Source organism: Euprymna scolopes, chromosome 4 (genome assembly GCF_053919585.1).
Source record: "Euprymna scolopes isolate OS-2025 chromosome 4, ASM5391958v1, whole genome shotgun sequence".
Lineage (NCBI taxonomy): Eukaryota > Metazoa > Mollusca > Cephalopoda > Sepiida > Sepiolidae > Euprymna > Euprymna scolopes.
This window is the reverse complement of record NC_136485.1, coordinates 34,085,497-34,225,904: the sequence shown is the minus strand read 5'-3', so window position 1 is coordinate 34,225,904 and position 140,408 is coordinate 34,085,497. Positions and strand designations below refer to the sequence as shown.

The 140,408-nt window shown below is 33.8% G+C and overlaps 2 protein-coding genes across 2 annotated transcripts; both read right to left on the bottom strand.

Annotated features, from left to right (window-relative positions):
* Positions 1-28,447: 28,447 nt before the first annotated feature.
* On the bottom strand, positions 28,448-44,682 carry LOC145272881 (peroxidase-like protein 3). The gene is made up of 4 exons (XM_080127051.1): positions 44,205-44,682; positions 38,069-38,229; positions 34,252-34,354; positions 28,448-28,758 (listed from the first exon to the last, which is right to left on the bottom strand). Exons 1-4 carry the CDS (start codon positions 44,624-44,626, stop codon positions 28,707-28,709), a joined length of 738 nt encoding a protein of 245 aa, XP_079983177.1. The 5' UTR covers positions 44,627-44,682; the 3' UTR covers positions 28,448-28,706.
* Positions 44,683-50,821: 6,139 nt separating this feature from the next.
* On the bottom strand, positions 50,822-108,635 carry LOC145270605 (chorion peroxidase-like). Its single transcript, XM_080126236.1, has 9 exons — positions 108,622-108,635; positions 107,242-107,357; positions 93,502-93,663; positions 77,940-77,973; positions 73,598-73,710; positions 70,577-70,678; positions 69,035-69,127; positions 53,179-53,424; positions 50,822-50,856 (listed from the first exon to the last, which is right to left on the bottom strand). Exons 1-9 carry the CDS (start codon positions 108,633-108,635, stop codon positions 50,822-50,824), a joined length of 915 nt encoding a protein of 304 aa, XP_079982362.1.
* Positions 108,636-140,408: the final 31,773 nt, after the last annotated feature.

Here is a 140,408-nt window from a genome sequence, read left to right as displayed (position 1 = left end):
TATTATAGAAATTAGAAATAACGATGTGTTGCTTTTTTATATTATAGAAATTAGAAATAACGATGTGTTGCTTTTTTTATATTATAGAAATTAGAAAGAACGATGTGTTGCTTTTTTATATTATAGAAATTAGAAATAACGATGTGTTGCTTTGTTATATTATAGAAATTAGTAATAACGATGTGTTGCTTTTTTATATTATAGAACTTAGAAATAACGATGTGTTGGTGTTTTTTATATTATAGAAATTAGAAATAACGATGTTTTGGTGTTTTTTTTATATTATAGAAATTAGAAATAACGATGTGTTGGTGTTTTTTATATTATAGAAATTAGAAATAACGATGTGTTTCTTTTTTTATATTATAGAAATTAGAAATAACGATGTGTTGGTGTTTTTATATTATAGAAATTAGAAATAACGATGTGTTGCTTTTTTATATTATAGAAATTAGAAATAACGATGTGTTGGTGTTTTTTTATATTATAGAAATTAGAAATAACGATGTGTTGGTGTTTTTTTATATTATAGAAATTAGAAATAACGATGTGTTGGTGTTTTTTTTATATTATAGAAATTAGAAATAACGATGTGTTGGTGTTTTTTTATATTATAGAAATTAGAAATAACGATGTGTTGGTGTTTTTTTTATATTATAGAAATTAGAAATAACGATGTGTTTGTGTTTTTCTCAAAAATATAAAAAAGCTTTCGACTTATAAAAAAAGTCTTCATATGGTTTGTCGTTTGTTTTTTTTTTAGTTGATCATCTTTCCCGTTGGCGATATACAATCTCTCGTTGAGATGTTAGTCACGGTGGGTTTAAATGTTTCTTGTGCAACACGTGGCTGCGTGTTACGGCTTAATAAGAAAAGTATTCGCACTTGGAAGACATCGTTTTCGCCTTTGAATTATATTATAGAAATTAGAAATAACGATGTGTTGCTTTTTTTATATTATAGAAATTAGAAATAACGATGTGTTGGTGTTTTTTTATATTATAGAAATTAGAAATAACGATGTGTTGCTTTGAATTATATTATAGAAATTAGAAATAACGATGTGTTGCTTTTTTATATTATAGAAATTAGAAATAACGATGTGTTGCTTTTTTATATTATAGAAATTAGAAATAACGATGTGTTGCTTTTTTATATTATAGAAATTAGAAATAACGATGTGTTGCTTTTTTATATTATAGAAATTAGAAATAACGATGTGTTGCTTTTTTTATATTATAGAAATTAGCAATAACGATGTGTTGCTTTTTTTATATTATAGAAATTAGAAATAACGATGTGTTGGTGTTTTTTTATATTATAGAAATTAGAACTAACGATGTGTTGCTTTTTTTATATTATAGAAATTAGAAATAACGATGTGTTGCCTTTTTATATTATAGAAATTAGTAATAACGATGTGTTGCTTTTTTTATATTATAGAAATTAGAAATAACGATGTGTTGCTTTTTTATATTATAGAAATTAGAAATAACGCTTTGTTGCTTTTTTTATATTATAGAACTTAGAAATAACGATGTGTTGCTTTTTTATATTATAGAAATTAGAAATAACGATGTGTTGCTTTTTTATATTATAGAAATTAGAAATAACGATGTGTTGGTGTTTTTTTAATATTATAGAAATTAGAAATAACGATGTTTTGGTGTTTTTTTTATATTATAGAAATTAGAAATAACGATGTGTTGCTTTTTTTATATTATAGAAATTAGAAATAACGATGTGTTGGTGTTTTCTTATATTATAGAAATTAGAAATAACGATGTGTTGCTTTTATATATTATAGAAATTAGAAATAACGATGTGTTGCTTTTTTTATATTATAGAAATTAGAAATAACGATATGTTGCTTTTTTTATATTATAGAAATTAGAAATAACGATGTGTTGCTTTTTTATATTATAGAAATTAGTAATAACGATGTGTTGCTTTTTTATATTATAGAAATTAGAAATAACGATGTGTTGGTGTTTTTTTAATATTAAAGAAATTAGAAATAACGATGTGTTGCTTTTTTTCTATTATAGAAATTAGAAATAACGATGTGTTGCTTTTTTATATTATAGAAATTAGAAAGAACGATTTGTTGCTTTTTTATATTATACAAATTAGTAATAACGATGTGTTGCTTTTTTTATATTATAGAACTTAGAAATAACGATGTGTTGGTGTTTTTTTATATTATAGAAATTAGAAATAACGATGTTTTGGTGTTTTTTTTATATTATAGAAATTAGAAATAACGATGTGTTGGTGTTTTTTATATTATAGAAATTAGAAATAACGATGTGTTTCTTTTTTTATATTATAGAAATTAGAAATAACGATGTGTTGGTGTTTTTATATTATAGAAATTAGAAATAACGATGTGTTGCTTTTTTATATTATAGAAATTAGAAATAACGATGTGTTGGCGTTTTTTTATATTATAGAAATTAGAAATAACGATGTGTTGGTGTTTTTTTATATTATAGAAATTAGAAATAACGATGTGTAGGTGTTTTTTTATATTATAGAAATTAGAAATAAAGATGTGTTGGTGTTTTTTTTATATTATAGAAATAGAAATAACGATGTGTTGGTGTTTTTTTATATTATAGAAATTAGAAATAACGATGTGTTGGTGTTTTTTTATATTATAGAAATTAGAAATAACGATGTGTTGGTGTTTTTTTTATATTATAGAAATTAGAAATAACGATGTGTTGGTGTTTTTTTATATTATAGAAATTAGAAATAACGATGTGTTGGTGTTTTTTTTATATTATAGAAATTAGAAATAACGATGTGTTGGTGTTTTTCTCAAAAATATAAAAAAGCTTTCGACTTATAAAAAAAGTCTTCATATGGTTTGTCGTTTGTTTTTTTTTTTGTTGATCGTCTTTCCCGTTGGCGATATACAATCTCTCGTTGAGATGTTAGTCACGGTGGGTTTAAATGTTTCTTGTGCAACACGTGGCTGCGTGTTACGGCTTAATAAGAAAAGTATTCGCACTTGGAAGACATCGTTTTCGCCTTTGAATTATATTATAGAAATTAGAAATAACGATGTGTTGCTTTTTTTATATTATAGAAATTAGAAATAACGATGTGTTGCTTTGAATTATATTATAGAAATTAGAAATAACGATGTGTTGGTGTTTATTTAATATTATAGAAATTAGAAATAACGATGTGTTGCTTTTTTTATATTATAGAAATTAGAAATAACGATGTGTTGCTTTTTTATATTATAGAAATTAGAAATAACGATGTGTTGCTTTTTTATATTATAGAAATTAGAAATAACGATGTGTTGCTTTTTTTATATTATAGAAATTAGAAATAACGATGTGTTGCTTTTTTTATATTATAGAAATTAGAAATAACGATGTGTTGGTGTTTTTTTATATTATAGAAATTAGAACTAACGATGTGTTGCTTTTTTTATATTATAGAAATTAGAAATAACGATGTGTTGCCTTTTTATATTATAGAAATTAGTAATAACGATGTGTTGCTTTTTTTATATTATAGAAATTAGAAATAACGATTTGTTGCTTTTTTATATTATAGAAATTAGAAATAACGCTTTGTTGCTTTTTTATATTATAGAACTTAGAAATAACGATGTGTTGCTTTTTTATATTATAGAAATTTGAAATAACGGTTTGTTGCTTTTTTATATTATAGAAATTAGAAATAACGATGTGTTGCTTTTTTATATTATAGAAATTAGAAATAACGATGTGTTGCTTTTTTTATATTATAGAAATTAGAAATAACGATGTGTTGGTGTTTTTTTATATTATAGAAATTAGAAATAACGATGTGTTGCTTTTTTATATTATAGAAATCAGTAATACCGATGTGTTGCTTTTTTATATTATAGAAATTTGAAATAACGATGTGTTGCTTTTTTATATTATAGAAATTAGTAATAACGATGTGTTGCTTTTTTATATTATAGAACTTAGAAATAACGATGTGTTGCTTTTTTTATATTATAGAAATTAGAAATAACAATGTGTTGCTTTTTTTATATTATAGAAATTAGAAATAACGATGTGTTGCTTTTTTATATTATAGAATTTAGAAATAACGATGTGTTGGTGTTTTTTTATATTATAGAAATTAGAACTAACGATGTGTTGCTTTTTTTATATTATAGAAATTAGAAATAACGATGTGTTGCCTTTTTATATTATAGAAATTAGTAATAACGATGTGTTGCTTTTTTTATATTATAGAAATTAGAAATAACGATGTGTTGCTTTTTTATATTATAGAAATTAGAAATAACGCTTTGTTGCTTTTTTTATATTATAGAACTTAGAAATAAAGATGTGTTGCTTTTTTATATTATAGAAATTAGAAATAACGATGTGTTGCTCTTTTTATATTATAGAAATTAGAAATAACGATGTGTTGGTGTTTTTTTAATATTATAGAAATTAGAAATAACGATGTTTTGGTGTTTTTTTATATTATAGAAATTAGAAATAACGATGTGTTGCTTTTTTTATATTATAGAAATTAGAAATAACGATGTGCTGGTGTTTTCTTATATTATAGAAATTAGAAATAACGATGTGTTGCTTTTATATATTATAGAAATTAGAAATAACGATGTGTTGCTTTTTTTATATTATAGAAATTAGAAATAACGATATGTTGCTTTTTTTATATTATAGAAATTAGAAATAACGATGTGTTGCTTTTTTATATTATAGAAATTAATAATAACGATGTGTTGCTTTTTTATATTATAGAAATTAGAAATAACGATGTCTTGCTTTTTATATTATAGAAATTAGAAATAACGATGTGTTGGTGTTTTTTTAATATTATAGACATTAGAAATAACGATGTGTTGCTTTTTTTATATTATAGACATTAGAAATAACGATGTGTTGGTGTTTTTTTATATTATAGAAATTAGAAATAACGATGTGTTGCTTTTTTATATTATAGAAATTAGAAATAACGATGTGTTGCTTGTTTTATATTATAGAAATTAGAAATAACGATGTGTTGCTTTTTTATATTATAGAAATTGGAAATAACGATGTGTTGCTTTTTTATATTATAGAATTTAGAAATAACGATGTGTTGCTTTTTTATATTATAGAAATTAGAAATAACGATGTGTTGGTGTTTTTTTTTATTATTGAAATTAAAAATAACGATGTGTTGCTTTTTTTATATTATAGAAATTAGAAATAACGATGTGTTGCTTTTTTTATATTATAGAAATTTGAAATAACGATGTGTTGCTTTTTTATATTATAGAAATTAGTAATAACGATGTGTTGCTTTTTTATATTATAGAACTTAGAAATAACGATGTGTTGCTCTTTTTATATTATAGAAATTAGAAATAACGATGTGTTGCTTTTTTATATTATAGAAATTAGAAATAACGATTTGTTGCTTTTTTATATTATAGAATTTAGAAATAACGATGTGTTGCTTTTTTATATTATAAAAATTAGAAATAACAATGTGTTGGTGTTTTTATATTAAAGAAATTAGAAATAACGATGTGTTGCTTTTTTTTTATATTATAGAAATTAAAAATAACGATGTCTTGCTTTTTATATTATAGAAATTAGAAATAACGATGTGTTGGTGTTTTTTTAATATTATAGAAATTAGAAATAACGATGTGTTGCTTTTTTATATTATAGAAATTAGAAATAACGATGTGTTGCTTTTTTTATATTATAGAAATTAGAAATAACGATGTGTTGCTTTGAATTATATTATAGAAATTAGAAATAACGATGTGTTGGTGTTTATTTAATATTATAGAAATTAGAAATAACGATGTGTTGCTTTTTTTATATTATAGAAATTAGAAATAACGATGTGTTGCTTTTTTATATTATAGAAATTAGAAATAACGATGTGTTGCTTTTTTATATTATAGAAATTAGAAATAACGATGTGTTGCTTTTTTTATATTATAGAAATTAGAAATAACGATGTGTTGCTTTTTTTATATTATAGAAATTAGAAATAACGATGTGTTGGTGTTTTTTTATATTATAGAAATTAGAAATAACGATGTGTTGCTTTTTTATATTATAGAAATCAGTAATACCGATGTGTTGCTTTTTTATATTATAGAATGTTGAAATAACGATGTGTTGCTTTTTTATATTATAGAAATTAGTAATAACGATGTGTTGCTTTTTTATATTATAGAACTTAGAAATAACGATGTGTTGCTTTTTTATATTATAGAAATTAGAAATAACAATGTGTTGCTTTTTTTATATTATAGAAATTAGAAATAACGATGTGTTGCTTTTTTATATTATAGAATTTAGAAATAACGATGTGTTTGTGTTTTTTTATATTATAGAAATTAGAACTAACGATGTGTTGCTTTTTTTATATTATAGAAATTAGAAATAACGATGTGTTGCCTTTTTATATTATAGAAATTAGTAATAACGATGTGTTGCTTTTTTTATATTATAGAAATTAGAAATAACGATGTGTTGCTTTTTTATATTATAGAAATAAGAAATAACGCTTTGTTGCTTTTTTTATATTATAGAACTTAGAAATAACGATGTGTTGCTTTTTTATATTATAGAAATTAGAAATAACGATGTGTTGCTCTTTTTATATTATAGAAATTAGAAATAACGATGTGTTGGTGTTTTTTTAATATTATAGAAATTAGAAATAACGATGTTTTGGTGTTTTTTTATATTATAGAAATTAGAAATAACGATGTGTTGCTTTTTTTATATTATAGAAATTAGAAATAACGATGTGCTGGTGTTTTCTTATATTATAGAAATTAGAAATAACGATGTGTTGCTTTTATATATTATAGAAATTAGAAATAACGATGTGTTGCTTTTTTTATATTATAGAAATTAGAAATAACGATATGTTGCTTTTTTATATTATAGAAATTAGAAATAACGATGTGTTGCTTTTTTATATTATAGAAATTAGTAATAACGATGTGTTGCTTTTTTATATTATAGAAATTAGAAATAACGATGTCTTGCTTTTTATATTATAGAAATTAGAAATAACGATGTGTTGGTGTTTTTTTAATATTATAGACATTAGAAATAACGATGTGTTGCTTTTTTTATATTATAGAAATTAGAAATAACGATGTGTTGGTGTTTTTTATATTATAGAAATTAGAAATAACGATGTGTTGCTTTTTTATATTATAGAAATTAGAAATAACGATGTGTTGCTTGTTTTATATTATAGAAATTAGAAATAACGATGTGTTGCTTTTTTATATTATAGAAATTGGAAATAACGATGTGTTGCTTTTTTATATTATAGAATTTAGAAATAACGATGTGTTGCTTTTTTATATTATAGAAATTAGAAATAACGATGTGTTGGTGTTTTTTTTTATTATTGAAATTAGAAATAACGATGTGTTGCTTTTTTATATTATAGAAATTAGAAATAACGATGTGTTGCTTTTTTTATATTATAGAAATTTGAAATAACGATGTGTTGCTTTTTTATATTATAGAAATTAGTAATAACGATGTGTTGCTTTTTTATATTATAGAACTTAGAAATAACGATGTGTTGCTCTTTTTATATTATAGAAATTAGAAATAACGATGTGTTGCTTTTTTTATATTATAGAAATTAGAAATAACGATTTGTTGCTTTTTTATATTATAGAATTTAGAAATAACGATGTGTTGCTTTTTTTATATTATAGAAATTAGAAATAACAATGTGTTGGTGTTTTTATATTAAAGAAATTAGAAATAACGATGTGTTGCTTTTTTTTATATTATAGAAATTAAAAATAACGATGTCTTGCTTTTTATATTATAGAAATTAGAAATAACGATGTGTTGGTGTTTTTTTAATATTATAGAAATTAGAAATAACGATGTGTTGCTTTTTTATATTATAGAAATTAGAAATAACGATGTGTTGCTTTTTTTATATTATAGAAATTAGAAAGAACGATGTGTTGCTTTTTTATATTATAGAAATTAGAAATAACGATGTGTTGCTTTTTTATATTATAGAAATTAGTAATAACGATGTGTTGCTTTTTTATATTATAGAACTTAGAAATAACGATGTGTTGGTGTTTTTTTATATTATAGAAATTAGAAATAACGATGTGTTGGTGTTTTTTTTTTATTATAGAAATTAGAAATAACGATGTGTTGGTGTTTTTTTATATTATAGAAATTAGAAATAACGATGTGTTGGTGTTTTTTTTATATTATAGAAATTAGAAATAACGATGTGTTGGTGTTTTTCTCAAAAATATAAAAAAGCTTTCGACTTATAAAAAAAGTCTTCATATGGTTTGTCGTTTGTTTTTTTTTTGTTGATCATCTTTCCCGTTGGCGATATACAATCTCTCGTTGAGATGTTAGTCACGGTGGGTTTAAATGTTTCTTGTGCAACACGTGGCTGCGTGTTACGGCTTAATAAGAAAAGTATTCGCACTTGGAAGACATCGTTTTCGCCTTTGAATTATATTATAGAAATTAGAAATAACGATGTGTTGCTTTTTTTATATTATAGAAATTAGAAATAACGATGTGTTGCTTTGAATTATATTATAGAAATTAGAAATAACGATGTGTTGGTGTTTATTTAATATTATAGAAATTAGAAATAACGATGTGTTGCTTTTTTTATATTATAGAAATTAGAAATAACGATGTGTTGCTTTTTTATATTATAGAAATTAGAAATAACGATGTGTTGCTTTTTTATATTATAGAAATTAGAAATAACGATGTGTTGCTTTTTTTATATTATAGAAATTAGAAATAACGATGTGTTGCTTTTTTTATATTATAGAAATTAGAAATAACGATGTGTTGGTGTTTTTTTATATTATAGAAATTAGAACTAACGATGTGTTGCTTTTTTTATATTATAGAAATTAGAAATAACGATGTGTTGCCTTTTTATATTATAGAAATTAGTAATAACGATGTGTTGCTTTTTTTATATTATAGAAATTAGAAATAACGATTTGTTGCTTTTTTATATTATAGAAATTAGAAATAACGCTTTGTTGCTTCTTTATATTATAGAACTTAGAAATAACGATGTGTTGCTTTTTTATATTATAGAAATTTGAAATAACGGTTTGTTGCTTTTTTATATTATAGAAATTAGAAATAACGATGTGTTGGTGTTTTTTTAATATTATAGAAATTAGAAATAACGATGTTTTGGTGTTTTTTTTATATTATAGAAATTAGAAATAACGATGTGTTGCTTTTTTTATATTATAGAAATTAGAAATAACGATGTGTTGGTGTTTTCTTATATTATAGAAATTAGAAATAACGATGTGTTGCTTTTATATATTATAGAAATTAGAAATAACGATGTGTTGCTTTTTTTATATTATAGAAATTAGAAATAACGATATGTTGCTTTTTTTATATTATAGAAATTAGAAATAACGATGTGTTGCTTTTTTATATTATAGAAATTTATAATAACGATGTGTTGCTTTTTTATATTATAGAAATTAGAAATAACGATGTCTTGCTTTTTATATTATAGAAATTAGAAATAACGATGTGTTGGTGTTTTTTTAATATTATAGAAATTAGAAATAACGATGTGTTGCTTTTTTTGTATTGTAGAAATTAGAAATAACGATGTGTTGCTTTTTTTATATTATAGAAATTAGAAATCACGATGTGTTGCTTTTTTATATTATAGAAATTAGAAATAACGATGTGTTGCTTTTTTATATTATAGAAATTAGTAATAACGATCTGTTGCTTTTTTTATATTATAGAACTTAGAAATAACGAAGTGTTGGTGTTTTTTTATATTATAGAAATTAGAAAGAACGATGTTTTGGTGTTTTTTTTATATTATAGAAATTAGAAATAACGATGTGTTGGTGTTTTTTATATTATAGAAATTAGAAATAACGATGTGTTTCTTTTTTTATATTATAGAAATTAGAAATAACGATGTGTTGGTGTTTTTATATTATAGAAATTAGAAATAACGATGTGTTGCTTTTTTATATTATAGAAATTAGAAATAACGATGTGTTGGTGTTTTTTTATATTATAGAAATTAGAAATAACGATGTGTTGGTGTTTTTTTATATTATAGAAATTAGAAATAACGATGTGTAGGTGTTTTTTTATATTATAGAAATTAGAAATAAAGATGTGTTGGTGTTTTTTTTATATTATAGAAATTAGAAATAACGATGTGTTGGTGTTTTTTTATATTATAGAAATTAGAAATAACGATGTGTTGGTGTTTTTTTATATTATAGAAATTAGAAATAACGATGTGTTGGTGTTTTTTTATATTATAGAAATTAGAAATAACGATGTGTTGGTGTTTTTTTATATTATAGAAATTAGAAATAACGATGTGTTGGTGTTTTTCTCAAAAATATAAACAAGCTTTCGACTTATAAAAAAAGTCTTCATATGGTTTGTCGTTTGTTTTTTTTTTGTTGATCATCTTTCCCGTTGGCGATATACAATCTCTCGTTGAGATGTTAGTCACGGTGGGTTTAAATGTTTCTTGTGCAACACGTGGCTGCGTGTTACGGCTTAATAAGAAAAGTATTCGCACTTGGAATACATCGTTTTCGCCTTTGAATTATATTATAGAAATTAGAAATAACGATGTGTTTCTTTTTTTATATTATAGAAATAAGAAATAACGATGTGTTGGTGTTTTTATATTATAGAAATTAGAAATAACGATGTGTTGCTTTTTTATATTATAGAAATTAGAAATAACGATGTGTTGGTGCTGTTTTATATTATAGAAATTAGAAATAACGATGTGTTGGTGTTTTTTTATATTATAGAAATTAGAAATAAAGATGTGTTGGTCTTTTTTTTAAATTATAGAAATTAGAAATAACGATGTGTTGGTGTTTTTTTATATTATAGAAATTAGAAATAACGATGTGTTGGTGTTTTTTTTATATTATAGAAATTAGAAATAACGATGTGTTGCTTTTTTATATTATAGAAATTAGAAATTACGATGTGTTGCTTGTTTTATATTATAGAAATTAGAAATAACGATGTGTTGCTTTTTTATATTATAGAAATTGGAAATAACGATGTGTTGCTTTTTTATATTATAGAAATTAGTAATAACGATGTGTTGCTTTTTTATAATATAGAAATTAGAAATAACGATGTGTTGCTTTTTTTGTATTATAGAATTTAGAAATAACGATGTGTTGCTTTTTTATATTATAGAAATTAGAAATAACGATGTGTTGGTGTTTTTTTTATATTATTGAAATTAGAAATAACGATGTGTTGCTTTTTTATAGTATAGAAATTAGAAATAACGATGTGTTGCTTTTTTTATATTATAGAAATTTGAAATAACGATGTGTTGCTTTTTTATATTATAGAAATTAGTAATAACGATGTGTTGCTTTTTTATATTATAGAACTTAGAAATAACGATGTGTTGCTTTTTTTATATTATAGAAATTAGAAATAACAATGTGTTGCTTTTTTTATATTATAGAAATTAGAAATAACGATGTGTTGCTTTTTTATATTATAGAATTTAGAAATAACGATGTGTTGGTGTTTTTTTATATTATAGAAATTAGAATTAACGATGTGTTGCTTTTTTTATATTATAGAAATTAGAAATAACGATGTGTTGCCTTTTTATATTATAGAAATTAGTAATAACGATGTGTTGCTTTTTTTATATTATAGAAATTAGAAATAACGATGTGTTGCTTTTTTATATTATAGAAATTAGAAATAACGCTTTGTTGCTTTTTTTATATTATAGAAATTAGAAATAACGATGTGTTGCTTTTTTATATTATAGAAATTAGAAATAACGATGTGTTGCTTTTTTATATTATAGAAATTAGAAATAACGATGTGTTGGTGTTTTTTTAATATTATAGAAATTAGAAATAACGATGTTTTGGTGTTTTTTTTATATTATAGAAATTAGAAATAACGATGTGTTGCTTTTTTATATTATAGAAATTAGAAATAACGATGTGCTGGTGTTTTCTTATATTATAGAAATTAGAAATAACGATGTGTTGCTTTTATATATTATAGAAATTAGAAATAACGATATGTTGCTTTTTTTATATTATAGAAATTAGAAATAACGATGTGTTGCTTTTTTATATTATAGAAATTAGTAATAACGATGTGTTGCTTTTTTATATTATAGAAATTAGAAATAACGATGTCTTGCTTTTTATATTATAGAAATTAGAAATAACGATGTGTTGGTGTTTTTTTAATATTATAGACATTAGAAATAACGATGTGTTGCTTTTTTTATATTATAGAAATTAGAAATAACGATGTGTTGGTGTTTTTTTTATATTATAGAAATTAGAAATAACGATGTGTTGCTTTTTTATATTATAGAAATTAGAAATAACGATGTGTTGCTTGTTTTATATTATAGAAATTAGAAATAACGATGTGTTGCTTTTTTATATTATAGAAATTGGAAATAACGATGTGTTGCTTTTTTATATTATAGAAATTAGTAATAACGATGTGTTGCTTTTTTATATTATAGAAATTAGAAATAACGATGTGTTGCTTTTTTTATATTAAAGAATTTAGAAATAACGATGTGTTGCTTTTTTTATATTATAGAAATTAGAAATAACGATGTGTTGGTGTTTTTTTTTATTATTGAAATTAGAAATAACGATGTGTTGCTTTTTTATATTATAGAAATTAGAAATAACGATGTGTTGCTTTTTTTATATTATAGAAATTTGAAATAACGATGTGTTGCTTTTTTATATTATAGAAATTAGTAATAACGATGTGTTGCTTTTTTATATTATAGAACTTAGAAATAACGATGTGTTGCTCTTTTTATATTATAGAAATTAGAAATAACGATGTGTTGCTTTTTTTATATTATAGAAATTAGAAATAACGATTTGTTGCTTTTTTATATTATAGAATTTAGAAATAACGATGTGTTGCTTTTTTTATATTATAGAAATTAGAAATAACAATGTGTTGGTGTTTTTATATTAAAGAAATTAGAAATAACGATGTGTTGCTTTTTTTTATATTATAGAAATTAAAAATAACGATGTCTTGCTTTTTATATTATAGAAATTAGAAATAACGATGTGTTGGTTTTTTTTAATATTATAGAAATTAGAAATAACGATGTGTTGCTTTTTTATATTATAGAAATTAGAAATAACGATGTGTTGCTTTTTTTATATTATAGAAATTAGAAAGAACGATGTGTTGCTTTTTTATATTATAGAAATTAGAAATAACGATGTGTTGCTTTTTTATATTATAGAAATTAGTAATAACGATGTGTTGCTTTTTTATATTATAGAACTTAGAAATAACAGTGTGTTGGTGTTTTTTTATATTGTAGAAATTAGAAATAACGATGTTTTGGTGTTTTTTTTTATTATAGAAATTAGAAATAACGATGTGTTGGTGTTTTTTATATTATAGAAATTAGAAATAACGATGTGTTTCTTTTTTTATATTATAAAAATTAGAAATAACGATGTGTTGGTGTTTTTATATTATAGAAATTAGAAATAACGATGTGTTGCTTTTTTATATTATAGAAATTAGAAATAACGATGTGTTGGTGCTTTTTTATATTATAGAAATTAGAAATAACGATGTGTTGGTGTTTTTTTATATTATAGAAATTAGAAATAACGATGTGTTGGTGTTTTTTTTATATTATAGAAATTAGAAATAACGATGTGTTGGTGTTTTTTTATATTATAGAAATTAGAAATAACGATGTGTTGCTTTTTTTATATTATAGAAATTAGAAATAACGATGTGTTGCTTTTTTTATATTATAGAAATTAGAAATAACGATGTGTTGCTTTTTTATATTATAGAAATTAGAAATAACGATGTGTTGCTTTTTTATATTATAGAAATTAGTAATAACGATGTGTTGCTTTTTTATATTATAGAAATTAGTAATAACGATGTGTTGCTTTTTTTATATTATAGAATTTAGAAATAACGATGTGTTGCTTTTTTATATTATAGAAATTAGAAATAACGATGTGTTGGTGTTTTTTTATATTATAGAAATTAGAAATAACGATGTGTTGCTTTTTTATATTATAGAAATTAGGAATAACGATGTGTTGCTTTTTTATATTATAGAAATTAGAAATAACGATGTGTTGCTTTTTTATATTATAGAAATTAGAAATAACGATGTGTTTGTGCTTTTTTATATTGTAGAAATTAGAAATAACGATGTGTTGGTGTTTTTTTATATTATAGAAATTAGAAATAAAGATGTGTTGGTGTTTTTTTTATATTATAGAAATTAGAAATAACGATGTGTTGGTGTTTTTTTTATATTATAGAACTTAGAAATAACGATGTGTTGGTGTTTTTTTATATTATAGAAATTAGAAATAACGATGTTTTGGTGTTTTTTTTATATTATAGAAATTAGAAATAACGATGTGTTGGTGTTTTTTTATATTATAGAAATTAGAAATAACGATGTGTTGGTGTTTTTTTTTATATTATAGAAATTAGAAATAACGATGTGTTGGTGTTTTTCTCAAAAATATAAAAAGGCTTTCGACTTATAAAAAAAGTCTTCATATGGTTTGTCGTTTTTTTTTTTTTTGTTGATCATCTTTCCCGTTGGCGATATACAATCTCTCGTTGAGATGTTAGTCACGGTGGGTTTAAATGTTTCTTGTGCAACACGTGGCTGCGTGTTACGGCTTAATAAGAAAAGTATTCGCACTTGGAAGACATCGTTTTCGCCTTTGAATTATATTATAGAAATTAGAAAAACCAAATAACGATGTGTGTTTTTGTTTTTCTCAAAATTAAATTATGTTTCATTTGCTCTTTGCTTTCGTTCACACCAACGCATACTGCCATTGAAGCATCATGATATTGTCTCTTACAAAAATAAAAACTGTAATTTACTGCTTTACTTATATTTTTATTAATTATTATATCTGATATTTTTTTTTAAATTTGATATTGATATAAGGTTAAGGGTTCATGCAGACGCTTTCCAAGTGACGACGATGATGATCATTAAAAAAAAACAAACAAACAAAAAAATATTCTTTCATGTGGTAAATTTTTAGTTGGTTTCCTCTTTAACATTTCTCTTTTAAAATAATGGGCTCTGAAGGTTTTTCGGGTATGCTGAAAACGACTACCACATTTAAATCTGCAAATAAGCAAGGTAATCCTTATGTTTAACGTGGTGGGCATCGATGTACTCGCGCATATTTTTGCCATAATTAATATACCCACTATTCCATAGCTAGCATTAACCTATACTAACCTAACGGAGCACGGGTAGTCTAGTATTACTGTAAAGTCATAGAATTATGTGAGTAATTGAATTTTTCATATATAAATTACTATCTTTTGATCTATGGTGTTCTGATAACCTGAAGAAACAATGGTGCTTTTATATTGTTGAACACAAGTGAGAATCGCATTCCAAATAAAAAACTTCAGAACCATTCAAAAGTGGCTATCCTCATCAAAAGTTAAGAAAAATTATATAATATTCCCTGCAACCTCTTTCCTACAAAATAGACGCTGCGAGCCTGTCTCTGCTCTATCATTATTTTCATAGCAAGTGCTCGACTGAACTCCAATCTATGGTTCTCCAAATTGCCAAATTTTCACAAAAACAGGCGACTACCCGCCTTTGGAACGCTTTCATGATAGTCTGCTTCCCGGTTGGATACAACATGCTAGCTTTCGAATATAAAGTAAAGAACTTGTTGAGAATCCGCTCCTATAAATAATCAAATTGCAAACTATTAACGATTACTACACTACCACCTTACATTCATTAACCCTCATCCTCTAGCGCCCTTTGGGATTTGATAAGTGGTTATTCCAAAGCAAAAAAAAAACACACACAACGAATAAGTTATTTTATATGTCAAATACGTATGAAGTTTCCCTTTTAATATTGTATAACCGATTTCTAATATCAGAACTTTTGCTTTTAACAATATTGACGGTAAACTACTGTCCCCACGGAACCCCTTTTGGTCAATAGAGTGGGTCGACACTTTTGTTAGGTAAACGCCGGCAACGCCGGGTAGAAAGCATTATTCAGTTATCGGTTTATCTATCTATCTATTTATCTATCTGTCTATCTAATTGTCTACCTGTCTAGCACAGTAAACAACAGAGATTGAATCGTGGGAAAAGAGTAGGTGAGCGAGCATGCAAGTTGAAACCCAATTATAGGAGACGAAACCGGACATATTCTTCCTAAGCGAAACTGACATTGGACAGACTATTCCCTGAGGTGAGTTCATAATTAAAGGATACACTAACTTAACATCTAAATCTGACCCCCAAGATCGCCATGGGCATGGAATATGTGCCTACATTAAAGATGGCTTTCCGTGTGGTAGGGATATCTCCAGAGAAGACCTTAATTTACCTTATATGTGCTTTCGGATGCACTTGCTTACATCACCGCATTTATATTTGCCCTCTATCGCCCCCACAACAGCGGAGTTACTATCTTTAAGAGTATATCTGACAGAATTGACCACATCATTCTTCGGCTAACATTCACATTTGTGGTGACTTCAATGTCCACAATGTGGAATAACTGACCCACTCGAACAAGACAGATGATGAGGGGAGGTTCTGTCATGATTTCGCCATTGCTTATGACCTCACCCAGATTGTTCACGAATCCACCGGTGTGCCCGATACTACCGGTCAGTATGCAAGCCTTCTAGACCTTTTTCTCGCAACTTCCCCTGAACAATGTTCATGTTCCGTTCTATCTCCTCTGAGATCTTCCGACCACTCGGTTGTATCAGTTAAGATAAAAATGAAATGTAATAAGTCTTCAGACGTACCTCTCCACCATACTGTATATCGATACTCTATGGCTGACTGGGATAGCTTTCGTACATTTATATCTGATCTACCTCTGCATTCCATGTTTAAAAAGGATGTGTAGTATCAGACCTGACCAAATGGTAAATTGTAGGCATAGACCGATTCATACTACCCAAAAAGTTCCAACAAAAACCTAACAGCCAGCCATGGTTCTCCCTAGAATGTGCTGCTGCCATCGCGCACATGAATCACTTTTTCCATAACTACCAACGTAATAGATGTACTGAAACTAAATCTGCTTTCAGGACTGCCAGCAACCACAGTAAAAGAGTAATAAAAAATGCAAGAGAGCTTTATGATCAGTCCATTAAATCCAAAGTAGCTGAGCAGCGGCTTGGTTCCCATCAGTTTTAGCAAACAGGATTCTATCACAACCATCATCAGTGGGCCTGAGATCATCTCGTCAACAACAGATAAGATCAAACTATTTGCCAAGAACTTTGCAGCTAATTCTACCCTATGCGATGTACGCCATCAACTCCCCGTATTTCCTCCTATAACAAACAACACGCTATGCAACATACAAATATCTGTGCATGATGTTGCCAAGCTAATCAAGAACATTGATTCCAGTAAAGCAACTGGCCCTGACGGCATTCCAATTATAGTATTGAAAAAGCTTCAACCAGAACTTGCTCTCGTACTTACAAAACTGTTTAAGCGTTGCCTTAAGAAGAAGTGCTTCCCAACACCCTACAAAACCTCATCAGTATGCCCTGTATTTAAGAATTCAGGTGATAAGTCATCTCCCTCTCAGTACAGACCAATAAGTCTCCTGCGTGTCATGAGTAAGTTGCTGGAATCCATATTAAATAAAGAAGTAGTCAACCATCTCAGCAGAAATAACCTTCTTAGTGACATGCAATATGGTTTCCGTTCTGCCAGATTTACAGCAGATGTTCTAACGGTTATATCTCATAGGATTAGTGAATCTCTTGACAAAGGCTTCATTTCTAGGGCAATTGCTCTTGACATATCAAAGGCCTTTGATAAGGTATGGCATAAAGGCCTACTTCTCAAGATTTCCAGCTACGGTATAACTGGAAATTTTTTCTCAATTATTAAATAACTTTTCTTTGATAGGCTCGTTAGAGTAGTGGTTGATGGGCAGAAATCAGAAGCCCACAGTATTAATGCTGGAGTCCCTCAGGGGTCCATCCTGGGCCCAACTCTCTTCCTGATCTACATCAATGATCTTCCAAAACACATACTTAAATCATTCGTTGACATCTATGCTGATGACACGACCATCTATGGCAACACATCAAAGGCCGTAAATGACAAAGTTCTCCCTGATTCTCTCTCTTCTGATATTGAGCGTATTGTACAGTGGGGGAAGAGGTGGCTGGTTACTTTTAATGCATCTAAAACCAAGCCCCTATCTTTACATCATCAAGGCTCTGATCCTCATCTAGCATCAATAGAAATGGATGACTCTCGTCTAGTTGAGGCTCCATGTTTTGATAAGCTTTTGGGATTGAGCTTTACTCCTGACCTTAAATGGAACACGTACATCAAGTCTGTTGCCAAGGTCACTGGAAAAATGGTAGGATCTTTCTACTGCTCCAGTAGATATCTCACTGCTGATGCAATTCTCTATTTATATATAAAAGCCTAGTACGTCCAAGGGTGGAGTACTGCTACCACATCTGAGTAGGAGCTGCTAAAAACAGCCTATCCTGCTTTGACAGAGTACAAAATCAACTTCGTGGCTTAGTGAGGGATGCTCTTTTTTCTTCCCTGCAACCTCTCTCTCACAGAAGGGACATTGCAAGCTTGTCTTTGTTTTATCGTTATTTCCATGGCAAGTGCTCGTCTGAGCTCTAATCTATTAGTCCCCCTGCCAATCTTTCATGAAAAGCTCCCATCTAGCTGAAACTACTGTCAATAATTTTCCCCATTCTTTATCCAAAGATTCCATGAACAAAGCTTTTTTCTTAGAAGTGCACGACTGTGGAACTCTCTTCCGTTTGCCTGTTTCCCACCTGACTACAACTTGGATGTCTTCAAGTCCAACATAAACAAATTCCAGATTAACCGCCCCCTTAAGTAAGACACTTTATCAAATCTCCATTACTATAGGTTACTACGATACTATCCCATTGATTACTGTACACGCCATAACTCTTATCCCCAAGTGGCTTCTGGTCCTTGATAAGTAGTGACTACCATGTAAAAAAAACAAACATGCAGAAATGGTCAGACTGTCATGTTGTGACATGTATCAAACTCTGTGACTGGTCAGTTTTGCACCGGAAGTATGCGAATGGGGACTAGATATGACATGTCAGGTGTTCCTGTTTGAATAAGCTGAGGTAAGTTTAGTGACATCAAACAAGCAAGATGCGTTAAGAGGATCTCCCCATGAGGGAGGTGAATAGAGAAAGAACAAGCCAAAATTCACTCCGGTTCTGCTCTGACGAGATGCCTTAGTAGTGAATAAAATATATATAAAAGCACTCATTCGTCTTGGGTCCTTGTCTTGAAGTGTTATTGTTACAACAGGTCCGGCTCCACCCAAGATGATTGACAAATCCCCAGAAGCGACCGGTGGAAGACAGGTATGTCATCATGTTATGTATGTGCAGTCAAATGGGCTGGTATTTTGGGGAGGAAAAAGTTCACAGATAGAATTTGTCACTGTATTTCCTCCTCCTGACAATTTTCTCTCTCACCTTCCAGCATGTGTCTGTCTCCCCTCGCCTCTGCCAACAGGCTTTTTATAAAAAAAAAAAACTGACTGCATTTCATTTGCATATGTGTGCGATGGGCGATGTGATCTTGTGCAATTCCATGAGACCACACCTTATAAAACCACGGCCGCCATCTTTAATGTCTTTCTCTCTCTCTCAGATCTCATCTGAAGGTTAGTCGTACAGCCACATAAAACACACAAATGTGGGCGCTTGATTCTTTGACTATTATATTCAACTCCACAGTATGTTATAAATGTACTGTGAATTACATGTAATACACACAGCACCTACAAACACTAGACGAGTCACGGGCTTTTAAATTAGACATTAAGGGATCTGAGGACAATAGTCCATTAAATAAGCAGTTTTCCACATGTCTGAATACCTTATATACCAAATGTCAAAACTGTGGATCAAAAATCCGTTGCACACATTTTATAACCCTTTTTTGCTTAGACGACCCTGCAATTAAAAAACAAACTTGTCCATCCTTTGTACATGTTACCTGATATTTTATAATTTCTAGAAATACATTGGGTACTTATGAGAATGACTATGTGAAAGTTGCTAACGTTCCTAAGTGAAAGTGTTTCCCTGTTAAACGAACTGATTTTGACCTTGGCACACCCAAGTTGTGTTGATAACGACTTAACTACAATCACCTCCCGGCAACCATGGTGAATTTCAATAATGTCCACCATGTGACATGCTGAAACGATGAAATTTATTGTTCATAGGTATCTTTCCATTTTTTAGCCGATTATAACGTCCAGTCTTCTTACCTAGATTTTTTTGTAAGTTTCTATTTCTATGTGCAGTGGAATTACTGGCACTACCACTTAGAGAGGGGGCACACTATGAGTTGTATGGCATTTTCGGTTCCTTTGTATTTGTATATTATTCTTTTGAAATCATTTGTTTTGTTCTACAGGGTGACCTCCCCCCCCCAAAAAAAAACCCAGAAGGCATTCAATTGTTTTTCTTAGCATTTTACAGTTTTACAGTCAACAGAGAAAGAAAAGGCCAAAAACCCTAGTGTTTTGATGTGATGTTTTGAATATAATAAACTAGTTATGACCAAAGCTTCATTTCATTCGGACAAAACACTAAGAAACGGGGGCCTAATTAGAGTTGGGACCCGTTTTTTTTGGGTCACCCTGTATTTAGACTTATTTGTAATTGGTCAGCATTACTTGTTTATAATGGATCGTTTACGCATTTTAGAATTTTTTTCAATGTTTTTATTGTTTTATCAACACCATGTATTCTATGGGGATAATCCTTAATTTATTGATTAATTTAACTGAATTGGAGTGTAACTTGGTGCACTTAACTCCTGTATTGTTTCTTAATTGAACGATGCACTTAAGCCCCTGAATTAGAGTGTAACTAGCTGCACATAAGCTCCTGAATTCGAGAGTAACTTGGTGCACTTAATCCCCTCAATTTGAGTGTAACTTGGCGCACTTAAGCTCCTGAATTCGATGGTAACTTGATGCACTTAAGCTCTTGTATTGAAGGGTAACTTGGTGTATTTGTGCTCCTGAATTGTAGTGTAAATTGATGCACTTAAGCTCTTTAATTTGAGTGAAAATGACAATTAAGCTCCTGAATTGGAGGGTAATTTTGTGCAAATGTTCCTTAATTTAAGTGTAACGATGCACTTAAACCGCTGAATTGTACTGTAACTTGGTGCTCATGACTTGAAGAGTAACTTGGTGACCTAAAGCTCATGAATTGGAGTGCAACTTGGTTCACTTGAGCTCCTGAATTGAAGGGTAACTTGGATCGACACCGGTATATCGTAAACAGAAGTTTGTTAATATTTACGTGATTATTGAAAATATAATCCTGTGATTAAAGTTTAATTAAAATTAACCACGTTGTTTAACAAATAAAAAAAGGGAAATAATGCAAAATGAAGCTTTAAAATTATTAAATGTGTTTTATTTTATAACTAGCGGGGGTACCCGGCGTTGCCCGGGTGTTTGGAGGTATGTGTGAGTAGGGGTGGGCGTAAAGTAAAAAATAAGCGAAGTAATAACTCTGTTTAAATATTTAATTTATTTAAAAATTGGAAAAATTACCCCCCCCAAAAAAAACAGCGAACAAACGTAAAACCTCTTTAAAAAAGAAATCGGAGAAACAAAATGCAAAAATAAGGCAAAAAAAATGATGAACGTAAAAACGAAAACCAAAAACACAGCGAAAAGTGAAAAAGAAAAAATGGCATAAATAACCCTTCGATTCGGTTAAGTCCATGGTTCATTTCACCCAGTAAAAAGCATAGAACGAAAAGGAACGTTAAAATTCCATTCCAGTTTTTTTAAGCAACTACAAAACGAAATAAAACGGAAATGATGTTTTATATGTTTATTTTATATAAAAAAAATGGAAAGAATAATTTTTTTTAGTGTAAAAATGTTGGGGAAGAATAGTGATCGAGCAACGTAAAAGTAAGCGTGTGATAAGAATTAATGTTTATGGGAATGTCGCTATCGGTTAATTCCGTGGTGCGTTTCACCCAATAGGAAGCATAGAACGGGAAGGCACGGTAAAATTCCATTCCAGGTTTTTTAAGCAACTACGAAGTACAGAAAACCGAAACTGGTGTTCCTTCATAACTGTCCCTTGTGACGATCCCGCAACGGTGTAAGTGGTGGCGAGAGAAGGAGGAAACAATTAGAGAGAAAAGATTTTACTACTTCCATTGATTTTAACCGATTTTGGCAGTTAACTCTCAGCAGAAAAAATATAGGAATCTACGATTATCGAGGAAGTGGATGCAGTTTGTGCATATTACATTTGCATGAAATGTCTTGATTTTTAATCCTATTAAGGTCAAAATCATAGGGGAAAAATGAGTTCATTTTATATATATATATAGGGATTTAAAAATAAAAACATTGAACGATATAGATAAAATGTTGGTTTTGTTCTTGAAAAGAAATAATGAAAGATGAAATTAAATATTGAATTTTTGTGAAGATGCATCATCATATGCATCCGAGTACAATATAAAATGTAAAATCAAACCAAAATCTTATTTGTATTGTTCAATGTTTAAAATTTAAAATTATAAAATAAAAATTCCAAATTATAAAATAAAACACATGTAATCATTTTAGAACTTCATTTTTCATTTCTTTTTTATTTGTTAAACAACGTATTATTTGTATTGTTTAATGTTTTAAATGTTTAACTATACAATAAAAATTTAACTATACAATAAAAATTTTAAATTATAAAATAAAATATATGCAGTAAAAAAAAATAATAATAAAATGAAATATTTTACTTTCTCCGATAGAAACTAAAGGTTCAAAAACTAGTTCACTTAATATATTTTGTTAATTAAAATTATCCCAATATGCAATTATAATAATTATTATCCAAATGGAGAATTGTTCTTTCTCTTTAGAACATACATGGACAATCGCTAACACATATTGGTAGCCATGGACAATCGGTAGCCATATTTTTTTATGCCTGTTAGCGTGATCACGTGGTTGAGTACCGGAAACGGTCTATACCTACGAGTTAATCAGGAAATGACGTTACACTGTCATGTGCATCAGCCTTCTTTACTCTCGGTAGCCACGGTTTAACCATAGTAACCTGTAAAGTAAGCACCACAATACCCCTTCTAAACCTTAGTCCCACAGAAGTTTCAGCATCATTTTCTTTCAGATTCAGAATAAGGTCCAATGCTCTGGTACATTTTAGACCAATATACATAGTCACACATTAAACTTTTCATCCTATTTGTCTCTGGATGGCCAACATAACCATTCAGGATTTTCATCCGTATTTTTTTTTTAAGGAATTACGACTTTTTCGCTGTACAAGAGTATTTCGTCACATAGAGAAAAATTGTCTGAAATGTGTTGGTCTTTCTCTGTAATTTTCGTTTTTGATAAGCTAACCAGTGAGGGCTTCATGCTTCATTTCATGTAAAGTTACGGGGGTATTCTCTTACGTGTCTTGCACACAATCATTTTTATTTCTCCATCAGTTTGTAGAGAAGCAATCCAGGGATCTTATAATGACGCTTTATATTTCGAAACCAGTCTTGATAATCCACCAGCGTGACAGATATTCCAAATCTTAAAATTGTAGTGCAGTACAGTAGAATAGTTTTTCCATCTCTGTAGTCCTTATTTACAATGCCTCCCCACAGGACAGAGGTAGACACCAGAGTAGTTTTTTAATGTGGAGAAAAGGAACAAAAAGAAAAATTGTCTCAGTCGTGAAGGATTTCTCCCCCACTGACAGAGAACAAGAAATTGAAGCACAGCATCTGAAGAACAGACACTACACTTTGAGGTATTTATTTTCTCCCCCACTGAGCAAATTAAGCACAAGGCCGATTTTTAAAGTGAGGAGTGAAGGGGAAATGGGGTCAACTCCCCGGGGAGTAGGAGAGCTGGATAGTGACAATTGGTATGAAGGGTTGCCCCTACATTGACCAAGGTCTGATATGTGGGGGTAACCCCACATATCAGACCCTGCTTGCAGTATCTGCCGGAACAGATACTACACTTTGAGATATTAAATCCTTTATTCATGTTAAAAATACATTGAAAATCAACAATGAACAAAAAACTTAGGCACATGGCCAACTAGTACACTTTGATCTTGTCCCGAAGGCCAAGTCTGTTCGCTGTGTAAATGGGCAGACTTTTATTTGGAACCGAAAATGGTACGTAACTGTTTGTGGTCTGTTTATAAATCTCCCATGTATAAAACGGTTGAATTTTGTGACTGCGAAGATAATTTCTAATGCTTTCTTTATTTCAATTCAAGAGCAATGTTTTCCAACTGGAAATAATGTCCCTGATGCATAAACAATGTACTTGTGAGTTCTGTCTGGCATTTTATGAAGATGCATGCTTCTATTCCGTACGAGCTTGTGTAGTTAGCAACTACGATTTCGAGGTTCAGATTATAGTGTGTAAGGAATATGTTCGGCGTAAGAACTTTGATAGTTTTATTGAAGATCTCTTGGCATTCAGATGTCCTTTCCTAAACTTTGTATTTTCTTTGCAGTTTGTTCAGCGGATCACGGAGGTTATGCATGTTTGGAATAAATGTTTGGTTTGTAGAGATGTGACGTTTTCATGCGCCGGCAAGCCCGTAATTGCAATGACTCGTTCAGACCTAGTCCCCTGTCGACTTTACCTATGATATGACCCAGATATTTGATTTCCTTCAAGAAAAAAGTCACATTTTCTTTTTTTCATTTTGAAATCATAGTCCTGCATTTGTGAAAACACTTTGTTGCCATGTTCCCAGTGTTGTTCAATGCTTTTACTTTTTATTAAGATGCAGTCTAGGTAAGCAATCTTAAATCAAGTTCGGCCAACATAGTGTTCATAGTGGCGCGACTTTGATACAAAAGGCAAGCCTTTCCAACTTGCATAATCCACGATGCGAAAATTTAGATCATTCTTCTTCAGCAGGAGAGTTTATATCCTTTTAATTTTGTAAAAACCTCTGGATTTTGAAGTGGATAAGTGTTAAGTTGAAGTCGATAAGTGTTAAGTGTCGCATTTCCTCCGGTGGAAAAATCGGCACAAATGCGAATTTCTTTAAATTTCTATTTTTACATAGACAGTAGATGCTGCCCATTAGCTATACTCCACTTTAGATAAAACCTGGTCCTTAATAATCTGTTTAATTCCTCCTTCATTTTATTCTAATAAAGTGAGTAGCGCATTCCTTTTTTTCTTAAATAATGATTGAATGTTCTCTTTCACTTAAAATTTTGTAAATATCTTTTTGCACCGACGAAGGCCGGCCGAAAAAATATTGTGAAAGGTTTCTTTCAATCCTTTTTTATTTTTCTGACTCGATAGTCAGACTTTCTATTTTCAGACAAAAGGTTTTAACTTGGAGATATAAAACTTAAAACACTGTTCGGTCGATGAAGACTACGAACATCACTGATGATGCTGTCACTTGTGCGTTAATTTTTTTTTTTTTTGCAATAGTTGCGCAATCTCTAACCACACTTCTCCTGAGTCAGTACTGCTTTATTCCAGTGGCAAGTAGAAATTCAAGACGACTGAAAACAATGCTGAGATAAGCGGAGAGCACATGCCGTTCTACTATTTTCAAATGGTCACCCACCTGGTACTGGCCAGACTCATCATTCTTTGCTTTGGTGATCTGAGGAGAACCGATGTGTCAACGCGATTATGCCGTATATAAGAGATATAGCAAATATGACAATGACGCAGCAGTTCAGAGTGAAATTGGACAAATGCTTGACTACCTATTGTATCCTATTTGGTGTGAATTTCTCCCCCCCCCCTTCGCTACATGACAACAAAATAATACTTATTTTTTGTCCAATTTATTGAAATAAATATGCATATGTTAACAATTAAATTGGAAGAGCACATTTAGTCGAAAGCTCGGAGGATGAATAATAAAAGAGGAAAATAAAAGAAATTCAAGACTTTTGCCTTTTTATTTATTTTTACTTACCTTATAGTGTGACGTCCATAATTTAGAATTGGTTTTAGAAAAAATGAAGAACATATCCGATGGAAACATAATATGTATCTTAAACAATGGTAAACACCCAAAAAGAATGTTGTCTAATTAAATAATATCAAAGCAGCAATAAATTAAAATAAATTTTCATACAATCAAATTTTATTATTATTATTATTATTATTATTATTATTATTATTATTATTATTATTATTATTATTATTATTATTATTAATTTTCTGTTTGTTTATTAATAAAACATTACATGTTTCCATAATGAAAAATAACGATCGTATATTTATTGTCGAAGAAATTCATTAACTAAGACATATAAGAACATTAATATTCATTTGTTATATAAAGTAAAGTCGATTTGAGCGCGGATTTGTAGATCAACGATGTGCGAAAAAAGACAAAAGAAAAAACAATTAAACACAGGAATAAAACATCAAAAACGTGTTTAATTTGTTTTTCCTTTTGTCTTTTTTCACGCATCCTGTCTCTATCACATTTTATTTTATGAGATATCGTGTGTCCTTAGATTTGCTATGGACACGCTTATCGCGACACAATTCAAATATTAAGATTCGCTTTACGGTCGAGATTTCTCAATGTATTTTGAATACATATCATAGCAAAAATATTCAATCAAGCTCTTTCTTCGATTACCGTCATTTTTTTTTTCTGAAATCAGATATTGGCACATATAGCCAGAGACAAATAATCAAGACATCAACACAAAATCTCCTTTTATTGCTGCTCTATCTATATGACTTCTTTATATGACTTTTTTATATGACTTCTTTATATAACTTCTTTATATAACTTCTTTATATGACTTCTTTATATGACTTTTTTATATGACTTCTTTATATGACTTTTTTTATATGACTTCTTTATATGACTTCTTTATATGACTTCTTTATATGACTTTTTTATATAACTTCTTTATATGACTTCTTTATATAACTTCTTTATATGACTTCTTTATATGACTTCTTTATATGACTTTTTATATGACTTTTTTATATGACTTCTTTATATGACTTCTTTATATGACTTCTTTATATAACTTCTTTATATGACTTCTTTATATGACTTTTTTATATGACTTCTTTATATGACTTCTTTATATGACTTCTTTATATGACTTCTTTATATAACTTCTTTATATGACTTTTTATATGACTTTTTTATATGACTTCTTTATATGACTTCTTTATATGACTTCTTTATATGACTTCTTTATATGACTTCTTTATATGACTTTTTATATGACTTTTTTATATGACTTCTTTATATGACTTCTTTATATGACTTTTTATATGACTTTTTTATATGACTTCTTTATATGACTTCTTTATATGACTTCTTTATATGACTTTTTTATATGACTTTTTTATATGACTTCTTTATATGACTTCTTTATATGACTTTTTTATATGACTTCTTTATATGACTTCTTTATATGACTTCTTTATATGACTTTTTTATATGACTTTTTTATATGACTTTTTTATATGACTTCTTTATATGACTTCTTTATATGACTTCTTTATATGACTTCTTTATATGACTTTTTTATATGACTTCTTTATATGACTTCTTTATATGACTTTTTTATATGACTTTTTTATATGACTTCTTTATATGACTTTTTTATATGACTTCTTTATATGACTTTTTTATATGACTTCTTTATATGACTTTTTTATATGACTTTTTTATATGACTTCTACTATTAATAAAAACTTTACAAAATTGTATTATGTAAATGTATTTTTCCCTTGCATAATTGTTTCACCATTTACTTACAAAAACAAGCAAAATATGTTCAGTGATTTCTATTTTCCTCATTTATTTCAAATATTGTCTCATTTTTTGTTTATGATGATTTGTTTCCGATATATATATATATATATATATATATATATATATATATATATATATATATATATATATATACATGCAACCATTTATTGAAAATCAAAGAATATGTATTTTTATTATTCAAATTTTAACATAAGAAATATTCTTGTGTTTTTTTTTTTAAATTTGTTCACTTGTACAAATGAAATCCCACAACCATTTTTATTAATTGGCTAATGATAATTTAAAAGATTCAGTATTAATATTTTTAGCTAATTTTTCGATATGTGTCGTCTGAATGGTGGAGTTTCAAAACGATACCGATCTCCTTAAAATCGTTCGCCTCTGTCGAAAGTTTTTGGCATACATACATACATACATACATACATACATACATACATACATTTAAACAGACAAGTGAGATTTATATAATAGATGATCCGTTTCTGATATATAAGAAACCATTTATTGAAAATCAAAGAATATATATTTTATTATTCAAATGTGCACATAAGAAATGTTCTTGTATTAGCTGACTAATAATAATTCAAAAGATTCAGTACACAATTTATTGTGGAATATTATATTTCACACAAAATACATAATTTTATCATTGTTTACTAATTATTATATTGGAAAAGATATCAAGAATTTTATTTGAAGAATTTCGGTCGTTAGAATTTAAAATCGGTCATGTCATGATTCATCGCCAGGCTTGGAAATTAAAATCTGCGTCATCGCTCTGATAAGTCGTACTAAAATGAAAAATAGAAAAACTTGAATGAGAGTCTTTAAAAAATGCAGCGACAGCAGCAGCAGCAACAACAGCAACAACAACACAATAATAATCTATGTATTAATATGATAGAGTGTGTGTTATTTGGTGTGTCTCGCTCACATCTTTTTTCTTCCAAGTGACTGTCGTTTAATTGTTATGACTTTCCATTTCCTGTAATAAATAATTTTACCAATGATTCTTCATAAGTTTTGGTTTCGGTTTCGATTATAGCTGATAGCACTCAAGTCATCTATTTTTTATAAATTATTTTACCAAGAAATCTTCACAAGTTTTGTTTTCAGTTTCGGTTTCGATTATAGCTAAAGGAACTCAAATTATATATATACACATCCATACATACATATATATATATATATATATATATATATATATATACATATATATATATATATAACTTCAGTTCGTTCAGCAATAATCGAAACCGAAACCGAATATATATATATATATATATATATATATATATATATATATATAATTTTCTTCATAAGTTTCGATTCAAGCTGATGCACCCAAACCTTTCAGAGATTGAAAACCAATTACACGAGACTAAACCAGACCTATTATTCCTAAGCGAAACTGGCATTGGACCGACTATTTTCCTAGATGAGTTTGTAATTAAAGGATACTCTAACGTAACATTCAAATCTGACCCCAAGATGGACATGGGCATGGAATATGTGCCTATATTAAAGATGGCTTTTCATGTGGTAGAGACATCCCCAGAGAAGACCCTAAATTACCCCAGTATGTGCTTACGTGGTGTACTTGCTCACACTACTGCATTTATATTTGCCCTCTATCGCCCTCATAACAGTAGAGTTACTATCTTTAAGAGCATATCTGAGAAAATTGACCATATCCTGTCTGCTCATCCTTCAGCTAACATTCACGTCTATGGAGACTTTAATGTTCACAATGTGGAATGGTTTACCCACTCAAACAAGACAGATAATGAGGGGAGGTTTTGTCACGATTTCTCTATTGCTCATGGCCTCACTCAGATTATTCGTGAACCCACTGTATCTGTCACTGACGGCCAGTATGCAAGTCTCCTAGAAGTTTTCCTCACAACTTGCCCTGAGGTATGTTCATCTTCTGTTCTGTCCCCATTGGGATCTTCCCACCACTCTGTTAATCAGCTAAGATAAAAACGAAATGTAATAAGTCCTCAGACGTACCTCTCCATCATGCAGTTTATCGGTACTCTATTGCTGACTGGGATAGCTTCCATACATTTATATCAGATCTATCGCTGTGTTCCATGTTTAAAAAGGATGTATCCTCTATAGTATCAAACCTGACCGAATGGTTAAAAATACCCTTTACATTCTAAATAAATTCCAGCAAAAACCTAACAGTAAGACGTGGTTCTCTCCGGAATGTGCTGCTGCCATTGCGCACAGAAATCACTTTTTCCATTTCTTGCAACGTAATAGATGTACTGAGACTAAAGCCGCTGTCAGAAGAGTAATAAAGAATGTAAGAGAGCTGTATAATCAGTCTGTCAAGTTCCAAGTGCCACCAGTTTTGGCAAATAGCAGACAGGATCCTGAACAGAAGCGTGTGCTCTATCCCAACTATCAGCAATGGACCTGAGGTAACCTCATCAGCATCAGACAAAGCCAAACTCTTTGCCAAAAACTTTGCAAGTAATTCTACCCCATGCGAATAAGGCCACCAACTCAAACAAGACAGATGATGAGGGGTGGTTCTGTCACGATTTCCTCCAGTAAAGCAACTGGCCCTGACAACATTCCAATTATTGTGCTGAAAAAGCTTCAACCAGAACTAGCTCCCATACTTACAAAGCTGTTTCAGCATTATCTGAAGGAGAATTGCTTCATCAGTATGCCCCATATTTAAGAATTCAGGTGATCGGCTATCTTCCTCTCAGTACAGACCAATACATCTCCTGTGCATCATGAATAAGTTGCTGCAATCTATGTTAACTACAGAAGTAGTCAACCACCTCAGCAAAACTAACCTTCTTAGTGACATGCAATATAGTTTTCATTCTGCTAGACCTACAGCAGGTGTGCTTACGGTTATATCTCATAGGATTAGTGAATCACTGGACAAAGCGGGGGAGGGCAGAGCGGTAGCTCTAGATATACCTAAGGCTTTTGACAGTATGGCATGAGGGTCTCCTCAGGAAAATTAAATCATACGGTATCACTGGTAGAATACTTAACATAATTAAATCCTTCTTAGATAAGAGAAAAATCCAGGTTGTCCTCGACGGTCGTACATCTAAACGGTGTGATATAAATGCGGGAGTGCCCCAGGGGTCTATCCTTGAGCCTCTATTGTTCCTAATATTTATTAATGACCTCCCAGACAAAACTGCCTCTGAGATGAGTATATATGCTGATGACACCACACTCTATAACAGGCATGGCAGAAATACAAATGAACACATAACTAAAGAAATGGCAAAAACACTAGAGGATAACCTCCAATATGTAGTGGAATGGGGACATAAATGGATGGTCACATTCAATGCTGCCAAGACTAAACTGGTTTCCTTCGATAATTACAAGAAACCTTCTCTGCCACCAATAGCAATGGCCAGTGACTCCCTGTCTGAGAGTACATCTTTCAAACTGCTTGGCCTAACGTTCACAGGAAACATGAGCTGGAACAATTATATTGAAAACATTGCCAGGGCCACTGCGAAAAAGGTAGGCTCTCTCTACCGTGCTAGAAAACTACTGACACATGAAAGTATCCTGCACCTCTATAAGGCCACCATTCGCCCATGTATGGGGTATTGTTGTCACATTTGGGCTGGTGCATCTGCTGCTTGTCTTTCGCTCCTAGACAAGGTTCAAAAGAGAGTCGCCAATCTGATAGGCCCTGAACTGGCATCTAAGCTTCAGCCTCTGTCCCGTCGACGAAACGTTGCATCCCTCTGCCTGTTCTACAAGTATTTCAATGGTGAATGCTCTGACGAACTGCAGACACTTGTGCCCTCACGACGTAGACACCCTCGACAAACCCGACAGGCAGCTAAATCCCACCCCCACACAGTAAAGATCCCTAGATGTAAAAGATCTTTCTACTCCAGTAGTTTCTTCCCCAGAACCGCTAGATTCCATTCCAGGTCCCTGCTTCCCAAACTGTACTGACATGCAGAAGTTCAAGTGTAACGTGAAACGACATCTTGCTACCCAAATCCCAACATAGTGCCCCAGTAGTTGCTGCCCCTGATTGTAGCCCCCTACACCAAGGTGGCAATGTGCCTTGTTTGTGGTGAAAATGTAATAAAAAAAAATCTCTCGACAGAGGCTTTGTCTTGCTCTTGACATATCAAAAGCTTTTGATAGGGTATGGCATAAAGGTCTACTTTACTATGGTATAGCTGGAAATGTCTTCTCAATTATTAAGTCATTTCTCTCTGATAGGTTCATAAGAGTTGTGGCTGATGGGCAGAAATCAGAAGCTCCTAGTATTAATGCTGGATTCTCTCAGGGGACCATCCTGGGTCCAACTCTCTTCCTGATCTACATCAATATTCTTCTTTAATTAATATCACATCCTTAGATCATTCATAGACATTTTCTGACGATACTACCATCTATGGCAGCATATCAAAGGCCATAAATGATGAAGTTCTCTCTGATTCTCTCTCCTCTGATCTTGAGCATGTGGTGCAGTGGGAAAAGAAGTAGCTGGTTACTTTTAATGCATCTTAAACCAAGCTTCTATCTTTACATCATTAATGCTCTGATCCTACTCTGGCATCAATTGAAATGAATGGCTCTCGTCTTGGGGAGGCTCCATGTTTTCCGGGTTTAACCTTTACTCCTGATCTGAAATGGAACAGGTACATCAAATCCATTGCCAAGGTCGTTTAAAAAATGGTGGGATCCTTCTATCGATCCAGTAGATATGTCACTGCCGATGCAATTCTCTGCTTATATAAGAGCCAGGTACGTCCAAGAATGAAGTATTGTTGTCACATCTGGGCAAGAGCTACTAGAAAGACCTTATCCTGCTTTGAAAGAGTTGAAAATAGACTTTGTAGCCTCGTAAGGGATGCCCTTTTTTCTTCTCTGTAACCTCTTTCCCACAGAAGAGACGTTGCGAGCCTGTCTCTGCTTTATCATTATTTTCATGGCAAGTGCTCGTCTGAGCTCCAATCTATGGTCTCCCTTCACCAAAATTTCATGAGAAACACTGGTTTAGCTGAAAACACTATCAACAATTTCCCCCCACTTTTTATCTGTGCCTAAACCTAAACGTAGATTCAATGAACAAAGCTTCTTTCTTAGAACTGCGCACCTCTGTGGAACTCTCCTCCGTTTGCCTGCTTTCCAACTGACTACGGTCGTTTTCAAGTATAATGTAAACCGTTCCTTTTAAGTAATCGGATTTACCAAATTTACACTAACGATTACTATGATATTGCTTCATTGACGACAGTTAACTCTTTAACCCTCATCCTCGAGTGACCCATGGGCCTTAATAAGTGGTGACTTCTATGTGAGAAAAAATCATCTTGTGATTTATCCCTGTCGTTGAATGCGGCCATTATACATTAACATCGTTGATTTGTCTTTGTCATAGGGTAGCCATTGTCTTTCGAGTCATGAGGACACATGCAAATGTAACAATGATATTGACTGAATCAAACCTTGAATTAAAATTAACACAGAAAATTATAAAGGAAAAAACTCTGGAAAGTATTCAGGGTGGAAAAGAAGGTTTAGCAATCACTATGTTGAGCTAGCAAATCTCGTGAGATCTCGTTAGTCTTTTTTTATAGGAGAAACAGACGATTCCATTCTCTTTATAAACAAAAAGAATGGAGGCGTCTTTTTCTCCTATAAGGGAGTAGTTAATAGCGACTTCTGGACTAACTTTGGATTGGGGATCACAAAGAGGTTGACCGGAACTGATGCTATATCTGGTTTTCTCTTTAAAATCATTGTTTTTCAAATCAAATATTGAGTCAAACCTTGAAATCTAATATTAAAATTAACACTGAATATTATAAAGCTTGAAACTCAAGAAAGTAGTCAGGTTGGAAAAGAAGGCTTACTAAAGAAAAGGGTGCTAATGCAGAGAGTGATCCACGCTATTTTTTAAATCGTATTTCCAAGTTTAATTAAAGTTTTATATGTTTTTTTTTATTCAATTGAAAGGTTAAAGTACAGAATAGATACAAAACACCCTCCCCTCCCCATGTTAAGAATGGCTTTTGAAATCATAACGTTATTATTTCAGCACGGATCACTCTCTGCATGAGTACCGAAAAGATACAAAATGAACAGAGTAATTCAGCAATCATTAGGTTAGGCTTACAAGTCTCGTGAGGTCTCGTTAGTACTTATATATTATAGGAAAAACAGACGATTCCATTCTCTTTATAGATAAAAACAATGGAGTCGTTTGCTTTTTTCTGTAGAAGGGGTTACATTGGGGAAATAGAATCTTCTACACTTACCTTGGAGTGGGGACCACAAAGGGGTTGACTGGAACTCTAGATAAATTTATGTTCCGCTTTAAGATCATGCTCATCTTCTGGCGCTTGATTTCCTCCAGTTGTTCTGAATATGAAGAAAAGTGCGACAGAAAATGAAAAAAGAATTTGCAGACAAGAATATTTCAAGAAACTATCTATCTATCTTTTGATATATCCATCTATTTACCTATCTATCTATGTATCTATCTATTGATATATCTATCTATTTACCTATCTATCTATCTATGTATCTATCGATCTATTGATATATCTATCTATTTACCCATTTACCTATCTATCTATGTATCTATCTATTGATATATTTATCTATTTACCTATCTATTTATGTATCTATCTATCTACGGCTGATTTTCTGAATTTGTCACATCTGAGTTCTCATCTATCGCCATTGTCTTACTCAAGTCAAACTGAATATGTATATACATATATATATATATATATATATATATATATATATATATATATATATATATATGTGTGTGTGTGTGTGTGTGTGTGTGTGTAGAGAGAGAGAGAAAGAGAGAAAGAGAGAGAGAGAGATGGAGAGAGAGAGATAAATAAAAAGGAACCAAACGTGTTATGTGTTCATTAAACGTTTCGTCTTTATTTTGAGACTTCCTAATAATAAAATTAATAATAAAGATGAAACGTTTGGTGAAAACATAACTCGGTTTGTTCTTTTTTATTTCACTATTTTATCGAAATACTATTTCGATTATTGTCGTCATATATATATATATATATATGTGTGTGTGTGTGTGTGTGTGTGTGTGTGTGTGTGTGTGTGTTTGTCTGCATGCGATTATACATATAGAGAAAATAGGACTCAGAAGCAGTCCCCAGTCGCATATATATCCTAGTCAGTGGAGATGACGTTATGTTTTTTGTAGTTCTTGCTAGGAATTGTCTACATCTTCCTATATACAAATGGTCACTATCTGATTGATACGGATATATATAGTCTTGAAAAAGCCCGCAATAAATGGACGAAATGTTGACGAATTTTAGATCTCTCCACCTCAGCTTTTAATACGATAAATGTTGGATTTTTATCTCTGTTCATAATCATACTATCGATATGGAGGACCATATATATATATATGATCACACATTTGAAAATTCTTTTTCAAAGTGAGAAAGAACATAAAATTCCTTCTCTCTTCACTCACACATGGCCTATAACCTGTTTCCGCACCATTTTTTAACTCAATCCTGATGATGTCCCTGAAATAGGGACGAAACGTTGATAACCATTTATCTATTTTAGGTTTTCCTTCTTCCTATGGGGTCCCGATTTCGAATCTCGCTAGATTCAGCCACTTTGATAAGGCATAGACGACGAAATATGTGTCTGTGAATAATTAATTATATTTTTAAAATTACGCATGATATTTATGGCATAATCGCGTTGACATACCGGTTCTCGTCAGATCACCAAAGGTAAGCAACGTTGAGCCTGGTTAGTACAAGATGGGTGACCGTTTCGGAATTCTAGGCGCTGTCTGTACTCTCCGCCTATCTCGACATTTGTTTCCAGTCGTCCTGTACATACACTTCACTTGCCACTAATATTTAACAATGTCCACTCAGGAGAGATGTGGTTGGAGATTGTGTGCCTCCAGCCAAAAACATTTCACGCGCAGGCACCTCTTCATGCGTATCCATAGTCTGTCAAAGACTGAAGGAGCCGTTTTACACACACACACACACACACACACACACACACACACACACACACACACACACACACACACACATATATATATATATCAGGGTGGGCCAAAATAGGGTCCTATTTTTAAAAATTCATGAATTCATGTAAGTTTTAAGAAGTGTTTTTCAGCCAAAATTTGTTTTGTTTATTTCAAAAAAATCTCGGAAGGGTCAGTCTACACACACATAAAGTTTGGTGAGTTTAACTTTTATTTTGTGGAAGTTATTCAAATTTAAAGATAGGACCCTTATTTTGGCCCACCCTGTGTATATATATATATATATATATATATATATATATATATATATATATATATATATATATATATATATATATATGAGGTATGAATATATGATATAAATATAAAGATTTATATCATTATAATATTAAGTTATAACCAAAGCAAGTCATCAGCTTTACAATTGTTTCAAAAATCTGCATAGCGATAAAAATGAAACACTAGATTTTAAAAACAAATTCCTTTCTTCAAAATCATTATATAACAAATATAAAATGGGTAAAACTTGAGTAGGAAATATGTCATATTCGAAAATATCAGGATCAAAACATATTCATCACCTGCTCATAACGAATATACAGTTATTGTCATAGAAAAATGTTCAAAGGGTCCCAAATCCAAATGTAATTAAAAGAAAAATGCCATAGGAAACAAAATTAACATATCAATTTTCTCTCTCTCTCTCTCTCTCTCTCTCTCTCTCTATATATATATATATATATATATATATATATATATATATATATATATATATATCGGCATTTGTTTCAAGTCGGCCTGTACTTCACTGGTCACTGGTATTTAACAATGTCGTCTCAGGAGAGGTGTGGTTGGAGATTGCGCACCTCCTGCCACAAAAATTTCATGCGCAAGCAACCCTTCGTGGGTATCCATAGTCTGTCCAAGACTGAAGGATGGAACAATAAAATTGTTTCCCTAGAAAAGACGACATGATTCCATTTACGTTTGATGAAAACTAGTTTTCTTTTTATTTTTTTGCAGACCATCTACTAGTTGGTATATAGTGTACAAATCCCAAGAGTGATATGAACCTTCTATCATGCCTGAAAATTACACAATATTCAACGAGCAAGGTCGGTGATCCGCCGCTGTAAAACACATGCTTTCTACTGATCCAAGTTATAACAACAGCATCATTGCTAGCACCCTAAAAATGTAAATACGGATGGTTAAATACTTGAGGCCACAGCTCAATGAAGTTTCTGGCCATGGTTATTGTCTTTGTTGTGGTTTCAAGTGAGGACTGCATCATACTACCCCACATCTTTAAAGTCAGCTTGAAGGTCAACATCAAAGCGTACCTGGATGTGCTGAGGCTGAATATATGTCAGCTGTACTACATAATCGAATTACTTGAATTGATTTTTTCAATAAAAGTTTTTAAATAAAGCTGTAGTGTTGTTTTCTTTAGGGTGACACTTTTATCGTTATACAATATATATATATATATATATATATATATATATATATATATATATATATATATATATATATATTATACTGTTGGTAGAATCTTTTCAGTAACTACTACAACAACACAATATGTCATTCCAAAAAGTGCTCAATGCATGAAACCGAGCAATATATAAAAAAAGTGCTCAATGCATGAAACCGAGCAGAATATTAACGAATTAATCATACCATCGATTTATATATTGTAAACATTTCCAAATACATTCATTGAAAAAATTATAAGAATATTAACGAATTAATCATACCATCGATTTATATATTGTAATATGCTTTATTATTTTTTTTTATTTATTTATTTATTTTTTTTTTGATGGTGGATGGTTTTTGGCCTGATGAGGTGATTTTCCATGCTAGGGGGTCATTGAAACACGTTTCCTAATGTGTAGCCAATAGCTCTCCAACAATCAATATATACATATATATATATATATATATATATATATATATATATATATATATATATATATATATATATATATATATAATTATTACTAACTAGCTAGCAAACAGTATGACGTAATTCAAAATATTAAGTGAAATAAAACATTTACCATATTGGAATTGGTTCTCATTCTGGTACCAAAATCTGTCACCATATTTGGTGTCATACATTTGCTGGGCGATAATGCATGCAAACGTTGGTCCCAAAACGGCATCCTCAAGTTTGTTCTCAAGGCTGGCGCCAACATATAAATCAACGTCATCTTCAGTTCTTTATGAAATATGAAATCAAAAAAGAAAGAAAAGAGGATGAAAAACGTAGATTATGTTGAAAAATCTTTTTAAATAAAGAAAATAGATAATAAATTATTTTAAATGCAAATTCACAGATTGTAAATATTATGACTCTGTAAATGTTGGAATTGAAAATCAAATTTCCTTGTTTTACTCAACTGGGTGTTAAGCCTAATGTATATTCATACAGACTACATAATTAAAATGTTGAGTTCTTGATGAGCCGTTTCACTTAACCCTTATCCTCGAGTGGTCCCTGGGCCTTGATAAATGGTGATGCCTATGTAAAAATAAAAAGAGAAAAGTGGATTGGATTTGTTGTGCTCGATTATGCATTAATACTCTTTAGAAAACCAAGAACCTACTCTTTCCACCTTACACTGGGTATTATACTTAATCATATACAATTAAGTATTGGTCGCAGATATTACATTATGACATAATATGGTTCAAGAAGGGTTGATATGCCACGTAAACACTAACTAAATCAGTTATTTAGTGTTAAATCTCCACTTATATTGTGTTATGACATAAATAGCCCAAAAGAAGTTGATATGCCGTAGAACAGATGAACTTTCTAATCTATATATATAAAAGCGAAAATGTATGTATGTATGTGTGTATGTTTGTGTGTCTGCTAAACAACTTTCAACAGACACGACAAAAATTCACAAACTCGGTATTATATTGAAGCCCTATCGTTCGCTCAAAAAATATCGAAAAATTGGCCAAAAACGTTCATTTTTTCACCCCGAAATCGACAATTTTCGACAGGGGGGGGGGTTCAACAAAAACGGCCCTCTCGACCGGTTCTACACATGCGCCAGATGACGTCATGACCTGATTTACATTAAATAGTTGAAGGTCGGTCGATTAGCGCGTTGGTTCATTATCTAAACGTTTTGGGTTCGAATCGTGGTGTGAGATGTCTTTTTTTTTTCGATTTTTTAAATTAAAATATTGAACCAGTGTTATTTAAGACATTTTTCATGTAACGTTCGTTTTTCTATTTATTTTTACTTCGCTTATCCACCCCCGACCACACACCCAAAAACACCCGGTTACCCACCGATTTTTTAAGTTTTAATATCGAAACAGGCTTATTTAAGCCGTTTTTCACGTGTTCGTACTGTTTTCATCGTTCGTTTGCCTTACGTTAGTTTTTTTTTGTTTTTTTCCGCTTATAAGTGTTAACGTTGTTTTCTTTTTTACTTCGCTTATAACAAACAAACCTGGTCATTGACGTCGTCGTCGTCGTAACGCTCGACGACTTCCGGCCGCGCACCTGTCAATTTGCTTCTTACTTAAATAAATTCAAACATCTTTCACTAACTCATTTTGGCTGGCCGATTTTATTTTCAAACTTCGCCTCAGGGCTTCGGCTTCGATCCTACCCCCCCGGGTTCTTTTTTATTTAACACCACACACACCTACAAACACCCAGGCAACGCCGGGTACCCTCGCTAGTATAAATATAAACCATAAAGACTCGACTAATTCAAATTCTGATTAGAAATACGTTTAAAAAATATAAAAATGAGGAGAAATAACCTTTTAGTACGAGCGCATATTTTCCCAGACAAACGATTTCTTGCTTTGCAAGTGACTCATACCAAAATGGTGTTGCCCAATCTGAAGACAAAAATAATTCTGAACAAACCCTTGATTCAAGCACTTGGTCTTGATCTGCCAGCCATGACTGAATAGAAATCTTAAGTAATTCGTAATTATATTCTTAGTATCGTCTGCATTGAAGATTGAAATTTCAACATCCTGAACACTGTCACATAGAACTGATTATTACTTTAGAACTTTTATCCTTGTGGAAAGATTCTTGAAGTATTCCAAGTAAGAATAATTGTATTTATAAACAAATTAATCTAATTACAATTTTTGGTCCTCCGACAATAGGAGGGTGGACTGTACATTTACCCTTGTCCGTTCGTCCGTTCATCTCTCCACAATTTTCTCAATAACTACATCTTGGAATTTTAAAAAATTTTGCACAAACATTAAACATGCTATGAGTAAAAAAGTAACAGAAGAGATTTTCCAGGAAAACTCTGGTTGCCTTTCGGGTTAAAATGGCTAAAATTAACACTTTTGTACTTATTAAAAAAATTGATGCTTTGGATTTTTATAAAACTTTCTGAAAAGTTGTAACAAACTGATTTCTGTATAATTTTGTTTGTCTATACTTTGCAATAACTCTTGGGTGTGCCCCTTGGGCTCTTTTAGGGCTAATAAAAACACTCCATTTTTGGGACTATTTTACTATATTTGTCCAAAATTTTCTGTGTGTGTCTATTTAGCAGTTTTGCAGGGTGCTGAACTTAAATTTAAATATGTTAAGGCCTTGGGGACTTTTGAGGTTAAATGGGGGTAGGCAAATGATGAACTCAGTCATTTCCTATTTTGCATGGTGCAGAATTTAAATTTACACGTGTTAAGGCCTAAAACTGCACCGTTTGTTCATTTTTACCAGGATTTGACATCTCATGGGGACGTTTGGGGCTAAATGGAGGGGGGTAAATGCTGAACTTAGTCATTGTTGTATGCCTCGTTGACTGTGCACTCTCTTTTATGTAAATGAAATTAAAATATATTTTTTCTAAATTATAAAATTTCAAACCGTACAGTGTCTAGTAAACATTCGTTTTCTTTTCTATTCAATTATTTTATTTTAATTATGAAAAAAATACTTTTATTAATTATTTCTCTAAAATATACGTATTTAATTGATTTTAATTGATTTTACTTTATTTTAATTTATTTTAATTGATTATATTAATGAAAAAACTTTTTTTAAATCAACATACGTCAATGAAAATATTTTTATGTGTTAATCTATATTTTCATCGCATCTTCAGTATAGTTTAGTATAAGCCACTTTCAGAGCAAACAGTCAAACAGTCTTCAAATCCAACATAAACAAATTCCTGATGAACCGCCCCCTTAAGTAATGACACTTTATCAAATCTCCAATACTAATGAATACTGCAACACTATCCCATTGATTATTGTACACAAAATAATCCTTATCTCCGAGTGGCTTCTGGGCCTTTATAAGTGGTGACCTCTATGTGAAAAAAAAAAAAAAGTTCAGCCAATGAATAAAATATTATAGTAATGTTGGACAATGCCAGGTTAGCAGAATTGAGATAGTTGCTCAGTGGTAGACATGAGATACCAGAATGAAGGCAGGGAGAAATGTAGTAAATGTACAAGTCACTGCTAGAGATTTGAAGAGAAGTGAAACCCTGAAAAATTGTCCAATTCACAAAAAATAATTGATTCCCATGTTTTTTGAACAGCAGCCAGTTGGTGTCAGCCACCTATGCTAGGCAAAATCTTCTCACCTATCTTTCTATCTGCAGTGTAACATTTGCTGTGGTCCTGATGTCTACAGCGCTGCGGTTGTTCATATAAAACTGAGAGTATTTTCATGATTTCAGTTGACATCTTCAAAGATTACAACGTTTTTACATCTTGGCTGCCTGAGATGACGCCGCTTCAACTCCTCTCTTGAGTCATCCGTTCTCTCCGATGTCCAGCTAACGACTGACTAAAATCTTCTCAAATCTACATCTCATTACGTGTCTCAGACCTACAGCTGATGTAACCTCAATCTAGTTACTTGTGTATGCAAACCAAAATCATGTTTACATCTATTTTCTATTTTCACATTCTTTTTGTAGCAATATTATTATTTCTGCTGTCAATCACCTTTTCCCAATCTAGTTGTTTATTTTTCTAATCATAATAATCGATCGAGCGACACGCCGTCGCTCGAACCAACTACTACTACTACTACTACTACTACTAATTATGTTTTGACCATTAGCCCTGTTTGCCACAGTTAACACAGATACTTCGATATGATCACAGCCCAAAGGGTCATAACATTGCACTTGTGTCTAATCAAATAGACGCTTTTGCTTTGGAATGACATAATTGGCTGCCTCTTAAATTTCTCTTGTTTTTGGATGTTTTAAATTTTTATTTCGATTTTCTCATTATGTAATGAATATTTGTTATTGTTCCGTATTTCATTCTAAATACTACTTTTTTAAGAGGATTTAAAAAAAATTTCCTTTGAAAAAGTTATTTAAGAGTTTTTGGTTCGAAATTTTAAGATTTATTTTTTATTTTCAATTACCTACAATGAGATGGTTACATAGTGGGAGTAGGAGGAGAAATACAGATGAAGAGAGAAATAGCGAAAGAGACATGTATATACCAATAGAGAGTGAAAATATTATTTATACTACTTATACTAAACTCTGTGTCTGCTTGTCACGATATTTGTTTGTTTGTCACGTTATTTGAGGACTTATTTTATACTAATAGACCAGATGGAAGTGTCAGAAAGTTAGTTTTATTATTAGTGCTCTGGTGGCCTCCTTGTTTAGTAATCTTTTAAACCATCACATTTCAGGTGAAAACATTATTACTTACATCTCAAAGGCAAGATAAGTTACTTTTCTACTTACATGGATAAATTTCTATGTTTTAATTTATTTTAAAGTGTTTTTCTTACAAATAAAGCAGTATACAATATATTACTGTTACCAAAGACAAGATGTTACTCTTAAATAAGAAAATAAGGTTCTTGTACAGAATTTTACCGACAGAAAAAAAAAGTCAAAATCTTAACTATGACGGAAAGAAAATGTAGTACAACAAAAAATCACATAAAACCATCGAGTGGGGCCTTCTCCAGGGCATCACTAAGGCATTCTCATTGTAATACCAGGAATCTGTTGAATATCACCAGGGCTTCACACGCACACACGCACACACGCACACACGCACACACACACAAAAAAGAACATAATTAGGCTGTTAGAGATGAAGTCGTCAGAAAATGTTTGTGGTGAGAGTACAAAGAATTTTAAATGTTTTATTTGTATTATTCGAATTATTCAGAATACTCTTCTCATCTTGAGTTTTAGTTTTACGTTTTGGCCGATGCAATCTCCGACCTTCTTCAGGTGTATATTATTGAATTGGGAATCTTTCTGTCAAACTCAGGAATCTTTCTGTCGAATTTGTGAATCTGCACAGAATTTTAAACAGAGCCCTTTATTTAATCCAAATGGATTAGAATACTCTCGTTCCATCAGTCTTGGTGATACTAAGAATACAATTCTGAATTACGTAAAATTTCTACCCGGGCATGGCCAATAGAACAATAGCATATTATTCCAAGTAAATAAATAGTTCTGTTAAAAATTCCATGCAGATTCCTAAGTTTGGGAGAATGGTTCCCGGATTAAACAGAAAGATCCCCGAGTTCAACCTGTAAAAGGTTTCATCAGTTCAAACATTATAAAAATAGAATAGTAGTCTGAATAATCCTAAATAATTCAAATATTTATCCTCATCTTAAAATCTTTTTTTTTTTTTTACAAAGGAGTCACCACTTATCAAGGCCTGGAGGCCACTCGAGGATAAAGGTTACTGAGTATACCGTAGTTAATGGGAAAATGTCATAGTAATTGTTAGTAGTGGAAATTTGGTAAATTTGATTACTTAAGAGGTCAGCCCATCAAGAACTTGTTTACATTGGACTTGAAGACAACCATATTGTGGTCAGTTGGAAAGCAGGAAAACAGAACAGAGTTCCACAGGTGTGCAGTTCTAAGAAAAAAGCTTTGTTCATGGAATCTACGTTTAGGTTTAGGCACAGATAGAGTGAGGGAAATTATTGATAGTTTTCAGCTAGACGAGTGTTTTTCAGGAGAGTCAGGGAAAGGGATGGAGCTCAGACGAGCACTTGCCATGAAAATAACGATAAAGCAGAGACTACGGAAAGGAGGTTGCAGGGAAAAGAAAGTCTATTTTGAACTCTGCTAAGGCAGGATAAGGTGCTTTTAGCAGCTCCTGCCCAGATAAGAAAATAGAAGAAAGAACTTCAATAAAACCAAGAAAATAAAGAAATAAACTTACATATACATCGTTTGCAATGCTGTAAGAATGTTACTTCTGTGCGTATTTGAATTGTAGCTAAATGTAAATGCACTAAGTCCACAATAATTTCTCCATGCTGTATATGAAGGGGTACCATGATCTCGATTTCTTTCAATATCGATGGCTATCAGATCCAAACCATTTCCCATATTCTTGATTGTTTTTGCAACTCTCATATCATTGGATAGCTGGGAATGTTTTTTTATGGTTCCCATGACGAGAGAAGCCATGCTGCTTTGACAACTATACAATCTATCTGGGCTTCTAAGTGCTTCACTTAAATTCATCATAAGTGAAAACTCGCAAGAAAGTGAATTAATCCCAGAGTTGCAGATACCATCGGTGTTTCTTCTTGATGTGTCTCTACCATTTTGGTCAAATAAAATGACATCGTCGAGCATAAGGTGTGCTTGTCGAAATGCAGCTGTTGTATATTCATTTGCGGTGGACCCATCAACATTAGACAGATAGTCTGAAATAAAGAATTAAAAAAAAACCTTGAGTAACAAAATTTAAAAAATGCATTTTCTAATCTCCTCCTCCTCCGCCTCCATTCCAAAGAATTTCTCTGACTCTTATATCATTCATCGTTGAACAAGCAAGTATTAAATTATCAGCATATAGCATTCCCAGACAAACCATACCAAAGTCTCTGGACAATGCTCCCAAGACATTAATGAAAAGCAACAAACTCAATACAGAACACTGTATGGCTAATAATTATAAACTAATGATGGCTAAAAGTCATAAACATTTGTGAAGACCAAGGGAAGTAAAATGAATGCTAACCCAACGATGATGATGATGGTGATGACGTTGCTGTTGCTGCTGCTGATAATGATGACAATGTGTGTGGGTAGGATGAGTGAATCTTGAAGACATGTGTTGCATGGAGAGAAATGATATGAAAATGATACAATGGATGTGGAATGTGAGTCTTAAGACATGATTAGATCTGATGACCTCAGAGGAAGCTTAGAGCAATGTGTACAGGAGAAGTTGATAGTATGACCATGTTGAAAAAATTGATAACAATTTTTGAGTTAGCATATGTAAAAAAAATTGAGGCAGAATGTTTAGTTTAAAAAGGAAAATATGAGAAAAAATGATATGGATGAAAGTGAAAAAGAGGGATGAATAAAGACCTGGCCAGAAATTGATAGTTTGATGTCATTTTCTTAAAGCCGTCCAGCATATCCCAGCATATAAAATGAACGTCAAACCAAAGATGATGATGATGATGATGATGATGATGATGATGATGATGATGATGATATTTGTTGGTAGGTCTATTTGTATTTCATCGTCGGACGATTTCTCGTATCCGAGAATTTCAGTTTCCCCTTCCCTCACTGTTTGGATCGCACGTTGTTCAGCACGATTTTTTCTTGCCTGCCTTTTGATCTCCACCAATCTTCTTGCTTCCGCTTCGTATCCTTTGGTACCGTGCATGATGGATTGGCGCCACAGGCACTGATCCTGAGCTGTTGTTTCCCAGATGTGAAGATCAAATCCGGCGCTTTCTAAGGTGGACTTGAGTTGGTCCTTATATCGCTGTAGAGAGTGGCCGATAGATCTTTTTCCTGTGGCTTGCTCCGAGTACAGGGTTTGTTGAGGGAGCCTGTTTTCATCCATTCTGAGGATGTGCTCCAATCAACGGAGTCTGTGCCTCATGGTGGTGGCCTCAATACTGCAGCTGTTTGCTTTCTCAAGAACACTTGTATTGGTTACATAGTCATAATGTTACATAATAAGGTCTGTCCCCTTTTCATGTAAGTATAAAAATAGAGAGATTTAGTTAAAATGAAAATGAAATATAATAGACGAAATTCGAACCTCGTAATTTAGGTTTACAAATAGATTACGAAAGAGAATTAGCGAATGGAATGTGAAAACAAACCATTGTTTAGCTTAGAAATAAAATAGTTTCAAGAAAAGAATGTGCATTGTCAATTCTGTTATGAACATTCAATTGAAGAATGCAACTTGAAGATAATTTAATAAACATGTTTTTAACATATTGGAAATATAGGTTACTGCGAATATAGGTTAAAATTTCTTTTGTAAACAAAGGAAAAAGTTTTGGACACGCATTTCCAGAACACGTTAAAGAAGACACATGTTTTAACATGTGTATGACGTCATGGAAAATGGGAAGTTCTAGAGATAGTAAGAAACTTTAGAGTTAAGCGAAGAGAAACTGAGAGAGAGTCTGAGGACGACAGACGACAGTTCAGACATGGGATTCGAACGTCTAGAAGCGAGACGGTCACTTTTGAAACTTAGAATGTGAAGCTTTGAATTCTTGACTCAGAAAACCACGACCGGTCCGGAGAAGAAATAAACCCATCATGGGTTTTTTTAAACGTCGTCTTTGTGTTGTAATTCTACCAAAAGGTAAAGTGGAAATTGTCATTATATGTCTTCTATATCATGTGGTTTAAAATGTCTTTACATACGCATCTCATATCTTTAATGTGAATACTAAGACTGTCTGAACACTGTTTCCTCAATCAAAGAGCTTCTACTGAACATTTTTATATATATAAGAAAATCTTTATAACATGAACAATCTCTCTTACAACACATCTCTCTCTAAGACTCTAAGACTCTAAGACTCTCTAAGACTCACACTTTTATAAGACTCACTTTTAGCAAAATACAATAACAACGAATAAAAACAACAATAATAATAATGAATAACAATGTAACAATACTATTTGATATTCAGTATAGCTCGAAGTTTTTGTTGGTGGAATTTTTCGAGTTTAATGAGATCACTTTGGTGCATAGTCCAGGTCTCACACCCATACAAAAGCGTAGGGATAACAATCGCGTGGTATACCATGAGTTTAGTTTGATATATGTTTATTTTTAAGATGCGCTTCATCAGTTTTCTGAAAAATCCATAGGCAAGTCCAATTCAGCTTTCTATTTCATTCTCAATTGAGCATTTTTCCTCGAGAGTGAGGAAAGACCATAGACTCTGGAACTCTGTCATTGGGAACCATGGGCTTGGTAAATGCAACTCAAACGGTCACCTGTTGTTAGGATTTTGCTCAGAATTTGAGCTATTCATTACCAACCTTCAGTTCCAGTTCCCAAATAGATTTAAGACCATGTGAAAACATCATCAATCACAGCATTGGCATCTTCTCAACTATGTCATCGTCCGCCCGAAAGATTTTTTATCCACATTACTAAATCAGCACTCAGTGTAGATGACTGTTGGACTGACCACTATCTGGTCATCACACGTGCTAAATATACCAGCAGAAAGAAGCTATTCGTATGTATCCCCTCACTAATCTCAGGCTATTAAATCCAAGAAGTTGATATTTGGTAGGAATTAAATATTGAGTTTAGAATGGATTGGCTTTGTTGTATTCGATTATTCATTAATACTCTTTAGAAAACCAAGAACCTACTATTTCTGCCCAACACTGGCTATCATACTGACTTGTGTTAAAATAATCGTATACAATTAAGTATTAGTCGCAGATATGACATTATGGCATAATATGGTTAAAAAAGGGTTGATATGCCACATAAAAAAAAAATAACTAAACTCGTGCAGCTATTTAGTTTTAATCCAGACGAAATTTCCGCTTATATTGTGTCAATCTGAAGACAAAAAGAATTTTGAACAAACCCTTTAAACTGACTGTTTTAAGGTTCTCATAATAACTTATTCTTGTAAATGATCGGTCACGAAGCATGGAGCTCAAGTTAAAATAGTTTAAATGTCATTTTCTTAAAACCATCCAGCATATCCAGTATATAAAATAAACGTTAAACCAAAGAAGATGATGATGATGATGATGATGATGATGTCTGTTGGTAGGTCTATTCGTATGTATCTATCCCCTCACTAATCCAAGGCTATTAAATCCATGAATTTGATATTTGGTAGGAATGATTCTCCACAAACTGTTTTAAGGTTCTCATAATAATTTATTCTTGTAACTGATCGGTCAAAAAGCATGGAGCTCTTGTTAAACATCATTAAATTCTAGATTTTTATGAAATGCAAACCTTAATTACATTACATAAAATGAACCCAATTCTCAATGTTGGTAGTATTTTGATTATCTTAAGACTTCCAAAATGAACAATTCTTCTAAATATACGTTATATAAGATCTAATTTAACATGACCAACAATATAGTATATTACATTATATATTAAAATATGTTTATCAGTCAGCATTTACGTTACATCGGATATATCGCACGATACATTATCGTATATTACATTATATATTATAATATATTATATACAATATGTATATTATATTACAATATGTTTATCAGTCAGCATTTACGTTACATCGGATATATCGCACGATACATTATCGTATATTACATTATATATTATAATATATTATATATTATATACAATATGTATATTATATTAAAATATGTTTATCAGTCAGCATTTACGTTACATCGGATATATCGCACGATACATTATCGTATATTACATTATATATTATAATATATTATATATTATATACAATATGTATATTATATTACAATATGTTTATTAGTCAGCATTTACGTTACATCGGATATATCGCACGATACATTATCGTATATTACATTATATATTATAATATATTATATATTATATACAATATGTATATTATATTACAATATGTTTATCAGTCAGCATTTACATCACACGAGATATATCGCACTATACAGTATATTACATTATATATTATAATATATTATATATTATATGTTCATCAGTTAGCATTTACGTTACACCGATTCTATATCGCATTATACAATATCGTATATTACATTATCTTCTTCTTCTCTATCTTCTTCTATTTATCTATTCTATTCTATCTATCTATCTATCTATCTATCTATCTATTCTTCTTTTCTATCTGTATTCTATCTTCTTCTTCTAGATATCTTCTATCTATTCTTCTGTCTTCTATCTATCTTCTATTCTTCTTCTATTCCATCTATCTATCTATCTATCACTCTATCTTCTTCTATCTTCTTCTTCTATCTATTCTATCTATCTATCTATCTATCTATCTATCTATCTTCTTCTTCTTCTTCTTCTTCTTCTATTCTATCTTCTATCTTCTATTCCATCTTCTTCTATTCTTTCTTCTTCTCCTTTCTTCTTTTCTATCTATCTATCTTCTATCTTCTATCTATCTTCTATTCTATCTTCTATCTTCTTCTATCTATTCTTCTTCTTCTTCTTCTTCTTCTTCTTCTTCTATCTATCTATTTATCTTCTATTCTATCTATCTTCTATCTATTCTATCTATCTTCTATCTTTCTTTTCTGTTCTTTTCTATCTATCTTCTTCTTTCTTCTATCTTCTATCTTCTTCTATCTATCTATTCTTTCTATCTATTCTTCTTCTTCTATATATCTTTTTCTTCTATTCTATCTATCTATTCTTTCTATCTATTCTTCTTCTTCTATATATCTTTTTCTTCTATTCTATCTATCTATCTATTCTTTTCTTCTATCTTCTTCTATTCTCTCTCTCTCTCTCTCTCTATATATATATATATATATATATAAATGAAGTAATTTATATATATATATATATATATATATATATATATATAGATAACATGAAGTAATTTTTTCCTCTCTGAGTTTGACCTTAACAGGATTGAAACTCAAGCCATTTCATGCAAATGTAAAATGCACAAACTGCAGCACATTATCTAAGGTGTGCTATAGATCTATGACCTCTACATTTGCTCGATATTCGTACATTCCTATATTTTTCCTGGTGACAGTTCACTACCAAAACCTGTAATATCACTGAAGTTGTAAAATCTTTTCTCTCCATTTAATTCCTCCTCTTCCTGCTCCCCATTTACAGCGCCCCTTCGTCGTTCACGAGGAACGAATACAAACGCACACCGGTTAGGGGTTTTGTAGTTACATACACATACTTAAATGCTTCCCACTACAGGAAACGCACGACGCATGATTATATATTGCTTATTTACAATTTATTTCGAAACATTATTACACTAGCATACAAAAAACGTTTCTCTCCTTTTCTTTTCCTTTCGTTAACATATAATATATCCTTTCCTTTACGGTCCATTTCGTTTCGTTCGCAGCTTTCTTTTCCTGTTTACTTCTTTCCGATTACTGTTTTACGTATTAATTTTCCGGTTAACGCATTACAAAATGTAAAATGTCCATTTGTCACAGCTATTACGAACAAATCAATCTCGATTAGTCACAAATCAATTTATGTGTGCTTTGACATATTTACCGACTCACATCGATCATTACTACATTTAAACATGTAAACAATGCATTTCTATATGCATCTCTTTAGACCGACGTTCCGTATGCTTTTGTTTCGTTTCTTTTAATGTTCCCATTTTTCAAATTGCATCGCGGTTGTAAACATCGTTATGATATAACTCATACCAAAATAAATTTCACTACTGACGCTATTTTTCGCACAAACTATGTGTTTTCTTTTGGGTAATATTTACTCCATTAGATTATAATTATCTTTGAATTATACAAAGAATACTAATCTGTTTGTGCTAAAAATAGCGTCAGTAGTGAAATTCATTTTGGTATGAGTTATATCGTAACGATGTTTATAACGGCGATGCAATCTGAAAATGGGAACATGAAAAGAAACGAAACGAAAGCATACGAAACGCAGTAAACCGGAAGGTTGTGTTTTTAGAGATGCATATAGAAATGCATTTTTTACATTTTTAAATGTAGTAATTCTCGATGTGAGTCGGTAAATATCTCGAAATGGATTTTTACCTTGCATTTACTTAACTTCAAAAATTAACTGAATTGGTAAGCTCGCACAAAACAAAAATCTCATCACTTTCTTTCCCTCACGTGTACAAACACTTTCTTCCACGGGGGAAATTACGTTAGGTCCTTAATCTTCAAATTCCTATTTCAGTCACCTAAATTAATTAGTGTGATAGGAGCTTAGGAAATTTCGGCATAGAATGATATGCCCGTACATTATTACATTACGGTAAAAACATCGTTCACATTCCACAAGTCAACTTCGATAGGTTTCCGGGTATGCTGACACGGTTACGGGTTGTCTATTTCGAAAGCCTTTCTTAACAGGGGGACGTTTTAGGTGTCTATTCCGAGACCAGTTTAATTGGAAATGTTTCGCTTTAATTAATAAGACTGGGAAAGTTTTACATGGAACATTTTTGCTTATAAAAAACAGACAATCACGTGACATATTCATCAGGGTTTATTATGGGCGTGCGCCATTTGATAACCAAAACAAACCCAAAATATTTATTGTATAAAAAAAAATATCAAAATATAATTGGACAAGCATTTAGTGAAAAATTTGCGTTAAAAAATTATACTTTTAAATCAACAATTTCGTAATGAAAGCAACATCGGATTTTTATAAAATAGTTTCTTTTTTTCTCGGATAAATAAATATTCGAAAAGTTCTTTGGAAATTAAAGCAACTACATAATTGGAAAAAGATTAATTTAAAAGTTTGCGTAAAATATTTAACAGTTTAATAAAACAATTTGGTAATGAAAGCAACATCGGATTTTTTTTTCCAACAAATAAATAATTGAAAACGTTCTTTGGAATTAAAACAACTTTGAAATTATTTTAAAGGATTGCTTCTTCTTCTTTTAACGGGGAAGTGGGTTGTTTTCTTTTCTTTAAATTTTGGGTTATTTATTTCATGCTTCGGCCATAGTCTAGCCAGGATTTGCACAGAAGGTGCGTGAAATAAAATGACGTCTACAATTTCGGCAATAAAGTGTAGAGGCACCGTTATTCTTTGGATTATATTCGTTGGGGGGGGGGCACAATTTGACACATAAAAATGAAATCAGATGGAGCGAAATTATAGTTTCCCTTCCATTTTTACAACAACCGAACAAATAAAGGGGATTGATTTACTAGGATTTTTATTATAAGCTGAGCAATTATTAAAATTATTTTACTGTTTTCGCATTTTCGTTACATTTGTTACTTTGTAATCGCTGGTAGCCCACTTTAAAAATTGAATACAAGACGAAATTAAACAGAATGGTACTCATGCAGAATTTGACCCCCCCCCCCCGATTCCATATCATTCCACGGGATTCAACCGAGCGTTGTTTAAATGTTGAAACACTAAATCAATATTTTATTTATTTATTTGCATAATTAATTAATTAATTCATGATGGGAGTATTTTTTCTGTTTATTTTCTGAACATCTGTTGACAAAAATTCCGTTTGCAAAAAGAAACGTTCACTGCCAATTTTCTTTAAAAAAAAAAAATGCAAATTTTCCTGCCAAAAAATATTTATGGTAAAAAAGGAATCTTTTTTGGCGGAAAAAAATTGCAGAAAATATTAAAAGTACATAAAAATACAAAATGCAATTTTTCTTGACGAATGTGTTCCATTTTAACAAACTGAGCCACAGCAACGCGTGGCCGGGAACAGCGGTATATATCATAATATGTTAATAAATCTGCATTTATATTACACCGGATATATCACACTATACAATATTATATATTATATCATATATTATAATATGTTTATCAATTAACATTTATGTTGCATCCTATATATCACATTATACAATATAGTATATTAATTATGCATTATAATATGTTTATCAGTCAGTATTTATGTTACACCGGATATATCACAGTATATAATATATTATATTGCATTATATGTTACAATATGTTTATCAGTCAGAATTTGTGTTACACCGGATATATCACACTATACAATATAGTATATTACACCACATATTATATACTATACAACATGATATATTACATTCGTTATATTATGATATGTGACATTATATATTACAGCAGATATATTTCTTTGTGAGATTCTAGGTTTAATATTCTTTTAAATACGATATTGATATTTTAAGTGGGTTATTTTCTTAAAAGCAAGAGATTATCTACTTACTATATTGAAAGGTAGAGTAAAGCTGAAAGTATTGCATATTATCTTCACCTAAAAGAAGTGGTAAAATCTCTTCATATGCAATATGTTGAAACTCGGCAATGACAATTTTCCTTGCCTCTTGAAATAGTGTCTCATTGTCCCAATCATTTCTTAGTTTGAGCAAACCATCCACAATATAATTATGTTCTCTGATCCAAAAAGTGTGATGTGTAGTTATGGTAATGACCGCACTGGCTCGCCGGTCGCCTAGTTGGAATGGAATAAAGAAAATAGGTTTGATTAATGAATAAATTTCTATTTAAAAACATATGCATTCTGTAGGAAAAATAACACACATTCCTTTAAACTCACATTAACACACTTACTACCTAAAATTTACACACACACACACATACATACATACATACATACATACACACACACTTGTGCATACACACATGTGCACGGACACACACATTTTCTAAGAACATAACCATAACCTTCATATGTGCAGTCAGCACCAACCCTATTCAGGGTTTAATCGGCTTCCTCCGAAGGAGGAAGTTCATGGGAGTATGAAATTCACAAGCGGTCCCCAGTCGCATGTATATCCCCGTTAGGGGAGATGATGACGTTAGGTTTTTGCAACTTTTTTGCAGGGAGGTGTCGACGTCCTCCTACATACATCACTTGGACTTCCCAAATTGGTCACCCATTTTAGTAATGACCAGGCTCGAGGTTGCTTAACTTCGGTGATCTGACGGGAACCGGTGTGTCAACGTGATTATGCCGTATTCATATGTATAATCAAGACAATACATGGCTATTCATAACAGTAGTATACATACACCAAAAATGATTTAAATTCTCTACTCAGTTAACAGGTTCACTGCAGAGGGGAATGCTAAGATAGACACAGGAGGAAGTAAAACACAATGGACAAAAGAAAGAGAGATGAATAAAGACCTGGATGTAAAACAGATATTTTACTGGAGATGCTGCCACTGCTGCTGCTGATGATGATGGTGATAGTGGTTTTTATACACCCTCTGATCACATTCCTTAAAACTCACATTTACATACTCACTACGTAAAATTTACACACACACACACACACGCGCGCGAACGCACGCACGCACGCACATTTTCTAGGAAAATACCCATAATCTCTATGTGTATAATCAAAACAATGCATTAATAATTAATGTATATAAGAACGGACACTAAAAGTGTATTTTTTCTTTAATTAAAAATAAATGAATAACTCTCATTGAACAGAACCAAGAAAACAGACATGATTAGCAATCACACTAATTATAATAATTAACGTGATTATAATAATTAATGTGATTAATAATTATATAATAATATTATATTATAATAATAAGTAAATAAATAAATATAATAATTATAGTATAATTATTATTATTATTATTAATAATAATTATAATAATAATGTGATCATAATAATTAATGTGATTTATAATTATATAATAATATAATATAATAATAATAATTAAATAAATATAATAATTATAGTATAATAATAATAATAATAATAATAATAATTATTATTATTAATTATAGTATAATACTAATAATGTGATCATAATAATGTGATCATAATAATTAATGTGATTAATAATCATATAATAATATGATATAATAATAATAATTGAATAATAAATATAATAATTATATTATAATTAATAATAATAATGTGATCATAATAATAAAGAAAACTGAGTTGATTAACGATCACATAATAATTAACGTGATTAATAATTATATAATAATATAACATAATAATAATAATTAAATAAATAAATATAATAATTATAGCATAATAATAATTATTAATAATAATATTAATAATAATATTAATAATAATAATAATAATTATTATTATTATTATTATTATAAAAGTAAAGTGATCATAATCATTAATGTGATTAATAATTATATAATAATATAATATTATAATAAGAATTAAATAAATAAATATAATAATTATAGTGTAATTATTATTATTAGTATTATTATAATAATTATAATCATTATAATAATAATGATATTATAATCAATAATAATAATAATAATAATAATAAAAAAAAAAAAAAAAAAAAAAAAAAATAATAATAATAATAATAATTAATGTGATTACCGAGAAAATAGTTTTGGAAGCACATGTATTGTATAAAAATCACACACACATACATTACCTAAAAATCACATTCATACACTCACTATCTACAATCTACATACACACACACACATATTTTCTAAGAACTTGCACATACTCTTCATGTGTATGTAAAACCAACACAATACATGGCTATAGATTGCATAAGTATACAAACCTAAGGAAATGATTTAAATTCTCTACTCATGCGTTACTAATCTTGATAAAATAGAATATCAAATAGGGAAATGTGTGCTGAACAGGAAACTTCGATAGTATGGCCACGTTGGAAGGGAACGAATGAGAGTTCTTCAGTTAGTAGATGTAGAACAGTTTAGGTTACATGTTCACTGCAGAGGAGAATGCTAAGATAGACATAGGAGGAGGTAAAAAAATCGATAAAAAAGAAGGATAAATAAAAATCATTTTTTTTTTACAAAGGGATCACCACATATCAAGGTCCGGAGGCCACTCAAGGATAAGGGTTAATGTGTGTTTTGTAGTTATTGGGACAGTTGCGTAATAATCGTTTGTAGTAGTGATTTAGTATAATTAGATTAATTACAAGGATGGTGAACAAGAACTTGTTTATGTTGGACTTGAAGATAATGATATTGTAGTCAGCTGAAGTGCAGACTGGCAGAACAGAGTTCTACAAGTAGGCAGTTCTAGGGAAGAAGCTGTGTTCATAAAATCCACGCTTAAGTGTAGGCAAAGATAGAGAGTAGAGGAATTTATTGATAGTGATTTTGGCTATACGAGTGTGTTTTTGTGAAGAGGAGGGACCACAGATTGGAACTCAGTCGAACACTTACCATGAAAATATTAATGCATGTAAAACAGATATTTAATTAGAGATGACGCTGCTGCTACTGCCGCCGCTGCTGCTGTTGCTGCTGATAATGATGATGAGGAGGAGGTGGGATTCTACAAACCCTCCGATCACATCGAATTTTATCAATGAAATTTTATCACTATTTTTGTTTTCTAATCCTGCTTTATAATTCATCAGTTGAGGGTGAGGAAATTAATGTTTTTAGCTAATGTTTTGATATTTGTCGTCCGAAGGGTCGATCTTCAAAACAATACCGATCTGGTAAAAATCTGTAGCTTCTGTCGAAAGTTTTAGGCATACATACATACATACATACATACATACATACATACATTTAAACAGATAGGTGGGATTTATATTATAGAAGATGACTCAGATACTTCATAAATGCCTATCCACTACCTCAGAATATTTCTTTCTGCTATGTCCATCTTCTGATTCATGCTTGTAAAATACTCACAGTAAGAACTCGTCTTCCATCACAATGGGGAAAAATCCTTTCCTTCTTCTATGTGCATAGGATCAGGAGGAATTTCCAAGAACAGAGCTTCTTTGCGAGGGCTTTCCTTCTATGGAACTCATTACCATGGGTTTATAATATACATATATGTAATATATCTTCAAAATTAATGTCGAAAGGTACAAGTTGCTAACTGGCACATAGGTAACCAAGTTTTGTTCATTTACTTACTCCTTCCATGTGCTTAGTGTAAGGAGAAATTTTCTAGATCTTGTGTTTGCATTATTATTTTATTCTGCAATGTTTTTCAAAATGGTTGGACAGTAGAAGCCAGACAAGACAGTGTTGCATAGATTGTCCTTCTTTCCACATTCGCAGATGGTTGGCCAGTTTTGAAACCTCAGTTAGTCAAAGCAAGTTTTGATCGTCCCATTCCTGCTCTTAGGCAGTTGAGTGTTTTCTATTTAATAGCAAACGGAAATGTACTCAACCAAAGCGTGATCAAAGGTTAGATAATGTCTAGAAGTGTAAGCCATGTTTAGTTTCAGAATAGTTTCCGATGGTTCGTTGTTCTAAACAAGTTTTGAGAGGTAACTAGTTTGCATTAGACAGAACAGTTTCTGACGGTTCGTTGTTACACACAAGTCCTGAGAGGTGACTTGTTTGCAGTAGACAGTTCCACAGAGCAAAATATTCTTACCGTGTCGAGACGGAAAAAACATGTGAAATTGCTACAGAAAAGATTTAATATTTATGGAGCAATTCTGGTTTCTGATTGGTTGTTAGCAGAACGTGAATTAATTCAATTCATCAGTTCTTAGCAGCATCGTTTATAAATAGAATCGTCCGACTGCGTGGGATCATACCCCATTATAACATTACTCTCTTGAGATGATGGGATGTCTCCTAGCGGCCTCGGCTGCATGGAGACAGGGTAGTACCAGTCAAGGATTCGTCACTTGACACTCAGCCCAACAGGTGAGGGGCCGGGAACCGGCCCAGCACCTGTTGGACTGAGGTACACCGCCTGGGTAATACCTAGGAGGTCAACCCTCCCAGGCCATGCCACCGGGCTTTCCGGTGGGGCAAGTTTATTGCTTGCTGCCTGAGGCGCCCCGACCAGGGAATGCCGACGGGGTTACTCAGGCAATTTTTAAAATTGCAGGAGTGCCCCTCCTTTAGGGGAGCCTGCGGGGTTCCCACTTTCCGGCCTTGTGCCACATTTTGCTGAGGTGGGTAGCAAATAAATATCTACCCCATTATAACACTCTTTTGATGGGATGTCTCCTAGCGGCTTCGGCTGCAGGGAGACAGGGTAGTACACGTCAAGGATTCGTCACTTGACACTCAGCCCAACAGGTGAGGGGCCGGGAACCGGCCCAGCACCTGTTGGACTGAGGTACACCGCCTGGGTAATACCTAGGAGGTCCACCCTCCCAGGCCTTGCCACCGGGCTTTCCGGTGGGGCAAGTTTATTGCTTGCTGCCTGAGGCGCCCCGACCGGGGAATGCCGACGGGGTTACTCAGGCAATTTTTAAAATTGCAGGAGTGCCCCTCCTTTAGGGGAGCCTGCGGGGTTCCCACTTTCCGGCCTTGTGCCACATTTTGCTGAGGTGGGCAGCAAATAAATATCTACCCCATTATAACACTGTTGTGATGAGATGTGTCTCCTAGCGGCTTTAGCTGCATGGAGACAGGGTAGTACAAGTCAAGGATTCGTCACTTGACACTCAGCCAAACAGATGAGGGGTCGGGAACTGACCCAGCACCTGTTGGACTGGGGTACGCCGCGTGGGTACTACCTAGGAGGTCCACCCTCCCAGGCCTTGCCACGGGGCTTTCTGGTGGGGCAAGTTAATTGCTTGTCGCCTGAGGCGCCCCTACAAGGGAATGCCGACGGCGATGCCCAGGCAATTTTTGATAAGAGTGCCCCTTCTTTAGGAGAGCTTGCTTATTTCCACCTTCCGGTCTTGTGCCACATTTTGGTGTGGTGGACACCAAATAAATAGCTACCCCATTATACGTCCAAAATATTGCAACATCCTCCCTATTTTTAATAATGGGGAAGTCCCTTGTGTTCGTTCTGCTCAAAAATAAATATATATTTTTATATTCAATTATACATAACAAAAATTAGAAATCATTTGGATTTTAGAATTTTAGCATGTAAAAAGACGCCATTTTTAATTGTGTTCAAATGTCAAAACAGATATATGTGTACAGAGAAGAGAAATAAAAGAAATGGAAAGTATTTTAACCTGAAAAAAGGGGTGGGTATGTGAAACAAGAAGCCATTTCTTAAATTTGATTATGCAGTTTTGTAAAAAAATGAAAAGAAAAGAAAAACGCATACATATAAATAAATATACATAAAAATAAACATACATGCAATATGTACCCGTTTAAAGAGTTTTTTTCTGTTAATGAAAACAATGCAAAAAGATATAGGACATTTTTGAAAAATAAGATAGAAAACTAATGTGCGCAAAAAAATAAAAGTCAATTGTAATTTCTGCGCGCCTTAAAATAAGCATACAAAAAGTAGTTTGTCGAAAAGGAAAGTTAAAATAAGTTTTTTTGTTTTTTTATTTCAGAAAAGCATTAGTTACGCATTAGTAGGTTAAAGTGTTAATACAAATAAAACGGATACAGTTTAACGTCTTGTCCAGGGGTAATTTTTTTTACATATAGAAATTTATATACATACAGGGCCGTGAAAAAAAATTATTCAGTCGAATCCCCCAACAAGTTTTGAGAAAAAAACGTTGTAACTTTATTCTTGTTGCGGGTTTCGTGAATACATTAGCGACGTTTTGTTCTGATGATATGTAATTCAAAATAATGGATTCCTTTTTCACCTCGTTTTTTATGAAATGGTATTTTATATCTATATGCTTAGATCTTTGGTTGATTATCGTGTTCTGTGATCAGACTATACTGGCTTGATTATCACAGTTAATTACTACGGGGATTTTAGTTAATTCTGGCTCTAAAATAGTCTTTAGAATATTTTTAAGGTAGAGTTCTTCCTGTGTCGTGTGTGTGATCGCAATAAATTCTACTTCACATGTAGAGAGAGATACAATCTCTTGCTTTTTAGATTTCCATGAAATAATAGGCCCATTTTCTGAGAGTCTGAAACAATATTCAGATATACTCTTGCGATCTTCGTCGTTTCCCCAGTCTAAATCCGAAAGACCTTCTAATTTTAGGGGATTTCTTGATTTTCTAAATACTAACTTCTGTTCTTTAGTTCCTTCTAAATAACGTACGACTTGTTTAGCTCTGTTTAAATCCTTCATTGTCGGTCGTGATAATTTTTGTGACAGTTTTATTACTGTATAGCATATGTCGGGCCTGGTTGCAGTCATTAAATATATAAGACTACCTATAATTTCGCGATATTGTTTGTCATTTATTATTTCAGATTCTGTGTGTATATTTTTATTAATATCATTTTCGACCGGTGTAGAACGTTTCTTGCACTCTCCCATTCCAAATTTTAATAGTATTTCGTCGATGTATCTCGATTGAGTCATCATAACAAGTCCTTTTCTTTGAGTAAATTCTATCCCAGAAACCAGGATATTTTGCCAAAATCGGTCATTTTGAATCTTTTACTTAATTTGTTCTTAACATCGGTTAACATTATGTCACAATTTGATGCGATTAAAATATCATCGACCCACAAAACCAAAATCAGTAGTTTATCGTCTTTGTGTTGGGTATATAAACAGGAGTCTACAGCGCATTGTCTAAATTGCTGTTTAATAATATAATCATGAAATACTGTATTCCAACACTGAGCACTTTGCATTAGACCATATAATGACTGTTTAAGTCGCCACACGCTATTTTTATTTTTCATTATAAATCCCTTTGGAGGGGTAATATAAATTTCACAGTCTATTGGGGACATTCAAATAAGCAGTTTTTACGTCCATTTGAGGGATATTTAGGTCATATTGTGATGCGATTTGCAGTAAAATTCTGATTGCCGTTAGGTTTGTGGTCGGTGAAAACGTAGAAAAATATTCTATACCGTAAATCTGGGAGTACCCTTTAGCAACAAATCTAGCTTTGTGCTGTTCTACGCCTGATGCTGTAGTCTTTTTTGTAAAGACCCATCTGGTAGAAATACCATGTTTATCTTTTGGAAGAGGCACTACCGTATAGGTATCATTTTCGATTAAGGCATCTATTTCTTTTTTCATGGTAATTTTCCATTCATCACAATGTTCTGAATTAATTGCTTCGTTAAAGCTTTTTGGCGCATTTTCCATTGAATAGCAATAGTCGATTTGATAATATTTTATATTGTCGACCACAAAAAATCGGGTCGCCTTCTATTTCCTTTGGGATATCTTTCGACTTCATCATCATCATCATCATCATCATCATCATCATCATCATCATCATGGACGCTCTTGTCTCCGTCATTTTTATTGTCTTCGTTTGTTTTAATTATTTGAGGGAATATAATTTCATCTTCTTCATATGACGGGTTTTCGTCTGTAAAATTAAACGTGTCTGTGAATTTTACACATCGGATTCTTTTTATTTTATTTTTTTCTGGAAAAAATACTACATTGGCTGGACTGTTTTCATCGTATCCAAGAAATATACCTCTGTCGGCTTTAATATTCAATTTACTCTTTTTATCTATATATGCGAAGCAAGTTGAACCAAATATATGCATTATGCTTAAATTTGTTTTTATTTACCACAGAAAAATTCATATGGAGTTTTAGATAGTGTTTTGTTAAAGCACCTGTTGCGTATATAGGCTGCCGCCATAAGTGCGTACGTCCAGAGGTTTTTAGGGAGTTTTGATTCAATGAGTAGGCATTTTGCCATTTCAAAAAGTGTCCGCCACGCACGTTTAGCAGTCCCGTTTTGGTGTGGCGATCTAGGAGCTGATGTTTCATGCCTGATATGATGGTTAATTAGTAAAATTTCAAAGTCTTTATTGGTGAATTCTGTACCGTTGTCAAAGCGAATACACTTGACTTCACCGTAGGGAGCCATGTCGGCTAGATATTTTTTAGTTGCTAGCAGGGTATCAGATTTGTTCTTTAAAGGTAAACCATTATTAAACCTGAATGGTCATCTACGAAATTCAATACGTATCTATAATGTTCTCTGGCCATCGGTTCCACGGGACTGTTACAGTCACAATGCACCATTGATAGGATTTTTTGTCCTTTTTGTCTGGTATCTTGGTTTGATAGTTTGTCATTTTCCCTTGCGTACAGACGTCGCAGTTGAAGTTTTTTGATGTTTATATTTTCATTCCATCAACTACAGTCGGCAACTGAGAAAGAAGCCTTGTTCATGGAATCGACGTTTAGGTTTAGGCATGGAAAAAGAGTAACGGAAATTATTGATTGTGTTTTCAGCCAGACGAGTGTTTCTCGTAAATGTTTGTCGAGAGGAGACCATAGATTGGAGCTCAGACGAGCATTTGCCATGAAAATAACGATAAAACAGAGACAGGCTCGCAACGTCTCTTCTGTAGGAAAGAGGTTGCAGGGAAGAGAAAAGGGCATCCCCCACTAGGCTACGAAGTTTATTCTGAACTCTGTCAATGCCGGGTAAGATCTTCCTAGCAGCTCCTGCCTAGATATGACAGCAATACTCCATCATCAAAGGTTATTGTAACAAAAGGAACATATTTGAAACAGTAACAGTTTGAAATTTAGTTCAGCAAAATAATGTTAAAATTAGAATAATATTTACATAAACATCGAGCTTTTGACGTAAGGATGATATAAACAGAAGCGACGGTTTACTATATCTAAAGTTTTCAGATGAGGAAAGAAAGTTGAGTCAGAACCATCGGAGATATTAACTTTGTGTCCTAGGAGCTTGACGGGACGCGTTTATAGAACGATGTAGAAATCTAGAGAAGCGTTGCAAAATAGGGAAGTCTCAACTCCATGGAAATAAAGTTGTGAAATATAACCCGATTCATGGTTATATTTGGACCGGCCATTAGTGCTTAAAGGAACTGTCATGTTTGTTGAACCTGCTTTTACACGTCAGCCCCACCCTAACACACTGTCCTGACATTATTGACTGTTTACGTTTATACATACGTTTTGTGAACTGTAATTGCATGTGTAACAAACGCACACACGCGCTCGCACACAGACGATGAACGAAAGTTTGTATTTTATACATATATTTAAGCGATAATATTTTACATACATCCAAAGACACTTATGGATGTCCGTATACAAGCACACTAGACAATACGATTCGTATATTATACAGCCATTTAAGGAGACTCTGTGAAATATATATATATATATATATATATATATATATATATATATATATATATATATATATACACAACCATTTTAGATACATATATATATACACACTCCGCTATGATATATAACTTTTTTCTATATAATAAATAAAATATATTTAAAAAATGCACTTCCATGATATTCGCGTTGCAAGCATGTCTTCTTAATTCATGCGTTTTCTCTTCGCTACCAAAACAATCCCCTCGCTTTTCTCCCGAATTAGTTTCTCTTAGTTCATTCATGTAGTTTGGTATGCATTGATCTGCATACCAATGCGGCTTCATTTCTAGAAAGACGCTATAAAAACCTAAAAGCGAGAGTGCAGACGAATCGAGTTCTTGGAACCGAACTAAGTAAGTCGGACCGTAGAATGTCGTACGAACGTTGAGAACTTTTTTTTAATTACGAGCTATTTCGGTATAAAATATAAAGTCGATGCGACCGAGATGAAAGTGGGATTTGTGAAAATTGAAAGCATCAAAAAAGTGAAAGATTATACAATTCGGGTCGAACTTTGATAATTGAAAGCGTCGAGAAATAAAGATTGTAAACGATTTGCCTGTCTATTTTATGTTCGAGAGGTTAGTAGTGTCTGGCGGTGCTCGAGAGGATAATAGCTTCTAGCGCTACTTTAAGTTGATGTGAGTGCGATCTGGGCACGGGGATATAAGATAATCTTTAAAGATTATGGAGAATGTAGTTTGATATGCATTGATTTGCATATGAATGAATCTTCACCCACAAAGACGTTATAAAAAAACCTTAAGTCGAGAGTGCAGGCGAACCGAACTAAGTAGGTCGGACCGTAGAAATGAATGCGTCTATATTCTCAAATCACACACGCCCATAATCTTTAAATATAATTTCACATCATATAAACATTACATATCTAGTGCTTCATACACGGCCAGACTAAAGATTAGCCTTTTACCACACTGCCAAACATAACTAGCCTTCATTACACGACCAGACACAGTTAGCCCATTCTATACCACTAGCCACAGCTAGTCTTTCACATTCTTCTTGACATTCAAGCACAAAAAATCAGACTCGAATCGTAATTCAATCTACTGCATAACTTAACGACACCAACTGCTGTAAAAAAATCCAACTGTAGTCTCGGTCGCGTCAACTTTAAATTAATTCACGCCGAAAACAGCTTGTAATCCAATAAGATTTAATTTTTAAAAAATCCCAGCATCCCGATGACATACGCGTTACATGTACAACTTCTTAATTCTGACGTTTTTTTTGTTTGTTTTTTTTTTTGCTGCAAAAAAACAAAACCCTCCCCCACCACCGAATTCGTTTCTTTTTCATGCATAAGCAAAGCATACTATCAAATCACATACTCTCAACTTCATCGTCGTATTTAAGGAGAGAAAGAGAAAAGGCCCTAATAAATATAGAAAACTGCGTGGATAACACAAAAATAAATGGAAACAATATATAACTCACAATAGAGAAAGGCTCATTATCACTGCAAAAGTACAATCGCAATGAACAATAAAAAAAAACATGGATACGAAAAAAAAAAACATTGAACAAAGTAACGAAATAGTAATTGACATCTGTACAAAACAATGCGATCCAAACAAACTATATTGTAGTGAAGTAGAAGAAAAAAAAAGAAATATATAAGACACAGCTGTTCCTTCAAAAAGGTTGAGCTCTTCAATGTCCAAAAATAATTCACCGTCACAACAAGAATTCACCGTCACTTCTTCCAACCGTCGTTTCACACTCTGCGCTCTTCACGCCTGCTTAAAAAAAGTACCGTTTATATGCGGCCCATTTCTCCACTTATGCAAATTGACTATCAACCAGAGCCATCTAGTTTTCCATTTCTCCAAACAGTCAATTTGCAAAGGGAGACAACTCAAACCACATGCCTCCTTGATCTACACGATCATCACATGTCAACCCATCACGTAGTCGCTCGACCAACATGGCGGCCGTCTCTCTCGCTGCGATCTCCGCGGAGCCTCTTCGTGAACGTCGCTACTTGGCTCGACGTCGCTGTCTTCCTCTGATGACACCACTACCGGCCGCACATCAAGGATGTGTTGAGATATTCCGTCGATAGATACATTGTTCGGGGACTGGACACTTGTCACAATGCCCCTCCCCCAGCGTGTGGTACAGCGAGCATCAGGCGGTTTGATCCACACTTCCTCTCCCACTCGCACAGTCGCTCGCTTCTCGCCTTCCTCCGCGGGTACCTGCGCTGTTCGGGGATGCCGCCACTCGTACTTGAAGACTGCCCTCTGCGGCACTGACTCCACTTTTTGCCCTGACTTTGGAGCCATATTATACCAGAAGACAGCTTCTGGCGGCGAAATCTTGCCCCTTTCAGCTATAGCCTTTATGGTTCTGTGATGCCGCTCCACAATTCCGTTTCCGCCTGGTCTATATGTAGCCCTGAAATAGCACCGCACTCCCCACTTATCCAACACATTCTTTATGGCAGCTGAGCGAAAGGCAGTTCCATTGTCCATTAGCACTTCCGTCACTGGATCCCTCTCCAAAAACACCTCTTCCAAGACCTTTGCAATTTCACCTGCATTTTCCGCCTTGATCTCCCTCCAAATGGCTACTTTTCCTGGTCCACAGTCGACCATTGACAGATACGGCCTCTGTCGATAGTGCGTTACGTCTATCGCCAACCTGCTCCAGTTGTCTGCCACCTGAACCTCACCAGCTTCGTGTCTACTCAGCGCAGGGTCGATTGATTGACACCGGCTGCATCTCTTAACCACTGTCCTAACGGCCTCCTTTGTGATTCTGGGGTCCACCTTCCTGGTCAAGAACAAGGTTCTATCCACTCCAAAATGGTGCATGTCATGCAAATCCTTCAGAGTGTCTTCATTCACACAACCTATTGCAACAGCCGCCTCATTCGGCGCCTTTAGCCAGGTCTTCCGCACCCTCGTCATCACATCTGCTCTGTTCTTCGCTGAAGGAACGATAGTGACCCTAAGTTGAAGATCAAATTCCCTAATCATCATCAATCGACGCTTTACTAGCATCTCGGCAGCGCCTTTCGTCTTCACTCTCCTTTCTCCTGTAACTTCGGACTGGATCCAAGAGAACACAGTGGCTGAGTCGGTCCACACCTCAACATTCCGTAGCCCCCATTTCAAGGCTAAGTTGATGCTCTTCATAACCGCATCCAGTTCCGCCACATTTATGTGAGCCACGTCGTCCTTCTTCCGCAACCAAGCAGCGTCTTCTGCAGTAACACCACCTATCTCCAAGGTGACCCTCACTGCTATACAGCTTGCATCACACCACACAACACCTTCTGCACTGTTGGGTACATGCCAGACACCTCTCACTGGATCCTCCCTCTTCACCTCTTCAATAATCTATCTCATAATGTCCACAGTCTCTTTATCAACTCCATCCTCCTACTTCGCTCCACTAGCTAGCCTTTTGATATAACTACATGCAGTCCGTAGCCATCCGGCAATAGGGTAATGGCCCACCAGTCTTCCGCATATTGAGAAGAGTTCTCGCCTGCTCAATTTTTCCGACACCTCCGGGATCTCATTTCCCCTCCGGAACACTAACCGTCCTTTCTAGTAGTTTCTTAGTTGGAGCCCTAACACAGCTCCTCCCTCCAATGATTCCGAGCATTTTGCAATTAGCCCAAAGCTGTTGAGGTGTTTTACTACGTCCTCCGCAGTTGTTATCGGCTCATCCACCAAAATATCATCAATGTAGGAACTGGTGGATCTTCTGACTGCCTCCTCCTTTCTTAGCACCGTTTTGAGGATCGCTGCCATGATTTTTGATTCAGAATTCAGGCCAAAACCCAACCTAGTCAGGCAGTACGTTCGGCCTTTGTACCTGACCAGCTGGTATTTCCAGAATTCCTGTGAAATGTGGATCTGTAGGTATGCAGATTTTAAATCCACAATCGTCGCAGCCTTCTGAATCTGCCTCCACTTTCGCATGGTCTCTCGGCACACATCCATCACATCGCCTCTCGTGTGACACGCAACGTGTACGTTCAGCTCCATAAAGTCCAGTACTGGCCGAACTTTTTGTTTTGTGGGCTGAACAACCGCCATTAACGGCAGCACACCTTCCACCTTCTCCGTCCATGGTCTTAAAACCCCCTCTGAGATCCATCGATCCACCTCCTTCTCAAATTCAACTCTTGTGCCTCCTCACAACGTATGCTCATAGCATTCCACTCTGTTGTTCAGTATGGGAGGTTCTCCCTTCCATGCCCACTTGACTGTCCATTTCTCACCATCAAAGTGTGCAGAGAAATCTTGGTCCTCTATCGTGCAACTTTTGTCTGACTCGGCCGTTCCTGTGACACCTTTTTCGAATTGCACACCTGCAGCCCCTTGATGTCCTCCAAATCTCACGGAGTTCCTATATACCGTAACGCCCCCTAGTCGAGCAATTGCGTCCATCCCTAGCACCACATCGACACCCGTAACAATTTTGTTAATAACAATCGCCTGGATTGTTAGTGACATCCCACGTACCATCAACCGAACGATACTTGTGCCATTGCACTTCACCTCTCTGCCGTCAACTGCCGTAATGCTGCTGGTTCCATTGCATGTGTCAACCATGTCTTTGGTGACAATTGTTTACGTACAGCCCGTGTCAACAAGGGCTTTTGCACTTCGTCCATTTAGGGTCACCTCTACTTGTGGTGACATACCTTGAAGCGCCTTCATCGAATAAGTGAGGTAGCCACCGGCGCAGTGGCTTCCCCCTGTTCGTTTCTGGGGACAGAATCGGCTGATGTGTCCGATTTCCCCACAGCGGTAACACGTGACTTCTGGCTTTGGCTCCCTGCACTCCCGCGCCATATGGGGGCCTTGGCATCGGTAGCATCTGCCAGAGAACCTGGGTCTCTGCCACAGTCCTATCTGCTTTTCGTCCTTCACAATTTCCTGCTGCAGTTTGCTTCGTTGAGCGACAGCTACGATTCCCTGCTCACTCTTTTTTCCTGGCCAGCACCCTAGCCTGTGTAATCAACTCCGCCACCTCCATAGTATTTACACCGGGCAGTTGCTGCAGAGCTATAGAAATATGGTCCGGGAAGCCATTAATAAAGGCCATCTTAACCATCTGTCGACGGCCTCCTCCATTGAATCCTGCTAGTCCCGTCAACCTCCTGATATTGTTGGCGTAAACATCGACGGGCTCTCCGGTCCACATCATACAGATTAGTTTGCCATATGCCACAAACGGTCCTTCGGTAAATGCTTCCCTCAACTTTTCCTCAATGGCGTCAACAGACAGTCGATCCTCCTTCCGCATCTCCAGATATAGAGCCAGAGCATCACCATCAAGATACAGCGGTATCAAGCTGGCTACATCCGCGATGTCCCGCAACTTAGCGACAAGTTTAACCTTGGTCAGACAGTTTATAACATCTCCCTCTCCAGAGAACGTCTTAAGCATTTCACTGCTGATCCTCTTTGCTTCCATAGTTCCCGCCGAAATAGCTTGTAGTGAAGTAGAAGAAAAAAAAAAAAGAAATTAAAAAAATATATATATAAGACACAGCTGTTCCTTCCAAAAGGTTGAGCTCTTCAACGTCCAAAAATAATTCACCGTCACTTCTTCCACCCGTCGTTTCACACTCTGCGCTCTTCACGCCTGCTTAAAAAAAAAAAAAAAAGAGTACCGTTTATATGCGGCCAATTTCTCCACTTATGCAAATTGACTATCAACCAGAGCCATCTAGTTTTCCATTTCTCCAAACAGCCAATTTGCAAAGGGGGACAACTCAAACCACACAGAGCCATCTAGTTTTCCATTTCTCCAAACAGCCAATTTGCAAAGGGGGACAACTCAAACCACACACACACACACACACACACACACACACACACATATATATATATATATATATATATATATATATATATATATATATATATATATATATATATATATATATATATATATATAAGCCAAGAGAGATAATCCCCAAGCAGACATTAAATGTAGACTGTGCGGGCGAAGAGAAAGAAACGATAAATTGCATCAATAATATAACAAGTAAATCATGAATTTATTTATATGACATTTGTTTCCTTACTTACCACCTCTAAAAAACGGGCAGTTGTTTGGAGAAACGGCTTTCCCCATTGTAGGGAGTAGAGCATTATTCCCAACATTCGTTACTCTCATTTTTGCTGAAACAGTAAAATGGTTGGTTTTTAATAATAACTGAGTGACGAGCATTTTATTTTAAAGCAAACGTGTGTTTACATCTAGTATTAATCGAAACATGCAGTATTAAACAATGTACAAAAATAAACAGTACCATCATTATTATTGCCACATGTTTGAATAAATCTTTAATAAGTTAAACTCGATTAGAAAGTGATTAGGTTTTTTTTATTCTTGTTATCAAAGTTCGACCAAAACATCATGTCGTTTCAGAAAAGAGAATTTTCAGAAACACAAAAATAGAACATTTTTAGCGTGACATTAATGGGACTGAAAACAAGACCCACGATAATAAAGATTGCTTACAACTTTAAATAATGACCTTTTAAACTTTCAGTGGAATACTGAGAGGAAATTTTAACTTTAAAAAGTTCACGTCTTTCAAATAACAAAAACAATAGTTATTCGGAGCATTCACAGTAAAAACTCTTTCTCGTTAACTGGTTAAATGAACATAAACATAGTCGCAGTCTTTTCTTTATAAATACTCTTATAGCATTTTTTTTTACAAGGAAGTCACCACTTATCAAGGCCCGGAGGCCACTCGGGGATAAGGGTTATTGCGTGTACAGTAATCAATGGGATAATATCGTAGTAATCGCTCGTAGTGGGCGGGTTATCAAGAATTTGTTTATGTTGGACTTTAAGACATCCAAGTTGTAGTAAGGTGGGAAACAGGCAAGCGGAAGAGAGTTCCACATGCGTGCAGTTCTAAGAAAGAAGCTTTGTTCATGGAATCTACGTTTTGATTTAGGCACAGATAAAGAGTGGGGAAAATTTCTGACAGTGGTTTCAGCTAGACGGGCGTTTTTTGTGAAATATTTGCGAGAGGGGACCAGAGATTGGAGCTCAGACGAGCTCTTACCATGGAAATAACGATAAAACAAAGACAGGTTCGCAACATCTCTTTTGTGGGAGAGAGATTGCAGAGAAGAGAAAAGGGCATTCCCCCACTAAGGCACGAAGTCTATTTTGTACTCTGTCAAGGCAGGATAGGCTGTTTTTTGCAGCTCCTGTCCAGATATAGCAGCAGTACTCCATCCTTGGCCGTACTTGGCTTTTATATAGATAGAGAATTGCATCAGTAGTGAGATATCTTCTGGAGCGGCAGAAGGATCCCACCATCTTTCCAGCAACCTTGGCAACAGATTTGTGCTCTTCAGAATTATCTGATCTATTTTCTGCTTCTTTTGTTTCAGCTCGTTTTACTTACTGGTCTAGTAGTCACCATTAATTCATTATTTGATTATGATAAAGCTCCCATTTCAGTGCATTATTTAAAAGGATTTTAAATTTGTGGATCTCTCTTCTAGCTGACTGTGTTTCTCTGCGCGCAAAGCTTTTCAAGTCTTCTGCTTTGTATGTACGGCACATGTTCCATAAAAAAATAGTTTTAAGAAATATAATCTTACCACTGTTAGGTTCGCGTAGGGAATTTAATTCCTCTTGAGTGGATCCATAAATTGTCGATCCATCCAGGTAATGGGTAACAACGTTTAATTGTTGTCTAGGACCTGTCAATATTTAAAGAAAAGCAAGAAGGCTTAAGTTGTTTTTTTTTTTATCAAGACGACAATTGGTTCATTCAATTTTACTATAGAGACTGTTGGAATATCTCCTCTGCTATGCTTTTGTGTTCGCTCAGAATTTATTAAATGGATGATTGATCTTAACTTGAATTTACTGTCCTGAAATGAAATTATAATTAACTTTTTAATTTTATATTATTGAGAAATATGTGACTAGAGGGAGCATACTTTTACTAGAGTGGGAAGATAATATTATTACGAACAAACGCTATCTCCCCCGACTAAAAAAAAGGAGGTTAATGCCTGGGAAGAGGATGATAATATAGTTAAGATTTTACATCTATTCATTTATTAGGTTGATACAAAAATAATGTGTTTTTTTTACGTCCAACAAAGTAAAAAACGACATTATTTTTGCACCAATCTAATAATTTATATTTATATAAACATTGTTAATTATTACTTGGGCTGTGACAACAGAATATTTTTTTCATTTTTTTTGACTCTCAAGTATATACCCGACACAGTACTCAACCGAGAACCACATCAATCTATATAAAAAGATGTAAGATATTAACGGATATATACTCAAGAGTCAAAACAACGAAAAGAATGTTGTTGTCACAGCTCTAATTATAACAGAACACGCCGCTTGATTATACAATTTTTTATTTTTTTAATCGTTTAAAAATAATTCTTAGCATCAAAATAATAATAATAATAAAAAAATGAATGGACATTCCCTAAGTATTAGGAGAACTTTCGATTCTTCGTCGCATCATCTTCAGGCAACAAAAACCAATGAAGAAAAAGCCGAGGATAATTATAGATATTAAAAAACATATCGGTGCTCTTCCAGAAGACCGTTTACCACGTAAATTGTGTGACACTAGAATCAACGTTACGGCAGCGGATAAATTGAAGTTAATCATTTTAAAATGTTATTATTCATTTCATGCGTCCTGTTATCTACTGTATATTCTTGGGTTTTAACAGGGGTCACTTCGACTATCTTTGTTATTAAAAAAATAGTTGAATTATTTATTATTTTCGTGTTATTATTTCTCTCAAATCAGAGTGGATCAGTTATGATTTTTAAATGCTGATAAATTCAGCTAGAGATTACCAGGTGCGTGGTGAGCCCTACGGAAAGATTAATGGTAGTAAAACTAATGTAGCTATTAAGTGCAAACTATCTACTAAAACTTGGAGTGGTATTAGCCATGGTCGAGCTGTGCAGACTTAAATAGATTAACTCTTACACATGTTTCTGGAAAAATATTCAGCACGTCAATAATCGCACATCAATATTCGATTTTCAGCGTTAATTGTCCGATAAAAAAAACATATGATATCAAGAAAAAAAAAACAAAAACAAAAGAAACAAAATATAATTTTGTTTCTTCCACCTTATGACACTGAAGCAAAAATACCGATTGGCAAAATATTTGTAGAATGATTAATGATTCTCCAGAAATAATGAACTATCTAGTAATAGAAATAACATTAAACTTAGTTATTGTTGTATGGAAAATATTCATATATATATATATATATATATATATATATATATATATATATATATATATATATATATATATATATATCAATTAGGAAATCTTAAAATTGCCCCCTTCTTTATAATATTCATATAAAATTCTATATTAGAGACTCTACAATAATTAAGCGATTAAGTTAGGTAGCGTGGATATTGACAAGGGTTAGACTGGGTGCATGATTATAACCCAAATCTGCAAAATTGAATCATTCCCAGCGTTGAATCAAGATGGCTGACATGTAAGGCCATAGCTAAACGGTGTAGACAAACCAGAGTCGAGCTGGTGAATGACGTCACGTTGTCGATCTAAGAGAAAACGATCTGTGGAAGCGCGTATGAGACACGGTACCAGCAATTATTTAAATAAATTTTGACATTTGCGAAATGTTACCTCAAAATTTCTGTTCTTAATACTATTTATTTCAGTTCAGAAATTAAATAAATAAATAATTAGCTAAGTGAACGTTTGTATCTCTCTCTTAAGTCAATTCTCTTCATAAATAAAAACCTATGCAAAATTCTCAGCGAACGTTTCCTTGTCGCTTTCCCGTATAAAAAGAATCTGCGATGATGAGGAGGAACAGCGGCATTAGACAAGGACAATATAAGAGCCAAGTACGTATAAAGAACATAGAAAGCGTAAACCATATTTTGAAGTGAAACAACAAATCATAAAATACCAGTCAATAATATTTGCAAAAAAAGTTAATACAATTGTCCATTAGTAAATAATTAATTAACAATTAGTGGATATAAAATTTTTAATTAATTAATTGAAGCCAAATAACTTAATTAATTAATTAATTAGGCATAAACAGCAAAGTATAGTTAGTCGTAGACACATGAAAATACTTGCTAAATAAATTGAATAAAATATTATAAAATAAAAAATACCAGTCAATAATATATGTAAAAAAAGGTTAATACAATTTTCCATTAGTAAAAAAAATAATTAGCAATTAGTGGATATAAAACGTTCAGTGTATCTAGTTGCAAAACAAAATTCAACAGAGAGTAAACTAAAATTATTAATCAGCAAGGCGACATGGGCTGAAATAAATAAGATGCAGAAAATAGAAAAGAAAACGTTGGATACGAGACAGATAAACAAAATAAATGACAATATTTATTAACGTAAAGTGCTTAAACATAATTGCATCGAATTTTCGAGGTAGACTTCATGGTCAGAATAAATATGTATAATAAATATTTATTTATCTAATAATTTTTACAAATTTAGAAAGTTCATGCAAATAATTATAAGAATACAGTTTGAACTTTCGAGGTAAACTTCATTTTCAGAAAGAAAAAAAATTATGTACAACAAATATTTATCTAATACATACCATACATCCCTGATAGACTTCCGACCCCTAAATTGCGTACAAAGTTGTGACAAGCTGGATTATGAGTGTTTAAGTTTGGTGAATCCCTAAATAAATTTGGCATACATTCTGTCCTGAAAATTAAAATAAAAAAATAGTACAGAATTTTAAGATGACTTATTAACTTTTCTTGACCTTCTGGTTGAGATCAAAAGTTAGCGTATGGTGTATCTGTAGTCAATGAAAAAGCGATTGTCTAGGCAGAAGACATGTTTATTTTTCTCCAAATCTAGAGTTCCTTTTCGAGGAGAGCTAGGTTTCCCTTATTCTCTATCTGTGGCTAAAACTAAACGGACAGTTCATAAGCTAAATTTATTTCTTACAACTGATCGTCTGTGAAACAAAATACCGTGGGGCTGCTTCCCAACTGAGTATAATGTGGTTGATTTCAAGTCTAATGTAAATAAGTTATTTCTTCGTCTACTTAATAGATACTTATTGGCCTAATGTCCTTGTTCAGAAATCTCTGATTTAATTTATGGCTAGAACTTTCTACCGCTCCAGAAAGTACCTGCCACCTGACGCGATTCTATACCAATCCAATCGGATACGCCAAAATATGAGATATTGCTGCCCCATCTGGGGGAAACCCCACTCCCTTCTACCTTCTCTGCAACACCTTTCTAACAGTAAAGACGTTTCTCGTTTTTCTCTCTCATTATATATATATATATATATATATATATATATATATATATATATATATATATAGGGCCAACAATACGCAATAAGATTTTTAATTATAAGAAAACGATAGAACATATAAATATAAATGATAATAATATAAATATTCCAGAATGTGAATGTAATTCCTCTCCTTTCTGTAATAATGAGATAAAACATGTAATTACAGGAGATTTAAAGATAGTAAATAATCCTAAATTAAGAAAACTACTTAGCAAGGATCCAAATTATAGAGAACTTTAATGCCTAAATTACACTAAATGCGCTAAAGAAGTAACTAAAGCACTAGAAGGTTTTATTATGTCTATGGTAAAGAAATATAAATTAGCACAGTCTACGTTTGAAGCATGGAAAAATAGTATACTTGAATGTGTAAATGAAAAGGTTAAACATATAAAACAATTTAAACATCCTAGAAAAACCAGTCCTCTTTTAAAAAATTCAGAAATACGGGAGGAACTTAAAATACTTCAAGACAAGTTTGTAATAGTTCCGATTGATAAAGCGGCAAACAATATAGCTTTCATATGTAAAAAATATTATATACAACGTTTATCGATAGAAGTAGGACTAATAGGAAACGTTTCGGATACTTATAAAGTAAGTAATAGTAATTTAGATAGCATTATTTTGAATAATAGTATTATTAGTGAAAAAGTAGGATTAAAGTTAGAAGACAAACACAAAAATCTTCCATGTATGTATTGGATACCTAAAATGCATAAAAATCCAGTTGGTGCTAGATTTATTGTAGGTTCAAAGACGTGCATCACTAAACCTTTAAGTAAAGCTATATCTAAAATATTTAAATTAATTATAAATCAAATAAATAATTTTCACCTGAAAAGTAAATTTTATAGTAATATAAATCTATTTTGGGTAGTAAATAATCCCCAACCAGTGAAAGAAAAATTAGATAAAATAAATTCCAGAATAAAAGTAAAATCTATAGCTACTTATGATTTTAGTACACTATATACTAAAATTCCGCACGAAAAACTTATAAAAGAATTAAATGATACTGTAGATTTGGCTTTTGAAGGTGGAAAAGGTAAATATATAGACTTTTCAGACCCTAAAGCTTTCTGGTGTAAAAATAAAAATATCAAAACTAGGGTTTCTAAAGGTATTTTAAAAATACTTGTAAGTCATCTTATTAAAGAATACTATTTCCAAATAGGAAATAAAATATTACCCCAAACGATAGGTATCCCAATGGGATTGAATCCTGCACCATTTTGGGCAAATTTGTATTTACATAGACTCGAGTATATATATATATATATATATATATATATATATATATATATATATATATATATATATATATGATTAGTTTTTTTTTTTTTTGAAAAAGAGTTCCAGCAGAGTGCTCAATTAAAAGGAAAATCCAAATTTTAAGAGACGAATATTGGCTGAAGAGAGCTTGATAAGGATACCTTAAACGGGCCTTATTATCGGGCTTGAAACCGACGGTACCAATGACCTGTCTCAACTAACAACTTTCTGTACACAAAATATATATATATATATATATATATATATATATATATATGTCATCACTATTAAAAACATATATCTAAAACATATAACTTTCATGGGTGTAGGAGATTTATAGATGACCTTATATGTATAAACGATAGTGATGAATTAAAAAAAAATAAACATCTTATATATCCAAACAAATTAAAATTGAATTGTGAACATAGAGGACAACAGGCTACATTTCTGGATTTAGATATAAAAATTGAGGATGGGATTTTTCTGTATAAAATATTTGATAAAAGAAACGCATTCCCCTTTAAAATAGTACGCATGCCCCATAAAGATAGCACCTGCCCTGTTTTTATGTTATATGGAACCATTATGTCAGAGTTTTTGAGAATAGCTCGCGTTACTTTAAAATTAACAGATTTTATACCACCAGTTTCTAGCTTAGTAATAAGGATGATAAAACAAGGTGGGGATAAAAGTCAAATATTTAAACAGTTAAATAAAGCATTTGTTCGTTATCCTGATGCTTTTGAATCGTTTAAGATAAACCAGACTATATTAATAAAGGAAATCCAAAACTATATTAGCAATGTATAAAATGTATTTATAATTACATATAATAAATTTATATATTAAAAAAAAAATGTATATATGTAAAAATATTTTTAACCTTTATATATCTAATTTTAAATAAATAAGAATGTAAATATACTAAATACTAATCATAGTGGGGGTGATAAGTAGTTAAACGGATTAATCCTAATCTTATAAATACAAGACTGATAAATTAAAAAATTAAAAAAATGTATCCATTTTAAATGTGGAAATTGATGAATCGCACAGGTAAGAAATTCATTTTTATAGTATGAAAAGGTTAGTAATTGCAATTAAGAATAGGAAATTGGATCACATGTTTGTAACATGTCTTCTTCCTAAGATTAATGGAGGTGGTGTTTGATCAACACTGCTGGGTAGCCATGATGATATATACTGTTTTGTTTTTAAATCCCCGAAACAGTGTTTCATGGTAAACAACTGATGATCCCTTGAAAAATAAATTATTGGTATTATAGTAAATTCGAGAGCGAGTTGATGCAGTGATTGCAGGTGATTAAATGACTTACTGACTGGATGGTTTTCTAACGAATGATAAAAAATATGTTTTTGTATAGTTTTAAAGGTTAAAAACTTCAAAGACTATATATATATATATATATATATATATATATATATATATATATATATATATATACTAGTAGGCTACTCGGCATTGCTCGGTCGTAAAATACGCTTAAATATGATCTTTTGATTAATGCAAATTTCGTATTTATTATTGTGTTGGGCCCAATGTAAAGTAATGATTTAAAAAGTAAAAAAAAAAAAAAATAATAATGACTCGTGCGCAACCACCGAAAATCGAAACTAAAACATTTTGCTTACGATTTACTTTTTTCCTTTGACATTAATGCCTGAGCTATTAAACATAGTTTTTGGAAGGTTAAAAATTAAAACATGAACCAATAGCTGTTACGTTACACATGCATATTCGTAATGACGTAATTCGACCTTCATTTGGCAAATTCAATTTTTTAATTTTCACACTTTTGCAGCGATTTTCCCTGGCTAAAACCCAAATATAAAGTTTCACATGGGCTAGAATACCCTATATATTAAGTTTCATATCTGCCGACCAAAAGCCGACAGAAGAGTTTGGTAGGCAAAATTTTTTAAACAAAAGTATATAGGCATACATAAATATATATAGAAAGAGGTTTGTGTTTACTATAACCTTTCTACGCAAATATTACGCAAGTATAAAGCAGGTGTAATATCTGCATTAATATAATATCACGTAATAACTTATTAAAGAGGAGCATCCCATAAGAAAACCGAAACTAACTAATAGGGAATTAATTAAAATGAATGCTTAAAAATATGCAAATTAGCTAGATCTTTTGCAGATGTAGCAATTCCACGGACCCTATTTAGCAAAGTTGTATATTTTTTTAAACTAAACAGAAAAAGAGTTTTTAATATAAATATCAGTACACTCACACACGAAAAAAAAAAATTGGTATTAGCTATATAGATAATTTGAAAATTAATTAAGAAAAAAAAGTCTTACGTGTTTGCGGGAAGCGGGCAACACTGGATACTTGCTGAAATTAAAAGAAATTAATCTTTTTTTATTTGTGTTTATTAACGTAATCTATGCGCGCATGAATGCATGCAAAAACATATATAAACATTACATGTACAGTGATTGGGCGTTTATTTATAGAGACTACTTGCAATCCCTGCAAATACGAATACGCCAACAATAAAACATGTACTAGTAAAACAAAAATCACTCCCAAAATGGACGATTTAAAAAGTTAATAATCCAACTATTGTTTATTATTGTTTTTGATTTAATGATTAAAAAAATAACACGATAAATAGTTCTGTGTCACTATATTGCTTTATTTCCTAGACAAATATTTAGTATTGCCATTCAAATATGTCTTTTTTTAGAGAGACCGATCGGAGTATCAATAAATTGCGATCTATTTTTAAGTTACGAGTGAAAAGGCAAATTCATTTCTTCTATATAACGCACTAAAAAGAACAAAGGTAAACGCGCGCACATGAACAAGGTTACGCTATCAAATACTCGAATAGGCACATATTCATTCAATGAACACTTTGAGTTGTAACTAGCGTTAACTAAACATAGTTATACAAATACGTGTTACACCGCGAAGATTTATTAACATGAATGTATTTTTTTAATATTTTTATTTCTTATATGAAAATATTTTATTATAAACTTTCGTACGTCTCCATTTTTTCATTCATAAAAGTATGCTTGTGTTTTAGGTAGCCCGTGTTAATTAGTTACCCTTCTATTATTGCAATGCTTTATTTTATTTTAATTTCATCATACATTTCTGTTTATATTTATATATATGTTTATATATATATGTATGTATATATATATATATATATATATATATATATATATATATATATATATATATATATATACTGTGTAAGCAAAAATAAGATTTCAAAACAATGTGTTGGTGGAAACAAAAAGTGTATTCCAATTTACGTTACAATTGTTTCCATGTCCAGTTCGACAATTTCAAGCATTATGTCGTTTGAAAATTTTCAAAACCAATATTTCTTCAGACTTTATGAATAAGCACACTTTTGGCAATGGAGCATTTTTTGATGAGACGGAAGGAAGAGGAAATCCCTAGATAGAAAGGCATGCGAGAAACATCTACCTTTGTTGTGATTACGGAAAATCCTATTTATATATATCCCATTCAAATATATATATATATTTAAGTTTATTATACTTCTGTTTATGTATATATATATATATATATATATATATATTATACGCTTCTGTTTATGTATATATATATATATATATATATATGTGTGTGTGTGTGTGTGTGTGTGTGCGTGTATGTGTATTAAAGTTTATTATACATTGCTGTTTATGTGGATATATATATATATATATATATACATATATATGATGAAAATAATGGAAATAATATTCCGACAACATAGAGAAATAAAAAGGAACAAACCATATTATGTGTTCATCAACGTTTCGTCTTTATTCCTATACTTCCTCTGGATGAATGAAATTAAGAAACAAAAAATATGGGTATTTTTTGTTTCTTAATCTCATTCATTCAGAGGAAGTCTCGAAATAAAGACGAAACGTTGATGAACACATAATACGGTTTGTTCCTTTTTATTTCTCTCTCTCTCTCTCTCTCTCTCTCTCTATATATATATATATATATATATATATATATGTATATATAATTTTATTATATATTTCTGTTTTTGTTTATGTTTATATATTGCTCTGCAAAGGGACAGACCCCAGTAAGTAAGAAGGCAAATTACATAAGTTTGAAAATGATATTTGGAGAAGGTTAGAATTGAACCCAATAAGCATGTTTTAAAAGATAATAGATATTTAATTCTAGGAATGCAGTCGATTCTTCACTCATTTAGAAACAACTGAATATTAAATATGTCAGTTAAAAGAATGGGCAATACGAGTTTAGCAATAATGATTAACAAAATAGTTTAAAAACGATACAGTTCAATTTTGTTTGTCAGAGGCGTGTAGATGCATGTGTAAGCGCACGTGTAATTTTAAACGTAAGGGAGTAACATCGTTCACTACGCCTCTGACGTTATCAAGAAAGGAGATTTCCAATATATGGAGATAGGGTTCGAAGTTAGGGATAGTCACAGTCACAGACAGAGCCAGAGAGCTAGAGAAGAGACTCAGAGAGACTCGGTCAGACTGTTAGCTGATACTCTTTAGAGGCTGTTGCAATATTTTGGACGTATAATGGGGTAGCTATTTATTTGGTGTCCACCACACCAAAATGTGGCAAAGGCCGGAAGGTAGAAATAGCCAAGCTCCCCTAAAGGAGGGGCACTCTTGCCTCATCAAAAATTGCCTGGTCACCTCCGTCGGCATTCCCCGGTAGAGCGCCTCAGGCGACAAGCAATTAACTTGCCCCACCGGAAAGCCCCGTGGCAAAGCCTGGGAGGGTGGACCTCCTAGGTAGAACCCAGGCGGCGTACCTCAGTCCGACAGGTGCTGGCCGGTTGCCGGCCCCTCACCTGTCGGGCTGAGTGTCAAGAACGGATCCTTGACGAGTACTACTACCCTGTCTCCCTGCAGCCGAAGCCGCTAGGAGACACATCCCATCACACTGGACGTATAATGGGGCAGTTATTTAATTGCCGCCCACATCGGCAATATGTGGCACAAGGCCTAGAAAGTGGGAACTCCGCAGGCTCCCCTAAAGGAGGGGCACTCCTGCAATTTTAAAAATTGCCCGAGTAACCCCGTCGGCATTCCATAGTCGGGGCGCCTTAGGCAGCAAGCAATAAACTTGCTCCACCGGAAAGCCTGGTGGCAAGGCCTGGGAGGGTGGACCTCCTAGGTATTACCCAGGCGGTGTACCTCAGTCCAACAGGTGCTGGGCCGGTTCCCGGCCCCTCACCTGTTAGGCTGAGTGTCAAGAACGGATCCTTGACGAGTACTACTACCCTGTCTCCCGCAGCCGAAGCTGCTAGGAGACACATCCCATCATACTGGACGTATAATGGGGTATGATCCCACGCAGTCGGACGATTCTATTTATAAACGATGCTGCTAGGAACTGACGAATCGAACTAATTCACGTTCTGCTAACAACCAATCAGAAACCAAATTGCTCCATAAATATTAAACCTTTTCTGTAGCAATTTTACATTTTTTTCCGTCTCGACACGGTAAGAATATTTTGCTCTGTGGAACTGTCTACTGCAAACAAGTCACCTCTCAGGACTTGTTTAGAACAACGAACCAGCGGAAACTGTTCTGAAACTAAACATGGCTTACACTTCTAGAGGTTATGGGCCCAGGTGCATCTTTATTTCGATGGATCCGAATCAAAATTCGAATTGTGGTAAGTTACATTTCTAGGATATCTACGAATCCAAAAGCTACATAAAGTACTTCAAACACAACCTGAAAACAGAAACGACCCCGACTTCATTGAAAAGAACGCAACTGTCGTTGCGGAATTAATACGGTGTTTAGATGACCGAAGTCTATCACTGGTAATGAGAGAAGCCCTGGACGATGGCTGCAAAGCATTAAACATATTTAGAGAGCATTATTCATCGAAAGGAAAACCCAAAATGATTTCTTTATACACTGAACTGACCTCTCCAAAACGAATGGAAGCCGAAACTATTACTGACTATATTATAAGAGCCGAAACGACTGCAAATTCTTTAAAAATGTCTGGTGAAGTTATGTGACAGTCTGTTAATTTCCATGGTCCTTAAGGGATTACCGAATGATTTCAAGCCATTTACCACCGTGATAGCCCAGAAAGAAAACCCCATGACTTTTAGCCAATTCAAGGTAGCACTTAGAAGTTACGAAGAAACTGAAAAAATGATCACAGAAAAAAACGAATCCACAAATATCATGAAATTTAAAAATACACACATAAAAACACCACAATTAAATTATACCCATGCCAGGAATAAAAACCGCAACTTTGCCAAAAACAATTTTTCTCCTAAGAAAAGTACAAAAATTATTTGCTATAATTATGGACGAGCTAATCACAAGAGTTTCCGATGTAGATACAGGACTCAAAATGGCGACTCCATTAAAAATGTAGAGAGCCGTGTTAGCGAACATACATTTTTATTTTCGTGTACGTATAATGCTTCAACAAACAATAATAATTTTCTTGTCGATTGTGGGGCCACGGCACATGTGATTACAAAGGAATCTGATTTAATCAATTTTGACCCCAACTTTAAGCCAGAAAATCATTTTGTAGAACTAGCTGACGGGAGTCGAGTAAATGATATCGTTTTGAAAAGAGGCAATGCTAAAATCTCGCTAAAGAACAATAAAGGTGAACTGTGTTTCTGTATTCTAGAAAACGCTCTTCTAATCTCAAAATTTAAACAAAATATATTTTCTATACAACCTGCCACAAAACAAAGTGCAAATATAAACTTTAGCCCCAATAAATCAAAACTGGTATACCCGAATGGAAATGTATTCGACATTAAAGAAAATGGAAGACTATATTATTTAAATAACGTAGTCCCATCGAAAACCGCCTGCCATGATCTACAGACATGGCATAAAATTCTTGGACATTGCAATATTCTTGATATCAAAAAGTTGCCGACTGTAGTTGGTGGAATGAAAATACAAACATCAAAAAACTTCAACTGCGACGTCTGTACGCAAGGGAAAATGACAAACTATCAAAGCAAGATACCAGACAAAAAGGACAAAAAATCCTATCAATGGTGCATTGTGACTTGAACGGTCCCGTGGAACCGATGGCCAGAGAACATTATAGATATGCATTGAATTTCGTAGATGACCATTCAGGCTTAATAATGGTTTACTTTTTAAAGAACAAATCTGATACCCTGCTAGCAACTAAAAAATATCTAGCCGACATGGCTCCCTACGGTGAAGTCAAGTGTATTCGCTCTGACAACGGTACGGAATTCACCAATAAAGACTTTGAAGTTTTACTAATTAACCATCATATCAGACATGAAACATCAGCTCCTAGATCGCCACACCAAAACGGGACTGCTAAACGTGCGTGGCGGACACTTTTTTAAATGGCAAAATGCCTACTCATTGAATCAAAACTCCCTAAAAACCTCTGGACGTACGCACTTATGGCAGCAGCCTATATACGCAACAGGTGCTTTAACAAAACACTATCTAAAACTCCATATGAATCTTTCTGTGTAAAAAAAACAAATTTAAGCATAATGCATATATTTGGTTCAACTTGCTTCGCATATATAGATAAAAAGAGTAAATTTAATATTAAAGCCGACAGAGGTATATTTCTTGGATACGATAAAAACAGTCCAGCCAATTTAGTATTTTTTCCAGAAAAAAATAAAATAAAAAGAATCCGATGTGTAAAATTCACAGACGCGTTTAATTTTACAGACGAAAACCCGTCCTATGAAGGAGATGAAATTATATTCCCTCAAATAATTAAAACAAACGCCGACAATAAAAATGACGGAGACAAGAGTGTCCATGATGATGATGATGATGATGATGATGATGATGATGATGATGATGATAAAGTCGAAAGATATCCCAAAAGAAATAGAAGGCGACCCGATTTTTTTTGTGGTCGACAATATAAAAGATTATCAAATCGACTATTGCTATTCAATGGAAAATGCGCCAAAAAGCTTTAAGGAAGCAATTAATTCACGACATTGTGATGAATGGAAAATTGCCATGAAAAAAGAAATAGATGCCTTAACCGGAAATTATACCTATACGGTAGTGCCTCTCCCAAAAGATAAACATGTTATTTCTACAAGATGGGTCTTTACAAAAAAGACTACAGCATCAGGCGTAGAACAGTACAAAGCTAGATTTGTTGCTAACGGGTACTCTCAGATTTACGGTATAGAATATTTTTCTACGTTTTCACCGACCACAAACCTAACGATAATCAGAATTTTACTGCAAATCGCATCGCAATATTACCTTAATATCCCTCAAATGGACGTAAAAACTGCTTATTTGAATGTCCCCAATAGACTATGAAATTTATATTACCCCTCCAGAGGGATTTATAATGAAAAATAAAAATAACATGTGGCGACTTAACAAGTCATTATATAGTCTAAAGCAGAGTGCTCAGTGTTGGAATACAGTATTTCATGATTATATTATTAAACAACAATTTAGACAATGCGCTGCAGACCCCTGTTTATATACCCAACACAAAGACAATAAAGACAATAAACTACTGATTTTGGTGTTGTTGGTCGATGATATTTTAATCGCACAAATTGTGACATAATGTTAACCGATGTTAAGAACAAATTAAGTAAAAGATTCAAAATGACCGATTTTGGCAAAATATCCTGGTTTCTGGGGATAGAATTTACTCAAAGCAAAGGACTTGTTATGATGACTCAATCGAGATACATCGACAAAATACTATTAAAATTTGGAATGGGAGAGTGCAAAAAACGCTCTACACCGGTCGAAAATGATATTAATAAAAATATACACACAGAATCTGAAATAATAAATGACAAACAATACCGCGAAATTATAGGTAGTCTTATATATTTAATGACTGCAACCAGGCCCGGCATATGCTATACAGTAACAAAACTGTCACAAAAATTATCACGACCGACAATGAAGGATTTAAACAGAGCTAAACAAGTCCTGCGTTATTTAAAAGGAACTAAAGAACAGATGTTAGTATTTAGAAAATCAAGAAATCCCCTAAAATTAGAAGGTCTTTCGGATTCAGACTGGGGAAACGACGAAGATCGCAAGAGTATATCTGGATATTGTTTCAGACTCTCAGAAAATGGGCCTATTATTTCATGGAAATCTAAAAAGCAAGAGATTGTATCTCTCTCTTCGTGTGAAACAGAATTTATTGCGATCACACACACGACACAGGAAGAACTCTACCTTAAAAATATCCTAAAGACTGTTTTAGAGCCAGAATTAACTAAAATCCCCGTAGTAATTAACTGTGATAATCAAGCCAGTATAGTCTTATCACAGAACACGATAATCAACCAAAGATCTAAGCATATAGATATAAAATACCATTTCATAAAAAACAAGGTGAAAAAGGAATCCATTATTTTGAATTACGTATCATCAGAACAAAATGTCGCTGATGTATTCACGAAACCCGCAACAAGAATAAAGTTATAGCGTTTTTTCTCAAAACTTGTTGGGGGATTCGACTGAATAATTTTTTTTCACGGCCCTGTATGTATATAAATTTCTATATATAAAAAAAATATAGTCCTGACAAGACATTAAACTGTATCTATTTTATTTGTATTAACACTTTAACCTACTAATGCGTAACTAATACTTTTGCTGAAATAAAAACAAAATTAAAAAAAAGTCACTTAAAAAAACTCTTTGTAATTTTCCTTTTTGACAAAATACTTTTTGCATGCTTATTTTAAGGCGCGCAGAAATTACAATTGACTTTTATTTTTTTGCGCACATTAGTTGTCTTTCCTATTATTCAAAAATGTCCTATATCTTTTTGCATTGTTTTCATTAACAGAAAAAAACTCTTTAAACGGGTACATATTGCATGTATGTTTATTTTTATGTATATTTATTTATATGTATGCGTTTTTCTTTTCTTTTCATTTTTTTACAAAACTGCATAATCAAATTTAAGAAATGGCTTCTTGTTTCACATACCCACCCCTTTTTTAAGGTTAAAATACTTTCCATTTCTTTTATTTCTCTTCTCTGTACACATATCTCCGTTTTGACATTTGAACACAATTAAAAATGGCGTCTTTTTACATGCTAAAATTCTAAGATCCAAATGATTTCTAATTTTTGTTATGTATAATTGAATATAAAGATATATATTTATTTTTGAGCAGAACGAACACAAGGGACTTCCTCATTATGAAAAATAGGGAGGATGTTGCAATATTTTGGACGTATAATGGGGTATGATCCCACACAGTCGGACGATTCTATTTATAAACGATGCTGCTTGGAACTGACGAATCGAACTAATTCACGTTCTGCTAACAACCAATCAGAAACCAGAATTGCTCCATAAATATTAAACCTTTTCTGTAGCAATTTCACATGTCTTTTTTCCGTCTCTACACGGTAAGAATATTTTGCTCTGTGGAACTGTCTACTGCAAACAAGTCACCTCTCAGGACTTGTGTGTAACAACGAACCGTCGGAAACTGTTCTGTCTACTGCAAACCAGTCACCTCTCAAGACTTGTTTAGAACAACGAACCATCTGAAACTGTTCTGTAACTAAATATTGCTTACACGTCTAGACGTCACCAAGAAAAGAGATTTCCAATATATGGAGATAGGGTTCGAAGTTAGGGATAGTCACAGTCACAAACAGAGCCAGAGAGCTAGAGAAGAGACTCAGAGAGACTCGGTCAGACTGTTAGCCGATACTCCTTAGAGGCGAAATGGTGTGGAGAAAAACATGTAGCCATACAAGCTTGAATTCCTAAGTCTCCAATCAGCCAGTTGGATGAATAAAGAATCACCATCTATATTTTGTAAACTGTCTGTCTTTCTGTCGTCATTATAACATAAAGGTAAATGTGTTTTGTCGATTATCTTGTAAACAAGCTTTATATAACCCCCCTTCTTCCAAGTAATGTGTCTGCACCATCATGAGTAATGGTTCTCCACTGTCTGTGTCAACAAGAACTTGTGAATAAATAAAGCAATGTGCGGGAACATGTGCTTCAATTGCAGTTTTGAACCATTCAGTAGTCTCATTTGCATACTGTTCAGCTGGAAGAGAAAATATATTTCCCCATGGGGTATTTCTGATGAGATCCCTGATGGCTTCCCAGTCAGCCTTTTTGTAATACCTCGTTGTTTTTAGTAGTGGGTCTTCAGTTTTGGGTAGAAAATTTAGAGCGATTTTTACAATTATCACAGCATTATCAGCATGATCAGCATTCTCGAGTGGGCTGTGGGCATTCTCTATACAATCATCGAAAATTGTGGTCAGAAATAGATCTATAAGTGAGGCATGTTGATCTTGCTGGTCTGGGAAACGTGTCAGAAATGTAACCGTCTGTGATAGGGAATGAGATATAGAGAAGCTTTGTGTTGTGCTACCAGCTACGTCTGTGTAAGTAGAGAATCCAAGCCAGTTACTCTGGTGAACATTGAAGTCACCAAATACATGTACTTGTGCGCTAGTATCGTGGGAGAGTGCTATATCTATGCTGTCAGAGACTTTGTTAATTAGGGTACAGTCCTAGGTTGAGGGAGACTGGTAGAGAAAATACAAGTAGCTAATATTATGTTGCATGTTTAGTCTGAAGCACATAAAGGCCTGATCGTCTGATTCTAGTTTTGTTTCTCTAGTCAGGTGGAGGGTGTTACGAATATAAACTCCAAACCCCTGCATATGTCTGTCTGAATCCTTACGGAAGAGTGGGAGATAACCATGCATGTTAAAGTGGGTAGAGGGAATGGAGGAGTGTAGGTTAGTTTCACTTAATGCTAAGATATCCAGGGTGTTTAGTAGGAGAAATGATTCAACATCGGTTGTTAGTTCTAAGCCCACGGGTATTCATAAATGCAAACCTCAAGGAAGGAGGCAGGTAGTTTTTTTTTGTTTTTTGAGTTTGGTCCTGGTTTAAACGTAACTTTTGCTTGAGATGTCATTTCATTTTATTTCGTTTGAAAGTTTCAGTGAGGGTAAGGGAGTGAGGGGTGCTGGACAAGTGGTTGTGCAGAATATCAGACATGCAATACAAGTAGACCATCAGCTGTCTCTTCACCTACAGGATTGTGGCCTCATGAAAGCCCACCGGGGATGAGTGCAGGGTCCCTTTCCATGCGCGACATGGCACTACAATCATCCCGATATTATACAACTGTTGATAGAGCAGCCACTCTAAGCGCTAACAAAGAGTTAGGGCCCCTGTACTATCAGTCGGAAACAGCAGTCAGAAACTGTCAATCCGGTACCTTCAACCCATGAGACAAAAGTCAGCCCAGTCCAACTGTACCGGCATATATGGTACTGAACCACCCCTACAGTGTCCAGTTTAGGGGTTGGGATGTGGCGGAAGCGGGGAACACGGCGTTCTTTGCCCTAGTCAGGAAACATCGACCACTGTGTGATTCTGTTGAGTCCCTGTAATAGCATCTCTATGCCTGTCTAATAGACAAAGAAGGAGTATGAAAGCTGGGCGATAGACAGAGCCTATCTCCCCCTTAAGCAGTTTAGGTTTGCCAATCGGTAATTTGTTTGAGTCACCAGCTCTAGGAAGGTTGTCGTCCGGGACTGAAGAGGCCTTCCTTCCCTATGTTTAGCTTCAGAGTTTTCCTTCTAGACGAATGACCCGGGAAGATCTATTGATTCATCAACACCGAGAGGATTCGCTCCGCACCTCGGTCCTAAACCAAGTATTTCTGCGACCCCGCATGGGTAGTTAATGTTAATCGGTTATTTAGTAGGTTATATATCTACTAAAAAGTTACAATCTTCGAAGTGAGTAAAAAGGGCATTACTATGCTTTTCATTTTCATTGCTAATGGAAGAAGGGATAAGTAAGAATTTATGCAGTGGAAGCAACTAAATTTGCAACAGGATTGGCTTGAGAGAGAGAGAGAGACAGAGAAAGAGAGAAAGAGAGAAAGAGAGAGAGAGAGAGAGAGAGAGAGAGAGAGAGAGAGAGACAGACAGACAGACAGACAGACAGACAGAGGAGTTAATGTATGGTTAGATTTGATATTAGAATTTGATACCCAAACTCTGAGTATTTAAGACGACAGAAAGATAAGATGCTTAATATAGATACAAGGAACAACATCTGATTTGGAATACAGTTCAGTACAGATATAACTGGAAAATACATAAGTGATGGCGTATTCTGTAAGTATAATTATGTATAAATGGTATGTTTACGAATATATGGAATTTTAGATGTTAAGTATATTTGTTGTCTTCAGACTTCTAACGAAGGAAGATGGCGTCGCCTTTCTTTTAAAAACCGGAAGTTTGTATTTTGTATAACAATAAGTATCGGTTCAGTTTTTATGTACTAATTATTGTAATACTATCTCCTATCATAGGGGAAGAGATAAAGGATTGCTATTTATTATAGATCAATTTAAATCTATGTATAAAACTATGGCCAGTAAGTATATTTTAAAGATTAGTTATGGGATAAGAGTATACTCTAAAGCATGTCTTAGTAGAAATCTTTAGATGTTAATGTGTATTGATTACGAAAAGTCAGTCTACTAAGGTTGAGAGCTAATAACCCTTCTAAGTTACGTGCAATGGATTAGATTTAATGGCAGCTTGGGAAATAAACAGTTGATTAGAGATCAGGAGACACGGTTTAAATAACGGTACAGTATAATTACATGTTAGGATATAGAGTTTAGGGTAGAGTTTAGAAAAAAAAAGATATATCATCAAAGCCAGTCAACATCTAAAAAGTTGAAACCTCTGAAATATTAAATGTAGGTGTGGTTCTTTGTAGCGCTTGCATTCAAATATGTATTTTTTTAGAGAGACATCGACTTGCTGTCCAATAAGTTACGATCTATTTCTTAATTGCAAGTGAAAAGGCAAATCGATTTCTTTTTTTTTCATTTTATTTCTCCGCAAGATATATGCATTTCTATAGAAATTATAAAAAGGTTTATTTATTCCTATAAATAAATGAGAAAAATTTCGTTTCATTTTTACAACAAAACAATGTATCAATTGTTAATTAAATTAGTGCATCAATATTTTAAGTAGCGAAATTTGCGAAGCGAGAGCGAGCCAGCAAACACAGCTCGGGATCTATAAATAAACCATTTCATTAAGAGAGTTTATTGTATTTGCTGCAGTTGTATATCTGCATTAACAATTTCTACTTACTTAAGGAAACAGACACAATGACCAAATAATGCGATCCATTTATGGGCCCTGCATAATCGATATGCAATCTGTGTACTAACTCTACAAACTGCACTTTCTTGAGCTCATGTCGAAACGCGGACTTATTGGACGATGGAGATGTGGAGTCATTTATCTGAACGTATTTGTATTTGTTTCCATTTTCAGATGTTAACTGGCTTTGATGATATATCTTATGTCTTCTTGAACATGCTACGAACAGGATTCGAACCTGTGCGGGCAATGCTTATTGGATTTCGAGTTCATAGGACATCTGTCTTCAGCCATAGTTTAATCTTTATCACCGAGTCTCTCTTGTACGCCTGTTTAACTGTCCATTTAAGAGTATGTCCGTTCGCTAGGTGCTCAACGCTGGCTAAGTGTTTAACTACACAGACTGAAAACTCGGGAGTGCAAAGTTCGATTCCTGTTCATTCTATAGAAACACTTTTATCAAACCCAAGCTTGACCTTGTGTCTAAACCCCCTGGAAAGGAGGAGATAAACCAAATTAATTACTCATGGGCATGAAGATAGGTTATTATCCACAGACTGTCAAGCGGTGTGGTTAGATTGACCTGTTTTAAATACAGCATAATCAAATTGTTATTTTACCGTAGTTAAGCGACGTTAAGCCTGGTCAGTACTAAATGGGTGACGACTTAAGTATACGTATTAAGTGCTATATGTGGTCTCCGTTTATCAAGGCATTGTCCCCAGTCATCATGGACTTCTCATTGCCACTGGTATCAAGCAATGCTGGTTCAAGAAAAGTGTGGTTGGAAATGTGCAACCCTTGCTTCACAATTACATGCGCAACTACTTACTTAAGGGGGTATTCATGGTCTCTCGAGACAGAGCGGAGGCGATAGGTTAAATGAGCTATATCTCACAGAACTGGGCGTTCAAGTTACAAAGTTTGAGCAACTGAAAAATGTAAAAATCTCCCCCTGTAACGTTACGTTTAAAAACGGAACCTACGTAAAGATATTTCAGGACTTAAAACGTTGTATGCAGTCTATGTTGCAAAGAACATAAGACAAGTAATAACTCGATTCCTTTTTTTTTTTGTAACAACATTTATTTACAGCCGTGACATCACCCACGTCTCCAACGTGATCGTCTTCTCTAACGTGATCTCCTTTTTGTAATCTTTTTCCTTACACTGACGTAATTTTGTATTTCTTATGCATTTGTATTCGAGCGTCTGCGCTTTGTTACACTCACATCTAACTAGGGGAGCAGATTGGATTATAAGCACACGTAATTTTACTTAGTTTTATGGTAATAACGTGGGGTTTGCATTTGTATTAAATACAATAATAAAAGAGAAACAGCTTCAGATAAACGCATATATATATATATATATACATATATATATATATATATATATATATATATATATATATATATATATATATATATATATAAGTGAAATTGTCTGTCTGTATTTAACACAGATTCCAGCAACTTACTCATGACGCACAGGAGACTTATGGGCCCGTACTGAGAGGGGAATGAACGATCAGATGAATTCTTAAATACAGGGCATACTGATGAGATTTTCCAGGGTGATAGGCAGCAATTCTCCTTCAGACAATGTTTAAACAGTTTTGTAAGTATGGGCGCTACTTCTGTTGATGTTTTTTGAGTACTATAATTGGAATACCGTCAGAGCCAGTTGCTTTACTGGAATCAAAGTTTTTGATTAGCTTGGCAACATCACGTACAGATATATGCATATCACATAGCATGTTTTCTGATACAGGAGGAAATACTGGGGGTTAGCAGCCTTGGTCGCAAAGGGTAGAATTAGCTGTAAAGTTCTTGGCAAAGAGTTTGGCTTTGCCTGATGCTGATGAGATTACCTCAGGTCCATTGATGATAGTTGGGATAGAGCACCCGCTTCTGTTCAGGATTCTGTTTGCTATTTGTCAAAACTGGTGGGAACCAAGCTGCTGCTCAGCTACTTTGGACTTGACGGACTGAGCATACAACTCTCTTACATTCTTTATTACTTTCTTACAATGGTTGCTGGCAGTCCTGAAAGCGGCTTTTGTTTCAATACGTTGGAAGCAGTAGAAAAAGTGATTTCTGTGTGCAATGGTAGCAGCACATTCTGGAGAGAACCATGGCTGGCTGTTAGGTTTTTGCTGGAACTTTTTTGAGGGCATGAAACGGTTTATACCTACAATTAACCATTCCGTCAGGTCTGATACTATAGAGGACACATCCTTTTTAAACATGGAACGCAGAGGTAGATCTGATATAAATGCACGGAAACTATCCCAGTCAGCCATAGTGTATCGATATACTGTACGATGGAGAGGTATATCTGAGGATTTATTACATTTAATTTTATCTTAATTGATACAACTGAGTGGTCGAAGATCCAAGAGGAGACAGAACAGAAACTGAACATAGTTCAGGGCAAGTTGTGAGAAAAAGATCTAGGAGACTCGCATACTGGCCATCATTGTCAGGAGAAATCATGACAGAACCTTCCCTCATCATTGGTCTTGTTTGAGTGGGTCAACCATTTCACATTGTGGACATTGAAGTCACCACAAATGTGGATGTTAGCTGAAGAGTGAGCAGACAGGATATGATCAATTTTTTCAGATATGCTCTTAAAGATAGTAACTCCGCTGTTGTGAGGACGATAGAGAGTAAATATAAATGCAGTAGTGTGAGCTAGTGCAATCCGGAAGAACATATAGGGTAAGTTAGGATCGTCTCTGGAGATGTCCCTACCACATGGAAAGCCATCTTTAATATAGGCACATATTCCATGCCCATGGTGATCTCGGGGGTCAGATTTAGATGTTGTTAGAGTGTCCTTTAATTACGAATTCATTTAGGGAAATAATTCGTCCAATGCCAGTTTCGCTTAAAAATAAAAGGTAAAAGGTCTGGTTTAGTCTCCTGTAATTGGACTTCAACTTCTTGAAGGTTAGAACATAGACACCTGATGTTGGAGAAGGAGACATGGTAGTAGGAGTCTACATTGGATTTTGGAGTTCCAGGTTTATACGTGCATTTTTTTTAAAAACTTGTCATGATGGAATTTTGGAATTTGTGGACTAGGTCGTCAGACTTTCTTAGAACAGGACAGAGAGGGAAAACTAAGAGAGAAAAAAAAACCGAAGAGTTTTTTTTTTGTAGAATATGATAAGGTAAAGCCGTAACAATTACCCACTAATATGACATCGAGAGGCCCCACCAGAAGCTACTGCATAGTCCAGAATCCATTTACCAAATGGCAATACAGCAGCCCCAGTACTTTGCACCTGCTGATAGGACAGCCTCCTTAGTGGTTAATCTAAGCTACGGCTCCTTGACTATCAGGCGGATAACGTCAGCCCAAATAAAACGTTTACTTACAGCATCCTTAATAGTGACATGGCTAGAAGGATAGACATAGAAACAGAAAATTTCCGTCATCTCTGCTGACTGTTCACGCAAAATACTGCCAACCTAGAACTTTATTGCGAGTTGGGAATAATTTTCACTTTTACCAATTTGGTACCCCCAAATGGGGAGCAGCATATGTATTGTTTAAAATATAATTATCCACACACACACACACACACACATATATATATATATATGAAAGAAAGTCAGAGAGAAAGAGGGAGATTTCATTATACAAAGAAAGAAATAAAAACGCATACCATTATTCCTTTGTGCTAAAGCCGTATCGTGAAGGATCATTTGTGCAGCTACGACGAAAAAGTCATTAATTTGCTGTTCAGTAGATGTTTGAGTGTTATTTCCAAACAAAGTTTTGCTCAAGTCTCGCGAATCTGGCACCGAGTTTGTTGGAAACGGAAAATCTGAAACAATATTTTCGTATTTTGATTAAATGATTATTTTAAAACATTCATAACCTAACAAATAATATTTTTTTTTTACAAAGGAGTCACAACTTATCAAGGCCCGGAGGCCACTCAAGGATAAGATTTAATGAGTGTACAGTAGTCAATGGGACAATATCGTAGTAATCGTTAGTAGTGGAAATTTGGTAAATTGGATTACTTAAAGGGACGGCTTATCAAGAATTTGTTTACATTGTACTTGAAGACGACCAAATTGTAGTCAGCTGGAAAGCATGCAAATGGAAGAAAGTTCCACAAGCATGCAGTTCTAAAAAAAAAAAACTTTGTTCATGGAATCTACATTTAGGTTTAGGCACAAATAAAGAGTGGGGGAAATTATTGATAGTGGTTTCAGTCAGGCGAGTGTTTTTCATGAAAGTTTGGCAAGAGAGGACCATAGTCTAGAGCTCACACAAGCACTTGCCATGAAAATAACGATAAAGCAGAGACAGGCTCGCAACGACTCTTCTGTTGGAAAGAGGTTGCAGGTAAGACAAAAGGGCATCCCCCACTAAGCTACGAAGTCTATTATTAACTCTGTCAAAGCAGGATAAACTGCTCCTAGTAGTTCCTGCCCAGATGTGGCAGCAGTACTACATCCTTGGACATACCTGACTCTTATATAGGTAGAGAATTGCATCAGGATTGAGATATCTACTGGAGCAGTAAAAGGATCCCACCATTTTTTCAGCTTCCTTGGCAACGAATTTGATGTACGTGTTTCATTTTAAATCAGGAGTAAAGGTCAAGCCCAGAAGCTTGTCAAACATGGAGGCTCGCCAAGACAAAAGCCATTCATTTCAATTGATGCCGGATGAGAATCAGAGCATTGATGATATAAAGAAAGAAGCTTGGTTTTGGATGCATTAAAAATAACCAACCACCTCTTTCCCCATTATACCACATGCTCCAGACAGAGGAACGAGAATCAGAGAAAGCTTTGTCATTTATGGCCTTTGAAGTGTTGCCATAGATGGTAGTGTTGTCAGCATAAATATCTACGAATGATCTTAGGTTGTGATTTGGGAGATCATTGATGTAGATCAAGAAAGAGAGTTAGCCCAGTATGGACCTCTAAGGGACTCCAGCATAAATACTGTGAACCACTACTCTTATGAACCTATCAGAGAGAAATGATTTAATAACTGAGAAGACATTCTCAGCTATACCATAGCCGGAGATTTTGTGGAGTAGACCATTATGCTATATCTTATACTCTTATTTGATATAGCAAGAGTAATTGCCCTAGAAAGGAAGCCACCGTCGAGATATTCGCTAACCCTATGAGATATAACCTTTAGCACATCTGCTGTATATCTAGTAGAACAGAAACCATATTGCATGTCATTAAAAAAGGTTATTTTTGCTGAGGTAATTGACTACCTCTCTATTTAACACAGATTCTTTTTTTGTCCCTCAGTCCTCATTTCTAATGAGTGATGTTTCTGACAAAAGGTGAAGAAAAAGCTGCTTCCCAGGTTGGTAGTACTTCGTGAACAGTAGTCTGAGATGTCGGAAATTTCCTGTCTCTATGTCTATCCTTGCGGCCATGTCACTAGTAAGGGTATTGGAGGTAAACGTTTTCATCTGGGCTGACGTTAACCGCCTGATAGTCAGGGATCCGAACCTTGGAATAACCACTAAGGAGGGGTCCTATCAGCAGGTGCAAAGTACTGGGGCTGCTGTATTGCCATTTGGTGAATGGATTCTGGACCATGCAGTAGTCTTTGGTAGGGCCTCTCGATGCCATACTAGTGGGTAATTGTTACGGCTTTACCTTATCATGTGTTACAAAAAAAAAAAAAATTTTCCTGTCTTTCCTCTCTTACTTTCCCTCTCTGTTCTGCTCTAACCAAGTATGCTGACCTGTTCCACAAACCCCCAAATCCTCAACATGAAATATCTAAAAAAAAGAAAACACGAATAAAGCTAGAACCCCATCCTCCTACGCAGACCCCTACTATCATATCTCCTTCTCCAGCATCAGGGGTCTACGTTCCAACCTTCCAGAGGTTGAAACCCAATTACAGGAGATGAAACCTGACATATTCTTTCTAAGCAAAACTGGAGTAGGGCCGACCACCTCCCTAGATGAGTTCATAATTAAAGGATACTCTAACCTAACATCTAAATCTGACCCCCAAGATCGCCACGGGCATGGAATATGTGCCTACATTAAAGATGACTTCCCATGTGGCAGGGATATCTGCAGAGAAGACCCTAATCTACCTTATATGTGCTTCCGGGTTGCACTTGCTTACACCACCGCATTTATATTTGCCCTCTATCACCCCCACAACAGTGGAGTTACTGTCTTTAAGAGTATATCAGAAAAAATTGACCACATCCTGTCTGCTCATCCCTCGGCTAACATTCACATTTGCGGTGACTTCAATGTCCATAATGTGGAATGGCTGAGCCACTCAAATAAGACTGATGAGGAGGGGAGGTTCTGTCATGATTTTGCCATTGCCTATGACCTTACTCAGATTGTCCACAAGCCCACCCATGTGCCCGATAGTACCGGTCAGTTCACAAGCCTCCTAGACCTTTTTCTATCCACTTCCCCTGAGCTATGCTCATGTTCCGTTCTATCTCCTCTGGGATCCTCCGACCACTGCGTCGTATCAGTTAAGATAAAAATGAAATATAATAAATCTACAGACGTACCTCTCCACCGTACTGTATACCGATACTCTATGGCGGACTGGGATAGCTTCCGTACATTCATATCTGATCTCCCTCTCCATTCCATGTTTAAAAAGGATGTGTCCTCTATAGTATCAGATCTGACTGAATGGTTACTTGTAGGCATAGGCCAATTCATACCATCCAAAAAATTCCAACAAAAACCTAACAGCCAGCCATGGTTCTCCTCGAATGTGCTGCTGCCATCGCACACAGAAATCACTTTTTCCATAGCTACCAACGTAATAGATGCACTGAAACTAAAGCTGCTTTCAGAACCGCCAGCAACCATTGTAAAAGAGTAATAAAAAATACAAGAGAACTATATGCGCAATCCGTTAAGTCCAAAGTAGCTGAGCAGCGGCTTGGTTCCCACCAGTTCTGGCAAATAGCAAATAGGATCTTGAACAGAAACGTGCGCTCTATCCCAACCATTATCAATGGACCAGGGGTCATCTCGACAGCATCTGACAAGGCAAAACTATTTGCCAAAAACTTTGCGGCAAATTCTACCCAGTGTGACGAAGGCCATCAACTCCCGATATTCCCTCCTATAACAGACAACACGCTATGCAACATACAAATATCTGTGTGTGAGGTCGCCAAGCTAATCAAGAACCTTGACTCCAGTAAAGCAACTGGTCCCGACGGTATTCCAATTATAGTGTTAAAAAAATTACAACCAGAACTTGCCCCCATACTTTCCAAACTGTTTAAGCGTTGCCTTAAGGAGAAGTGCTTTCCAATACCCTAGAAAACCTCATCAGTATGCCGTGTACTTAAAAATTCAGGTGATAAGTCCTCTCCCTCTCAGTACAGACCAATAAGTCTCCTGTGTGTCATGAGTAAGATGCTGGAATCCACGATAAATAGAGAAGTAGTTAACCAACTCAGCAGAAATAAGCTTCTTAGCGACACGCAATATGGTTTCCTGCTCTGCTAGATCTACAGCAGATGTGCTAACAGCTATATCTCATAGTATTAGCGAATCTCTCGACAAAGGCTTCATTTCTAGGGCAATTGCTCTTGACATATCAAAGGCCTTCGATAAGGTTTGGCATAAAGACCTACTACACCAGATTTCCAGCTACGGTATAACTGGAAATGTTTTCTCTATCATTAAATCATTTCTATCTGATAGGCTCATAAGAGTAGTGGTTGATGGGCAGAAATCAGAGGCCCACAGTATTAATGCCGGAGTCCCTCAGGGTTCCATACTGGGCCGAACTCTCTTCCTGATCTACATCAATGATACTAAAATCTTTCGTTGACACTATGCTGATGACCCAACCATCTATGGCAACACATCAAAGGCCGTAAATGATGCTGTTCTCTCTGATTCTCTCTCCTCTAATCTTGAGCGTGTGGTACAGTGGGGAAAGAGGTGGCTGGTTACCTTTAATGCATCTAAGACCAAGCTCCTATCTCTACATCATAAATGCTCTGATCCCCATCTGGCATCAATTGAAATGGATGGCTCTCGTCTAAGGGAGGCCCCAGGATTTGATAAGCTCTTGGGTTTGACCTTTACACCCGATCTTAAATCGAACACATACATCAAGTCTGTGGCCAAGGTTGCTGGGAAAATGGTGGGATCCTTCTACCGCTCCAGAAGATATCTCACTAATGATGCAATTCTCTATCTATATAAGAGCCAAGTACGTCCAAAGATGGAGTACTGCTGCCACATCTGGACGGGGGCTGCAAAAAACAGCCTATCCTGCCTTGACAGAGTGCAAAATAGACTCCGTGGCTTGGTGGGGGATGCCCTTTTCTCTACCCTACAACTTCTTTCCCACAGAAGAGACGTAGCGAGCCTGTCATTGTTCTATCGTTATTTCCATGGTAGGTGCTCGTCTGAGCTCCATTCTCTGGTCCCCCCTCGCCAATCTTTCTCAAAAAACACCCGACTAGCTGAAACCACCGTTAATAATTCTCCCTGCTCCCTATTTGTGCCTAAATCAAAACGTAGATACCATGAACAAAGCTTCTTTCTTAGAACTGCACGCCTGTGGAACTCTGTTCCGCTTGCCTGTTTTCCTCCCGACTTCAACCTGGATGTCTTCAAGTCCAACCCAAACAAATTCCCGATGACCCCCCCCCAAGTAATGACACGTTACCAATTCTCCAATACTATTGCTACACTATCCCTTTGATTACTGTACACACAATAACCTTTATCCCTGAGTGGCCATTGGGCCTTGATAAGTGGTGAACTCCATGTAAAAAAAAAAAAAAAGATTCAAGCAACTTACTCATGTTGCACAGGAGACTTATTGGTCTGTACTGAGAGGAAGATGAGCGATCACCTGAATTCTTTAATACGGGGCGTACTGATGAGGTTATCCAGGGTGTTGAAAAGCAATTCTCCTTTAGATAACGCTTGAACAACTTTATAAGTATGGGAGCTAGTTCTGGTTGAAGTTTTTTCAGCACTATAATTGGAATGTAGTCAGAGTCAGTTGCTTTACTTGAATCGAGATTTTCGATTAGCTTAGCAACATCACACACAGATATTTTTATGTCACATAGAATGTTTTCAGACAAAGGAAGAAATATGAGGCGTTGGCGGCTTTGATCACATGGCGCAGAATTACCTGTAAAATTCTTGGCAAAAAGTTTGGCTTTGTCTGATTCTGACGAGATTACCTCAGGTCCATTGATGATAGTTGGGATAGAGCATAGGCTTCTGTTCAGGACCCTGTTTGATATTTGCTAAAACTGGTGGGAACCAAGCCGCTGCTCAGTTACTGTGGACTTAACTCACTGAGCATACAACTCTCTTGCATTCTTTATTACTATTTTACAGTGGTTGCTGAAAGCGGCTTTAATCTCAGTACATCTATTACTTTGGAAGCAATGGAAAAAGTGATTTTTGTATGCAATGGCAGCAGGACATTCTGGAGAGAACTACTGCTCTTTGCTAAGTTTTTGGACAGTATGAATCGGTCTATGCCTACAATTAACCATTCCATCAGGTTTGATACTATAGAGGACACATTCTTTTCAAACATGCAACACAGAGGTAGACCTGATATAAATGTACAGAAGCTATCCCAGTCAGCTGTAGACAATTGGTATACTGTACGAGGTACGTCTGAGGACTTATTACATTTTGTTTTTATCTTAACTGATACAACCGAGTAGTCGGAAGATCCCAGTGGAGACAGAATGGAAGATAAACATAATTCAGAGCAAGTTGTGGCCAGTGTTGGAAACACGGGTGCGTTTGTGAACAATCTTAGTTAGGCCGTAAGCAATGCAGAAACCCTAACCCTAACCTCCCTCATCCTCTGCCTTCTTTGGGTGGGATAACCACTGTACATCGTGAACATTGAAGTCTCCACAGATGTAGCAGGGCTACCCGGCGTTGCTCGGGACCGTATAAACAATGAAAAAACAAAAGCAGATATTGAACATATGTTTTATTCTTAGGGGAGAGGAATCTTTCATCTCTATGTATTATTTGTTTTATCTACCCTAGGACTGGTATTGTTCATGTTTTATCCCTTGCATAGGTAATTTACAGCATGTATATGAAATTGTTTTACCTTAGGGAGAAGAGAACAGGTAATATACAAAATAATGTGTCTATATTACATCCCTGGCAACGCCTAGAAACTAAGCCAAAATATGACCAGACAGGATGTGGTCAATTTTCCAGATATGCTTTTAAAGATAGTAACTCCGCTGTTGGCGTTAGAGGGCAAATGTAAACGCAATGGTGTGAGCAAGTGCAACCTGAAGTTGTTAATTCAAGGTTCAGGTCCCTGACTATTAGGCGGATAACGTCAACCCAATAAAAACGTGTACCTCCAGCACCCTTATTAAGGACATGGCTACAAGGATAGACAAAAAATACTGCCGACCTAGAATATAGCTTTTCCTCATTCCTTTGTCAAAAAAATCACTCATTCTAAATGAGGACTGAGGGACAAATAAGGAGAAGTGAGAGTTACAGGAACTGCCGATAACACATCCACAGTGCATTGTCTACTCTCCATTAAAAAAAGAAAAGAAAAGTTAATAATGATACCTGCGCGCGCGTAATCAAATATAAACAATTTACAGGAAAGAAATATATTAAAAAAAGAAACAAAAGAAAGGTCACATTTCAAAGGACATTCAGTGAGTTTTTCAACCAAAACTTTAATTTCTCCAACATCTCTCTCTCTCTTACCCTAGAACCTGTATCTAATTGAGCAGACGATTTCTTGTTTTATGTGAACATTGATTGTTGATATATTTTTCTCTCGGTAGAATTTGAATAATTAAATCATTTCATTTAGTTAGGCATATTTAATTTTCTTTTCTTTTCTTGAATTTTATTTATTTTTTATATCAATAAATGTGTGTTAATTTTTCGACGATATTTGTCCTCGTTATTTCTTATGTGATTTCGTTGTCCAGTACATTTTATTTTATTGTTGTCTTCGGGACAGTTGTCCCATTCCCATAACAACGCATTACCAAGGAACCTGAAAAACTTTATTTTTTTTATATATTTCGTTACGCCACCCATCTCTACCGTCCCCAGTAGGACTGGGATACGTCGTAACAATATATATACATATATATATACTGATCACTTTAGATAAGAGGAATGTTTACTTAGGTATCAAATTCGTTGGAAAAGTTATACATCTATAATATTGTAAATAAAAAAGATGTTCAGTTAATCGTGTATTATGAATTGCTTTTGTTATGTTTGACATCCCATCCTCGTTGCCAACTGTTATGTTGACGTTCATCTTCGTCGCCAACTGTTATGTTTACATAATGGTTGTCAGGTAAGAGAGTCTTGGCTGGAGAACGTATCTGCTCTCAGCTCGGCCTTCGGTGGCTTCTGGTTAACACACACCCAGACTAACCGAGTCTTGCTATTTATGTGTAATATTATCCACATATGTAAATGAGTGGGTGCCACCACAACAGTTTTAATCTCGTATTTCTTTGGTATTGCGTATAAATGGCTGATATGCTGTAAAAAGAGAGGGACTAGTAAACATCATTAAAATTTATTGGCTGTCAATTTGCTTCTTATAGATTAAGGCAAACTTTTATATGTTTAATGCGCATGGAAAGGCACAGAGCAAACTTTGTAGAAATTATCAGAAATATTGATCACAAAAATTGTTTATGGCATGAGGGTCTTCTCAGGAAAATCAGATCATACAGTATAACTGGTAGAATACTTAACATAATTAAATCCTTCTTAGATAAGAGAAAAATCCAGGTTGTCCTCGACGGTCGTACATCTAAACAATATGATATAAATGCAGGGGTGCCCCAGGGTTCTATCCTTGGACCTCTATTGTTCCTGATATTCATAAATGACCTCCCCGACAAAATTGCCTCTGAGATGGGTATATATGCTGATGACACTACACTCTATGGCAGGCACGACAGGAAGACGAATGAACACATTTCTAAAGAAATGGCAGAAACACTAGAGGATGACCTCTAATCTGTAGTGGAATGGGGACAAAAGTGGTTGGTCGCGTTCAATGCTGTCAAGACTAAACTAGTTTCATTCAATGATTACAAGAAACCCTCTCTACCACCCATAGCAATGGCCAACGACTCTTTATCTGAGAGTCCATCTTTCAAACTCCTTGGCCTAACGTTCATAGGAAACATGAGTTGGAACAATTACATTGAAGGCATTGCCAGGGCCGCTGCAAGAAAGGTGGGCTCTCTCTACCGTGCTAGAAAACTGCTAACACCCGAAAGTATCCTGTACCTCTATAAGGCCACCATTCGCCCATGTATGGAGTATTGCTGCCACATCTGGGCTGGTGCATCTGCTACTAGTCTCTCACTCCTTGACAAGGTTCAAAAGAGAGTCGCAAACCTGATAGGCCCTGAACTGGCATCTACACTTCAACCTTTGTCCCATCGACGAAATGTTGCATCCCTCTGCCTTTTCTACAAGTATTTTAGTGGGGAATGCTCTGACGAACTGCAATCACTTGTGCCCCCACGACGTGTGCACCCTCGACAAACCCGACAGGCTGCTAAATCCCACCCCCACACTGTAGAGATCCCTAGATGTAAAAGATCGTTTTACTCCAATAGTTTCTTCCCCAGAACCGCTGGACTCTGGAATTCCATTCCAGGTCCCTGCTTCCCCAACAGTACTTACGTGCAGAAGTTAAAGTGTAACGTGAACCGACATCTTGCTGCCCAAATCCCTACATAGTACCCCAGTAGTTGTTTCCCCTGATAGTAGCTCCCTACACCAAAGTGGCAATTTGCCTTGTTTGGGGTGAAAATGTAATAAAAAAAAATGATCAAATCAAGCCCATATAGTGTTACGGATGACCACTATGATAAGTTATACTTTACTGGCTGTTGGTTCGCTCTAAATGAGTTCAGAGTACAAGCTTAATGCTAAGATATTGTAGAATCAATGTAACATAGTGTTGTCGTGTTCTCTGATACATTACATGGATAATTACTCCGATTAGAAGAGTGTTAAAATGTAAACATTTTATGATTTTATATATAGGCCCCAGTGAAAAGTTGATAGTTATACAGAATAGGAATTGCATTATCGTCGGCATATTCAGGATAAACCGCCGGAAAGTTCTGAAACGCTTATTTAATGTTATCGCAGCAGGTGACAATTTTGTTCATTGATTTTTCTACAGTATCATTTGTTTATTTAAATATTAGGCAAAAAGTCTCCTTCTTCATGTTAAGAATGGCTTCTTAAATAATAAGATTATTATTTAGAGCACGGTCCATAAACTGCACAAGCACATATTTTTCCTTTCATTTTCCGTAGGATAACTGTTTTCAGTAATAATTAATTTTTCTTATCGTTTTTTTTTTACTGATTGCAGCGTTTTAAAAATTGGTCATCGTTTGTGATATAACAAACCATAAGGTTTTCCTTCGGCATCTTAAAAATTGGACAGCGTTTTCGCAAAAAATAAAAATAAATAAAAATAAATAAAAATAAATAAAAATAATAAATAAATTCGATTTACATGCCTCGTGTCAATAACGCTGTCCGTATTCTGCATAAGTACTAAAACTTTACTGAAACAAGTAACAGAGATCTTTCTCATTAAGAATGATTCAAAGAATGTCTTAATTGTATTCAAATACAATGGTGTTGGAAAAGTGCGTTTTGTGTCGGAAGAAGGAATTTTAAATTGTTAAATTGTTAACGGACGACATTTTTCCAAGTAAATAGAAATCTAAATTGTTGACTTAATTGTACGCTCCATATAATATGCATTATATAATGCCTTCTAAACAACAAGTGTCAGACTTAATGTGCAGGAGCACGTGCATACAGATATCAAGTAATAAAAAGCTAATAACATTATGAAATATTCACACTATAATGCCATAAATCACCGAGTCCAAGACTCGGTGTGCATGCGAATGTCAAATTATGAAAATGAAAATCATATCGATCGACCAAGGATTATAAAAAAAAAGGGTTACTTATCTTTCTCTTCTTGCCCACTCCTCAAGTAAGAACATGTAGACATTCACAGCAAGAACCCCTCTTACTACCACAACGGAGGAAAAAAAAAATTCCGAATATTAAATGTGTAGACGAACGCTGGGGTTTAGCAATTGTTGGGGACTTGCATAAATCCCCTGAGATAAATAAATAAAAAGAAAAACACTATCAAATAATGTAAAATAAGCTTTTGTTCATTTTCGTTAAAAGAAAAGAAATTACTTTTTAGCGTGCGCCAAGGTTGCAGTCGGTATGGAAGAAGGAAGGGAGGAAGGAGGTGAAGACTTGATAACGTGAGAGAAAGAGTCCGACTGTGTGGTGGCGAAGTGAGAGTCAAGCAATATTCTTTGACGTGCGAGAAAAGCTGTCATTTCAGCTACTGAATTTCACTTGGCGAGCGTTGCTATTGGTGTCGGTCATCCCTTTCTCTGACGAGAGAAGTTCTCCGTGCCATTTATATTTCTTTAGCGGCTCCCAGAGGCTTTCAAAAGTAAGTCTTTTTAATCAGGCCCTGATTGATAAAAATTCATATTTTTGACAAAAAAAAGTGCTTTCAACTACGTCGGCCATTTCTCAAGCGTCCTGATTTTTTGACCCAAGAGGTTTGGTATGAGTGAATATTGTAATTCCCGCGCAAATGAATTTATATATTTATAATGTGTGTTAGAAAAATAAAATAAGAAACAGCACACACCGTGTTCTCCTTTCCTGAATGTGACTACCCGTTAAACATTCTAAGGGCGGTCTATTCTTGGACGTAAAAGAACGTTTTGTAATTATCGTTAGACTTCAAAAGCCGCAAACAATCAGTTTTGCAATGACTTTCTTTGTTATTGTTCTTTTTAAATCAATACGAATATTATCCTCATCTCAGTCTTGTGTGTGTGTTCAATAAATCTTTTTTTCAGCATTAACCCCAACTTTAGTAAATGAGAACCGAATCGTTCCCTACTAAATCATTTTAGAATTGACAATTTGATAAAGTAATAATAATAATAATAATAATAACAACAATATTAGTAATAACAATAATAATGATAATAACAAAAATAACAACAGCAACAATAATAATAACAACAACAATAATGACAATAATAATAATAATAATAATAACAATAATAATAATAACAAAAATAACAATAATAACAATAATAATAACAACAATAATAATAACAATAATAATAATAATAACAAGAATAACAACAATGATAATAACAATAATAACAATAATAATAATAACAATAATAATAATAATAACAACAATAATAATAACAATAACAATAATAATAATAATAACAATAATAACAATAATAATAACAACAATAATAATAATGATAACAATAATAACAATAACAACAACAGCAATAATAATAATAATAACAATAATAACAATAATAATAACAATAATAACAACATAATAATGATAATAATACTAATAACAATAACAAAAATAACAATAATAACAATAATAATAATAATAATAATAATAATAACAATAATAATAATAACAATAATAACAAGAATAACAACAATAATAATAATAACAACAATAACAATAATAATAATAACAATAATAACAACAACAATAATAATAATAACAATAATAATAACAATAATAAAAATAATAACAATAATAATAATAATAACAACAATAACAACAATAATAATAATAATAACAATAATAACAACAACAACAATAATAATAATAATAATAATAATAATAATAATAATAATAATAATAATAATAATAATAATAATAATAATAATAATTAGCGATTTCCGGTGATTAAGAGGTCATGCTCACGCCAAACAAAAAGCGAGTACAAACAATTTCAGAAATATTTTTGTTTATATCTCTGGCAGTACATTTGAAATGTAAATAACATTCCAATTATTTGCCCCTCGCTTGCTTTCTTTTTGTATAACGTGATCTTTACCACCATTTTTATATTCTTTACAAACCTGTCAATCCTTATGTAACGTAGCGCTGGTAGGCGTATGTAAATGCATGCGAAGTGACGTCACTGGTGAGGAAAGAGGATTATAAAAAAAGAGAAAGAGGACGATCACGAAGGAGACGAGATAATGTTCGAGATCTTGTGAGGAACATGAATAACATTCGTGATCACGTGCGAGCCGTGAAGGATGTTTGAGAAGATGATCACGAGAGGGACATCACAGCGGTAAATAGAGAATGAGGAAATAAATTTTATTGTCACAAAGAACAAGCGAGTTGGAGTTATCTTCTAATCTTTGTCTTGATCTTCTTTGCGACTGAAACTGGGCACATGTATTGGTTCCCAAGCAACATTACACTTAGTCAATGAGTACGTTTTATTTAAAAATCACTGCGTGAACTTACAACCAAGACTGGTACAAGGTGCATTATCTCTATTTATATAAAGTTAGATATATATTTATATCATTCTATGTATAGGATTCATTTTTAAACTAATTAAACGGTATCTCTGAATTTTGGAACACATCTGCTAAGGGTTTGTAACGTATGCTGTATTTAGTTTAAGTTTTTTGAAAAGGAAGCAAAGAAAGAGTGGAGACACTTTGTAAAAAGTTAGATATCTCCGATTTTCGTAAAATTTTAAGAATAGGTATTAGGCATCAATTAATGAATATTCCCTAATATTCAGTTTCTTTGGAGTATTTTAGGCGACAAAATCTCCCATTTGAAAATTAAAATATGTCTGATCGACGTTCCATTTCAGTTAGAAAAAAGTTTTGTTTGTATCTCTGTTAGCAATTAATTCCGAAATTGTCCGCACCTCAATTTTTTATGACATGATTTTAACCTTCTAATCACCGGGAATCGTTTACTTTATCAACCTGTCAATCCTTAGTCGATGGGTATGTTTTTGAGTAACCACTAGGTTTTCATAACTGCACATCAGATCTTGTACAATGTGTTTTTTTTTCTTTTTTACAAGAGAGTCACAACTTATCAAGGTCTGAAGGCCACTCGAGGATAAGGGTTAATGAATGTAAGGTGGTAGTGTAGTAATCGTTAATGGCATCAGTTGAGTAGAATTTGATTATTTATGGGGACGGTTCACATTAGACTTGAAGGTTGTCATACTATAGTCGGCTGGGAAGCAGGCCAACGGAACAGTGTCCCACAGTTCTAGGGAAGAAGGTTTATTTGTGAAATCTGCATTTAGATTTAGTCACAGACAGAGTGGGGTTTTATGACATTATATTATACATATTTTGTATGGCATACAATCAAGTCACTAGCTTAGGTTTCCTTTTATTTGGAAAAATCTCATCCGCTAATGATTTTAAATCCCTTAGGAATAAAACATATAATGATTGATATTTGTGGAAAATATGATTCATGAAGAAAAACTTACAACTGTAGTCAGGGTCTAAAAACCGTTTAAATGGTGTGAAGGACCTTCCAAGCAGTGGATTATCTAGGTTGTTGCAAGAACCGTCTATGGTGCGATACGGATAGGAAAAGTTGCACCTAGAATTTTACAATGAATAAAGATTTTAATAATAATAATAATAATAATAATAATAATAATAATAATAATAAAACAGCTGGTGTATTTAAAAAAAAATCTTCAAGATCAGAAACAGAGGTAAGCTGCAAAAACACAAGCAAAAGATCATAGAAACAACATTACAGGAATCAAAGCGAACCATTACGCCATAGCGGATTGCAAAATGAATGAGTTACAAATTGAATCAAGAATCGTGCATACGCAGAAATAAACGTCTGGCTGGAGGCCAGTTAAGCTACCAGTTTTCTGCCGTTTTATTTATTTGTTTCCTCATGATGTTAGGGAAAACCGGCTCCCCACCAAAAAGGGGGGAAATCTGGCAGTGTTCAAATGAATAGCAATTGTCTGATATGAAGGGTTTCCCCCCCACATTGATCAAACCTAATTGTCTTCAAAACGTCCCGACCCGGAAAGCCAGAAGGCGCTTGTGTTTGCTTCGATTAGTTTCGCTTTTATACGAAAAAGACAAGCAAACACTCGAAACGAGGGAATTTTTTAAAACTCGATCAAAATAAAGATAGAGACGATGTCTGTTTGCAAATCTGAGATAATGTGATATAGGAAGTATGAGGAAACTTCTCCCGGAATGTAACCAACGTGAGAAGCCCGACGAAAAAAAGCCTTTCACGGACATACACAAATGCTCACGCCCATTGTTGCTAAATTTGATATTCAACTTTTTTACAGATCGTCCACTGAAGATATTTACACACGCCATCGTATCGCATTGTATAGTAGTTATTCCCTAAGCAGAACCTTACAACTGGATGTCAAGTGGCTTACACTCTCTACTTCTGTGTGGCAGAAATTGCACTTGTTGAAACAACTCATAATTTTAAAGTCATTGATCATCAAGCCATGATCTTTCAAAATAGGGAATTACATGCAACTTTGAATGTGCTATAACTCGGTTTTGGCTGATGTTTAGGTTAAACAGACTTTTTAAAAAAAAATTTCAATGTCCAAACTGTATTATATTTTTGAATATTTGTGATGAGAATTGTAGCCTGTGTCTTATTCTGATGTGTAGATCAACATCACTTTTATTGGAAGATGCAATAACTTTCTGATAAATTTAACAAGTAATTTTGAACATATCTCTCAAATTCTGTCAGTATAGTCTATGTTTGTACTTGGAAGAAGCAATAGAAATTATCACTGCATCGCCAGTTCTGCTCCATATCTTTTCTTTTCAACATTCAAGGTTTGGTTGTTTTGTTTTACGGCATATCAGACATTTTCGAGTTCTTTAATGCCAAATCCAGTTATTTTGGAAAATAGTATTCATGTTGCATCCAGTTATTTTGTAGAAGGGTTTTATTCTTTAAGCTCTTTGTATCTTCAATCACTAGTTTGTAGTGTTTGGTTTGGTTGTTTTATAGTGGATTTTATCGTTTTTGTTCCCTGTCCTGCAGAACATGAATGAGTTTTGCAACGGAAGAGGGAAAAGGGGTTACAGTATTAATGTTTGGTACATTTTAAGTTAGGAAAGCAATCAGGAAGTAGGGGAGATAGAAAGAGAAAAGGGAAATGGGAAGAAGGAAAAAGGGGGGAAACGGTGGGTTGTTGTTTTTGGTTTTGGTTTTGCAGAATATAACTGAGTTCTGCAAAAGGAAGTAGAAAACAAAAAGCATCAATGTTAGGTCTATTTCATCCCAGGAAGCCAATATCTTCGGACAGCCTGATCTGGTAGCCAGTTCAACGTTCAAATACAACCTTTGCTATTCATATTCTTCTGTTAATGTCAGATGGGAATCCAATCTTTATTTTTAGTCATGTTCACTCCAAACAAGGCATAATTTTGGACCATGTTTAGAGGAAATGAGCGAAATGTCTGTTTACATTACATTTAAACGTCATTAAATGTCAGTAAAGTTAGAGAAACAAGTAGCAGGGAGGGGATTTCAAAGTTTCTCTTATATGTAAAAAGTTTGTACTTACGATTTTTCTAAAGTGTAGAAGGTGCTATATTCCAAATGGTCACCCATACCATCGATTTCCGTTGGTGGAAAAGCTGGTAAAAATAAGGCACAAAAATCATTTCATTAAAAAAAACAAAAAAACAAAAAAAAACCCATTAAGTTACTATTTGTGAATCTGTATTCTCTTTAATGATGATTTTTTTAAAATAATTTTTATATTGCAACTGAAAATAAATTGTTGTGAATAACGTTTCATTTATTATTATAAAGATTTTGATCACCAATGCTCTTCATAGTGTTGCCATAGACAATCCTATTATTTACATCGATGCTAACAGACGATCTACAAATAATAATTAATAAACATTTAATTCTAATACATTGGGCTTCATTCCATTGTCATTTCTGCTCTATAACTTTTCTTGTAGACATCCAAATATTGACGTTGCTCTTCATATTCTTGTGCTAATATCAGATCCCATCTTATCCTATTTATCCTCTTTAATATGTAACAAGTTTTTTACTTACAGTATCGGTAAAGTATATGTGCTTTTATATTCCATATAAATTCCATCTATAACTCGAACTGCAGAAGCAGGTAACAGGGAAGGAATTCCAAAGTCTAGCAGTACAAAGAAAGAAACTAATAAAGTAGAAGGCTTACTGGTCAATCCTATCTCATATTTGCACATGCTGACGTTGAAGCCTTTTAAGCTTGACTTCCTGTATTTTCCCCAGAAAAGCACTATAATCTCGCCCTCTACTCTTTTTTATTGGTTCCTACACTAAGATATAGAGGAGGGCGACACTTCTTTCCCTGGACTGTTAATTTTACTTTTGACATTCATTTTATTATGCAGAGTGTTTTACAGTGAAGGAACCACTGAAAAAGGAGCCTTCAGATCGCCCTCGACTATGGTCGGTCAATAAAAAATACATGACTACCAAACAGAAACAAATAGTTTTAAAATACATATATTTGATCTGCAAGTTTAGCGAGGGAACTATTTCAAACATAAACGTGACAGACCAAACTTAAGCATGCTAGATATATCGACTATCCAATCAATCAATGAACAGAGCCAGATAAGTAGATGTCCGGTATTGTGAGGATGTGTCCTAATATGCTGTATTATCAAAAGTATATGTAATTACACAGGCAGAAGAAGAATATCGTGAATATTAAATCTGCCTATTTTTAGATTTAACTAGCCTGGGTGCCCGGCGTTGCCCGGGTGTTTGGAGGTGTGTTGAGCAAAAAAAGAAAAGTGGGTCGAATCTGTAGCGCAAACAAGGAAAAGAAGGTGGAAAAAAACCCTGACGTCTTTGCCATTGCGTCCATCAAAAAACCGGAAGTGATGAATGGTTTAAATTAAGGCTAGTCAGTCGAAAAGAGGGGATAACTTTCGAAAATATTAGCGAAAAAAAAAAGACCCCCTCCTCCTTGTAGAAAAGAGCCCAGTTGAAGGTGAAGGAATTAATGTTTTTCGCCAATTTTTTCGATATTTGTCGTCCGAAGCGTCGAGATTCAAAACGATACGAATCTCGTGAAAATCCGTCGCCTTTGTCGAAAGTTTTAGGCATACATACATACATACATACATACATACATACATACATACATACATACGTAAACACATTTAAACAGACCGGTGAGATTTATATCATAGATAAAATCATAAAAGCCTTGTAAGTTAACTTTAAAGTAATGCGAATTTTTAAAGATACATATAAGTAACAAGGGATGGTAAAAAGCGATTGTCTCCAGAGACAGAATAAGTAACAGTAATGTTCAAATAATTAGTCGTATATGGTAAAAGAAAAACACAGAAATTTTTGCTAAGCGCACTGTTTCTACTGATGCATACAAGTAAAAAGTGACAGTAACAGTCAGTAGTAACCAGTCATTGTAACCAATTACATTAACATGTCATTGTAAGCAGTTATATCAACAAGTCATGATAACAAGTTATATTAACAAGCAATGGTAATAAATTATATTAAAAAGTCATAGTAACTAGTTAAATTAACAAGTCATTGTAATCAGTTATATTACAAGTCATAGTAACAAATTATACTGACAAATCATGAAAACAAGTTATATTAACAAGTCATTGTAACCAGTTAAATTCATAGTAACGTCAGAGTAACCAATTATATTAACAAGTCATACTAACCAGTTATACTGACAAGTCATGATAACTAGTTATATTAACAAGCAATGGTAACCATTTATATTAACAAGTTATAGTAACCAGTTATATTGACAAGTCATGGTAACTAGTTATATTAACAAGTCATGTTAACAAGTTAAATTAGCAAGCCAGAGTAACCATTTATATTAACAAGTTATAGTAACCAGTTACATTAAGAAGTCATAGTAACCAGTCGTGATAACGAGTTAAATTGACAAGTCATCATAACAGGTTATATTAACAAGTCATGGTAACCAGTTATATCTGCAAGAGACAAAATCAAATCCAAAGATATTGAAGTATTAGTCGTATCTGAAAAGAGACATTTTAAACGGGTGACAAGTGATATTTAATATGATAACAAGGAATCGAAAATAATTATAACGACAAAACATCGTAAGCAGTTATATAAACAAAGAATGATAAAAACCGTCTATCCCAAGATATATTAACGAGTTATATTAACAAGTCATAATAACCAACTATATTAACCAGTAATGGTAACCAGTTATATTATCAAGACATGGTAACTAGTTATATTAACAAGCATTGTAGCTAGTTATATTAACAAGTCATGCAAACCAGTTACATTAACCAGTAATTGTAATCAGTTATATTAACAAGTAATGGTAACCAGTTATATTAACAAGTCGTGATAACCAGTTATAGTAACAAATCATGGTAAAAACCGTTTATCCCAAAAGACAGAATCAAAATCAAAGATCCTCTAAGAATTTGTCATATCTGAAAAGAGAGAAATCCAAAATCCTTACTTGGTACAATGTTTCAATCGATTACTTACGTCCATTAGCAAAAGTTGTTGGGGCGATCAGCAATAACACTGCAGAACGTAAGATATATTTTAACACCATTTCGATGGCCTTTCGTTATGGAGAAATCGTATTGCTCTGCCAGAATCATAGAAACATTGTCTATATATAACGCTGTGATGTAATTTCATTCTTTATCGAAAAATGAAATCAAAATATAATTTAATTTGTTTCTAATAAATGCTTCAAATTGTACGAATGTTTGACGGATATTTTATGAGTTAGCAACAGGTGGTACGTCTTTGTGTTATCGTCTGTTAGAAAATTACTTTTTAAATATATTCTTATCAATTATTAGATCTGTTTTTTTTATATGAACTACTGACAAATACTTTACACATATGAACATTTATTATTTTATATTTTATTCAGATGTCATGAAATTGTTTTCTTTTTCTTATTAATTTCGACAGTTGTGTCTCTGAATTCTTTGTATAAATTAGTTATTCTATGGTGTATCAGTAATCTATTGAATTCATCTCGGACTTGGCATATTTTGTCAGCCCTTATCAATGTGGGAGATAGATAAACAATGGTTATATGTAAAATGGTCAACGCAATGTAGAAATATATGTAAAAGCTTTTGTTCGTGTATTAATTTTTTTCTGTAAAATCTAAAATCGTTGAAGTCAGTTCAAACGATGCAAGTTGCTCTGTTGATTAAAGATTTTGTTCAATCAAGGTTCGATATAAAAAAAAATACAACATTCCCTGCCGCTACCTCCTTGAATACATTGCAAATAAACTAATACATTTCAAGATAAGGGAATATCTTTTCAAAGTAAGGGTCGGTTTCATCCCCCAACCTAAAAACCTATTCCAGAATAGTCGTAAAGAAATAAGTCTGAATTCGAAATCAACAGAGAACGGTGTTGCTCCACCATCGTTTCTTGAAAATCTCAATAGTCACTTGCAGGAGTTTTTCTAGCGTCAAAGAATAACAGAAAATTATTTCAGGTGTTATTTCAGATTTGCATAATAATCTTTCGAAGATAAAAACTAAAATAAACTAAAACATTTCCAATATCTTGCAAATTATTTTGAATGAATTTATAAAGGATAGCAGTCCGTATCATTCCCCACTTAGCTACCATCATTCCCTATTTACTTCCCCTCTAGAACATTAGTCGAAAAATCAGGTTTGGTTTAGATGGAACTGTTTCTGTGGAACGAACTGTATTCGAACCTGGCACACCCAGGTTTTTAGTCCGTGCCGTGAACCACTTAGACACTGTCACCTCTATTATTCATCATTATAATGTGAATACATTTATTTTACATCCATCCTTTAAAAGCAATAAAAACTTTGATAAGTATCAACTCTCATTTTCTTTTTACTTTTGATCACATCGAAAGAAGGCATTTTGCTATTGAATCATAACTGACTACTGTGATATAGGCCAGATTTATGCAAAAATGATTAAACATATTGTAATTTATACGATTAGATAGAGCGAAAAACCCTCTTTAAAAATGATATAGACATTATAAGGAAAACTTATTCGAAAACACATCATTTGAAATCACAATCACAAATTTTGCAATAACTTTCTAGTTAACCTAATAGTTCACTTTTTTTTTAGCAAATAGCTTCAAATGATACATAGACCCGAGATGGTTCATTTATCTTCCTTAACCATGAATTTTTATCAGCATTGCACTTCCTGAGTATGCTATTGTGTGGCATCATAACTTTGATAAACAGATGCTATGATATAGTCTCCCCAGAAAAATGTTTTTCTTGTCTCAGTCAGGTATCAGTTTCAGTATACACGCTTCCATTTGTTTGTCTATGAGATTAACGATTTTGTTGGATATTTGTAAATCCTTAAGCGCATATTTATAGTCGATCCATGCCATGGCTATGTACTCTTTTCTATTTTTTTACCTTCCTCAAGATCTTTAGATCTGTATATAGCAGATTAGATGTACCTCATGTCGCTTTCTACCAATTTTTCTGTTTCTTAGAAAATCGTTCACAGTTATTGAGGAAGTTGTCGATCTGTTTTCTTAATTGTGCCTTTAAAATTTTCTGCATGTAAGTTATTGACAAGCAAGGTATTGGTCTACAATTCTCTGCTCGTTGTCTCTGTTAATGTGGTTCTTTCTTTGTCATCCTCTCTGGCATGTTTGTTGCATGTACATATCCTATCAGGTTTCACATTAAACTTTCGTGCTAGTCCAAAAACTTTTAAATTCACTATACATGTATTCTGTCATGAACTAATGCTTTCTAGTTAAGAATTTCTCTTAAGGTCGTCTTGGATGTTCATTTTTTATTTTCAATTCCTTGAATTTATTTTAAAAAAATCTTTTTCAGCCCTTAAGCATTTCTACTGTTATCATATCATTTTTTCTATATATTTCTGACACTCTTTTACTTCTGTTAGGCTCCGTTTTTCTATTCTGTTCTTCCTCTGTTTGCGTTTTATTGTTTTCAAAAGGACTATTTTCTTTGTACTGTTAAGATTTATATCTTGATCGTCCCTACCTTTCCTCTTTTGCTAGTATATTTTGTTTTAGTTCTTTATGTTTTTTGTTTATACTTCCTTCTTTTTTATCAGCTATATATTTTTTTTCTTCAATGGTTTTATATTCTCTTTAACTTTATTTATTAGTTTAGCATACCTTTATGTATATGGAGAACGCTTTTGACAGGATACTAAGATAGGCTGTCTGGTGGGCTTTGTGTAAACTAGGCTTAAACGAGTGTTTGGTGAAGGTTGTTGAAGCAAAAGTGTTCAAACTTGTGTTAGAATTAAGAGTGTTCTGTTGTGGGAGGAGAGGTATCAAATGTTGACTTTACAGCACATCAGCCCTTTTGGAAGGTTTATAAAACAAAAGCAGAACTATCTTTTATATCTTCACATCTCTTGCGATGTTCTCGAGTGGTTTGTGTTCCAACATCGACTCATGGAATAAAAGCTCTCTCATGCATAACAACAAACGCAAGTCTCTGGACAATTAGATCTTTATTCATTTCATGGTCGAAGTCATGCCCCTGTTCTCTACCTATCCTTGGAAAGAAGGTGGGAATTTTCCTATCGATTCATCTGCCAATACATCGCTTCCTCTTGCTGCTTCCACAAGAGAATTTTCTATCTTCTTAGAATAACTGACGACTGTATCTGTCGAACTCAAACTGTTAACTCTAAACTCGAACTGAACTCTAACTCTCTAAGCATATGTTCTCCCTCCTTTTTATATTTGGGGATGGAGTGTTTTATGGGTGGTCAACACATCAGAGCAGTGTCGCCGAGTCTTAACCTTTTGACCTCTATCGCACATAAAGACATCTCACACTAATCGTCATGGACTCCACCACCACCACCACCACCACCAACAACAACAACAACACATTTTTAAATAGAAATACATCAGAGTTCTGTACTGAATCGTTACTTTTCATTTGTGTCTTAGAAGCATTGTCTAGAGAATTCCATATGGGTTGTCCAGAAAAAAATGTGTGTAAGTTGACAATTGGTTAAGCTACTTATTAATTTAAAGACTAAATGGAAGCAAAGCAAAGGTCTAAAAGTGGATGTTATCAAGACCAAAATGATGATTAATGCTTGTAGTGTTAGAAAGATCCCATAAAGAAAACAGTTCCCCCATTCAACTACTGCTACTACACGTTTATCATCGCTTGTTCCTCGACTTTCAGGGTTGGACACTTGAATTGTCAACAGTCGAATGGCTTCTCTCCAACTGATCCAATCCATTGCTAATGCTTTTATCAACATATGATGTTTCAAGTCCTGGTGCATGTTTTCACTTCACGTCTTCCTAAGTCGACCTTTTGGATAAGTTCCAGGGGCATCAAAGTTAAGGATTCTTTTTGACGACGTCGACTGCCATGCGTTAGATGTGGTTCAAACATCTCAGTCTATTCCAATATAGAGTTTCGGTCCTGGATATGACCTTAAACTATATACGAATGTGAGGCCCTAGGTTGCGGGGTTTGGGGAGTGTGAAGCCACCCTTTAATTTCCATTGCTCCCAGGTCCACTCTGACCCCGAGTAGTAGTACCTGTTAGGGTCCCAACTATGGGTTAAATAGAAACCTACTTGGAAAAAAATATATATTCTATTAAAAAAATTTTCTTCAAAATGACTAGATTCGGCATTAAATAACCTGAAAAGGGTTGATATACCGTAAAATAAAAACAACCAACCAACCAATCAATGCAGAGTTTCATCTACTGAATTGAGACAAAGTCTGGATCTCAGTTCATTGCGAGGGGTTCTATCAGCAAGCTTTGAGGAGCATATTTATCGTACCGTTGCATGATTGCTGCGAGTTAGTTTGGTAATCTCCTCAACTGTAACACGCCAAATCTCACTGGCATACAAGAAAACGTTTATAGCACAGGTATTGTAAGCATAGCTTCTATTGTGTAACGAGATGCCTCTGCTCAATTTACAAAATAGGGAGTGAGGTACAATGCAATTATTAGTGGCGACTGCATGTCCTTTTCTCTTCCCTGCAACCTCTATCTCACAGAAGAGATGTTGCGAGTTTGTCTCTGATATATCGTTATTTTCATGGAAAGTGTTCGACTGAGCTTCAGTCTATTGTCCCCCCCTCGCCTAACTTTCACAAGAAACACTTGTCTAGCTGAAAACACTATCAATAATTCCCCCCACTCTTTATCTGTGCCTAAACATAAACGTAGATTCCATGAACAAAGCTTCTTTCTTAGAACTGCACGCCTGTGGAATTGTCTTCCGTTTTCTTGCTTTCCGGCTGACTACAATATGGTTGTGTTCAAGTCTAACGTAAATAAGTTCTTGATGAGCCGTTCCATATAAATTATCAAATTTACCGAATTTTTCATTACTAATGATTGCTATATTGTCAAATTACTACTGTACACTCTTTAACCCTTATCCTTGAGTGGCCTCTTGGCCTTGATAATGTGGTGATGCCTGTGTAAAAAAAAAGTGCAATTGTATTACTGGAATGTGAAGAGAGGATAACCAACCAGTGTAATACAATGAAGGTTAATGAAAACTCAAATGTGGAGAATGCATATCAGATTAGTGAAGCTATTGAGATTGTCACAAAGTTTGTTTTTTTTACCTTGATGATACTATTAGAGAACAGAGGGAAGCAGGTGCTAGTGTGATTGTAAAGAACTATGAGTGGATTGAGTAATTTATGCCATTACTAATCAGCAGAGAGATACTAACGATAACAAAAGGGAAAAGTCTATGAGGCATGTGTATGCAGCGTGATTATGTATAGAAGTGAAACCTGGTCAGTGAGGATTGAGGACGTATGCTGCATGGAGAGAAATATGAGAATGATAACATAGATGTGAAATGTAAGGACATGCTTAGTTCTGATGACTTCAGAGGAATTTTAAATCTAGAGAGAATAGGGAGGTCGGTGTGAAAGAGTAGACTTTGATAGTATGGTCACATTGTAAGAATGAGTTAGAGTTCTTGTTAGTAGATGTAAAAGTTGAGATAGCAGGTTCAGTTCACAGAGGAGGGCCAAGGAAAACAGGGGAAACAGCGATTAAAAACTAAAGACATTGCCAGAAATAGTTTTTTTTTTGGAAATAAATTTCATAAAGTCATTCAATGCGTGTTAGCATGTAAAATTGATGATGATGATGATGATGATGATGCCTTATTTTAGTTGATTTATCTGGGTTCTATAGCTAACTATTCTGCATTAGCCTAACAGCCGTTTATCATTGATTTCTATCTGATAACAGCCATTGACCTTCTGAAGAACTTCCAAGCCTCCTTAATATTCCAATACTCTCCATGCACTTTCACTGGAAGTCTGGGTGGTGTTTGGTTTATTTGCTTTTCCAACGAACATAGCCGTTAGAAATTTAAAATGCAAATATCGCCAAGTCTTTTTTGTTTTATATTAATAACTCCAAATATCTGTTCACTATTCACCAATAACATTCAGTGTGAATGCACTTGAAGATGGCATGAGGTTACATCGGTCGAAACGTTGTAGAAAAAAAGCAAAACAACCAACATGAGAATTATAGTCCAAATAATACAAAAAATAATTATATATCCTCATCTCAAAAATATATATTCTGCATATCGTGATATTTACGAAAATGAAAATAATATAATTTTGTTTTGAGCAGGTGGTTTTGGGACATGTAATATATTTTAATGAAAAATGCTCTTGAGAAACGTTGATTTAGATGATTGCATTGATATAGAATTTAAAGACAACCAGTTTATAGTCTGCACAGAAGAGTTTGACTAATTGTCCTAATTTAGCTCTATTTTTTAATACCCTTGTAAAATTAGACTACTTATATCTTCTCATTTTTCCAAGATAAGTAAAGACTGATTATCAAATGAAAGCAAATCTCTGGAGTGAGTTCATGCCAAAATCAATTGTGATGGATGGCTCTCGTCTGGGTGAGGCCCCGTGTTTTGACAAGCTTCTGGGTTTGACCTTTACTCCTGATCTGAAATGGAACACGTACATCAAGTCTGTTGCCAAGGTCGCTGGAAAGATGGTGGGACCCTTCTACCGCTCCAGAAGATATCTCACTACTGATGCAATTCTCTATCTATATAAAAGCCAAGTACGTCCAAGGATGGAATACTGTTGCCATATCTGGACAGGAGCTGCAAAAACAGCCTATCCTGCCTTGACAGAGTACAAAATAGACTTCGTGGCTTAGTGGGGGATGCCCTTTTCTCTACCCTGCAACCTCTCTCCCACAGAAGAGACGTTGCGAGCCTATCCTTGTTTTATCATTATTTCCATGGCAGGTGCTCGTCTGAACTCCAATCTCTGGTCCCCCCTCGCCAATCTTTCACAAAAAACACCCGTCTAGCCGAATCCACTGTGAAAAATTTCCCCCACTCTTTATCTGTGCCTAAATCAAAACGTGGATTCCATGAACAAAGCTTCTTTCTTAGAACTGCACGCCTGTGGAATTCTGTTCCGTCTGCCTGCTTCCCACCGGACTACAACTTGGATGTCTTCAAGTCCAATGTTAACAAATTCCTAATGAACCACCCCCTTAAGTAAACACATCATCAAATCTCCACACTAACGTAATGTACTTGCAATAACCCTTATCCCTGAGTGGCTTCCGGGCCTTGATAAGTGGTGATCACTGTGTAAAAAAAAAAAAAAAATTTGAACAGCAGAGGATAGATCATTGTTTAGGATGGCTTGCTCTTTGTCGCTCTGAAAAATGGTCCTCTGCAGTTCTTGGAGGTAAACCTTCTCAGGCTTTTAATTCTCGCTCTTTTAGTTTATTGATAATCGTAGGAATCGGGAGAAGAGATGGGATGTCGAGGTAGTACTTATTTGTTCAGAGTAACTTTTCTCTAAGGCGCTAGTTACAAATCCCACTTTTATGATCTTGTGTCATATCTTCCCAAAGTAGAGAGTTAGGGTTAGGATTAGGGTTAGGATTAGGATAAGGGTTATGGAGGTAAATAAATCTAAGATGCATATTTGTATACGTCGATATCTACACTGCATATCAAATTATTAACGAGATAACATTTTTTTACCAGTTTCAGAAACTTACCGGTAGTTTCGTATCAAAAGCTTTGGAAACGTTAGCAATACCGAGCTGCACATACTGTGAAATTTTCATACTGTTCCACGCAATGTAAACAATTTGCCATCGTAATTGCTAAATCCACGGTATTTGAGGTGTGTCAAATTATTAACAAGGCAGTTTGTTTCATCAATAAAATGGGTCGTAAAGGTGGTTTGAGTAGTTCTGAAAAGAGCACTATTACAGAACAGCTAGCAAAAGTTAAAACTACCCTTGAAATATCGAAAAGGATAGGAAGGTACCATCAAACTGTGAAGAACTTTGTCAACGACCCTACAAAGGTACATAAGAGAGCTGTAAAGATAAGTCTAGAGTTGTTTCACGCCGTTTTCTACTCCAAATTAAACGTGAAGTTGTTAAGAACCCTGGGAAGACAAGTCGAGAAGTCTTTGACCAAGCCTGATTGAAGAATGTCTCAAAAAGTACTCAATGTCGCCTTCTGAAAGAAGTGGCAAAGTCTGTTAAGCCTGTGACAAAATCTTCATTAAAGGAACATCACATACAAAACCGATTGAAATGGGCAGAGGACAACATGAAAACGGATTTTTCCAAAGTTTTGTTCACGGATGAAGTGCGTGTCACTCTTGATTGCCCAGATGGCTGGAGCAAGGGATGGGTCCTAGATGGATGACATCGTCATCAGCATTTAAAGCGCCAACAAGGTGGTGGTGGGATAATGATTTGGTCTGGGATTATCGAAGGTACTTTAGTTGGCCCATGGAGAGTCCCAGAAGGCGTAAAAATGATGTCAAATGCTTACATAGCTTTTCTAAGGGAGCACTTTGAACCATGGCTGAAGAAGCAATTATTGTTACGCAGAATAATGCTCCCTCGCATGCCGCAAACAAAAACAAAGAGTATTTGCAACAACTGGGGTTCTCTGGGCTACGGAAGACGGAAGGACCTTTGGAGTATCATGAAACGACGCCTCTATGCAAGTGGACGCCAATTTAAGAGCAAAGACGAGTTGTGGGATGCTCTCCAAGAGGTATCGCGAGGAATAACTGTTGACGAAATCACAATTTTGACTAATTCTATAGAGCAACGTCTTTTACAAGTCCTTCATAAAAAAGGATCGTATATCCCCAATTAATTATGTCAACGTAGAAATTGCTATATAGTTATTGTGTTCTAAGCATTTTTCCTGGTTCATTTAATGTTTGAAAATTATTTCAATAAACAAATTATGGGTATATTGTGTTTTTTCTCAACCTCGTTAATAACTTGATAGACTGAAATCAACAGATATTCCTGTCTTCTGCCATAGTTTCGCTAATACTGTTTTAAATACTTTTATTTTCTGACTGGAGTAGCTGAATAGAACTGTAAGCACTTTCTTAAAGCTTCATAGATTTTTATTCACTCGTTTCTTTAAATATTTAAAAAAAAATGTAAACTCGTTAATAATTTGATATGCAGTGTGAAGAGGTTGGTTGTTTGTTTTTGTTTTTCGGCATATCAACCCTTTTCAGGTTATTTAATGCCGAATCCAAAGATTTTGGAGAAAAAATTTTTAATAGAATATATTTGTTGTTTTCAAGTCGGTTTCTATTTAACCCATAGTTGGGACCCCAACAGGTACTACCACTCCGGGTCAGAGTGGACCTGGGAGCAATGACAATTAAAAGGTGGCTCCATACTCCCCAAAGCCCGCAAGCTGGGGCCTCACCACTGGCTATAGTTTAAGGTCATACCCAGGACCGTGTGAAGAGAGCACAAAAACATTTATTCATAGTACAGCAAAATCTAAACAGACAAACAATTGTAACGCCCAACTCTAATCCAAACCAAGAAGGCATAACTGTAACTCTAGCCAGTAACACTGTGAAGAAAAGAGAAAGGATTTACTAAAAATACAGGGTGGCCCATAAGTCATTTTACATTTAAAAAATTCAATAATTTTTTTTCTATTAATATATTTTAATTTCTCTTTTCAGAATTATAAGATAGAATCTTTGGATATTTTTTGTATAGATGAGTTTACAACAGAACAACGAGTGAGGATAATTGAATTTCAATTTGAAAATGGACGGTCAATTGTTGCAATGCAAATGTCTTATATGCGCCATTTTAATGTCCAATATCCTCTTAAAAGATATGCTATTGAATTTGTTCAACCTCAATTAGTAAACATGCCAACGTAGTGGTGGCAAACAAAATGGAGCAACTGCACATACAGCTAGAGTAACAATGCTGTTGTTAACTGTGATATTTCCGGAGGAAAAATCTCTTGAAATTTCGATTTTGAATGGCCCCCACGTTCATCTAATTTAACAGAACTAGACTTTTGGCTTTGGGGATATCTTAAAGACAAAGTGTATGCAAATAAAGCTCGAAGCATCCAAGAACTTAAGGCAAACATACGCAGGAAATTCTTTCCCTACAACTTCCGATGTTAAGAACTGTCATAAAGAATAGCTTAGAAAGAGCTAGACTTTACAAAGCCGAGAATGGAGGCTTCTTAAGAGACATTATCTTTCGTAATTAAATCAGAACAAATTTCCACACTATAAACTGTGTAATAAAAAAGAATTAATTAAATATAGTCATTTAAGAAAATGTTATTTGATTTTCAAGCTGTAAAGTGACTTATGGGCCACGCTGTACACATTTTCAGATTAGTAGGAGTGAACAAAAAAGAAGTAAAATATTGTGTGAGTTAAGAAAGCGAGCATAAGTCTTAATCCTCCAAAAAGAGACAGATTTGAAGGGAGGTAACTTTGTCGTTTCTTCACCCTTAACCTATATCTCTTTTTGTAGTGATATGTTTTATAATATATTTATCTGAAATAGCTGAGTTACAGTAATAGACTAATACAATATAGTAAGTCGCATTAATAGACTTGTGTTTGTGGTCATAGCTGTCAATATGGTCATATCGTTCAGTGTTTCTTTTAACGTCTTTCCAGGCTGCTCTGTCAATGTTTTCCAATAATTGGTAATCTCACTGAGCTTCAATCTCACGAACTTAACACGAGCGTTTAACGTGAATAACCATCGATTTCTAGGTCGACCACAGGCAATTAGCAGGAATTACGAAGATCTACAAATGATGAAGACACTGATGATAATTATATTGAAAATTTTGTCATTGGAAAATCTCGGATGCTTTCTACCAATAATATTGTAATTTCGCTTAGCAGCAAAACGTTTGATCCGATAAAATTAACTCGGTTATTTATTCATGTAACTATAACAAAGCGTATTTTCTACAAATGAACTCTTATCCACCTTCAAAAGAGCTGATGTGGTTGATAAAAAGAAAAAAAATCAGACGAATGTGTAACATTCTGTTGTTATCTCAACAAAGTAAATCAGAATGATGAAATCGAAAGACTTAATTACATTGTTGATAATAACTGATTGACCGATATTTCAGGATGGCGGACTGAGTAAGTCACTGCTATGTTAAAGTTGCGGCTTGAGTTTTCAACACACTCCCCAAAGCCCACAAGCTGGGGCCTCACCACTGGATATAGTTTAAGGTCATATCCAGGACCCCCATCGAGGGACTTTTACCCTCTTAGGGGGGGCAGTCGGCGTATTCTAATGCCCCACCGACAGGGCCGAAATGAAGCTTGGACAATGAGAGTTGAGGATATGCGTTGCATGGAAAAAATGATAATACTACTACAATATGATATTAGTTTGTTTTTGTAATACAGAGTTCAAGTAATTTTTCAACTTAGACAGAGAATAAGTATCTAAAACTTGTTCCCAAATGCATTATCTATCCATAGTTAAAAAATGTTTATATGATTGTAGTGGGAATAGCAAGATCCATGAAATAAGTCTATCCATACAAAGATGGTTATATTTTATTAACAACTTGTGTAGAACAGCATAAAATAAAGACTTCGTAATGAGTGTCCTAACAATGTTCCGTGTGAAAAAAAAAGTTGTGTTTTTTTAGTAAACATGTTTATTTCTGTTGATGTCATGTGAAATTTCATGTGTGTAAACTCAGTAGGTATTGTAAATATCGGTATTTATTAGTTTGTCTTTTTTGTTAATGAGTGTGTATTGTATGCTCATGAGTTCGATAAGCTGTGTATATTTGGTCGCTGTGTTTAGTAGTTCTTATTGCATAGGTCATAGACTTTGATCAAGAGCAAAGATTAGTGTTTAAGTAAAAACGGAAAAAAGCTGTTTTATGTTTTATATTATGCACAAGCATTTCGGCAGTTATATTCTCGCATGATTAGTTGAAAAATTAATTCTGAGGCACAATATCCATTGTAAACAATTCATTGTAAACGAAGCATTTTACATGATTTGCTATACTGCCCATTGCTGTGGAGTGTTACATATTAAGTATCGTGTTTATGTGGAAAAGTTAAAAGGATATTTTTTTGATTTATCCATAAAATTTTCTTGCTCTTAGCTGGTGAGATTTCAAGGAGTAAATACGTGTTTGGGTACTGTTTCTAATGACGGTGTAGCATGACAGGTTATCCGTCTATCTGCTTCCCTCTCTTTCTCTCTCCTTCTCTGTCTGTCTGTCTGTCTGTCTGTCTGTCTGTCTGTCTCTCTCTCTCTCATGCATACGAAAATAACTTCTCTCTGTGATGGGTGTTTTAAATAAAATTATTAAAAACTAAACATTGGTGTTCGAGTATTTTTTTATCTATAGACGATCTCTAACCTAGGTTCAATTGACTACGACGCGAATGCATAAAGGTTTTACACATTCTGTAACTGTATGTGCAACAGGGGATTGGAGTTCAGATTTCCGCCATTGCGTTCTTTATTAAAGAATTCCTTTATTTAATATTAAAGAATTAAAGTTACAGCTGAAGAATATTAAAATTTAAAGAATTAAAGTTACAGCATAACATCGATTGTTAACATTTATTTATGTATTTATATCAGCGTTTATTTAATTTTCAATTTTGAGCGGTTTTCAATCGCCCTTCTTTCGGGATTATTGGGTAATCATTATTTAAATTCTAACTCAAAGAGGAGACACTAAGTTTGTTTTGAACTAAAAACACACTTTAAAAGAAGTTTGAACACAAATAAATTTATTCAGGTATGTAGAAGAGTCTTGCCTTTGGTAACATTTATTTGTAGCATATTCATTTATCATTTCTTTTCTTTTTTGTGTTAATTACAGTAATAAATGTCACAGTTCCATTTATCTTTTGGGGTAGGTGTAGAAGTTTAAATGTAGATAAAATTTCCTTTTTAATAAAGACAATGTTCAGAATGTTTTTTCTTTATGTATCTTATCTAAGATTTTGATAAACTCATTGGAGATTTTCATCTATATTTTTCACTTGCGTCCAAACTTTAATTATTTTAGAAGAAGCCAATGACAGACACCGTCAATATAGAGCTGATGCCAACGAAATGAAAAAAAAAACCGTCCAGAGCATTAAAAACGTTTTAATAAAGTGAACTCCCTCGGATGGGGGCATCTAGGCATTTAGCGAATAGATACAAAAAGTTTACAAAGGGAATAGGCAAGTTATCTCTCGTGCAATGATAAATAAATAAAACAAATTAAACTCATGTTTAATCTGTAAATGAGATTTATAAGCCATTCTGTGGCCCTTCTCAGTTTTTTGTTGTAAATGAACAACTTCAAATTAAAAAAAAAAAATCTGCTTGTTTCATTTTTTATTGTCCAAAAAATAAATAAATGAAATAAAAGAATCAGTCTGGGATTGGAAATTAGGCTATACTTTTTCTGATTTCGATACCGATTCCAATACACCCGAGCTTCCAATTTTTCCGATTCCCGATTCTGATTCCGAATAATCGTCCCAACACTAATTTGAACCTTACATGTAATCTATCTAGGATTCATCCATGGAAACGATTTTGTTTTGCACAATTCGTGGACCGTCAACTGCACTTAGTTCACTTATGTCAAAATTCATACTAGTTAATTTTGTTTTGCACAATTCGTGGACCGTCAACTGCACTTAGTTCACCTATGTCAAAATTCATACTAGTTAATTTTGTTTTGCACAATTCGTGGACCGTCAACTGCACTTAGTTCACCTATGTCAAAATTCATACTAGTTAATTTTGTTTTGCACAATTCGTGGACCGTCAACTGCACTTAGTTCACGTATGTCAAAATTCATACGAGTTAATTTTGTTTTGCACAATTCGTGGACCATCAACTTCACTTAGTGCACCTATGTCAAAATTCATACGAGTTAAATTTGTTTTGCACAATTCGTGGACCGTCAATTGCACTTAGTGCGCCTATGTCAAAATTCATACTAGTTAATTTTGTTTTGCATAATTCGGTGACCGTCAACTGCACTTAGTGCGCCTATGTCAAAATTCATACTAGTTAATTTTCTCTCTGTTGACAGAGCTTCCTCCTTTTAAGCAATCAAATTACGCTCTTTCCACTCTTCTTTATGGGTGTTCTCATCAGCCAATTAATTCTATTAAACTTTATCTTTGAGTGGCTTTTGGCCTTTACAAGTGGAAACTGACTAGGATTAAAATTATACGAAACTGTCGACATATCATATCAAAGAACCTATTGTTGATTTTATATGTTGAGTTTTTCGGCTTGTGTAATAATGAATAAATATTTCCTTAAACAAAATAATGTGGAATTCGGTCTTGTTTTTGGTTACTGGATATGTTCTTTATTTCATATACATAGAAATATGAAGTTAGAATATTGTTTTATTCCCGAAAGTATACATTTTAGACACTTGCAATAAAGTGATACACACTTAAAATTACATAAAAATAGAAAACTTAACATAATTTTCAAAATATTTGTTTAAATTCCACATAAATCAGGGAAATAAAGCACCTTGTTATGCTCTTCCAGTGTTACAAATTTCACTTCTCTGCGTTTCATAGCAATTTCCAAATTAAAAAAATTGACCTGCAATAAAGCAATACACAGGATTTAGATGGTAAAATACATAATTCCAAATCATAAAAGGTCAGAAGGAAACAACTTCTGAGAAGGTAGATTTAGGGCCTTCTTGCTTACATTTGAGTTTGTACAACACCCTAATTTGCATGAGTTATATTTTGCAAAAAAAAACAAAAAACAAACAAAAAAAAAACTAACACTTCAATCATTAGATTGAAGCATTAGTTTGTTTTACGACTATGCTCTTGTATAATTGTAGCATTTATTAGAAACGAATTTCATCATAAAAAAGAATACTTACATATTTGTTGTTGTTTTCTAAACTTTTTAAGATTTAATACTAATTCATCCAAGAAACCCTAGATAATGCCTTCTCTATTCTATATCCCGGGTGTAACTGCGCCTTTTTATTTTAAATAAAATTAACGGAAGGCACACATTATTGCTCATGCAAGAATGTAGAAATGATATATTTTCTTGTCCTGACCTTATTTTACGCTTAATCAAAAGGATCGATTTTAATTTCTGAATTAAACTTGAGCTGTGTTTTGTCTTCAGATATTTCGTGATTTTTTAGTACAAAATTTGATTAAGGGAAAAGTGTTCTTTTTATTATTCATGATAAAAATAATATAGTAAAAAAAAAATACAAAAAATAAAATAGGTCAGCTGACTGGTTTCACCCTCGATCAACAAGAGTTGTATTGAGGGATTTTCCTCAAGGAAAATCTATGTAAACTATGTATATTTAAAATAACGATAACGTAGTGATATATGTATAGTGGGGATGTATCCTATAGACTAATCATGTCTAAACCTAACAGACAACACAACAAACCTAACTAAGCACTAATATACATGCAGTTAAATCGGCGAATAAAAAGGAGGAATAAAATATGAATGTTATGAATGGGTCACCAGTTAGCAAATGCTAACTCAACAACCAGAATTTTGGAATGAAAGCGAGAAAACATGAATGAACAAATAAAATATATTTATATCAACAAATTTTACAATATAAAAATTGTAAAAGATTGGAAAGACCGTAGTTTATTGAAGAGTTTTAAAGTTGTTGAATAAGAAGTAGACAAAAGCGCCAAAAAGTTCCTTTCAAAGTTTAGTTGTGTGCGGGGTGGGTGGGGGATATTTACCTTCTGGGTGGCTGAGTTCACTGGAGAAATAGCATCAGTCTTAAATTTCATCGTGACGGATTCCAGTCTTCTGTGATGAGCATTGTTGAGGGTCAAAGCGCATTGCAGATATCACCTGGAAGAACTCTGATTCGAGTCTTCTAAATCACTTTTTGGTACTCATGCAGAGAGTGATCCGTGTTGAAATAATAACGTTATTATTTAAAAAGCCATTCTTAACATGGAGAGGGTGTTTTGTATCTATTCTGTACTTTAACCTTACAATTAAATAAAAAAAAACATATCATAAAATTTTAATTAAACGTGAAAATGCGATTTAAAAAATAGTGCGAAGCACTCTCTGCATTAGCCATAAACTAACACCTTCCCAATGAGAGAAGGCAAAATCTTTCAGAGTGGATCTCATAGAACTGCACAGGTCCAGCTTCATACCGCAATCAATAGGGAAAAGGTCATTACAAGAATTGCTGATTTAGAGGCCAAGGAAAAAAATAATGGCAAGACTGTAGTAGTCTTTTCACTGAAATAAATTAATGGAGGAAAAAATCGAAGCTTAAGTCGCAACTTTAACATAGCAGTGACTTACTCAGTCCGCCATCCTGAAATATCGGTCAATCAGTTATTATCAACAATGTAATTAAGTCTTTCGATTTCATCATTCTGATTTACTTTGTTGAGATAACAACAGAATGTTACGCATTCGTCTGATTTTTTTCTTTTTATCGACCGCATCAGCTCTTTTGAAGGTGGATAAGAGTTCATTTCTAGAAAATACGCTTTGTTATAGTTACATAAATAAATAACCGAGTTAATTTTATCAGATCAAAGGTTCTCCTACTAAACGAGATTACAATGTTACCGGTAGAAAGCATCCGAGACTTTTCAAGGACAATATTGTCAATGTAATTACCATTAGTGTTTTTATGATTGGTTGATTTTGGTAATTCCTGCCAGTTGGTCGTGGTCAACCTATAAATTCATGGTTATCCACGTTAAATGCACGTGTTAAAGTCGTGCGATTGAAACTCAATGAGGTTATCAATTATTGGAAAACATTGACGGTCACAGACTCACACTAGGTAACACTGAATATCGGATATATTAGGGAAATCAAATTTGACTTTGATAAACGGAGATCAATTTTCACATAAGCTAAAAATAGATATAGATAAAGGGTGTAGAGAGACGAAATTACTTTCTTTCCAAACTGTCTTATTTTTATTTTTTTACTTATTTTAGGGGTTAAAGTTATGCCTCTTTTGAATAAAAGGATCAAATCACAAAATCTCGTGATAACACATTATCTTGTCCAAACTCTCGCAATGTACGAGAGTCACACTGATTTTACCACTTTTTTTTGCTGATTATCCACTAAACACAGCAAGACGAAGCCTCTCGGCTTGCTCTTATAATTAACTCATAATATGTTGCCCGTAAGTAAATCTTTTGCCTTTTTCACACAACTTCTTTGTTTGTGTTACAATGACGTGTTTTAGGTTAGGGTTAGAGTTAAGTGTTACAACTAGGTGCTACAGTTAAGGGTGCACCTACTAACCGGCATGTAATCAGTAATCGGTAATCAGAAATTTAATTACTTTTCTCTATTATTATCTAAAAGGAATTTTGTCTGCGTGTCTGTGAGCATTCTCTATGGACTCGAAAACGGCTAGGTCGATTTTTATGAAATCTCACACGAAGGTACTTTATGTGTCTGGCAGTGTTTTTAGATAGGTTTTGTATCGGAATATCATCGATAAGTATCGTTAACTAAAATAATCCTATGAAAGAAGGACCAGATGATTTTGACCAAAGTTAATATCTTACATAGTCTAACATCCCAAGAGGATTTGAGGAGTTTTACTACCACATAAGCCGAAAGGCTCGACAGTAGATTCTTTAATGTGACAGGGGTGCGTTTGAAACAGAATGTTTCTCTTTAGAGCACAATTGAAGTATGATACTCAACTTTTGCATTTTAAACATTAATCCAATACATTATACATAAAAAATGATTTTACAAAATCAACCGTAAGTTCTCTACCGTGCAATGTAGACTATAATATATTGTCAAGTCACTTCAAGAGGCATGTGAAGCTTTCTCTTAGCGCACCGCAATGGGCCTTCAACTAGAGTGGGCAATCAATCGATTTGATTGAAAAATGGTCGATTTCACCAATTTCAGTGACTATAAAAATATGGGAGTGTGAAACATTTGTCGATCATCATTTAATCCCGGGTAACGTTAGGTCACTCTGCAAGTTAAATTGAAAGCATTTCATCAATAACACGTGACTCATAAGATAGTTTGGACACATTAACACAGTAAATTGACATTTGTTAAGTGTTTGACTGCAAGAATGGCTTTTTGTCATTTTTGCTTTATGAAGTGAAATTACAGATGCAGAGTACAATTTCCAATTCTTAAATGAAATGATTAATTAACTAGACGAGAAAAAGAAATTACAAATAGATTACAAGGTACAATTTTCGTTTCTTAAGTAAATAGATATAAGCTTGAGTTCTGCTTCTACTGGAGCATGCTGTGGTGGTTACCTTTGCTCTGCACCCGCTACTGCTCTACTTCCTCTTCTATTGTTGCTGCCTGTCTCCTCTGCTCGTACAGTCTCATCAATATTTAAAGTTGGCTTCTTTTAAATTGTAATGTAGAAACACTATAGTTGTCCCATTCTCAGGGCACAGTAGGTTCTTCATAGATTCATACACATTACTACCCGTACTAAAGAGCCTCTCACTCTCTACGTATGAAGGTGGTGCACACTGAAATATTTTGAAATCAGCTTATTCTACAGTGGTAAGATCCTCTGTGTGTTTAGTAGCAAAGCTATATCATGGTCAAGTTTTTTGTGCACTTATGAATAAGGGATTTACTCCTTTTTTGAGTTTAAATGATGCTTCTTGCGTTTCCGTTGTACTTTTAGTTGCCGTCTCCAGGTTTAACTCCGCCTGTATCTGCTCTCAGTGTTGATTTGTTACTATAGGCTTATTTGAAAGTAATACATCAAAAAAGTTTTGCTTTGAGATACAGTTTTGCTTTCATCTTCATCTTCTTCGGAGCTTGAAGAAGTTTATCCTTATTCTGCTTCATTATCATCAGTGGGAAAAAAAATGTAGAAACTAATTCTTAATGATATATTTATATCATATTTTAAATTTAAATTTAACTTTGAATATTGGATCTAAGAAAGTAGACACATGCAAGTTTTTATTATTTAGATCTTGTCTCAACTGATCCACTGAATTGTTCAATAGAGGAAAGAATGGTTCCATTAAAGACAGAAATATCAGCATTAGATTGGACAAATTTTGATAGAAATAATTTCCAAGCTAAAATTGAACTCGGTGATTGGACAACTTTTTGAACAAGTCTCCTTTAGTAAGTTGTTAAGGTCGGAATATTATTATCAACAGTATCCATTACAAGAGTTTTTGTTGTTCTAAATTCCTTTTCAGCATATAACATGCTGAATTCTACCGTACAGTCACATCTTGAATGAATTTGTTTTTTTCAAATTAAGCTGATCCTGTATTTCAGTTAATTTGCTAATTGCTAATAGAGAGTGATTAAAGTGATAAACTATATTTCTGTCATTTATGATGACTGTTTTCACAGCTTGTTCAGAAAATAATGAGTTATTAAGAGATGCAATGTATGTATGAAACATGATAGTAACTCTAAACCACATTCCCTGACACTAGCAACCATATTTACTCCTGAATTCTGCAAGACTAAGAAAACTGGAGATTTTATACTCATCCGGAACATTGTTCAAATCTTCACTTATTCTTGCACTTGTGGGTGTAACAGGGAATGGAACAACTTTATGCACAGCTCTGCACTATTTTATCGTCTTCATTTGAAAAGCAATGACCTTTCAAACTCAGAAAGGGATGCGTAAATAGCTATATGTGGTAGCTATGCAAATACCTGTAATCAAAGTAATGATGTTAATTGCATCAAGAGACGATTGAATTTTTGTTTTTACTTTTGTAAATATATCTGAAATAATTTTTTCAGTGAAGTACTTTTTTGATGGAATACTGTAATTTGGGCAAAACTTTGGAATAAGCCTTTGTTATATCGTAGATTATATGAATAACAAGTCATTACTGGGGTTGTACAGAAAGGGTTTATTTAGGTAAAAAGGTACACACATTTCTAAGCGTCCATTGACAGCTTAGTACTAAATTCTGTCTCCCACGTGAGGAGAGTTTGCTTGTCTTTTTATAGACGTAACAGTCCATTCATTTGAGAGGTGTTGGATCAGTCCATTATATCACCTTCCTCCCAAGCTAAATTCTTCCCTAGAATTTCGCTTCACCATTTTTTTTTCTTTTGACTTTGTCCAAAAAATTCAGTTCTTTTTCTTTTTCTTTCACTTCTTAATATTTGCGTTTGCGAATTTTTTGATTTTGGAGAGTGACTTGCATTTTCAGTTACTGGTGCTTCCTTTTTTGGAGGCTCTATGTGAAAAATGTCATACAGTACTTCCATCGGTACTTCATTGTTTTTAACTATTTCAATATATCGGGGTCTGAGTCGGTTTATATGTTTTTTGTGGGAAAATGTCTGACCTTTTATAATGTAGACCATTCTTCCAATTCTTTTTGAGATTATGCCTTCTTCCCAAAAACTCTTCCCTGTCCGATAATTGTTGAAAAAAACTTTATCACCGTCCTTGTATATCTTGTATCGCCCATTATCTTTTACACTTTTTTTACTTTTTTACTCGGAATTAACCGGTCGAACACAGAGCGCACTTTTCTGGCAAACATTATTTCCGCTGGGGATAAATTTGCATTTGTATTCGGATTAGGCGTTATCCTGTACACTGCTAAAAATTTCTGAAGACTTTTTTCTTCAGTGTCGATGTTATCGTTCTTTTTTAACGCTCGTTTAAAAGTATCGACAAATCTTTCAGCTTGTCCGTTAGATCGAGGGCTAAAAGTTGGTGTTGTGATATGCTCTATGGCCAGTGACTCACAGTAGATCTTAAATTCTTGACCTTTGAACATGGTGCCATTATCACTAACAATTGTTTTTGGTACGCCAAAACGCCCAAATACCTCGTCCAACGCCTTTATTGTGTTTGCCGCTGTAGGATGTTTGAATGTAAAAATTTCTGCACATTTCGACATGCTATCTACTATTACCAGGTAATAATATCCTTTTAGAGGTCCTGCGTAATATTTATGGATCCGCGTCCATGGTATATCTGTTTTAGGCCAAGGTTGCGTCTTAGTGGGCGGCGCTTTTGCTGCTAGTTGGCAACCCTTACATAATTTTATCATTTTTTCTATTTCCTGATCCATTCCAGGCCAGTACGTATATGCTCTCATTAGTGCTTTCATTCTGGAGATTCCAGGATGTCCCATGTGGAATTCTTTTAAAATTCTCTTCTGTAATACTTGAGGTATTACCACTCTATCTGCGTACATTAGAGTTTCATCGCACTTTGAAAATGGAAAAACTGTTAATCTTTTCCTCTTCTTTTCTTTTTGTACCACTTGTTTTTTATCTTGTTAATGTATTCATCTGTTCTTGCTGCTTTCTTTATTTCCTCAAGTGTTACCGGAAGTTCCCTAACAGTATTTATTAATATATCTGTTAGTTCATTTTCTTCTTTTAGTACAGCTATAACAGTTTCTTCAAGTAATTCAGTTTTATTTGGGATCAACCTGGACAAACCATCTGCGTGTGCAATTTTGCTGGATGCTAGGTGTTTCATTTTAAAATTGTAGTTTAACAGAATCATGCTCCATCTTTGTAACCTATTAGCCGTATGAGTAGGAACTCCTTTTTTGGAACCAAAAATCGATAACAAAGGTTTGTGGTCCGTTTCCAAGATAAAAAATCTTCCATGGATGAACCTATGAAATTTCCTCATGGCGTACACAATTGCCAGACCTTCTTTTTCTATCTGACTATAATTTTTTTCTGCGGGTAGCAAAACCCTTGAGGCATGAATAATTGTTTTAGTCGATCCATCTTTGAGTCTGTGTAGTAGCACAGCACCTAAACCGTATTCGCTCGCATCTGCTGCTACAATTAATTCTTTTTTTCGGATCGTAGTGAGCTAGTGCTAACTCCGATAACAGACATTTTTTAATCTTTAGGAATGCTTCATCACATTCTTTTGTTCAGAGCCATTTTTTATTCTTTTTCAATAATTCGTTTAAAGGTGCTCTTAGTTCATGCATATTTGGGATATAAGAATTATAATAATTTGCTAGTCCCCAAAATGACTGTAACTGAACTATATTTTCTGGTCTAGGCATGTTTTTTTATTGCTTCAGGTTTTCTACCATTTCGATCAATCACTTGTCCCACATATTCAATTTTGTCCATCCCAAAATTACATTTTTCGAGAGCCACTTTCAATCCATAGTTTGATATTCTCTCGAATACTTTGCCAATGTGGATTTTATGCTCTTCCACATTTTTACTTCTTATAAGGATGTCATCTAGATAAGCCATAGCAAAATCCAAACCTGCTAGCATTGTATCCATAATTTGCTGGAACAAATTTGGGTCTACTTTTAAACCAAAAGGCAAACGTTTTAGTGAAAATAGTCCTTTATGGGTATTTAATGTCAGGTACTTAGCACAATCTTCCTGGACTTTTACTTGCCAATACGCTTCAGACAAATCAATTTTTGTAAACATTTTTCCTCCGCTTAACTTCGAAAAAATTTCCTCTGGGGTAGGAAGCGGGTTGTTATGCTCCTTGAGACAATCATTTAGACCTGTCGAAAAGTCCGCACATGCCCTGATTTTATTATTTTTCTTCTTAACGTAAACCGTGGGTGAAACCCTTTCAGAGTAGTCCACTTTTTCTATTACTCCAATATCTTGAAGTCTCTTTAATTCTTTCTCTATAGTTTCTAATGCTGAATATGGAACCTTTCTTTTGGGTTTGAAAACTGGTTTAGCTTCGTCCTTTAGTTCAAATTTAACATCCGTTTTCGTGCAGCAACCCAAACCTTCAGAGAATACCTCTTTAAAGTCTTTTTTTAATTTGTCAATAAACTTTCCTGGTAGTTTAGAATTTTCTAAACCCGCCAGACTTACTTTATTGCAAAATGAGCTTATGGGTTTTTCCCAGAAATTAAAAAGAATCATTAAGTCTATACCGAACAAATTAGAATTTTTCCCCGGTACGACATATAACTTGGTTTTCACAGCATTCTCCTTTAGAGACACATTGGTAAAAAATTCACCCTTAAATTTTAGTTTATTTCCAGACACACTTCTGGCAATTCTTTTTGTATTTTGTAACTTTGGAAACCCAATTTTCTTCCAAGTTACTTCGTCAATTATACTTATGTCGCTTCCCGTATCTAGAAGACAGTTCACATTACAGCCATTAATTTTAATTTCAATATATTTTCTTTTATCACACCTAGACTCATTTTTAGAACCAATGGTCTTTATTTCTGCTTTTCGGTATTTTCCTTTCCTGCATACCGTTGATTTATGGCCTTTTTTATTACATTTGTTAGATATTTTGTATTTAAAGTAACAATCTTTAGTGAAGTGGTTTTTTCTCCCACATGTCTTACAGGATTTTTCGTGTGCACATTTCATCACCCTTTCCACTTTTTTTCCCATATTTTTTTCTTCAAAATTTTTTCCTTCGATGCTTGTATTGTCCTGCTTTAAATTTAACAGTTTCTGACACTTTTCCGTAACTTTTTGTAACGTTATTTCTGTGTCTTGGTTCATAATGGATAATATCCTTGAACGAATATCCTTATCTTTAGAGGCTGTTAAACCTTGCACAAAGATTAGACTTTTAAACATATCCTCTTTGAGGTCTTTTAACTTAAAGGATTCACAATGAGCATTCACTTTCCCTGCATAAGTAATAAAATCTTCGCCCTCATGCTTCGTGATATTTAAACATTTATAACGTGTATAGAATAGACTATCTCGTTCACTGAAAATGTTTGACAATATTTTTATTGTTTCACTAAAAGAAATCTCTTCAGGTTTCTTTGGCAGGATAAAATTCGTATCCTTTGTATTTTCCTGAGATCCAAGTTTTTGAAGAAGAAGGATAATCTTCTCTTCGTCTGTCCAAGACTGACATCTCTTAGCAAAAATATTTTCGTATCTCCGAAAAGATGCCGGAAAAGTTAACCCATTTGTCGGCTCGGATACAAATTCGGATAAAGAATTTGCTATTCCTTCAGGAGTGAAACGACAGTCTTTCTGTTGCGTTAAAATACTCTGTAGTATTTCGCTTTGCTTCAATTGTTGTTGCTAAAGTAATTCCATTTGCTTTTGTTGTGCAAACAATGCCGATTGCATAGTTCTAGTGAATTCCGCTAATTGCTTCATGTTAAAAAATTATTTTTTTTTTTTACAAAACCACACAATTAAACAAAACATTAAGTCAAATGTCCTATAAATTCAATGAATTAAAAGCACAATCTTCTTCCGAAGAGAAAAAAACAAACACTTCCAGCCGAATAAAACTTGAAATAGACACTTCTTTTTTTTTTTAAATGTTCTTTTCAAGAAAATGTTCGCTTAAAAATGTCAATTTCTCTTTTTTTTTTTTAGGACCGTAACAGACTGAAACACTTACTTTTTAAATGTTGGCTCTGTCGAAGTTTTTTTTCTTCTTCCTTCTTTGGATTTCTTTTGTTTTCTGCTCGTTAATCTTCTTGTGTGATTTTTCCTTCGCTTTGTTTTTTTTAGTGAGTTTCGTTCGAATTCTTCGTCGCCAGTTGTTATATCGTAGATTGTATGAATAACAAGTCATTACTGGGGTTGTACAGAAAGGGTTTATTTAAGTAAAAAGGTACACACATTTCTAAGCGTCCATTGACAGCTTAGTACTAAATGCTGTCTCCCACGTGAGGAGAGTTTGCTTGTCTTTTTATAGACGTAACAGTCCATTCATTTGAGGGGTGTTGGATCAGTCTTTATATCAGCCTTTTAAATCCAATGCCAGATGTTACACAATATGGCTGAATATCAACAACAATCATTTCTCCTATCAGATAATAGACCTCTTTTGACCTGTTTTCATTAAGATTCCAAATCTTATTCTTGGCCAATATTGGTTCTATAGTAATTTTGTGTTTCGCTGGAGGCTCGAAGTTTCAGGCACTTGTTCTTGGAATGGTTGTCCATGAACATTTACTGTGTTTCCTTTTCATATCTTCAACTTTTGCTTCTTCTGAGAGAACTTTTCTAAGATGCTTTGACATTTTTTTTCTTACATTTTCACCCCAAACATTGCCATTTTGGTTTAGGGGGCTACTATCAGGCGCAAAAACAACTACTGGGGTACTTTGTACGGATTCGGGCAGCAAGGTGTTGGTTCACGTTACACTTTAACTTCTGCACAATTTAGTACAGTTGGGGAAGCAGGGACCTGGAATGGAATTCCAAAGTCTAGCGGTTCTGGGGAAGAAACTACTGGAGTAGATAGATCTTTTACATCTAGGGATCTCTACTGTGTGGGGGTGGGATTTAGCTGCCTGTCGAGTTTATCGAGGGTGTTTACGTCGTGGGGGCACAAGTGCTTGCAGTTCGTCAGAGCATTCACCATTGAAATACTTGTAGAACAGGCAGAGCAATGCAACATTCCGTCGATGGGGCAGAGGCTGAAGCTTAGATGCCAGTTCAGGACCTATCAGATTGGCGACTCTCTTTTGAACCTTGTCTAGGAGCGAGAGACTAGTAGCAGATGCACCATCCCAAATATGACAGCAATACTTCATACATGAGCGAATGATGGCCTTATAGAGGTTCAAGATACTTTCGGGTGTTAGTAGCTTTCTAGCACGGTAGAGAGAGCCTGCCTTCTTCGCAGCGGCCCTGGCAATGCTTTCAATGTAATTGTTTTTGCTGATTTACCACCTCATCATGACTTAACATAACTTACAGACGGACGTATTCTTATTCTCGGGATTGACATCAAAATACTTCTAGCAGAAACTGGAAGATTACTTATATCTAATCAATAAGGTATGCATTGTCTAAACTAGAAAAATAAAATAATATATATCTAATGATAACACAGGTCCACAAATGAGTTACAAGAGTATGACCGATGGAGAGTCCTTTATTTTCGGTTCGCATATGGTCGCAATCTTTCGTACAATTCCTCAACATGAAACTGAAAGATGAGGAATAACTTAAGGTACAAAATAATATCTTAATGCTAATTTCTCATATGCTTACCTTCAATGAATTCTCACCAGCAAAAAAGGGAGTTAACTTGTCTTTTTTTTATTGGTGGCTTAGATCCATCTTTTAATTCATTGTGCCTTTCTTCCTTAAAAAAAAAAACAGTCATACGTTGGTTGGTTGTTTTTGTTTTACGGCATATCAACCCTTTTCAGGTGATATAATGCCGAATCCAAAGAGTGAAGAAAATTTTTTTAATAGAATATATTTGTTGTTTTCAAGTCGGTTTCTATTTAACCCATAGTTGGAACCCTAACAGGTACTACCACTCCGAGTCAGAGTGGGCCTGGGAGCAATGGCAATTAAAGGGTGGCTTCACACTCCCCAAAGCCCGCAAGCTTGGGCCCTCACCACTGGATATAGTTTAAGGTCATATCCAGGATCAACAATCATAGAAATTGGAAGCAAATGAAGGATTGACCCCATACAACGCATAGCGCGGATAAACCCAATAAAAATACTGAAAAATCCTCAAATGCATAAACGATCCATTATTACCAGATTATGCTGACCAATTCAAACAGCTCTGCTGACAAAGTAGAAATTTCAAAGTACTCCAGAACTTCGTCGTCGTCATCGTCGTCGTCGTCGTCGTCGTCGTCGTCGTCGTTGTCGTCATCATCACCATTATCTTACATGATAAGGGCTGTCCCATTTCATGTAAGTTTAAAAATAGGGAATTAGTTAAATGTAAAAATGAAATAGAATAGACGAAATTCGAACCTCGTAATTTAGGTTTAGAAATAGATTACGAGAGAGAATTAGAAAATGGAATGTAAAAACAAACCATTGTTTAGCTTAGAAATAAAATATTTAAAAAAAAAGGAATGTGCATTTGTCAATTCTGTTATGAAATTGAATTGAGGAATGCAACTATAGGTAGGATAATTTAATAAACATGGTTTTAACATATTGGAAATATAGGTTACTGGAAATATAGGTTATAATTCCTTTTGTAAACAAAGGAAAATGTATTGGACACGCATTTTCAGAACACGTGAAAGATGACACATGTTTTAACATGTGTATGACGTCATGGAAAATGGGAAGTTCTCGATATAGTTAGAAACTTTAGAGTTAAGCAGAGAGAGTCTGAGACGACAGTCTGGAGTCCAGAGATGGACAGTCGAACGTCTGGAAGCGAGACGATCAGCTTTGAAACATAGAATGTAAATTTTGAATTCCTAACTAAGAAAACCACCGACCGGTCCATGGAAATAAACGCGTCATGTGTTTTTATAAACGTCGTCTTTGTGTTGTAATTCTATCAAAAGGTAAAGTGAAATTGTCATTATATATCTTATATATCATGTGTTTTAAAATATCTTCACATACACAATGTCTCTACATCTCATATCTACAATGTAAACACTAAGACTGTCTCAACACTGTCTCCTCACTCTAAGAGCTTCTACTACACTTCAAAGTATGAACATTTTATATATATGAATCTCTTGATAACACGAACACAGAACGCAACATCTCTCTTAATAAGACTCTCTAAGATTCACTTTTAATAAGACTTCCTAACAACGAATAATAATAATAATAATAATAATAATAATAATAATAATAATAACGAAAACTATATAGCCATCGATTTCACATCCATTGGTGGTTTGGCATTGTTTGACGGGTGCTTAGGTGAACAATACCAGTCAGAGGCTCATATTCATTCTTTTTCATTGTGCCATACCATCTCTGAAGAATCGTCATGTGTGCAGTCAGCACCAACCCTATTCAGGGTTTAACCAGCTTCCTCTGAAGGAGGAAGTTTCATGGGAGTATGAAATTCACAAGTGGTCCCCAATCGCATGTATATCCCTGTTAGGGGAGATGACGACGTTAGATGTTTGCAACTTTTTGCAGGGAGGTGTCACCGTCCTCCTACATACATCACTTGGACTTCCCAAATTGGTCACCCATTTTAGTAATGACCAGGCTCAACGTTGCTTAACTTCCGTGATCTGACGGGAACCGGTGTGGCAACATGATTATGCCGTATAAAAATCGTCATGCATCTGCTGGACTAGAATCACGTACACACGTGGCTAATATGCCATTACCTTAAATGCGTTTCTTCCAAAAAAACATCATAGAAATTGGAAATAAATTAAGGATTATCCCCATAGAATGCATGGTGTTGATAAAACAAATAAAAAAACATTGAAAAAATTCTAAAATGTGTAAACGATCCATTACAAACAAGTTATGCTGACCAATTACAAATAAGTTTAAATAGAAACAAAACAAATGAT

Excerpts from the sequence above, each read along its gene's own strand:
- LOC145270605 (XM_080126236.1), bottom strand. Across the intron at positions 77,974-93,501 it reads TTTAGCACAAAGGAATAATG|CAAGTATCCAGTGTTGCCCG; the intron begins GTATGCGTTTTT and ends TTTTAATTTCAG. Across the intron at positions 73,711-77,939 it reads TGCCCGCTTCCCGCAAACAC|GACAGAATGTATGCCAAATT; the intron begins GTAAGACTTTTT and ends TTTAATTTTCAG.
- LOC145272881 (XM_080127051.1), bottom strand. The coding sequence starts at position 44,626 with ATGCTCGACGATGTCATTTTATTTGACCAAAATGGTAGAGACACATCA. Across the intron at positions 34,355-38,068 it reads TGAGAACCAATTCCAATATG|AACAACTGGAGGAAATCAAG; the intron begins GTAAATGTTTTA and ends CTTCATATTCAG. Across the intron at positions 28,759-34,251 it reads TTTGTGGTCCCCACTCCAAG|TACGACTTATCAGAGCGATG; the intron begins GTAAGTGTAGAA and ends TTTTCATTTTAG.